This window comes from Macaca fascicularis, chromosome X, assembly GCF_037993035.2.
Source record: "Macaca fascicularis isolate 582-1 chromosome X, T2T-MFA8v1.1".
In the NCBI taxonomy this organism is placed as follows: domain Eukaryota; kingdom Metazoa; phylum Chordata; class Mammalia; order Primates; family Cercopithecidae; genus Macaca; species Macaca fascicularis.
The window spans coordinates 160,210,998-160,341,741 of record NC_088395.1 but is presented as its reverse complement, the minus strand read 5'-3'; the positions used below and the strand labels follow the sequence as shown (position 1 = coordinate 160,341,741).

Below are 130,744 nucleotides of genomic sequence, written 5' to 3'. Positions count from 1 at the left end.
CCCGCTCTGCCCACCTATCCCTGGACGCTGCCGGGTGGACGGGTGGGGACGGCCCTGCTTCCCCACGACTCCCCAGACGCGCCCCGAAGCACTTTCGGAGCACAGTGGAGTGGGAAGGGCGGGGCGGCCCCTCGACGGCGCCCAGGCGAGAGCGGCTCACGGGGCTTCCCGGGCCCTGATCTCGGGGGACGCCTGTCCGCCTCGTCCCCGGGGGAGGACAGTGACCGCCGGTCTGCACGGGAAGGGGACTCGGCGCATGCCCCGCAGGGCCGGCCCAGAGGCTCGGAAGGCGATGCCGAGGCGGCGGCGGCGGCGGGGTGGGGCGGGGCGGGGCGGGGCGGGGCGGGGCGGGGCGGGGAGGGACAGACCTAGTGTCTGCCCGCCGGAGCCCACAGCTGCCTCGCTCCCCACCTCCGGCTCGGTCGCTCCCCGGAGGCTCCAGGCGCCCACAGGAAGCTCCGCCCCGACCCGCCTATCCAGCCTCCTCTTCGCCTGTCCTCGCCAATGACCGTGCTCAGATTGCACGGAATTCCCGCCCCTCGCCCTTGGCGGACGCTCCTGCTGCCCAATGGACGACACCCTGTCGCGTGCGCGCTGCTGCGGCCCTGCCGGGCGTGGCGTGGCGCGGCGCGGCGCGGCGCTCTCTGGCTCCTAAGCGTTCCCGGGAAGAGAGCCGGGGCGCTGGCCGCAGAGTCGTCGGTGCACACGCAACAGTGCCGCCTTGTGTTTTGGGTGCGGACCTGCGCTTCTCTAAGCGTTCCATTCCCGAGAAGGGGCGAGAAACGTCCAGAGGTCGTGGCACCTGCCCGCCGCTGCCGGGCGTCGGCCGTGGGCGCAACTGAAGCACCCCGGGAGCGCGGCGCGACATCCGTGCCCTCCGAGGGCGGCCCGGGTGTCGCCGCGGTTCGCGCGGGAGGGCGCGGCCGTGGGCATTTCCGCGCTTGCGCGGGTTCCAGTCTCTGCCCCCCCGCCCCCATCCCCGGACCGGCTCCTCCCTCTCATGGCCCCGCAGTAGACGCAGCTCCTCCCTCCCGCGGTGTAGCGCGGCCAGGGCTCTGCTCCAGGAGTCATCGAGTCCGCGGAGCGTTATCTCAACGGACCCACACGCTGCCCTCCGCTGGGGTGGGCCGAGTACCCTCCGCCTCCCGCCCGTGAGATCCATCCCAGCTCTTGGCGGGGGTCCGTGGTTCTTCTCGCTCATGGCCACGGAACGGTCCACGCTCGCGGAGCCACAGGCTGAGCTTTTCCTGGTGAGGGACAAGGTCGTGGTTTCCCGTGGCTGGTGGCCCTTACGGAAGAGCCTCCTGGGAGCACGAACTTGCAGGGTTTCCTGTCATCGGGTTGCCACGCCCGTCTTGAACGCTCGAGTCCACGCAGAAGTGCAGAAGTGGATGTATAGCTTTATTTGTAATGTTGTCTTCTGTCTTCTTTCTTCTTTCTTCTTTCTTCTTTCTTCTTCTTCTTCTTCTTCTTCTTCTTCTTCTTCTTCTTCTTCTTCTTCTTCTTCTTCTTCTTCTTTTCTTCTTCTCTTCTTCTTCTTCTTCTTCTTCTTCTTCTTCTCTCCTTCCTTCCTTCCTTCCTTCCTTCTTCCTTCTTCCTTCTTCTTTCTTCTTTTTTTTTTTTTTTTTGAGGCAGGGTCTCACTCTGTCGCCCAGTCTGGAGTGCAGTGGCGCGATGAGGGCTCATCTACAGCCTTGACCTCTCCACCCTAGCGAGGGCTTCAGCCTCCGGCCTCAGCCTTCCATGTAGCTGGGACTACAGGCGCACGCCACCACCACGTCCACCTAATTTTTTACTTTTTGTAGAGATGGGTCTCGCTTTGTCGCTCAGGCTGGTCTGGGATTCCTGGGCTCAGGTGATCCACCTCAGCCTCCCAAAGTGCTGGGATTTGCTGGGATTCTGGGCACTGGGCACTGGGCACTGGCCACCGCACCTGGCCTGATGTGTAGTTTCAGTAGAAACCACCAGAGTCTTCAGGGTGGCCTGTGCATCACTTTACACATATTCAAGCGAATATTGAGAGGTTTTTGAGGCCGGACGCGGTGGCTCACACCTGTGATCCCAGCACTTTGGGAGGCCGAGGCTGGTGGATCGTTTGAGGTCAGGAGTTCGAGACCAGCCTGACCAACATAGTGCAACCCCGTCTCTAATAAAATAACACAATTAGTCGGCGTGGTGGTGCCCTCGCCTATAATCCCAACTACTCACAAGGCTGAGGCAGGAGAATCGCTTGAACCCAGGAGGCAGAGGTTGCACTGAGCCAGGATGGCACCATGGCACTCCAGCCTGGGTGATAGAGCAAGATTCTGTCTCAAAAACAAAAACAAAAACAAAAAAACGGTTTTTGAAACAACTTGAAGCAAGTTATCCCATGTATAAAGTAGTATAAAGTTATTTATACTATTCTTCTGTGCAATCACCCACATAGTTAAACAATTTAAGGCCCATAATCTGGCCGGGCGCGGTGTCTCACGCCTGTAATCCCAGCGCTTTCTGAGGCTGAGGCGGGTGGATCACGAGGTCAGGAGTTCGAGACCAAACTGGCCAATATGGTGAAACCTCGTTTCTACTAAAAATACAAAAATTAGCTGGGTGTGGTGGCATGTGCCTGTCGTCCCAGCTACTCGGGAGGCTGAGGTAGAAGAATCACTTGAACCCAGGAGGCGGAGGTTGCAGCAAGCCGAGATTGCACCACTGCACTCTAGCCTGGGTGACACAGTGAGACTCCGTCTCAAAAAAAAAAAAAAAAAAAAAAAAAAACCATTGTGCTACACATTTTGTAGTGATTTTTTTAAAGCTTTTTTATAATTTCAACTTCTTTGTTTTTGAGATAGAGTCTCACTCTGTCACCCAGGCTAGAGTGCAGTGGCACAATCTCGGCTCACTGCAACATTCACCTCCTGGGTTTAAGCAGTTCTCCCACCTCAGCCTACCGAGTAGCTGGGACTAAAGGTACACGCCACCATGCCCTTTACGTGGGCCGAGATAGCGGCATTGCACTCCAGCCTGGGCAACAAGAGCCAAACTCCGTCTCAGAAAAAAAAAGGACAGTGGAGTCCTAGATGGTGAGGGTAGCAATGGAGAAACCCACTTCAATTTCCTTGTGCCAACGGTTCATGGAAGGATTCCCATGGGAAGGTCAGGAGGGAGAGGAGCCAACAGGTGGAACTCCGCCAGTTCCCCTGTCCTCACCGTGTAGGGCTGCAAGATTGCTTGGTGCCTGTCTGGGCTCCAGGGCCCCCACCCGCCCCTGCAGGCTTGTGTGCGGATCAGCAAGAGGCACTCCGCTCTCCAGGCAGGTAGTCAGCTGGAGGCGAGGACACGGGAGGGATTTCAGCCCTCTCACTCCCCAGGAAGGTGTCCTTGTGCAGAGAACAGCCTGCATGACCTTCTAGGGCATGCAGGATTAGACTGTATCCTCCCTCTGCCCAAAGTGGCTACGGAAAGTTCATTTTAACACCCACTAGAGAGTGAGGAGACTGTAGGTGGAATTTCTTTTTTGTTTTTCTTTTTTTCCGAGACAGAGGAGTCTTGCTCTGTGGTCCCAGGCTGGAGTACAGTGGTGTGATCTTGGCTCATTGCAACCTCTGCCTCCGGGGTTCAAGCAATTCTCCTGCCTCAGCCCCCCGAGTAGCTGAGATTACAGGCATGCGCCACCATGCCCAGCTAATTTTTTGTATTTTTAGTAGAGACGGGGTTTCACCACGTTGGCCAGGCTGGTCTCCAACTCCTGACCTCGTGATCTGCCCACCTTGGCCTCCCAAAGTCTTGGGATTACAGGCGTGAGCCACCTTGCCCAACTGTAGGTGGGATTTCTGAGTGCCTGTTACAAATTCCTGATTGACCCAAGCTGGGCAGGTCACCCCACCAGCCCTGTCCGGCTATAGCCTGTGGTCTAGGTTACATGAGCCAGTGCTGACTAGGCTGGGATGAGCCTCGCACCTGTCAGACCCCATTGCCTGTCCTCCATGCATCCGTAGTGGAGTTTGGGAGAAGGCAAGGAAAGGAGCAATGATACAACGTGTAGTTGTGTCATTTCAAGCATACTTGGGCCACAGGTGAGTGAGGGCGGTCCCTGGGTAGAAACAAAGGGCAAATGAAAACGCAGAGGGGTCGGGGCTCAGTGGGTCATACCTGTAATCCCAGCATTTTGCGAGGCCGAGGCGGAAGGATCGCTGGAGACCAGCCTGGGCAACAAGGTGAGACCCCGTCTCTAAATACAGAGAAAAAAATAACAAACAAAGAAACCAGCAAACAAAGAAAAAACAGGCCTAAGCAGGACCTGAGGCTGGGCCCGTGCAGTGGCAGCTTGCTGTGCTTGGTCTTGATGGCCTCTGGGACAGGAGTCTTTGTGCCTTCAGGTGGTGAGTGTGCCGAACGGAGCCCCTCAGCTCAATCCAGTGTTTTTGCAGGGTTACCTCTGGGATAAAGGAAAGATGGCGTGAGCCCTCCCTCAGCACAGGGAGCTCAGGGATAGCAGGTCCATATCAGCCTGGGTCTGTGTGAGCAGGCGAGGAGGAATCTGCCCGCCTCCCAGCAGGTGCCTTGAGCACCCTTTAGCATGGCCTGCTTGCCCACAGGCGCGGGGAAAGGGCTCAGGTCTCTGTGAGCCCCGGCTGATAGATCACCTCACCTCCCTGGTGCAGTCATACTGCTGGGATCCTGGCAGAGACAACTTACCTTCCCTAGAGGGGACACATCACCCCAGGATTCTGCCACAGGACTTTTGGAGGTAAAGCTGAAGTGGGGCCCACAGCCTCACAATGACAGCACTGGCCACCATCATGGAGAATCAGTGGCCAGGTCAAAGAGCAAGGCTGGACCTGTCAGGCTGGACCTGTCAGGCTGGACCTGTCACAGTTCTGGGGTGGAATCATCGAAGAGCCCCAATCACATCATTGTCAGCAATGGCTGGGAGCATCCACCCCCTCCTTACAGCAGCCCTAGGATGTCGGTGCCAGTGTTACCCCCATTTTCAGACAAGAACAGGAGGGAAATGTGACTCATGAAGTTGGGCTCCAGAGCCTGAGCCCTTTCTCGGATTTGCTGCACTCACTCCCGCTCCTGCCCTCTGAGATTCCCCGTGGTGTGTGGTGTGTGGATTGTGGTGCATGTGGAAGGAAGGAGTCGGAGGTAAGTCTGGCTCAGTATCTCACAGGCCTCGGGTCATCACACGAAAAACAGAGTAGGGTAAAATGAGAACCACTGTTCTCCTCTCTGGCCTAATCGGGTGAACTCTGCAAGCACAGACTGACCAGCTTAGAATTCTCAGCAGATCACAGAGCAGTTCTCATAGATGTTTGCATTATTGTGATGTCAAGCTACTGACTCCTCAGATCTCTAATAGTCTCTCTGATACAACCACCTGAGGGTAGAAAGAAAGGGATACAAAAGAGAAAAGTTAGTTTAGAAGTCCAGGGAGATTTGAAAAGCAGCACATACACAAGCCTGGTCATTGAAATAAAAATCTCATCTGATGAACTCAACAGCAAATCGATGCCCCTGAAGACAGAATGAGTGACCTGGAAGATGATACCAAAGACACTTCCTCTTGCCCCGTTCTTAGCAGATAATGTGGCTTCCTACTTCTGTGATGCACTGCAGCAGCCCCTCCTTGGAGTCTGGAGCCCTAGGCCTTCCATGCTCCCAGGCTCACTACTAGACTCCTGGCCACCCCAATGTCTTTATTTTTGCCCCCCCCCCACCCCCTGCTCTGGGGGTTATAGCTTCTGCCTTCACCAACTCTGTTACTTCAGTGTCCCTTTTGCACTTTCAGCCCTCAAACCCCAAGTAAACATGCTTTCAATTCCCTTTCTTGAGATACTAGGTGTGTATTTTTGTCTCCTAACTGGTTCCTGACTAACCCACAACTGGCCCTGGGTGAGGTTCTAGAAGAAAAGGCCTATGTATACGGAGTTTGGGGATTGGTCTGGTCCTGCCTTTGGGCTGGAGTGCAGGGTTGAGCATTTTCCCAGTGGGAAGTGGGGCACGAGCCATCCATGGCCTGCAGTGGCTTCACAGTTAATCGAGCTGTCACTTCGGTTGCTTGGGATGATGGGCCAACTGAAGTAAGCACCAGGGAGCTCAAGTCCTTGCTGCACCTGACTGTCATGGTGGTCGCAGATGGCTATGAGGGCTGTGGTATGGGATGATCCTTAGTGGCCCTGACTATGTACTATGAAGACACGATGGGCTCAGGCTCCCTAACTCTCAGCTCAAGCCACAGTGAGAGAACCAGGGTGCTTCCAGGAAAGGCCTCAAAATTCCCTTACTCCTTGTACCTGCAGGGCTGACAGTTCTGACAATCACATTTGATTGTGCCAGTTACAGATTCCCAAAGTGATGAATTCCCAGCCTTGCCACATTTCACACGTGAATCGTGGGCAGTGATTTGGGAAGAATGGGACCCTGAAACCCGGAATTGGGCCATCTGGTTGGCCTTGGTTGAAGCTGAGACTCAAGAAGCCCCCAGTCCCTCTGCACCTCCCTTGGTAGTGGAGGTGGTTCGACCTCCCGTGTCTGTGGGACTGGTGTTTCTTTGTTGGAGAACTCTGTCGCAAGTTTACCTGGGGAGGAGCCTTGCCAGGGGACACTCACTTGTATCATCCAGGAGACCCTCTACAACCAGATCGTTGTCGTTAGACCCAGAACTAGTGTCAGGTACACACTTAGGGAGGGAGGGAATGTCTCAGATGGGCCCTGATACCAGTTGCAGCCCAGGTCCTGCCCTGAGCGGTAACTGTGTGTGCTTGGCTTCCTCACCCAAGTACGGAATGACACGTTGGATCATTCTAGCTCTCCCGAATCTAACGACCCAGCTTCTCTAACCCCAACCTCGGCCTGGCAGGGTAAGGAGGCCTCATGAAGCGGTAGAACCTCTCTTGGCTGCCCAGGGGAGGCCGGGCTCCGAGGGTGAAGGCGAGTGTCCGGCTCTCCAGGACTTTCCTCCCTGCATTGGTGTCCAGAAGGGCCCGGGCTGCACGCCTCCACCCACGCCGCACCTGCACCTCCGTTCCCTCCGGGGTGGGAGGGTGTGCGGGGCTGGCGCGATGCGGTGTCCGATAGTGGGTAGCTGGTGTCCAGGGAGGGCGGTGGGACGGCGGGGACAGGAGAGCAGCCCGGGGGCTGGCTGGCCCAGGAATGGGCAGGTGGGTTGGTTGCTGCCAACCCCAACATAACCCCAGTGAGGCGGGGAAGGAGCGTGAGGAGGGGACAATGGGGCTGGCCAGCCAAGGGTGCGCTGGGGAATAGGAAGCTGCCAGGTAAGCAGGGCAGGCCTGCATGGGTGTTTCAAAATGATGGCACTAACATCCTGACCACAGCCCTGTGTGATACATACTGTCCCCGTCACGAGCGCCATCATCCCCTTCTACAGCTACCCAAGGCCCCACAGTCAAGAAGCAGATTTGGGGATTCAAGCCAGGTTTTGGGACACATGGTTCCCGAGTCCCTGCTGGGTGGCTTCTCCATGGGAAGTAATCAGAGCAGCAAGGTGTTAGGAGGACTCAAGGGCGAGGGGGCTGGCCCGAGGCCAGGGTCCATGGCATCTTCCAGGGAGTATTCATTACCAGTCTCGTAACAGCTAAGAAACACACTTGTCTACTCAGAAGCCATAGCCAGGCCAAGCTGGGAACAGGGCTCACTCCCCTCGCTGGGCGATCATGGCTCCTGTGCTCATTACTTTTTTTTTTTTTTTTTTTTCTTTTTGAGACGGAGTCTCGCTCTGTAGCCCAGGCTGGAGTGCAGTGGCCGGATCTCAGCTCACTGCAAGGTCCGCCTCCCGGGTTCACGCCATTCTCCGGCCTCAGCCTCCCGAGTAGCTGGGACTACAGGCGCCCGCCACCTCGCCCGGCTATTTTTTGTATTTCTTAGTAGAGATGGGGTTTCACCGTTTTAGCCAGGATGGTCTCGATCTCCTGACCTCGTGATCCGCCCATGTCGGCCTCCCAAAGTGCTGGGATTACAGGCTTGAGCCACCGCGCCCGGCCGTGCTCATTACTTTGATCTGCCCTACTGTTTCTGCCCAGAACCTTCTAGGGGACTGAAGTGAGTCTTTGGGGGCTCTTTCGTGTGTTTAGAAATTATACATTTTAATCATGAAATTTGTTGCTCTATTTGTTGCTACAGTGCACTGTGTCCTGTTGTCTCACCAAATCCGACATTTTGCACCTGAATACAAGCAAGCATGGCTTGTCTGTTAAGAATGCCTTCCTCTAAAGTAATGCTTTACAGCCACCTTCAGTGTCACTGCATGTACTCCTCGCAAAATGGTATTTAAACACCATCCCCCACCACACACTTGAAAGGGTACACACAGAATTATCCTGCAACACAGCAATTCAATTCCACTCCTAGTATACACGTCCCTAAGAAGGGAAAATCTACATCTACACAAAATCTTTCACATATTTTGTGACATCTACTCCTTCACAAAATATGTGAATTGTCAGAACACTATTCACAAGAGATAAAAGTGGAACTAATCCACATTCATCAACTGAATGGAAGAAAATGTGTTCTCTCTGTACAATAGAATAGTATGTGGCCATAAAAAGAATGAAAACCACTAAATTGTATACTTTGAGTAAAATTGTCTGGAGTGTGAGAAGCTGTGATTACCTTGAAGTAGTGAGATAAATGAGGTAAAAACATTTTTGCTTCTTTGCATTTTCTAAATTTTCTGCAATCGCCCTATAGAAACTATTTTTACAAAATAAATGTTGAAATTTTATAAAATAAGCAGCATCATCATGCTCATTTTACAGGCCAGGAAACCAGCTCAGTGACTTACAAGGGCAGGAGTAGGAAAAGGTCCTGAGGACTCCAAGCCCCAGGCCAGTGCTTCCATCTCTATCCTGCACATTCTGGAACAACTCCTCAGTCACACTGATCATGACACCAAAGATCTCTGACCACTTAATTTGGGCAAAATAAGGAATGGGCTGGGCATGGTGGCTCACGCCTATAATTCCAACCCCAGCACCTTGGGAGGTCCAGGCGTGAGGATCACTTGAGGCCAGGACTTTGAGACCAGCCTGGGCAACATAGTGAGACCCTGTCTCAAAACAAAACCAAAGCCAAAACAGGAATGTGACACAGCAGACACATCTAGTAGAATTTTAAATCTAGTTTTGAAGCTCAGGTTCAACTTTTTCTGGCTGATTCTAGCCACATACTTAAAAAATTTTTTTTTGGAGGTGGAGTCTTGCTCTGTTGCCCAGGCTGGAGTACAATGGCAGGATCTCAGCTCACTGCAACCTCCACCTCCTGGGTTCAAACAATTCTCCTGCCTCAGCCTCCTGAGTAGTTGGGATTATAGGTGTGCACCACCATGCCTGGCTAATTTTTGTATTTTTTAGTAGAGAGGGGGTTTCACCATGTTGTCCAGGCTGGTCTTTGAACTCCTGACCTCAGGTGATCCACCTGCCTTGGCCTCCCAAAGTGCTGGGATTACAGGCGTGAGCTACCGCACCTGCCCTCTAGCCACATACTTTATGCGCTTATAGCTGACAGCAAGGCATCAGCTCAGGGACAGCTTTTCAGGCCATGTGTTGTTTTCGAGTAAGTGCTTCCTCTGCAGCCCATTATTCTTTCCCAGGTTTACTGGTGGGGGCCACAGCTCATTCTCCTTCTGGTTTAGATAAAAGCTCTTTCCTTATTTAGGAACTGACCACTGAGAAACTGATTCACACAGAAGGCACGTGCTGAATAAAGCAGCTGGTTTTGAAATGCTTTATTAACATTGACTTGAACAGTACAGTGTGGAGACCTTCATCACAAGCAGTACAGGACATCCTAACAAGCTTTGCTGCTGCCTGACAGCCTCTCAACTGTGGAGGGGAGATTAAGGCAAACAGTGAAGGGAATTCCAGGGTGGCTGCAGGTGGCATGGCACAGAATTCCAAGGTGGGAACAGCGGTAGGTGTCATGGTGTTATTGTGCTGTGGAACCTAGGCTACTGCAATCTACAATTCACATTTTCTTTACTCATGAAGGAAATACACTGTAAAAACTATTACCTCTACCAGTTACGAAGGAAACACTTTTGAAGAACTGATGACCTCTACCACTTATCTATAGTCTTATCAGAAAACTTACTATCAGGTGGTTGTTTTGTTACCTATTTTTTTCACTTAAAAGTTGTGTAACTCCCTTTAATGATTCAAAAATTACAGTGGTACTTGCATATGCAGTCACCGTTTAAAGGATAAGTAGTTAGCTTGAATTTCCAAACTAGGGATGAAAAAAGGTGTTAGCTGGCTTTGCTTTTAAGAAACAAAGCCTGACAGTATAGATTTAAATGATGGTTTTGGAACAAACATAAACATAGGGTAAAGAGGCCAAAAGACCAAAGCTAACAGCTATTTTAGTTCAACAACATGCATTTCACGGCCACTATGATATGTCTGGCACTAATTCCATACATATCCAGCAATTCCTCGGACTTCCCACTCTGGGGCACTCCTGACACTGCCAGCGAATGAACCTGAATGTCAGGATCCATGGAGACGGCCGCACAGACAGCTTCCCCGATGCCACCTGGGAAAACAAGGATGTTAGGCCCTTTTGTGAAAGCAGCTCCTCAGCCTTAAAGCCTCAACACACAGAGGCCTTTGAATGCGTGGGAGGCACTTCTCAGTATGCCCCTTGTGGGACCAGGGGAAGGCTGGGGCAGGACTTCTTTGTTCCTGCCCTGGTGGATCCCACCCTGCATCCTTTCCCTGTCATCAACCTCAGGTGTGAGGACAACTGTGTGCTGGGTCCCAGGAGTCCTTCAAGAGAATCATGCACCACTTGTGCAGGCTCAGGGCCCCTGCCGCGTGGACACATGATGCTCTTCCTTGCATCACATCTGTCCCACTTAACCTTTCCAGGCGCAAACACTGCCCAGCCCCTTCTCCCTGATACACTGTTTTTCTGCACTTGCTGTGTTCTCTGCTTGCAAGGCACTATTCCTGCTTCTTTCGTCAGGGCACACTTTTTTTTTTTTTTTTGAGGCAGAGTCTTACTCTGTTTCCCAAGCTGGAGTGCAATGGTATGATCTCAGCTTACTGCAACCTCCACCTCCTGGGTTCAAGTGATTCTCCTGCCTCCACCTCCCAAGTAGCTGGGACTACAGGCGTGCACCACCACACCCAGCTAATTTTTGTATTTTTAGTAGAGCTGGGGTTTCACCATGTTGACCAGGCTGGCCTCAAGCGATCTACCTGCCTCAGCCTCCCAAAGCGCTGGGATGACAGGTGTGAGCCACCATGCCTGGCCTGGGGCATACTATTCGTCATTCCAAACCTAAAGAAACAGTGATGCTTTTCATGACGCCTCGCTTGCCTGCAATAGCCACTCCTCTGTGTTGCCACTGACTCGACCTGGTGACTGGGCACTGTGCACTCTGTTGGGGACACACAGATGTGGATAAGCGTGGCCCCACGCTTAGTGAACACCAAACAACAAAGGCATGCTGGGTGAGAGGTAGACTATAGGTGATGCCTGAGAGCATGCCATGTGGCCAATCAAGGAAAACAAAAACACCAAACCTTCCAAAGCATTCCCAATGCCCACACACACCTTGCGGGTAGTGATCCTCCACTGTAATGATCCGGCCCTCTGTGGCTTTTGCACTGGAGATGATAGTGGTGACATCCAGAGGTTTAATGGTAAACAGGTCGATGACACGGATAAAAATATCTGCAGAACAGCAAAAACCAGCTTGGTACAAGAAACAGACTTAGCTAACTAACATGCAGGGATAAAAATAAAAAGAGCACTCAGGGCATAGGAGGTAGTTGAAGTCCTACCTCTTCCCAGCTTGAACTTCAATGCTCAGACTCAACCAACTGACCTTGTTTCAAAAGCTCATCAGCAGCTGCTAAGGCTTCATACACAGTAATTCCAGCTCCAATAACTGTGACCTTGTCACTGACACAGTGGCGGAGGACCTGGTATAGTGCCAGCAAAACAGAACACCGTGGTTACTACACACAGAATGCATCTCAAAGTGGGAGGCACTTTGCTATGCTGCTATCCTCCAATTCTAACAATTTCACTCCTTAATAATTTGCTACTAAAAAAATCAGATGCATTTACGAGTCAGGACACATACTTTTTGATAGGCAGTTACACTGCTCCAGCTGTCCTGGAGCATGGATATGCCACATAGCCACCAGGAGTCTGGTTTGAGAGCTCACTATGGCACGCAAATATTGGACTCCAATGACTAACATGTTAATGGGAACATGCTGGGCACTGGAAACATGCTCAGTGCTAAGATCTTGTGTGCCTGAGCTCTGAGAACCCTCACAGCCTCCCTGTAAGATCTGTTCAGTGGCACAACCATTCTGCAGCTGAGGAAAGCAAATCTCAAAGCAGGAGGAAGTGGCCCAGGGCAGGGCTGGGACCCACAACCAGGTGGGGCTGACATCAAAGCCCTCGCTCTCAGTAACGTACCATTCTGCAAGCAAAGACAGAGTTCCTGGGCTTCTTTCATAGTTTAGTTGCCTCCAAAGCTACCCATCGGAGGAGGCATCTGGAATTATTCTCCACTTCCTCTCTGTATAGGTTTCCCTGTAGCTTAAGAACCACTGCTGATGGTACAGATAGGGTTTCTGAGCCACCCCATTCTTTGAGGATGCCCTGGCCTCTTAAAATACATATACACGTATGCACACATATTCATGTCCTCTTTGCAAAGCCCAGCCCTCTAATGATCCATGCCATGCATGTTATCACACACATTTAACTCACATTCTTTATTAGCAGTAAATTTACTTGCTTTTGTCAGGACAGGAAAATTATTAGAAAAAAGATGACGGAAATAAGCAAGCTCTGCAAACCATGTGAATGTCAAGAGACCCTCCCCATAGAAACAGAACCTGTAGTTAACACCAAAGGTGAACACTGACTTTTCTACTCGGTGGCGTTTTCCAGCTACCTCATGGCACACAGTGGACAGTTCTGGAAACACCTGCTTTATGGCAGCACTCTGGCCATTCTGAGCACTTGCAACTGTGAATTCTGGAGCAGCCTAGTCCTTAGCAACCAAATCAGATGTTACCTGCTGCTCTTTCAAGAGTGGCTATGGGCAAACCTTTCTATACAGTACGATCGCAACTGTGTAAAATATACATGTATGCCTAGAACAAAGACAGGAAGGAAGCATGCCAAAATGTCTGCAAGCTCCACTCCCTAGGTGAGCAGAGTCACTTATTTTCTCCATAGAAGTTTCTGGTTTTCCCCATGCATGGCCCTGACAGGCAGGCTGAGCAGGGGATGGTCAGTGTGGTAGGTAGGCCTGGGGAGATTGGGCTCACTACTCAGGCCTGGATTCTGGTCTTGGTACTCACAAGCTGTAAACCCTTAAGTAAGACACTTACCTTCTCCAATCCTCATCTAAAGATAACCTAACTTCTCAGGGCTTTTGCGAGAATACCAGAGATCATGTTCCCTTTTATTCCTGGCCTCAGATCTGTAGAATCGGAACCTAACAGATTATTCATTTCAAGTAATTTCTATTATTTTTTGTCTTGTTTTGTTTTTAGAGACAGGGTCTTACTCTGTCATCCAGGCTGGAGTACAGTGGTGCAATCCATCATAGCTCACTGCTGCCTTGAATTCCTGCGCTCCTCTATCCTCTTTCCTCAGCCTCCTGAGTAGCTGACGCCACAGGTGCATGCCACCATACCCAGTTAATTTTTTTTTTTTTTTTTTTGAGACGGAGTCTCCTCTGTCGCCCAGGCTGGAGTGCAGTGGCACGATCTCCACTCACTGCAAGCTCCGCCTCCTGGGTTCACGCCATTCTCCTGCCTCAGCCTCCCGTGTAGCTGGGACTACAGGCGCCTGCCACCGCGCCCGGCTAATTTTTTTGTATTTTTAGTAGAGACGGGGTTTCACCGTGTTAGCCAGGGTGGTCTCGATCTCCTGACCTCGTGATCCGCCCGTCTCGGCCTCCCAAAGTGCTGGGATTACAGGGGTGAGCCACCGCGCCCGGCCTCCCAGTTAATTTTAAAAATTTTTGTAGAGATGGGAATCTCACTATGTCGCCCAGGCTGCTCTGGAATTCCTGGCCTCAAGCAATCTTCCCACCTTGGCCTCCCAAAGTGCTGGCTTCTGTTTTGTTTAGCTTGCAGCCAAGATAAATTACAGCCACGATGCTCAAGTGGCTTCATGTTATTATCTTTGAGCTCAACAACAAAAGACTCCATTTGGAAAGCAGAGAAGTTCAGGCTAAGCTGAAGTTCATAGAATGTTCCTTCCCAAGGAAAAGCAGGTAAAGATCACAATTGTTTTTTAAAAAAATGACAGCAAAGAAAGGATGATGTCTCAACCCTGAAGATATCTGGTGATAGATTCAGAAGTGTTCTTTTTACAGGAGATGATACTGAGTAACACTGGAGCGCTTAAGCCCTTACCTTGGCCTGTCCGATCTCAAAGCGTTCCTGTGGGGTGTAAATAACCATAGTTTCTGGTCGGGTGGTCCGAATGAAGCACATCCCCTAGGACATAAATGGAGCCATGGTTTAGAAAAGCAAACAATGAATTTCCAACAACAGACATTGAAAGAAGTGAAGGAGGGGTGTGAACAGGACAGCTCTTTTTACTAAAACTGTAGGCTTTGGAGCAAGGGGTGAGCATATACAGCCAGTGGACAACACGTCCCAGCAGGGCCCTGGGGCTGCCCTGAAGGACGAGCTCCCCGTGCCATCACACCAATCCCCTTGAAAGATTCCCCAATACTCACTGACTTGTTCTGTCTGCACAGAACATTAACTCACAGCAGGAGCACTGACTCACATTGACTAGAAAGCCCAGAAAAGAATGTCAAAACATTAACTTTTGCCACAATAGCTTATAATGTTTCATCCTTAGAAAGACCATAAACATCTATCTGAATACAAGATGACTTGCCCCTTTCCTGATCAGATGTAAATACATTTTTATGACCAATTTGAGCACATAAACATTTACCAGCATAAATAAACACTTGTATGTCTAAAGTATTTGTTAATTTACATACATATTAATGGATGCATCATAAACGAATATAGCAAGAAACGTCGCTACTTTCATTCATATGCCATGACCCATCTTTATTCAGTGTCTTCACCGAGGCATAACTCAGCTGCAGTGAAATGCATACATCCTAAGTTCAGCACTTCCCGAATGCTGCATCCACCGTGGAGCCCTCATCCAAGCCCAGCAGTGTTTCCGCCAGCAGAGCCCTTGTGCCTCTTTCCAGTCAGTCTCCACCCACTAAGAAGCAACCTCTACTCTAATTTCTACCACCTAATCTTGTTTTGCGCCTCTCTTGACCTTTCTAGAAATGAAATCCTATAGTATGTGTGAAATCACAGAACGATCTCCAAGATAAACTAATTTTAAAGGTATACAATTGGCCAGGTGCGGTGGCTCATGCCTGTAATCCCAACACTTTGGGAGGCCAAGGCAGGTGGATCGCTTCAGGCCAGGAGTTTTTAGACTAGCCTGGCCAACATGGTGAAACCCCATCTCTCCCCCAAAATACAAAAATTAGCCGGCCGTGGTGTAGCCGACCTCTAGTCCCAGCTACTCAGGAGGCTGAGGCGGGAGAACCTGGGAGGCGGAGGCAGAAGCTGCAGAGAACCGAGATCGTGTCACTGCAGTCCAGCCTGGGCGACAGAGTGAGACTGTCTAAAAAAAAAAAAAAAAAAAAGAAAGAAAAGTACATAGTAATATGTAAAGTGGGAGCCCACTTATATTAAAAAAAAAAAATCAAAGAACCCATGAGTGCTTGGAAAGGGAACGTATAGTCCCCACCCCAACTGTGCCAGGGGTTACCTGTATGGGGCATGGGTGAGGTGCAGGGTGGCAAGGGGAGCCTGCTGAACGTTAGCAGGGCAGGCTGGAAAGATCAAGACCACACTGCCTTGTCCCCCGTGCAGCCAGGTTCTAAACAGGAATTTGATTCTGTCCATCTGATGCCCTTGCATGAGGTCCCACACACTCTTGGCGCCCTAAGCTGTTCCAAAGGCAAGCCAGGGCCAGGGAACACAGATTCGTCTGTAGTGGCATCCTACCACCGGCTCTCCAGCTTCCTGGATGTGAGGACACAGCAGGAGCTTCTTCACCTCTGGCTGCAGCCACTGGGGGCTAAAACACTATAGTCTGGGACTCTGCCTGGGGCTTGCTCCTGCGGCTTCTTAAGCAACCTTTGTTAAACACCTTCTCCTGTTTACAATACCCAGAATGGTCCGTGCATCTTCTGCTGAGCCCTGACTGAGCCAGGCTGTCAGGTTCTGTTCAGTATCCTGTACTGTTTGACTCTTTTACAAAGCAAATGTGTTTGTGTGCATAATCGCCTGTTTTTTATAAAGAATTCTATCACCAGATTTTCTAAAATGAATTACCACTTTTATGCTGAGAAAAAAGACCCAATCATCAGTATGAAACTAGTAGCAGAGTCCAGAAGCATTTTCTGTCTGAAACTAGTGTCTCCTCAAAAATACCTTGGCATTGGCCGCCAGAGAAACAGCATGCTCCGTGGAGACAGCATCAGTTGGGTAGAAGATCGTGCACTTGGGAATGGTTCGGAACATGGCTATATCCTCCAGGGCCATCTGGGAAGCACCGTCTTCACCTGAGAGAACCACAGCCCGATTAAAACATGAGCATAACCCCATTAGGAACCTGCCCTCCACGCGCTTCTAGCTCTGAAGAAGCAATTATTCCTATTGCCACTGGATGTCCCAAGTTCTAGCAGAGCCCCATAAATGGTCCTACTGCATCCTTGTAACTCATTTACATTGTGTTCTTGCACGCCTGTCTCCCTTGAGGTCACACTGTGACGCCTCGGGTTAGGCTCCCAGTTGACTTTTCAGATGGATCACTCCAAGCTACTGTCCACAATGGCTGAGAATTGGCCTGAGTTTGGCCTGCTAAGCCTCTGAACCCGTGCTCTTTAGGAAGGTCCTCAGGCTTTGTTCTCCCTTTTCTGCTCTACCTTTTCTACATCCAGAGACCGGGTTTTACATACCAAAGTGGTGTTTTTCATTTCTCCAGGCCTTCCAAGTAGTTAACACACCTTTAAGGCACGTTGAGGGTGCTACAGGGTACTTTAGGGTATATCTGGGAATGCAGTTTCTGGCCAGAAATGTGAGAGAAATCTTATTGTGCACTGGGTGGCTTAGCTCTTCTCAGCTAGGAAGGGGACTGTCACCATGCACACTGCCTTGCCTAGGACCACTGTCTAACCTCAACAGCCCAGCTTTTTTTTTTTTTTTAAATTAACTTATTATTTTGAGACAGAGTCTTGCTCTGTTGCCCAGGCTTGAGTGCACTGGACGATCTCAGCTCACTGCAACCTCCACCTCCCAGGTTCAAGTGATTCTCCTGCCTCAGACTACCAAGTAGCTGGGATTACAGTCATGTGCCAACATGCCTGGCTAAGTTGTATATTTTCAGTAGAGATAGGGTTTCACCATATTGGTCAGGCTGGTCTCAAAATCCTGACCTCAGGTGATTCACCTGCCTCGGCCTCCCAAAGTGCTGGGATTACAGGTGTGAGCCACTGCCCTGGCTTTTTTTTTTTTTTTTGGACAAAGTCTCTATCGCCAGGCTGGAGTGCAGTGGTGTGATCTTGGCTCACTGCAGCCTCTGCCTCCTGGGTTCAAGCAATTCTCCTGTCTCAGCATCCTGAGTAGCTGGAATACAGGTGCGCGCCACCACACCTGGCTAATTTTTCTAATTTTAGTAGAGATGAGGTTTCACCAAGTGCTGGGATTACAGGCATGAGCCACTGCACCTAGCCTTCCAGTTCTTCTTTGGATGGAACCTAGGGCCACTTTCTCCATGTGACTATTTCAAAACTGACACTGAGCACAGCTGCAGGTGGGCTCAAGGACCTAGGCCCCTCTGCCCCTGCAACACTATCGCGCCTCCTCTCCCTGGCCACCACCTGTGCCTCCAGCTTCACCCAGACAGTCGTGACTCCAGCTCCATCTAGAGCCATCTCGTCCAGCCTCATTCTCCCATGGAGTACCTGAGATGGCTACCCAATGTGCACCTCTGGCATTCTAGAAGTGTGTGCAGCCATATCTACTGAGCCCATCTGCCTGCCACAGGCACGCCAGCTGGCTCATCTTCCCATGTCATTTCTGTCATTCATGAAAATGACTCCCTGACGTTTCCCAAGCGAGGAATCCTGGAGATTGGTGTGTTTTGCTCTTCACACCATCGCAGAGTGCTCCATCTGTTAGGAGGCACACTCACCTCTCTCTTCACTCTTAGACCCCTCCCCACCGCCTGGCTTTCTCCCACCTTGCACACCTTCTTTCAATCCCCTCTCTGGCTTCCCATTGCCTGTGGTTTCCTTCTAGCCCACCTGCCAGGTGAATACTATTCTGAGAAGGGCGTGTTTGTAAGAGTTCCTGCCTTGTGTCATGCTCCAGGGTTCTCGCTGCCCCAGGCAGGAAGGAGGGGGTGGTGGTCCTCCCCCGCCCCGAGCAGGCTGTGCAGCCAGTCAGAATGCTCCTTGTCCTCTGTGATGCTGTTCACCTTCAGTTAGATTGCAACCACAGCGAGGGCAGAAAAGGCTCCATGACTCTGCCAGTGCTGTCCATAACCTGCACACAGCTCAACACACAAGGGGCACTCAGGATAGGCAACTGTTTCTCACTGTCTGAAACAACAGTACCACCGAGAGATGCACTTCAAAAGTTGCCCTGAGTGTCTGACACTTTTAAAGGACGACATGGCACTTTCAAAAAAAAGACTTGAATAATCAAACTTCATGGAACCATAAGGAAATTCATGGTTTAACCAATCACATGCTTATCTTTCTCTGTGAAGGAGGAAGGCTATCAAGATGATGGCATTAAAACCCTTACCAACAGATACCCCACAGTGGGAACCAATAATGTTGATGTTGCTCTCAGACAGGCCTCCTATCCGGATCTGATCAAATGCTCGAGTCAGAAAGGCAGCAAAGGTGCTAGCAAAAGCAATGGTCCGTCCACGGGAGGCACAGCCCAGCGCCACGCTCACCTGCAACACAGAGAACATGAATCAGAACATCCCTGGGTACTGCCCCCACTGCCCCTTCTCCCACAGTCCCCACGATAACCCCCATTCTGCACCTGGTGAACTGCTCTGAAGTTCTAGCATGCGTCCTTCCCACGCCCCTCTTTCCTCAAACCCTGGGCACCCGTCTGTCCCTCCTGCTCAGATGGTGCCCTCAGCTCATAGCTCCTAGGGAGCAAGAGACGAGTCTCTTCTGCCTGCCCTCCTGGTACCCGCAGTTTTCCAAGGTCCACGCCCTAGCAGGACATCCTGAATCCATCCTGTTCCTTTCTCACAGGGGTCTCCAGCCATGCAGCTCCTCCTCCCCTCTTGTGCTACTTCCTTTTCTCTTGGATCATTCCATTTCCATTCAGGTGTGTGCCAGTACCTTTTATCTGCACACCCCCATCTCTGCCTTGTCCTGCCTTCACATCTGTGTTCTCCTTCATAGCAAACTTCTCAAAACTTGCCTAGAGTCATTGCCCCTTCCTTCTCATTTCCCACGCTCTTCCCAGCCAACTTCATCTAGGCTACCATCGCCACAAGGTACCTCGAAGCCACAAAACCAAGAGGCTGCCTGACCTTGGCTGGCCTGTGACTTGACTTGATCTCAAGACGTTTCCTCCTCTCAGTTTCTGCAGTGTGGCAGTGGCCCGGTGCTGTCGCCTCATGGGCGCTGCTGGGGCAAGTCCTCAGGGCCCTGGGCATCCTTGGGAAGTCGCATCTGGCCCAATGCTCCCCTGATCTGCATTCTGGTAATGACCCCCACTTTACATTGCCATTCCTTACCCCACTTCCCCAGAAGTCTGGGCTCAAATACCCCAGTAGGCTTCAAACTAGAATACAAACCTCTCTGGGGCTACACACGGGCTTTCCAAAGGGGATGTGGCTGTGGGTGTTACACTCAAGATTCCCAACTCCAGATCAACTCTGTCTACATTCATCTGCCAAAAGGAGGGGCCGTACTTCCCTTCCACAGTCTTTTTTTTTTTTTTTTTTTAAACAAGGTCTTGCTCTGTCACCTAGGCTGCGGTGCAGTGGCACAATCTTGGCTCACTGCAACCCTGCCTCCCAGGTTCAAGCGATTCTCCTGCCTCTGCCTCCCGAGTAGCTGGGATTACAGGCACCTGCCACCACATCCGGCTAATTTTTGTATTTTTAGTAGGGACGAGGTTTCACCATATTGGTCAGGCTAGTGTCGAACTCCTAACCTTACGTGATCCACCCGCCTCGGCTGGCCTCCCAAAGTTGTGGGATTATGGGTGTGAGCCACTGCCCCGGGTCTCCCACTGTCTCTTTTAACAATCACCTCCTAGCAACCTGATCCCCAAAGGGCATGCTCTCAGTCACCTGACTCTTACAGGGGGATCATCCTGGAGTGAAGAACCTCCAGACCCAAGCAAAGAGGACAATTTGAAATAACTATGCTGGTGGAGAGAAAGTGAAGAACTTAACTAATGAAACTGTCAACTCTGCAAATAATTTTTAAATAAACAACTTTACATGAAAGATCAGTATGTGATTTTTTTGGCTTATAACTGGGAAGGAATTCAAAGAATTGAGTGACATTCCTCCAACAAAACTTCCCTTCCCATCTACTTATTCATGTAAGGTTTCGTAGCACATCATTAAAATGAAAAACAGGAACAGAATCTGTTCTCAATGCTATCACATTCAAATTACAAGTATATTCATCCACTAACATACTAGCTAATAATAATAAAAACTCTATCTCACTTCAGAAAAAACCTAATGCTCAGAGGCCTATAATTTTTTTTAAAAAGCTATCAATTTATATGCATATTTTTGTTGCAGAAAAAATTAAAGGACAATCAATAAAAGGCTTTCATGCATAAAGATATATTGGGGAAACGAATGGAATGGAAATTGGAAATAAAGTAGAAAAAGGGATTTAATTTCTGACAAAGAAAAGTGGCTTAGCATGAATTTTTTTTTTTTAAATTAGAGACCAGGTCTCACTATGTTATTCAGGCTGGTCTTGAACTCTTTCTTTTTTTAGATGGAGTCTCGCTCTGTTGCCCAGGCTGCAGTGGAGTGATCTTGGCTCACTGCAAGCTCCGCCTCCCGGGTTCACACCATTCTCCTGCCTCAGCCTCCCGAGTAGCTGGGACTACAGGCGTCTGCCACCATGCCTGGTTAATTTTTGTTGTTGTTGTTGTATTTTTAGTAGAGACAGGGTTTCACCATGTTAGCCAGGATGGTCTCCATCTCCTGACCTCGTGATCCACCTGCCTTGGCCTCCCAAAGTGCTGGGATTATAGGCATGAGCCATCACGCCCAGCCTGGTCTTGAACTCTTGAACTCCAGCAATCCTCCAGCTTCAGCCTCCCAAAGTGCTGGGATTACAGGTGAGCCACTATGCCTAGCCAGTGTCATCTTTAACGGCATGATTTGAGTATTAAAGTATCAAAAATGTCAATATATGAACAACTACATCCTTTGCAACTATTTAAATTTGTGATTAAAAATTTAGATGTGGCCAGGCATGGTGGCTCATGCTCATAGTCCCAGCTCCTCAAGAGGCCGAGGCCAGAGGACCCCTTGAGCCCAGGAGTTTGAGGCTGCGGTGAGCCATGACTGTGCCACTGCATTCCAACTTGGGTGACAGAGCAAGACTGTGTCTCTACAAAAAACAAAAATAAAAAAATGATGTTAGCTTAAAAACTATGCCAAGGTATATGTAGTTTAGAAAACTGCATTTAGCGGTGTGGAGCAGCCACATGTGAAAATGACTGACTGATCTACTGCCCAGCCATCTGATACCACTGTCTCTCCTCCGTGCATCTAACCGGTGCCCCAACCCCCTAGGCCCACAGAGAGCTCCTGCTGGTGCCCCCCAGTCCACTTCTCTCCCAGTCTTGTCAATCTCAAGAGGTGATACCACCTTCCCTCAGGTGCTGCCGCCCACACTCAAGTGCCAGCCTTGGTTCCTGTCCTGACACCTGCTGTTGGCATCCTGCTGGCTCTCCTGCCAAGGCAATATGTGACAAGTCTGCTTCCCTCCGACTCCACAGCTACTGCCCTGGTCCAAGTCACCCTCTCCTTCTCCTCCCTTTCCTACGTGAAGCCATTCTTCACTCTTCAGAGTTTTGGAAAATGCAGGCTGTTGCTTTCCTGCTTAAAGCCCTCCAGTTGCTTCCCAGCAAACTGCAAGAGAACCACAGATACTGAACAGGGCCTCTGTAAGACCCCGTATGACCTGGGCCCTGGAGAGCTTTCTGTGTTCACCATGCTTCTACCACTTGGCCTTCCCTCTGCTCTCCAAACATCCCAAGCCTGGGCCTGCCTACAGCTGGCCATGCCCCCTGCTTGAAACGCTGTCTCCCACATCTGTACACGGCTGACCCCTCGCCACGTGAGACTCAGCTTAAGTATCACCTTTTCTGAGAGGCTGTCCCTGACTGCCCCGGTCAAGCTCTACACTGTAGCCACCTTCTTCAGCATGGCACTAAATGCCACCTGCTCGCCTTTTCTTTACAACTTTTTTCCAACTGTGAGAACGTATCAGCAGGCACGGAAAAGACTACATGGCTGTGTGCTGAGGGAACCAGTGAGGTGGGGAGCAAACTTTTTGATAGGAACGTCAATCCAGAAAATTATGGATTGCATTGTTTTCCATTCAAAATGAAAACAGCTTAATGAGCCAGGCTCGGGGGCTCATGCCTGTAATCCCAGCACTTTGGGAGGCCGAGGCAGGTAGATTACCTGAGGTCAGGAGTTGGAGACCAGCCTGACCAACATGGGTTTCTGAAACCCTGTCTCTACTAAAAATACAAAAATTAGCCAGGCGTGGTGGTGCATGTCTGTAATCCCAGCTACCTGGGAGGCTGAGGCAAGGGAATCGCTTGAACCTGGGGGGCAGAGGTTGCAGTGAGCTGAGATCATGCCACTGCACTCCAGCCTTGGTGACAGAGAAACTCCATCTTGAAAAAACAAAAAACAACAAAAAAACCAAATGGCCCAGCAGAGCATGGGGAGCTGTGGGGGTACCCATCTCAACAGGGGTGCTTTTTGGCTTCAGTCAACTGGCGTCGGGAGGGAATGCCACCCTGTGGTAGCAGTTCTTCCCATCTTTCAAAAGAATCCAGAAATGTGTATTCTATATAAAACCTCCTGATTCTTTTTTGAGATGGGGTCTCGCTGTTTCACAGGCTGGAATGCAGTGGTACACTGCAGCATTAAAGTCCCAGGATCAAGCATCCTCCTGCCTTAAGAGTCCCGAGTAGCTGGGACTGCAGGCTTGTGCCACCACACCTATAATCTGATTTTTAAATGCTGGCAACTGATTTTTAAAAAATTTAAAACACTGGCCGGGCGCGGTGGCTCATGTCGGTAATCCCAGCACTTTGGGAGGCTGAGGTGGGCGGATCACGAGGTGGGCGGATCACGAGGTCAGGAGATCGAGACCATCCTGGCTAACACAGTGAAACCCCGTCTTTACTAAAAAAATACAAAAAATTTAGCAAGATGTAGTGGCGGGCGCCTGTAGTCCCAGCCACTCGGGAGGCTGAGGCAGAAGAATGGCATGAACCCAGGAGGCGGAACTTGCAATGAGCCGAGCACTCCACTCCAGCCTGGGCGACAGAGCGAGACTTGGTCTCAAAAAATTTTTTAAAAAAATACTACTTGTTCCACATAAAGTCACTGGTGGTCACATAAGACCTGCTGGCCTGTGGTTTTCTGGCATAATGACAGGAGATGGGCAACATCTATGACACACAGAGCTTTAGAGTTCAAAGGGTTTACTGGCAGTAACTCCTTCCTCTCTTGAGAGAGGTGTGCTTGTGTGCATGTGCTTGAGATACTCGCTGCATCAGTATCCCTCTGGGGAGAGACTGAGGCACAGATAAGCAGAATGGCTTTGCCTAAGGCACCAGCTCTAGGTATTGATATTCTTGTGATTGCAGTAAGTACAACATTTGCATTTCTGTGATATATTAGGCCCCTCTACAGCGGAGAGAAAAAAATTGCATTCCCTGTGACTCCTCAACCAATGTGCCTCTGGGTGGTTGCAGAACTGGGCAGAATGAGCTACTGGGGAGCCTGGGATGCTTCAGGCCCAGAGCCCTGGGTTCAGATGGTTCTAGGCTCAGAGGGCCCACTGTCTGTGGCCTTGGGCCTGCTGCCCTCAGCCAACTTGGAGAGGGTGCCCAGAGAGTGCCGAGTAGTCTATTACGGCCCTCGTAGCAGACCTAGAAGCCACCTCTCAGACTCTACCTGGCTACTTGCCTCCTGTTTCCCTGGAATTTTTTTTCCACTCCTTTTGCTTTCATAAATGGAAAGAAAAACTAGCACATGCTGGGCCTCCTGTGTCCAGTGGGCCATTAATTGTAAGAAGCCCTGAGAGACACTATACACTCACCATGTTTTGCTCAGCCATAAAGCATTCGATGAAACGCTCAGGGTACTCTTTGTTGAATATCTCAGAGAAGGTAGAGTACTTGGTGTCACCATCCAGCACAATGACTCTGTCGTTTGCATAGCCCAGCTTAGCCAGAGCCAAACCACATGCTTTCCGGGTAGCTATCTAGAAGAAAGAATCAGGGGGTAGAGTTTCTTCAAATGCATTTAGAAGGAACGACTACAGAAGGAAGGTGCCATATCGTAGAATGACAAATTATCATCTATCTTGAAGAAAGTAAGTTTGTGACTCACCAAAAATTTCCTTTAATGTCATAAACATGGATTGCTAGCCAATCTTAAATCCATACTAAATAGCTGATGTGGCATTCAAGTTTTTCTCAAACTGTGCTCTTTTTAGTTAACATCCCCCCCCTCCCCTGACCCCCACTTCCTAAGCAGGTAAACACTCCACAGCTCAGGAGTGAGATTTCCGACATCAATGGTTCTCATTATATTTTTCAAATTACTTGGCCAGGTGTGGTGGCTCACACCTGTAATCCCAGCATTTTGGGAGACTGAGGCAGGTGGACCACCTGAGGTCAGGAGTTCGAGACCAGCCCGGCTAACAAGGTGAAAGCCTGTCTGTACTAAAATACAAAAATTAGCTGGGTATGATGGCTGGTGCCTATAATCCCAGCTACTTGGGAGGCTGAGGCAGAAGAATCACTTGAACCCAGGAGGCAGAGGTTGCAGTGAGCCAAGCACTCCAGCCTGGGTGACTGAGCCAGACTCCATCTCAAAAAAAAAAAAAAATGTTGAATTTTATGAATTGCTTTTGTTTAGTGTGTATGATGATGATCACACTCCCCCCCGTCCTTTGACCTAATACTAGAACAGTGAATTCTATTCCTACGTCTCCTGGCATGAGTCACCTGCATTACTAATTTGAGCTCACTGATTCACTTAACTTTTTTAATGTACTAATGAAGTTGAGATGGGTTAATGTTCTATTTAGAATTCTTATATTGCTATTCACAAATAAAGTTGCTCTACAGTTTTCTTTAGGCTAACTTTGTCACATTTTCGCTTCATAAATCGCGATGACATTTTCATCTTCCTCCGTATTTGGAAAAATGTGAAACAGTTTAGAAATTACTCTTTTTGGGAAGGTTAAAAATGAGTCACTCTTATATAACCTGGTGAGCCTGGAGCTTTGGGGGATAGCCCTTGGATAGCTTTCTCCATTTTTTCTAGGGCTATTGATTCATTTAAGTTTTTTGTACCTCTTTTAGTCAATTTTGATATTTTATGTATTCCTAAAAATGCTCCCCCCGCTTTTCACGTTTTCATACCAATTATACAACTATAGCGTTATTCGGTTTTCTAAAAAAAAAAATTTTTTTTTTGAGACAAGAGTCTCGCTCTGTTGCCCAGGCTGGAATGCAGTGGCCCAATCATAGCTCACTATCCCCTCAAACTCCTGGGCTCAGGTGATCCTCCTGCCTCAGTCTCCAGAGTAGCTGGAACCACATTATGGCACCATGCCTGGCTAATTTTTAAATTATATGTAGAGATGGGGTCTTACTACTTTGCCCAGGCTAGTCTTGAACTCCTGGGCTCAACTGGTCTTCCTGCCTTGGCCTCCTAATAGTGCTGGGATTACAGGTGTGAGCCACTGTGCCTGGCCCACCCTCTGTTGATACACCTTTTTCTTTCTTCTGGTTTTTATCTTCTGATTTCTCAAGTATTCAAAATTTATTTATTTATTTATTTATTTATTTCGAGACGGAGTCTCGCTCTGTCGCCCAGGCTGGAGTGCAGTGGCGCAATCTCGGCTCACTGCAAGCTCCGCCTCCCGGGTTCACGCCATTCTCCTGCCTCAGCCTCCTGAGTAGCTGGGACTACAGGCGCCCGCCACCGTGCCCGGCTAATTTTTTGTATTTTTAGTAGAGACGGGGTTTCACCGTGGTCTCGATCTCCTGACCTTGTGATCCGCCCGCCTCGGCCTCCCAAAGTGCTGGGATTACAGGCGTGAGCCACCGCGCCTGGCCCAAAATTCATTTATTTTTAACCCTCATTACCAGGCTAAGAAAACACAAACAACACTCAAAATTTCTCCAAATAAAGAAGGGTCAGAAAGTATGTCCTTCCTCCCTAGGCTCGCCATCTTACTTCCTCTAGGCCATAGAGAACTTGCCTATGTCAGGTCTGCTATACCAGAAGGCAGGATGTAAACATGCTAAAAACCAAAAGGACTTGATATTCAGAGTTTTGTGCATAATTTTATTCCTTTTTGAGGTTTCTGATGAATTGGCCTGCTCCTCTGTGTAATTCAGAGAGTAAGTTCAAAAGATCAGCCCGCCTGGGACCAGTATTCTTAGCGGAGACACAGAATTGTAGCAGTTCCGTGCACAAACCGAAGTTGGGAAGCAATAAAAAGGCACACCACACCAGGAGTTAATAAATAGCAATGGACCAATCAGAAAATTCAGACACACGTGTGAAAGCCAAAAATAAAAATCAGACCTAATAAAAGAGAAGGGGGGATAGGAGTGGTGAAGGATCAAGTACCTATTGGGTGCAATGTCCACTACTCTGATGCTGGGTGCACTGAAAGCCCAGACCTTACCACTACACAAAATCTATCCATGTGACAGAACTGCACTTTGTGCCCCTAAATCTATTTTTTTAAAACGGCAAACCTCTCTTTATTGCTTATAAACTGTTATACATTACTCTAATAATTGATTCGTCCGTGGAGACCAGAATAAATGAAGAATCCTGTGTATATATGAACAACATTAGAGAACAAAGCAGTTGACATACCTTGTTTATTCAATTATCCACCTTTCTGCCTACCTTGTCACCAACTCTGTAATCAGGTGGAGAGGTCATCCTTACATCTGTGATGTTGACTTCAGGTGAGTCCTCAATGGGGAGCTGTGGGTCAAGATTCCTGCTGGTCTCTATCTGGCTCTCAATTAATTTGATAATGGCATCTGCTCTTTCTCTTGGCATTGGCTTTCCATGCCAACTTTCTGCATCCTCAATACCTGTAATGAAACAAATAAAAGACATCCATTCCATAAATATTTAATGAGTGCCTATGAGGTCACCTGAAAAACAGACCCTGATGAAAAAGACGTCACCCTAGGACTCACAGGAGGAACACCTGGCACGGAGGGCCTGGGATGCTGCTGCAGCCAGAGAGAACAGCTTGGACAAAGGTCTTGAGGCTTTTTGTTTTGAGACAGGGGTCATAGCGTGCTATGACTCCTCCCCAAGCTGGAGTGCAGCGGGTGGTCATAACTCACCACAGCTTCCAACTCCTTGGGCTCGAGTGATCCTCCCGCCTCCGCCTCCTAAGTAGCTGGGATTATAGGTGCAAGCCACTGCACCTAGCTATGCCCCTGAGGGCCACTGGTGAGTGGAAGGGAGAATGATGACAAGGCTGGAGAGACAGGTAGGGCACACCATGGAGGGTGGGTCTTGTGGGTATGAGAAGTTTGAGTTTTATCTAAAGCAAGATTGGAAACTATTGAAGGGTTTGGAGTGGGGAAAGTGACTGATCAGATCCATTATAGAAAGATCACTGTGGTGGCAGTGTAGAGACTGGTGCGGAGGCAGGCCAGCTGGAACTTTGGGAGAGATGATGGGTGTGGCAACAGCCATGGTAGTAGAGACGGGGAGGAGTGAATGAGTCCAAGATATGTAATCTAGGGGACTGGGTGTATGTGTGGGCCTATGAGAGGGAGGCAGAGGCAAGGCCAATACCCAGGGTCCTGCCGGGAACACACTGGCAAAATAAGTTACTGAACGGAGGGTACCAGAGTAAAACTATATTTTCGGTAGGAGTCACAGAACGGTTTTATTCTAAAATGTCTATAGTCCTAAAAAAAATCCAGGAACTACACTCTTTGTAATGAGTTAAATTGAGATAAACAATTTCAGCTATCAGCCTTGAAATGTGATAGTTGGTGATTCCAAGCTCCCTTCTTCCCCAACTCCCAGGGTTCTTCCAGAAAAGTGTGGACCTAGGCACGTGTTTAAGTATGCACTCTTATTTCTGCACCTGCTCATACACACAGCACACTTTCTGATTCTACTAACCGTAGAGATTGTTCCCCGTCAGTCCTCCAATGGGCTGTATTCCTAGACACTCCCTCGTGCAGGCAGTACATCACTGTCCACCTGCTAGGGCTTTCGATGTCCCCTCCTACGCTAAGCAGACACTAGCTAGTGAAAATAAGAGAGCAGGAGCCTCCAGCATATACTCCAGGCAGAACTGCTATTCACTAAATGAGTCATCTTCCTAGGCCCATTTAAGCCTCTCCCCGCCTCTGCTGCTGAGCGGACAGATGCTTTTAACAACCAGGAGCAGGAGGAAAGGGCTTGCTTACTTGGTGTGCCCCGGCCCTTGAAGGTCTTGGCCACCACAGCAGTGGGCTTGTGCTTCACCTGAGAGGCCTGCCAGAACACCTGGCACAGCGCCTCCACGTCCCGACCATCCACCACGTAAGTGTTCCACCTGCCAACAGAGGAGCAGGCTGGGTTACAAGAGATGAAGGGGGCAGGACAGAATGGAAATCAAGCGCAAGGGAATACAGTTACCCGAAGGCTTCGCAGCGCCTCTGATAGATGTCTATGCAGTGCTCGGCGGGCAATGCACCACTGTGTCCCAGGCGGTTCACATCAAAGATCGCCACCAGATTGTCCAGACTGTAGTAGGAAGCAAAGGCCATTGCCTCCCAGACAGAGCCTTCTGAGGACTCGCCGTCACTCATGAGGCAGAACACCCGGTAGCTGGAGCAAGACAAGAGAGGTTTAGGACCCTGTGGGGGCTCATCTGGGCCAACCAAGCAAATGCGTTTCAGGAGGAGAAATGGAAGCAATTGGAGCAGCTGCTTCAGACCATCCACTTCCCACAATTTCCGTCATCAACTCTGCCCCAGCCCAGCAGCTAAGGAAGCCGAGCTTGAAGAGCCTGGGGCTCACAAACAGGCTTTGCCTCTGGCTAGTTTTCTCTTTCTAACTGTAAAGCAACTTTTAGGTTCTTCTGCCACATTTCCTTATCAATAAGCAAACAGGGCCAGAGGGGAAGGGGAAGAAAGTAGCACCCTTAAGTTCCCCAAACATTTACACATTCATTTTCCTGGTAAGTTCCCTTTTAAAGCATTGCCATCTTCTAATTTTTTTTTTTTTTTTTTTTGAGACAGTGTGTCTGTCACCCAGGCTGGAGTGCAATGGCGTGATCTTGGCTCACTGCAACCTCCACCTCCCGGGTTCAAGTGACTCTCCTGCCTACAGGCCCAGGCCACCACGCCCAGCCACCACTTTCTAGTTCTGTTCTTACAACTTATTTACAATAATCCACAATCAAAACACCCCACTTGGAAACGTGTTCTGCTGTGAAGTAAATTCCTCCACAACCAACGATGTGAGTGTTCCCATCAAGAAAACACATCCGGCCAGGGACAGTGGCTCACACCTGTAATCCCAGCACTTTGGGAGGCCAAGGCAGGCGGATCACCTGAGGTCTGGAATTTGAGACCAGCCTGGCCAACATGGCGAAACCCCATCTCTACTAAAAATACAAAAATTAGCTGGGCATGGTGGTGCATGCCTGTAATCCCAGCTACCCAGGAGGCTAAGGCAGGAGAATCACTTGAAACCGAGAGGCAGAGGTTGCAGTGAGCTGAGATCATGCCACTGCACTCCAGCCTGGCCACAGAGTGAGACTCAGTCTCAAAAACAAACCACACATCCCAGACCCCACTAAAGTGCTGGAAATCTTCAAAAAAGCTATAGAACGGAAAGGCAACAGCAGCTGAAACCTTTCAACAGACCTGTGGGATAGGAAGCGGGGCAGCTGCCCGAGGAGGGGAGAAGGCACAGGGAAGCCTTCCAGAGGGGTCACCACGGGATGTGATGGGGACTAGCCCTTTAGGGCTCTCCACCTCACGGAGATAGGTGGCTGTCCCCCAAGACTCTAGGAAGGGGGATGCAGGGCAGTTAAATGGCTTCTGGGTAAGAGCCTTACCTGGCCCGATCGAAGTACTTGCCAGTATATGCCATTCCACATGCAACGCCCAGTCCTTGTCCAAGCCATCCTGTTGCCACATCCACAAACGACAGTCTCTGTAAGAGAAGGGACCCAGGGAACCCTGATGCAGCTGCAGGACATGGTATCAGGTGGACTCACACACTGAGTGCAGGCTGCTCCTGTCAGCTGGGTAGCAGTGTTCCATCCAAACGGCCCCTCCCACCCCGCTGGGTGAATTCCTCTTCCCCACACCCATATGCACCCCAAGCTTCCGATCAACGTTACAAGTGGACAATGGGTCAAGCCCAGGGCTCAGCCCGGGCTGGAAACTCAGGTGACTAAGGTGACGAAGACATCCACTGTCCCTGCCTGGGGAGTCATAGCTAATCCATACAGTATGGCAAGGGTGGCTGGAGCTTTGGGAATAGAGACAGGGAGCCTAAATGCAAAGCAGAAAATGTAAACTATGATTTTTGCCATTTTCCCACGGCCTTTCCCGGTCATGTACAAATCAGATGTTCAATCCTATGGAGGATATGGATTCTTAAACAGAAACCAGACTATTCTGGTTCCCTGGTTTATAAAACTCAGGTCAACTGAGATCTTACAAGTGGTCATCTAGAAGTGCCCATGCTACAAATGAATCCCTTTCTACTAGCATTTACCCCACCCCCAACATTCCGTTTGCAGGCACAGGGTCATCACTAACCCAAGCAGAAGATGTGGCCCTCTGTGGCCCACAAGGTCATGCCAAAGAGCTGCTGCACTGACTGGAGAGGCCCAACTTGCAAGCATACTGAATTTACCCAACAGCTTCTGCAGCCACCGTTTCAACCTGGTCTTAAACATCCCTTGCATCTGTCACTGCAGTGGCCTCCCAGCCTCCCGCACAGCCATTCTCAATCTAGCCACCAGGGGGAGCCTGTTAAAACTGAAGTTGACTGATCACATCTCTGTTAACTTTTCTTTTTTTTTTTTTTTTGAGACGGAGTCTTGCTCTGTCACCCAGGCTGGAGTGCAGTGGCCGGATCTCAGCTCACTGCAAGCTCCGCCTCCCGGGTTTACGCCATTCTCCTGCCTCAGCCTCCCGAGTAGCTGGGACTACAGGCGCCCGCCACCTCGCCCGGCTATTTTTTTTTTTGTATTTTTTAGTAGAGACGGGGTTTCACCGTGTTAGCCAGGATCGTCTCTCGATCTCCTGACCTCGTGATCCGCCCGTCTCGGCCTCCCAAAGTGCTGGGATTACAGGCTTGAGCCACCGCGCCCGGCTCTGTTAACTTTTCAAGGTCTTCCCACCTCCCACCAAGTACAGCTCAACTTTTTGCACCTGTCTGCCCACCCCAGCCCCCATCACCTCCATTTCTCCCTCCCACTGCTCCGGCACCCTGGCCTCCTTGCTGCTCCTTGAACACAGTGGGCATATACCTGCCTCAGGGCCTTAGCACTCATGGCACCCACTAGTGGAGTGCTTGTGCCTGGATGTGGACACAGCTCACTCTCCTGCCTCTTCCAAATCCCTACACAAGCGTCAGCACTGAGGTCTTTCTGGACCATTCTTTTTCAACCAGTGCCTCCTACCTCCTCCACTTTTACTTGATCCCAGATGCTTGGCCCCACCTGACACTCCATCTATTGACTTAAAAGTTTGTTTCCTGCCTGTCACCCTCCTCTGCTCAAACGTCAGTGCCTTTCCAGCAGAGAAGAGCAGGGTCATCACTACTGTAGATGGATGGATGGTATTTATGATTCTCAGATCTGCTTCTTGCCTCTTACCCTCTGCTACTCCCTGGGTACTCTTGACCTTCTCCGGCATTCTCTGCATGCTTTGTGCCCACCAGAGACTCCCTTTTGGTTCTGCATTACCAGCCCAGCACAACTGTCCCACTCAACTCAAGTCTCTTTTGACTATGTCTCCAGTCACGTCTCCCTTCCTATGGCACCCACCACACTCAGGTAACAAGCTCTGGCTCCCAGTCGCCTTGCATGCCCTTGGAAGTCCTACAAAATAATGGACCAAGCCTGGGCTCAGCAGTACAGACCAACTCTGCTTCCCTCTAGCTGTGAAGTGTGAGGCCAGCGGGCCCATCTCAAAGATTTTATGGGTGCAATGGAGACCAGAGCCCCTTAGGTGACAGGAGGTTAAGGATAAAGTGAGGATAGACTGAGAAAATGGTGAGGCATCAGTATGATGCCTGTTATGGCAGAAGTGCTCCCACATGGGTGTTGTCTTTCTTAAGAACCCTTATGCTGTGGGGGTAGACGATTCAGGGAGGTGAAAGGCTAGAATACAGATCTGCTCTGCCTGGAGGATGGCTGTTTGCCCCGTCCCCAGGCAAACCACAATGGACTATGCTTCACATGTTTTCTCTTTTGTTCCAATTTCATCTACCAGCTAAATCTGATGAACACACAAATTCTGGCAGCTGAACAGTGCCTGGTGTGCTGCTGCCCAATAGAAAGCCTCTTCATCCCCTAAGGCCAATGGCTCTGATAGCAGCTGTTACATGACAGTCTAGACTTTTTTTTTTTTTTTTGGAGACAGGGTCTTGCGCTCTGTCTCCCAGGCTCAAGTGATCCTCCCACCTTAGCCTCCTGAGTAGCTGCAGGCACGCATCACCATGCCCAGCTAATTTTCGTATTTTTTGTAGAGATTGGGGTCTTGCTATGTTGCCTAGGCCGGTCTCAAGAGATCCTCCTGCCAGAGCCTCCCAAAGCACTGGTGTGAGCCACTGTACCCAGCCTTTCCTTATTTTAAACCAGAAATCTAAACACCCATATTGCATTTATACATCTAATTTTGTTTTTTCAATTTTCATTGTAAAGGGGGCTGGAAGTGGTGGCTTGTTGACTGTAATCCCAGCACTTTGGGAAGCAGAGGTGGGTGCCTGGGCCCAGGAGTTTAAGGCCAGCCTGGGCAACATAGTGAGACCCTGTCTCTACAAAAAATACAAAAATTAGCCGGTCGTGGTGGCGTATGCCTGTAATCCCATCTACTCAAGAGGCTGAAGTGGGAAGATTGCTTGAGGCCAGGTGGTCAGGAGTGCATTTTGCTGAGCCCGAGCCACTGCACTCAAGCCTGGGCAAAAGCGAGACTCTATCTCCCCCCAAAAATAAAGAAAAAAAGACATAAAAAAAGTTCAAGTTTACAGACATGTTTAAAGACTAGCACAATGAATTCCTTCCTGTATACTGCTTACCTCCAGTAACCAACTAAAAGTAATGGAAGGCATTTACATCCTCTCTCTCTCCACACATGCGTGTACACATATAAATTCTATTTATTTTTTGCCAAACCGTTTGACATTATGGTTCAGACACCAAGACAAGGGTCACAATTATGACCTTTAGGCACCTCAACTATGCCCATAGTTTTTGTCTTTACTTCCCACTGTGCTAATCTGACATTTCTATTTGGACACAGTACTCTACCCAGCCAGATTATTTTTTTTTCTTTTGAGAAGGAGTCTTGCTCTATCGCCCAGGCTGGAGTGCAGTGGCACGATCTCAGCTCACTGTAACCTCTGCCTCCCAGGTTCAAACAATTCTTGTGCCTCAGCCTCCCAAAAAGCTGAGGTTAGAGGCATGTGCTACCACGCTCAGCTAATTTATTTATTTATCTATTTATTTGTTTATTTTTAAGTAGAGACAGAGTTTTGCTATGTTGACCACACTGGTCTCGAACTCCTGGCCTCCAGTGATCCGCTCACCTCAGTCTTCCAAAGTGCTGGGATTACAGGCATGAGCCACTGCGCCCGGCCCCTAGCCAGGTTTTAATTTGCTTCGGGACACAGTGTACTTTGAGATGGCATCAAACCAGCCACACAGATTGACCTTGAGGTTTTTTCTTTCCTATCCCCCAACATCATGAGGTGGCTGGTATTGCGCCCAATCTAATGAGAAGTGCCCCATCAGTTTCAGGTCAGATCTGCACAAACATAGAAGAGGAGGAAGCTGACTGACAGGGGTGGGATGTCCCTCCCAGTTACGCTCAATTTCCCCCAGGCTCAGTGAGTGGGATTCACTGAGGCTGCCTGCCTCTGCTCAGGCAGCACAGAGGGTGGGAGCAGCATAACCCGCCAAGGAGGAAGCTTTCATGCTAAGTGGGGTGAGGTAGGGTATGACCAAAGGAAAGGAAGGACAGCCAGCTCTCCCAAGCCACCCTTCCTACCATGCCATCACAGGGCTCCAAGTGGCCCTCACTAGAACACTAAAGCTTTAAGATGCAAAGGAAGAACCAAAATGATAAACGAGGCCCATTTCAGGCCTTGTTCCCACATGGTGGCTGTTCAAACTGGGCTTAACTGGCAAGCACCACAGCAGCCCTGGGCTCCCCCCGGCATACCTTTGCGAGGACAAATCGGTCGTTGTCTGGATTCTCTGGATCTGACTGCTTGTACCTCATGATGTAGAAGAACAGCACAGACATGATCTCGGCAGAACTGCTACAGGATGTAGGGTGGCTGAAAGAAAGACACGACACTGGTCATTTCTCACAGCAACTAGTTCCTAACACGTGATCTTGGCACATGGTCTCCTCATAGAAGCAGTCATTTCTCCCAGCCCGGGAAGAATCCAACCAAGGGTAAGGAATGCAGGGCTCACGGGCTGGAAGGGTGCTTTAAAGCCCAGTAACCTCACCACCCCTCCCCGTGCGCACAGCGAGGCCAGCTCCTAACAGCAGAGCACTGTGGACTCAGGGCAAGTTTCCTTCATGCCTCTGACGTGAGTATTCTTTCACACGCTTAAATTCATTTGTGGCCTTTCCACATGCCGAGGAACTTTCAGGAGCATTGCTAACCAGAAATGCCATGAAGAGCCCATTCTACTTTCTACAATGAATTTCTTTTAGGAAGTGAATGGTGACATACTGAGCAATTTGTCATGGTAGAGTAACTGAGGACCTTTCTGAGTGTTGGCAAAGTAACTGCTGCTCTTAGAAAGCGGCCTGCATGTGAGTCCAGCCAGGTCCTAATTAATTAAAAAGGGGGAAGGGACAAGACACAGCAGGGGAGAAAACCAACTCTCTGGAGCTCTGCCCAGCTGTAAGTAAAAAAAGATGTTAGGCCCAGCTCATATTAATAATCTCTCATTTCAAATTTCACTAAGAAAGTCCCCATTAAGAAAATGGGGACTTAGACTGGGCACGGTGGCTCACGCCTGTAATCCCAGCACCTTGGGAGGTCGAGGCGGGCGGATCACCTGAGGTCGGGAGTTCGAGACCAGCCTGACCAACATGGAGAAACCCCATCTCTACTAAAAAAAAAAAAAAAAAAAAGTGTGGTGGCACATGCCTGTAATACCAGCTACTTGGGAGGCTGAGGCAGGAGAATCACTTGAACCCGGGAGGCAGAGGTTGCGGTGAACCGAGATCACGCCATTGCACTCCAGCCTGGGCAACGAGAGCAAAATTCCATCTCGGAAAAAAAAAAAAGAAAAAGAAAATGGGACTAAAACCTCTTGCTTTGCAAACATCCTCTAAGTGGATGATTTAGATTTAAAAGCCACACAGATCCCTCGAGAAAATGCAGCCATCTGTTACTAATTTTGAAGGTGAAGGGAACAAAATGAACATGTACAAAAAAATTCAGACAATATATGGTTCTTAACTGCATCCACACTGTCCTTTTACTATCTAGCTCAGGCTCTGGAGCAAGATTTATTTTATTTACTTATTTTTTGAGACACAGTCTCACTCTGCTGCCCAGGCTGGAGTACAGCGGTGCTATCTCGGCTCACTGCAACCTCCGCCTTCTGCGTTCAAGTGATTCTCCTGCCTCAGCCTCCCAAGTATCTGGAATTACAGACGTGCACCACCACGCCCGGCTGATTTTTGCATTTTTAGTAGAAACAGGGTTTCACTATGTTGGCTAGGCTGGTCTCAAACTCCTGACCTCAGGTGATCCACCCCACCTTAGCCTCCCAAAGTGCTGGGATTACAGGCATGAGCCACCGCACCCGGCCAACAAGATTTAAAAAGACATATTGTACTAAGTATTTTCTCTAACCGCAATGGGATGAGGTTAGAAATCAATAATAGATGGAAAACTGGAAAATTCACAAATTTGTGAAAATTAAGCAACACACTCTCACACAACCAAAGAGCAATGGCGAAATAAATAAAGGGCATCCACATTGGAGAAGAGGAAGTCAAACTAGTGCTGTAACACTGATGATACAATCAGACAGCTAGAAAACCCTAGGCCAGGCGCAGTTGGCTCACGTCTGTAATTCCAGCACTTTGGGAGGCCGAGATGGGCGGACCACCTGAGGTTAGGAGTTCAAGACCAGCCTGGCCATGGTCTGGTGAAACCCCATCTCTACTAAAAATACAAAAATTAGCTGGGTGCGGTGGCGCACACCTGTAGTCGCAGCTACTCGGGTAAGGCAGGAGAATTGCTTGAACCTGGGAGGTGGAGGTTGCAGCGAGCTGAGATCATGCCACTGCACTTCAGTCTGGGTGACAGAAGCTCCATCAAAAACAAACAAAATCCTAAAGACTCATCCAAAAGACTCTTAAATCTGATAAACAAATTCAGTAGTCTCAGGTCACAAAATAAATGTACACAAATCAGTAGCACTAGACCGACAACAATCAAGCTTGAGAATCAAATCAAGAACTCAATCCCTTTCACAACAGCTGTAAACAACAACAACAACAAAACCCACCCTAGGAATATACTTAACCAAGGAGGTGAAAGGTACCTACAAGAAAAACTACAAAACACAGCTGAAAGACATCACAGATGACACAAACAGAAACATATCTCACGCTCATGGATAGGAAGAACCAGTATTGTGAAAATGGCAATATTGCCCAAAGCTATCTACAGATTCAATGCAATTCCCATCAAAATACACCATCGGGCTGGACGCAGTGGCTCACGCCTGTAATCCCAGCACTTTGGGAAGCTGAGGCGGGCGGATCACAAGGTCAAGAGATCGAGACCAGCCTGGCCAACATTGTGAAACCCCATCTCTACTAAAAATACAAAAATAAGCTGGGAGTGGTGGCATGTGCCTGTAGTTGCAGCTACTCGGGAGGCTAAGGCAGGAGAATCCCCTGAACCCGGGCAGCAGAGGTTGCAATGAGCCAAGATTTTGCCACTGCACTCCAGGCTGGGCGACAGAGCAAGACTCCATCTCAAGACGAAAACAAAACAAAACAAAAAACAAACAAAAAAACCAAGACAAAAAACCGAAAAATAATAGATCTACCATCTATCTACCATCCAATCCAGAAATTCCACTACTGGCTATCTACCCAAAAGAAAAAAAGTCATTATATGAAAAAGGTACATGCACACACATGTTTATAGGCAGCACAATTCACAACTGCAAAGATAAGGAACCAACCTAAATGCCCATCAACCAATGAGTAGATAAAGAATGTGGTGTATATACAACATGGATACTACTCAGATATGAAAAACAATGTATTCTGCAGCAACTTGGGTGGAGCTGGAGGCCATTATTTTAAGTGAAGTAACTCAGGAATAGAAAACCAAATACTGTATGTTTTCACTTGTAAGTGGAGCTAAGCTTTGGAGTGATATAATGGACTTTGGGGAGGAGAGTAAAGGGGGAGGGTAGGAAGGAAGTGAGGAATAAAAGACTACATGTTGGGAACAGCGTACACTGCTTGGGTGATGGGTACATTAAAATCTCAGAATTCACCAATATAGAAGTTATTGACATAATCAAAAACCACGTATACCCCTAAAAGTACTAAAATTAAAAAAAGAAAATGAGAGGCTGGGTGCGGTGGCTCATGCCTCTAATCCCAGCACTTTGGGAGGCCGAGGTGGATGGATCACCTGAGGTCGGGAGTTCGAGACCAGCCTGACCAACATGGAGAAACCCCGTCTCTACTAAAAATACAAAATTAGCTGGGCGTGGAGGTGCATGCGTGTAATCCCAGCTACTCAGGAGGCTGAGGCAGGAGAATTGCTTGAACCTGGGAGGCAGAGGTTGCGGTGAGCCTAGATCGCGCCATTACACTCCAGCCTGGGCAACAAAAGCAAAACTCCGTTTCAAAAAAAAAAAAAAAAAAAAGAAAGAAAAATCCTTTAGGGACAAATGAAAACAGAAGCACAAAATACCAAAACCTATGGGATGCAGTAAAAGCAGTGCCAAGTGGGACATTTATAGCTGTAAACACATTTTTTAAAACCCCTCATATCTGGCCAGGTGTGGTAGCTCACACCTGTAATCCCAACACTTTGGGAGCCGAAGCAGGCAGATCACTTGAGGCCAGGGGTTCGAGACCAGCCTGGCCAACATGGAGAAACTCTATCTCTAGCCTGGGCGACACAGCAAGACTCTGTCTCAAAAAGTAATAATAAATAAATAACCCTTCAAATCAACAACCTAACTTTACAACTTAAGTACTAAACTCAAAGCTAGCAGGAGAAAGAAATTAAAAAGATCAAAGCACAAATAAAACAGACTAAGAAAATAGAAAAAATCAGTGAAACCAATTTTTTTTTCTTTTTGAGACAGGGTCTCACTTTGTCACCCTGGCTAGAGTGTAGAACACAAATATGGCTCACTGCAGCCTCAAGCAATCTTTCCACCTCAGCCTTCCAAGTAGCTGGGACTATAGGTGCTTGCCATGTCTAGCCAACTGTTGTATTTTTGGCAGAGACGGGGTTTCCCCATGTTGGCCAGGCTTGTCCTGAACTCTTGAGCTCAAGCGATCCAGCTGCCTTGGCCTCCTAAAGTGCTGAGATTACAGGCATGAACCACCTCTCCCAGCCAAAGCTGGTTCTTTATAAAAGGTCAACAAAACTAGCTATTAATAGATGGGCAGGGCACCGTGGTGTGCACCTGTAGTTCCAGCTACTCAAGAGGCTGAGAGGCAGGAGAGTCGCTTGAAGCCCAGGAGAGTTCGAGGCTGCAGTGAACTATGATTGCACCACTGCACTCCAGCCTAGGTGAAAGAGCAAGACCCTGCCTCGAAAAAAAAAAAAAAAGTTCATCAAGTTAAAGTGGGGTCACTAATACCGCTTCTACGGAAATAAAAAAGGTGACAGTGTACTATGAATAATCGCATGCCAACAAATGGGTTAATCTACAATAGATAAATTCCTAGAAACAGAAAGCCTCACAAGACTTAATCAGCACAAGAAAATCTGAATAGACCTACAACTAACTAGTAAGGAGACTACAGCAGTAATAAAAAAAACTCCCAATAAATAAAAGCCTCATAGGCAATTATTACCAAACATTTAAAGAAAAATTAACAACAATCTTCTTCAAACTCCTCAAAAAAAAATTTTTTTCTTCTCTACAATGTCTTGCTTCCTCTGTTGCCCAGGCTGTTGTATAGTGGCGCAATCTAAGTTCACTGCAAACTCTGTCCCCCGCGTAGCTGGGACTACAGGCACGTGCCACCACGCCCAGCTAATTTTTGTAACATTCTGCAGAGGCTTGCCATCTTGCCCAGGTTGATTCAATGCAATTCCCATCAAAATATACCATGGCTCACACAATCCTCCTGCCTTGGCCTCCCAAAGTGCTGGGATTACAGGTGGGAGCCACCACGCCCGACCTTTCAAAAAATTTAAGATGGAACACTTTGAAACTCATCCCATGAAGCCAGCATTACACTTTGATAACAAAAGCAAACACTACAATAAAACCATAGACCAGGCCGGGCGCGGTGGCTCACGCCTGTAATCCCAGCACTTTGGAAGGCCGAGGTGGGTGGATCACGAAGTCAGGAGATCGGGACCATCCTGGCTAACACGGTGAAACCCCGTCTGTACTGAAAAATAGAAAAAATTAGCCGGGCGTGGTGGCGGGTGCCTATAGTCCCAGCTACTCGGGAGGCTGAGGCAAGAGAATGGTGTCGACCCGGGAGGTGGAGCTTGCAGTGAGCAGAGACTGCACTACTGAACTCTAACCTGGGGGACAGAGTGATATTCCATCTCAAAACAAACAAAAAACCAAAACAAACAAAAAGAATCATAGACCAATATCCCTTATACTGAAGCAAAAACCATCAACTGCATACTAGCAAATCCAACAGCTCATTTTTGTTCCAATTCGTACTCAATTGCCAGTTTCTTTTACTTTAATTTTTTTTTTTTTTTTTTTTTTTTTTTTTTTTGAGGCAGGGTCTCACTGTTTCCCAAGCTGAATTCGAACTCCTGGACTCAAGCTATCCTCCCGCCTCAGGCCCCACGTACTGAGACTGCAGGCCTGAGCCACCGCGCTCAGCTAGGTTTAACTTTTTTTTCCTTGAGACAGAGTCTCGCTCTCGCCCAGGCTGGAGTGCGGTTGCGCAATCTCAGTTCACTGAAACCTGACCCTCTCAGCCTCCCGCGTAGCTGGGACTACAGGCACGTGCCACCACGCCCAGCTAATTTTTGTAACATTTTGTACAGAGGCTCGCCATCTTGCCCAGGCTGATTTCTAACTAGTTTCTAGGCTCACACGATCCGCCTGCCTCGGCTTCCCTAAGTGCTTGGGATTACAGGTGGGAGCCACTACACCTGGCCACTCCAAAAAATTTAAGATGGAACACTTTGAAACATCCTATGAAGCCAGCATTACACTTTGATACCAAAACCAAATACTACAATACAACTAGAGACAAATATCCCTCAAACTGATGCAAAAACCATCAACCGCATATACCAGCAAACCCAACAAAAAGCAACCCTCCCACCTCAGCCTCCCGAATAGCTGGGAGTGCAGGCGCGTGCCCCCATGCCCAACTCATTTTTTATTTTCATTTTTTGGTAAGAGACGGCGTTTCACCACGTTGCCCAGGTTAGAATTTTAATTGCTTTTTCTCCTCACATCCTGGGTTAGGGTCGCTCATTCACCCTCAGGGATCCACTACAACTGCTTACCCGGGAAGCCCTGCTCCCCGCTAAAATGAAAACCACAACTAGCCCGATTTGATCCCAACAACATCCCTCTGCCACCTCAGTCCGGTCTGGATCCTTGCCTCCCAACTGGGGATCTTGGGGACCTCCAGAACTTCGGCCGGGGGTAAATGAGGGGCAGCTTCCAGAGCCTGTGGCCGACCGACCAACCGACCGACCCTTGGGTTAGGGGGAAGAGTGCCTCGCCGCCATCTAGGGTGCTCGGCCCACCCCAACAGCCCAAGACAGGGCATCTACGACAGAGCCCATTGCGCCTCTGAGGGCTCCCCCTTCACCACACGGCCTCATGGCCACCGGGCCCGTGGCCCCTGCACGACCCAGACTTCAATGAGGAGAACTTACCCGGAGCTCGTGGAGCATGTAGCCCTGATGGAATGGATTCGCAAGCGGCTGGCCATATCTCTCAGCACCCGCAAGGTGCCCCCGTCGGGTCTGGCCTCCTCCGGCAACTCAGCGCTCGCCTCAGCATCCGCCATTAATCCAATCCCTTAGGTGTCTCAAGACCCAGTCCGAACCCTCCGACGTCTGAAGAGCGAATGGCGCCGGCGTGCTGCCCAGCGGGTTTATGTGATGTCGGCGTGGCTCCCTCCGCGTGCTGCGTGCCGCTCCCTCCGCGTGCCGCTCCCTCCGCGTGCCGCTTCCTCCGCAAGCAATTCAAGGGATCTGGAATGTTTGTGACTTGCACGTGCAAAAGTTATTGAAAATAGTCCCTTTCTCATCTTCTCTCATGCTAGCAATGCCAAAAGGGCTCCCTCCGCGCGGGTGCAGGGTCTTCTTTCTATGCGCAAAAGGTTCCGGCACTAGCTGTGTGGTGCGGCATGTGTCACGTGGTGATGCTGCACGTGGCACGTGCAGCCGCAACCGTAAAGCAAGGGGGGAGGTGCTGTGGCGCATTTTTTTTTTGCTTTAAATGGTAACCCCTCCCCCACAACAGCCCGGGCTGTGGCGGGAGCAGGCGGAGGGAAGGAATGCTCAGGGTTCTGAGACCAGTGGTGCCTGCGCCAGCCTCCTCTTTCTAGAACATTCTATGAGGCAAGCCCCGTGTGATTGTTGAGGTGAGGTTAGCCCATTGCCAGACTGTGACGTGACCGTGACTTGAGTGAACCCTGGTAACTAGGAAATGTGCTCGCCCTCTGTCTGAAATGCCTCATGTCCGGTGGTGCCTGCGCTAGCCCCCATGTCGGTCTCAGAGAACCTTCTCCCTACCTCTGAGGTGACCTACCGACCTAGAACTAGCATGGCTCCCAACGGCCCCAGCTCTACAGCCCTGTGCCCAAGTCCAGACATTCGGGATCCCAAGTACTGTGTGTCGGTTCAAAAATGCCGAATTTCTATGTGACCTCAAGTCAGGCCGCCTGGTCACGCCACAGGCTGAATGCCCCTTGGGCTCCCATGGTTAAAGGGAACGTGCGTTTACTTTTTTTTTTTTTTTTGAGACAGAGTCTCGCCCTGTCGCCCAGTCTGGAGTGCAGCGGCTCGATCTTAGCTCTTTGCAACCTCAGCCTCCTGGGTTCAAGCGATTCTCCTGCCTCAGCCTCCTGAACAGCTGGGATTACAGGCGTGCGCCACCACGCCTGACTAATTTTTTGTATTTTTAGTAGAGACGGGGGTTTCACCGTGTTGGCAAGGTTGGTCTCAAACTCCTGACCTCAGGTTATCTGCCAAACTCGACCTCCCAAAGTGTTGGGATTACAGGTGTGAGCCAGCGCACCAGGCTGTGGTGGGCACCTGTAGTCCCAGCTACTGGGAGTCTGAGGCGGGAGAATCGGTTGAACCCGAAAGGCGGAGGTTGCAGTGAGCCAAGATGGCGCCACTGCACTCCAGCCTGGGCTACAGAGCAAGACTCCGTCTGAAAAAAAAAAAAGTGGCTGGGCACAGTGGCACACACCTGTAATCCCAGCACTTTGAGAGGCCAAGGTGGGTGGATCACCTGAGGTCAGGAGTTTGCGACCAACCTGACTAACATGGTGAAACCACATTTCTACTAAATACAAAAAAATTAGCTGGGCATAGTGGCGCATACTTGTACTCCGAGCTACTTGGGAGGCTGAGACAGGAGAATCACTTGTACCTGGGAGGTCGAGCTTGCGTTGAGCCAAGATCGAGCCATTGCACTCCAGCCTGGGCAACAAGAGCAAAACTCCGTCTCAAGAAAAAAATTTAACACGCCACCTAATTGCGATTAAAAAAAAAAAAAAAAAACCCTGAACCTGTTTAGATTCCCACTTGCAGAGTATGTGACATCGCCTTCTGCTACATTTTCACCAGCCCTAGACGTTGTTAGGCTTTTTAATTTTTGGTGTTCTGGTGGATGAGAAAATAGTATTTAATCGTTGCTTTTCGTTTACTATTCCCTGATCACCTTGCAATTACACGTTTTTTCATAGGTTTTACTGCCTTTCGTTTTTCGTCTTGTCTGAGATGTCCGTGGCTACCGTTTAACGTCTTTATATTGGGTTATTTGCTCTTAGTTTACTGATTTGCAGTTCTTTATATATGTGATGATTAGCCCTTTATGTATTAGATATATTTCAAGCTTTGTTTTTCTTGTTTGCTTTTATTTATTTATTTATTATTTATTTATTTATTTTTAACTTTTTGAGACGGAGTCTCGCTCTGTCACTCAGGCTGGAGTGCAGTGGTGTGATCTCGGTTCACTGCAAGCTCCGCCTCCCGGGTTCATGCCATTCTTCTGCCTCAGCCTCTTGAGTAGCTGGGACTACAGGTGCCCACCACCACGCCCGGTTAATTTTTTGTATTTTTAGTAGAGACGGGATTTCACCGTGTTAGCCAGGATGGCCTTGATCTCCTGACCTCGTGATCCGCCCCCCTCAGCCCCCCAAAGTGCTGGGATTACAGGCGTGAGCCACCGCGTCCAGCCTATTTATTTATTTTTTGAGACGGGATCTCAGTCTGCCACCCTGGCTGGAGGGCAGTGGTGCGATCACGGCAGCCTCGACATCCCCGGGATCAAGTGATCCTACCGTCTCAGCCTCCTGGGTAGCTGGGACTACAGGTGTGCACCACCACTCCAGGATAATTTTTGCATTAATTATTTTTTAATAGAGACAGGGGTTTCGCCATGTTGCCCAGGCTGGTCTCGACCTCCTGGGCTCAAGAGATCCACCCACCTTGGCTTCCAAAGTGCTGGGATTACAGGCATGAGCCAGCATACCCAGCCCTTGTTTTTGTTTGTTTGTTTTGTTTTGTTTCCCGTTTCTTTCATTTTTAAAAAAATTATTATTAATCAAGTCCCATTTTTTTCTCCCCTTGGTTATTTGGATGTTATGTACATATGTAGCTTCTTTTCTAGTGATTACTTTTTTTTTTTTTTTTTGGAGACAATCTCACTCTGTCAGCCGGGCTGGAGGGCAGTGGTGCAATCTCGGCTCACTGCAACCTCCGTCTCCCGGGCTCAAGCAATTCTCCTGCCTCAGCCTTCCCAGTAGCTGGGATTACAGGGGTGTGCCTCCAAGCCCAGCTAATTTTTGTATTTTTAGTAGGGACAGTGTTTCACAATGTTGACCATACTGGTCTCAAACTCCTGACCTCAAGTGATCTATCCGCCTTGGCTGCCCAAAGTGCTGGGATTACAGGCGTGAGCCACCACACACCGCTCCCTTTTTTTTTTTTTTTTTTTTTTTTTTTTTTTTTTTTTGAGACAAGTTCTCACTCACTCTGTTGCTCAGGTTGAAGGGCAGTAGCACAGTCACAGGTCACTGTAGCCTCTACTTGCTGGGCACAAGTGATCCTCCTGCCTCAGCATCCTGAGTAGCTGGGACCACAGGTGCACACCACTGCCCTGGCAAGACTTGCTTTTTAAACAGTTAATGAATTCTTAGATTTGTCAATGGTGTACTGAACTCTTTCATGTCTAAAAATGTCTTTAGTCTAACCCCACAGTAGACAGTTGGGGTGTAGAATTTTAGGCTGGGAAATCATCTTTCCCTCAGAATTTTGAAGGCAGCACTTCATTGTCTTTTTTTTTTTTTTTTTTAAGATGGAGTCTTGCTCTGTCGCCCAGGCTAGAGTGCAGGGGCGTCTCGGCTCACTGCAACCTCTGCCTCTTGGGTTCAAGTGATTCTCTTGCCTCAGCCTCCCGAGTAGCTGGGATTACAGGCACCCACCACCATGCCCGGCTAAGTTTTGTATTTTTAGCAGAGACAGAGTTTCCTCATGTTGGTCAGGCTGGTCTCAACTGTTGACTTCAAGTGATCTGCCTGCCTGGGCTTCCCAGAGTGCTGGGATTACAGGCGTGAGCCACCGTGCCCAGCCAGTACTTCATTGTCTTCTAGTTCCCCATGCTGTTGCTGAAGTCTGAAGCCATTCTGACTTCTGATTCTTTGAATGTGACCTATTTTTTTCTCTCTGGCAGTTATTCTCTCAGCGTGTTGAAGGTATCAGTCAACTATCTTCTGGATTGCATTGATGCTATTGAGAAGGCAGCCTGCAGTCGAAAAGTCATGGTTTTAAAGGTAATCAGCTTTTTTCCTCTGGCTGCTTTTAACATCTTGTGTCGGCCGGGTGCAGTGGCTCATGCTTGTAATCCCAGCACTTTGGGAGGCCGAGGCGGGTGGATCATTTGAGGTCAGGAGTTCCAGACCAGCCTGGCCAACATGGTGAAACACTCTCTCTACTAAAAATACAAAAATTAGCTGGGCATAGTGGCGGGCGCCTGTAATCCCAGCTACTTGGGAGGCTGAGGCAGGAGAATCGCTTAAACCCGGGAGGCAGAGGTTGCAGTGAGCCGAGATCACACCACTGCACTCTGGCCTGGGCAACAAGAGCGAAACTCTGTTTAAAAAAAAAAAAAATCTTGTGCCTAGGTGTGGACCTATTTCTGTCTTCCCTGCTTAGGATTTATTGGGCTTCTTGAATTTGTGAATTTGTGTCTTTCTTCAGTTCTGGAAAGTTCTTAGGGAGTTATCTCTTAAAATATTGCTGCTGCGGCTGGTCATGGTGGCTCATGCCTGTAATCCCAGCACTTTGGGAGGCCGAAGTGGGTGGATCACCTGAGGTTGAGAGTTTGAGAACAGCCTTGCCAACATGGTGAAACCCCATCTCTACTAAAAATACAAAAGAATTAGCTAGGCGTGGTGGCACGCACCTGTAGTTCCAGCTACTCGTGAGGCTGAGGCACGAGAATTGCTTGAACCCGGGCAGCAGAGGTTGGCAGTGAGCCGAGATCGTGCCATGACACTCCAGCCTAGGCAACAGAGTGTGACTCCTTTTCAATAAAAAAAAAAATTATATATATATTGCTGCTGCTTCATTCTCTCTGTCTTCTCTCTCTGGTATGACAATTGCATTTTTGTTAGACCTACTCACGCTACCTTCCATGTCTTCTATTTTTCAAGTTTTCTATTTCTTTGTGCCTCTGTGCTGCATTCTGCATACTCCTTCCTTCCTTCCTTCCTTCCTTCCTTCCTTCCTTCCTTCCTTCCTTCCTTCCTTCCTTCCTTCCTTTCTTTCTTTTGATGGAGTTTTGCTCTTGTTGCCCAGGTTGGAGTGCAATGGTGCGATCTCAGCTCACTGCAACCTCTGCCTTCTGGGTTCAAGCGATTCTCCTGCCTCAGCCTCCGGAGTAGCTGGCATTACAGGCATGTGCCACCACACCTAGCTAAGTTTGTATTTTTGATGGAGATGGGGTTTCTCCATGTTGGTCAGGCTGGTCTTGAACTCCCGACCTCAGGTGATCCGCCTGCCTCGGCCTCCCAGAGTGCTGGAATTATAGGTGTGAGCCACCATGCCAGGCTTTTTTTTTGTATGGATGGGGTTTCACCCTGTTGGCCAGACTGGTCTTGGACTCCTGACCTCAAGTGATCTGCCCACCTCGGCCTCCCAAAGTGCTGGGATTACAGGCATGAGCCACCACACCTGGCCTATATTGAACATTTAAATAGTTTTAAAACTGTGAAATCTGGCATATGTATATAAAGGTGCAGAAAACATTGATGTATGTTTTAGGAAATAACGATAAGGTGAACACACATTTAACCACTACTCAGGCCAGGCACCGCAGCCTCCACTGTCACCCCAATCATAATCACCTTCTCCCGCCCTGGTGGGAACCACCATCCTGGGGTTTCTGTTGCCAGCATCCATGCTGCCCTTTATGCTTTCCTGCCGGCGTAGTCATCCCTATACAATATCGTTTAGTTTTGCCTGCTCTTGGAATTTGTGTAAATGGAACCATTTGTAGTATGGATTTTCTGTTTGGTTTCTTTTGTTGAGCATTATGCTTGTGAAATGTATTCATGTTTTTCAAGGCTGTCGTTCATTCTCATTGCCGTACAGTAGTATATTGTTGCATATATTACGGTTTACTTACACTTTCTGGGCAGGTGGTTTGTTGCTAGTTGTTGGATATTGGGAACATCAGTGTGTTTGTCTCCTGGGAATATTGCCTACGAATGCAGTTGCTGGATCATTTGGTATGCATGTCTTCAACTTTGTGATACTGTCAAGTGCTTTTCCAAGGTGGTGGTAGTACAAATTTGCTTCCCACCAGTAATGGTTGAGAGTTCCTGTTGCTCTATATCCTTGCCAACACTCATCGTTGTTAGTCTGTCTGAGTTTGACCAATCTACTGGGTGCATAGTGGTACCACTTTGCGTTTTAAAAATTGAGGTATAGGCCAGACTCGGTGGCTCACACCTGTAATCCCAGCACTTTGGGAGGCTGAGGCGGGAGGATCACTTGAGGTCAGGAGTTGGAAACTAGCCTGGTCAACATGGTGAAACCCTGTCTCTACTAATAATACAAAAATTAGCTGGGCGTGGTGGTGCACACCTGTAATCCCAGCTACTCGGGAGGCTGAGGCATGAGAATTGCTTAAACCCGGGAGGTGAAGGTTGTAGTGAGCTGAGATTGCACCGCTGCACTCCAGTCTGGGTGACAGAGTGAGACTCCATCTCAAAAAAGAAAAAAAAAAAAAGTAGAAACAGAGCAGAGGCTGCACCTGAGCTGCCCCCCACCTCCGTCTCCTAGCTCCTTGCTCCCCAGTCTCCCCTGGTGGGCTGGGGTCCAGCTATGCTTCTCTTGCCATCTTTGTTTTAGAGGTAAGAAAACTGAGCCTCAGAGCAGTTTATTAACTTGCTCAAGGTCTCAGAGTGGTAGAGCCAGGATTTGAACTGGGCTCTTTGTCAAAGGCAACGTTAACCCCCTCACCATGTGAGAGACTCATTCTTTTGTGTTACAATAAAATTTTCTACCCTAGACTGTAAGCTGTATGAGATCAAGGAATGTATCTGGCTTCTGTACCACATGGTAGGCACTCAAAATATGTGTTGAATGAATGATTGGATGAATGAATGAACCTGTTAGGAGGCAAATCTCTCTGCCTAACCCTTCCTGTCTCCCTGGGAGTAGCAATACAGCAAGCTGTAAGGGTTAACGGAAATGTTTATTCCATAGTTTACAAGAACAGCTCTTTATAAGTGAGACCCACAATTGGTAATTTTTGGAAGAGAAAATAGGAGTGCAGTGCAAAAACAGGCAGATGTAGAAGGGAGTCTGGCCACCTGTCGGTCGTAGTGAGGCACAAAATGTAGAGCAAGGAGTCAGACGCTGAAAAGGAGGGGAGAGGAGCCCTGAAGATGAGCATCACCTCCCCAGTCTGCGTCGGACCCATCTTGAACGCACAAATCTTGCGTGTGTAAGTATCCATGCATATGTGGAGGTATTTTATGGAGTCATAACGTGTCCAATTCTCTCACACTTTGCGGCTCACAGAGCACCGTATTGTGATTTCTTGTTTCCCAATGTAGGCGGAACACACCAGGAGCCCCAGCGCAACCCTCCCCTCCAATGTGCCTTCATGCAGGTCCCTGTCATCCAGCGAAGACGGCCCCAGTGGCCCTTCCAGCCTCTCAGATGGGGGCCTAGCCCACAACTTACAGGATAGTGTCAGGCACCGCATCCTCTACCTCTCAGAGCAGCTGAGAGTGGAGAAGGCCAGTCGGGATGGCAACACCGTGAGCTACCTCAAGCTGGTGTCCAAAGCAGACCGGCACCAGGTGCCGCACATCCGGCAGGCCTTTGAGAAGGTGAACCAGCGCGCCTCTGCCACCATCGCCCAGATCGAGCACAGGCTCCGCCAGTGTCACCAGCAGCTCCAGGAGCTGGAGGAAGGCTGCAGGCCCAAGGGCTTACTGCTGATGGCAGAAAGCGACCCAGCCAACTGCGAGCCACCCAGCGAGAAGGCCCTGCTTTCAGAGCCCCCCATGCCGAGTGGGGAAGACAGGCCCGTCAACCTGCCCGATGCCAGCACACCCTTCACCGAGGAGAGTCGCTTCCAGAGCTCACAGCAGGGGATGCGCTTAGAGACGGAGGATGTGGCCCGGCAACAAAACCTGATATTGCAGAAGGTAAAGAAAGAGCTGGAAGAAGCCAAGAGGTTCCACATCAGCCTCCAGGCGTCCTATCACAGCCTAAAGGAGAGGTCTCTGACTGACCTGCAGCTGTTGCTGGAGTCCCTTCAGGAGGAGAAGTGTAGGTGAGGCCTTGGCTTTGGGGACTGGAAGCAGAGGAGGAACCGCTCCTGGGAGCCACCTCTGGGAGGGTGAAAGGGAGCCAGGACATGAGCCTGGAGAGCCAGGGTGAGGGGCCAGTTGGAAGAGCAGGTCCATGCTTCTCTTAGCGACTGGGCCCTGCCGTGGGGCGACCGGCCCTCTCCCTGCAGTCCCACACCTGCCTTGACCCTTGCTGGCGAAAATGCTCCAGCTCGGCAGCCCCTGCCAGGTGGTTGCAGCGGCACAGCGGCTGGCCCTGACTCTGTGGTGGCAGGAGACAACATGGGGGTGGCAAGAGTCCGGTAGACACCTGGCACTAGTTAGGGAGGTGGCGTCCTCTGGTCCCAGTCTGCCGGGAAGGTGGGAGTCAGGACCGGAGTCGCCTCGCCAGCTCTGGTCTCTTCACCCGTGCTCCTAGCTGAGCTGGGCACAGGTCGGGTCTCAGATACTTATTTCAAAAATGACTGCCTTCTGGTGAGTGCTTTCTCTGCGCCGTGCAGTAGCTCGATTTTCTTTTTCTTTTTCTCTTTTTTTGAGACGGAGTCTCGCTCTGTCGCCAGGCTGGAGTGCAGTGGCACGATCTCGGCTCACTGCAACCTCCACCTCCCAGGTTCAAGCGATTCTCCTGCCTCAGCCTCCCGAGTAGCTGGGACTATAGGCGTGTACCAGCACACCCGGTTATTTTTTGTATTTTTAGTACAGGCGGGGTTTCACCATGTTGACCAGGACGGTCTCAATCTCTTGACCTCGTGATCCGCCTGCCTCGGCCTCCCAAAGTGCTGGGATTACAGGCGTGAGCCACCGCACCCTGCCCTAGCTCGATTTTCTTTCCCTCTAAGATAAGGCTAGGGCCTACCAATTGGAAAAAAAAAAAAAAAAAAAAAAAAAAAAAAAAAGGCAAACTCAGTCTCTCAACGGATTCTCTCCATTCCGACTGGGACCGTTCTCTGGGTTTCCATGGGCCCTCAGGGGGTGTCACATTCTATCCCCCTCGCTGCAGTCTGTGGCTAATTAACGCCAGTCCCTCCAGAGTCCTGGCTAGGGAGGCAGTGACTACTCCCTTAGGTGAGCCAAGATTCTCAGCATTTGCATGAAAAGAAGAAACTCCGCAGTCCTTTTAGTGCCTGATGCAGGGGAAGAGGCACGTGGGAATCATCCTCTTTAGTTTCCCCAGGGAAATTTTGCCAGTGTTTACATAGCCTAAGAATCTGTTAAAGGACAATCAAAGAATATTACAGGACAACCACTATCAATGAGATGACTAGTCAGAGTCACAGGTGTCTCTTGGAGGTTATTTTCATAGGACATGGCAACCAAATCTAAAATCTTGGGAGCATTAAAGACCCTTTTGCCAAAATCACACTTACCCAGTCAGCTTTCTATTAAGCAACAACAGAGTTTGGTGGCAGTTACAAACTTCCCCGTATGTTTCCAAACCGTATGGGTCAATGAGAATGCTGTGCTCGGGTAAACTCTTAACCCCTCTCAAATCCGAGTCTTTCACCCCCTCTTGATACAGGGGTGACTACCGGGGAGCAGGGCAATACCTCTCTCTCCCCCTCTCAGACTTTTGCTGCAAATTCCAGAAGCCTGCACTTCTGACCCAGTACCCCCCATTGGACTGTGACATGGGATTTCTGGTTGTTTGCTGCAGCAGCGAGCCTATCCTTACTAATGTTCGTCGTGAGCAGAAAAGCAGGTCTGCAGGGCCCAAATTTACTAGGAGGAGAAAGGGCTGATGATGATTTTTCACTGTTGTCACGGGCTCGTAACTGAGCTGGGGCACCAGGTTAAGCAGCATTGTTCTTTGGCCCTCAGACGCCTACTTTGTGATTGGGGAAGCAGAGTCTCACAGAGGCACAAGCAGCCTATGTGGATGGTAAGAGTGGACCTGAGAGCGTTTCACCACACCCTGGCTGTGTGGCTAAGTTAGATGCAGGAGACACAGGAATTCATGGCATTATAAAAACATATACTTTCGTAAAATCTTCTTCAAAACTTTTACATGAGCTGGACGCAGAAGTGTTTCAACCAGCCAGGCCCCCTGTGACTGTTGCGTCCCTTCTGGTGCATCACAAACTGAGAAGCCACACTGCAAGTCCTGTGCTGTTTATCACAGTTAAATCCGTTTGCTTTCAAGAGGGCTGTAGTGGTTTTTACCATTCTGGTTTCTTTTTAATTTGGTCTTGGCACGTCTCTACTGAGCGTGGCCATAGCCGAGATACCCAGTCTCTAGGAGATCCCTGACCCGTGGGATCGTTAGGTTCGGATGTGTGTGTCAGGGGAGCCACAATGAGGAGGCAGATGAAAATGTATGTAACAGCGACATGGGCTGGGCGCGGGGGCTCACGCCTGTAATCCTAGCACTTTGGGAGGTTGAGGTGGGCAGATTGCTTGAGCTCAGGAGTTTGAGACCAGCCTGGGCAACATAGCGAGATCTTGTATCCACAAAAAATTCAAAGAAATTAGCTGGGCGTGATGGCGCGTGCCTGTAGTCACAGTTACTCAGGAGGCTGAGTGGGAGCGGGGATCCCTTGAGCCTGGGAGGTTGAGGCTGCAGTGAGTCATGATTGCACCACTGCACTCCATCCTGGGTGACAGAGCGAGACCCTGTGTCAAAAAACAAACAAACAAACAAACAAAACAGAAAAAAGAAATGTATGACTCAGATCGCAGAGACGTTAGGTGTGCTGATGGGAGGCAGAGGGGAAGTCTGGATGCAGCAGGGAGCTGATTGAGCTCATCAGTTGTGCAAGAGCGAAGCCCAGAACGAAGGGCGGGGAAGCTTCCGGGGCTGTGCCTGTATTAAGGTCGCAGGGTGTGAAGGGATCCCACAGGCTTTCCTGCGGGGGTTGCGGTTGGCTGGTTTAAAGAAAACATGCACAAAGGAGGAAACTGATTTACATGACTCTGGTGTTGAGCATTAGGTTTTATCGTGGTCAGCAGCCATGGAATGTGTTGGGTTTTGGGTCAGTGAGGTGAGGACCACATGAGCTATATCGCAAACAATCACATGGTAGGGAGGGACGGGTGTTATCTAGGGCAAAGGTGACAGGGTACAACTGCTAAAGTTGGATGCTGAGGCAGCAACTGTATTAAACACATTTATGACAAGCACTTTAAAAAATTGGTGTAGAATTCACACAATTTCACATAATGTGAAATTAACCATTTGGAAGCATGTAATTCAGTGCATTAAGTACATCTGCAGTGTGGTCCAACCGTCACGTCTGTACAGTTGTCTAACATTTTCATCACCCCAGAAGGAGACCTCCAGACTCACTACGCAGTCACTCCTAGCCTCGGCTCCAGGCGTTCCCTAATCTGCTTTCTGTCTCCGTGGGTTTGCCTCTTCCGGACTTTTCATATAAATGGGACCACACAATATGTGGGCTTTTGTGTCTAGCTTCTTTCGCCGTTTTCAAGGTTCATTCATGTTGTAGCATGTATCAGTACTTCATTCTCTTGATGGCTGACTTATATTCCAGTCCATGGGTAGACCACATTTTGTTTATCTGTCCGTCGGTGGATGGAGGTTTGAGTTGTTTCCACCTTTTGGCTATTGTGAGAAGCCCTGCCCTGAACACTCACACACATGCCACTTATTTGAATACCAGTTTTCAATTCTTTGGGGTCTATAATCAGGAGTAGAATTGCTGGGCCCTGTGGTGACTCCAGGTGTAACGTTTAGAGGAGTCTTCCCACAGCAGCCGCGCCGCTCCACCTTCCCACCAGCAATGCTGAAGGCTTCCAGTTGCCTCACATCCTTGCCAACGTTTATCGTTATCCTTTTTTTTTTTTTTTTCCAACAGATGTCACTGTGAAGTGGTATCTCATTATGAGGGCTGGCTTTCTTTTTTATTTTTCCTGAGTCTTTCGATACGCAAAAGTTTGTTTTCTTTCTTTCTTTCTTTCTTTCTTTCTTTCTTTCTTTCTTTCTTTCTTTTCTTTCTTTTCTTTCTTTTCTTTCTTTTTCTTCTTTCTTTCTTTTTCTCTTTCTTTCTTCTTTCTGTCTCTCTTATTCTCTTTCTTTCTTTCTTTCTTTCGTTCTTTCGTTCGTTGTTTTTTTTTTTTCAGGGTCTCTGTTGCCCAGGCTGGAGCACAGTGATGCAATCATAGTTCACTGCAGCCTTGAACTCCTGGGCTCAAACGATCTTCCTGCCTCATCCTCCCGAGTAACTGGGAGTACAAAGCATGTGCCACCATGCCTGGCTAACTTTTAAAAAATTATTTGTAGAGATGGGATCTTGCTATGTTGCCCAGGCTGGTCTTGAACACCTGGCCATGGCCTCCCCAAGTGCTGGGGTTACAGATGTGAGCCACTGTGCCTGGCCAGTTCTTACTTTTTAATACATTTTTTAAGTTGATTGTGGTAAAAAAAAAAAAAAAAAAAAAAAAAAAAAAAAGGCGACATGGTATATTCTTTTTGATTCTGCAACGTGCAGGGTCTCTATCACAGCAACAATTAGACTCAGGAGGCTTGGGGCTGGGCTAGTGGCCCTGGGGTCTCCTCCTTCATGAGGTCTGGGTTTGTGGGTCCTTGCAGAGGACATTCCTGGGCCCTGGAAGGACTGTGACTGCTTCTGCTGGAGTTGCTTGAGGCCCCTGGTAACTCTCCCCTCTGTGTGCTGAGGAGAAGCACGGGCGTCGCGAACTTGATGCTTCTGGATGGAAGGGTCTTTGCCAAGCTTCTCTTTCTTTCTTGTGGAAATTGGGGGAGCTTCAGATCTCCAAGAAGATGCACAGTGAGTGGCCTGTCTCCTCGGCACAAGCCAGTCTCCTGGGGGACCAGAAGGCCCCGGTTCCTCAGCGTCTCTGTGGGTCAGGAGGAAAGAAGGCTTGAGAAACTCAGAAAATGTTCATTGGTAGAAGAGATGGCACCCAAGGAAGGCATGTGGAGCCTTCAAGTGAAAGTCTCGACTGGCCAGGTCTCATCTGGGCACCTTGCATGGAGAGTTGCAGGAGACCCCCTCTAGCCTCCTAATGAGCCAGGGGGCTCTGGGAGGGTCTGGGGGTCCTTCTCCCTCTCTTACAGGATGTACAGCTGACTTCTGCTTGATGGTGAAAGGCAGTCAGGTTTCAGGCTTGGCCCCGTAGACAGGGCATGGACAAGTCCTGGAGTTGGGGGTGTGGTGCCAGCAAAACCATCTTTACTCTCTGGGGTCCATAGCCAGTCCCAGCCTGCCCAGCCCACCCTCCTCCTTCACCCTTGTAGCCCTAGTGGTGAATGCCTGGGGTAGATGGGTTGCTGGGACATCTTTGTTCTTTGTTGGATGAGTAAAATGGTCCCAGGAGAAAACCCGACGGTGAGGAGGACATTGCTTCTTTTTTTTTTCTTTTTTATGAGATGCAGTCTCACTCTGTCCCCCAGGCTGGAGTGCAGTGGTGTGATCTCGGCTCACTGCAATCTCTGCCTCCCTGGTTCAAGCGATTCTCCTGCCTCAGCCTCCCGAGTAGCTGGGATTACAGGCGCCCCCCAGCACGCCTGGCTACTTTTTTGTATTTTTTAGTAGAGATGGGATTTCGCCATGTTGACCAGGCTGGTCTCGAACTCCTGACCTCAAGTGATCCACTCGCCTCGGCCTCCCAAAGTGCTGGGGTTAGAGGCGTGAGCCACCACACCTGGCTGGAGGACATTGCTTCTTACCCCATTTCTAGTTCCCTAGACCTGCCTTGGCATCACCTCATTGAAGGCTCCACTTGGTGACAAGGAACTGGCTTATTTGGAAACAGGGTCGTTGCGGACGTGATGAGTTAGATTTGGATGAGGTCATTCTGCAGAAGGGCAGGTCCTAATGCAACGTGACCTGTGTCCTGAAAGAAAGGGGAGACGGAGACACGGACACACCCAGAGGGAGAACGCCATGTGGAGACAGAGGCCGAGGCTGATCTGCCGTGGCAGAAGCCAAGGAAGCCTGCAGATGGGCAGCAGAGCAGAAGCTGGGACAGAGGCCCCGAGTGGAGGCGCCTTCTCAGTCCTCAGCAGGAGCCCAATTCCGCCTGCGCCTTCCTCTCGGACTGCTGGACCCCCAGCCAGGAGAGAGGCCGTCTCTGCTGGGAAAGCCACTCAAAGTTTGTAACGCTTTGTGATGGTAGCCACAGGAAACTCCCACACTCAGCTTGTCCTTTAGGCTCTGCTCTGATGTCCTCTCCTCAAAGGGACTTCCCAGGCTACCACGTTCAAATGGCCTCTTCTTTTATTCTTTTGGAGGTGGGGTTTTTTGAAGTAAAGTTTTTTTTTTTTTTTTTTTTTTGACGGAGTTTTGCTCTTGTTGCCTAGACTGGAGTGCAATGGCGCGATCTTGGCTCACTGCAACCTCCGCCTCCTGAGTTCAAGCGATTCTCCTGCGTCAGCCTCCCGAGTAGCTGGGATTATAGGCATGCACCACCACGCCTGGCTAATTTTGTATTTTTAGTAGAGATGGGGTTTCTCCATGTTGGTCACGCTGGTCTCGAACTCCCAACCTCAGGTGATCCACCCGCCTCAGCCTCCCAAAGTGCTGGGATGACAGGCATGAGCCACCGCGCCTGGCCTTTTTGAGGTAAATTTTATACAGTGAAATTGCATTTAAGTTTAGGCATACAGTTTAACGAGTTTTGACAAAGGTTTACACCTGGCCAACTAAAATCCCAATAAAGAGCTTTGCCACCACCCCAGACAGTACCCTCACGCCCTCTTCCAGTGAACACCCATCTCCCATAATCAGCCACTGTTCTGGTTTCTGTCACTCTAGCTTGGTCTCCTCTTGAACCTCATGTAAGTGGAATCGCACGGCGCGCAGTGCTTTGCGTCTGGCTGCTTTCGCTCCGTGGAATTGTTTTGAGATCCACCCAAGCTGTGTGAGTAGCTCATGGCTTCGTATTGCTTGGCAGCATTCCATTGCATGGAGACACCGCAGGTTGCTTATGCCCCGGTCCGCTGCCAGTTGGGCGAGTGAATAAAGCTGCTATGAACGTTCTCGTACAAGTCTTTCTGTGAACATATGCTTTCATATATGGAATTGCTCGATGACGGGGAAGTGTTATGTGTCTTAGTCCCACTTTCTGGTGCTGTAACAGAGTACCGCAGGCTGGGTAGTTTATAAAGAAAGGAAGTTCAATGTCAAGGCGCTGGCAGCTGGTGAGGACCTTTGTACTGCATCATCCTGTGGCAGAAGGCAGAAGGGCAAGAGGGCGTGAGAAAGCGAGCGGGGGCCAAACTTTCACGATAACAATATTAATATTAATCCCCTCTTACCAGTCCCACCCCTTAACACCATCACATGGCCATTAAATTTCAACATGAGTTTTGGGGGGTGACATGCACACCATAGCAGTATGCTTAACTTTTTAAGAAAGAGGAAGGCCAGGCGCGGTGGCTCACGCTTGTAATCTCAGCACTTTGGGAGGCCGAGGTGGGTGGATCACCTGAGGTCGGGAGTTGGAGACCAGCCTGACCAACATGGAGAAACCCCGTCTCTACTAAAAATACAAAATTAGCCGGGCGTGGTGGCACATGCCCGTAATCCCAGCTACTCGGGAGGCTGATGCAGGAGAATCGCTTGAACTCAGGAGGCGGAGGTTGCAGTGAGCCGAGATCGTGCCATTGCGCTCCAGCCTGGGCAACGAGTGAAACTCCATCTCAAAAAAACAAAACAAAACAAAAACACACACACACACACAAAAGCCACCAGAGGAACGGTTTTCCGACATGGTTATACCATTTTACAGTCCCGCTAGGAGTGTGTAAGAGTTCCAGTTGCCAACGTTTGGGAAGATCAGTCTTTTAAATTTCAGCCTCTTAAGTTCAGCCACAACTTGGTGAAATTAGACTCCAAAATTTCATCACCCTAGCCCATGTTCTCTCAACCTTGGCACTGTCGACATTTTGGACCAAATGATTCTCTGTTGTGCGGGGCTGTCCCATATATTCTAGGATGATGAGCAGCATCCCTGGTCTCCAATTACTTGATGCCAGTGGTGCGGTGAATTAATTTGCTGATGGTGCCGTGACAAATTGCCCCCAACTTCACGGCTTAAAATAATAGAAAGTTATTCTCTCACTGTCTTGGAGGCTAGAAGGCTGAAATCAGTTTCACTGGGCTGAAATCAGGCGAGGACACACTCTCATTGAAGGCTCTAGGGGACAAACTGATCTTTGCCTCTTCCAGTTTCTGGTGGCTGCCAAATTCCTTAATTTTGTGGCCACATCATTCCAGTCCTGAAGGCCAGCATCTTCAAACCTGTGTTCTGTCTTCACATGACATTCTCCTCTGTGCGTGTCTAATGTCCTTTTGCCTCTCTCTCATACATGGGCATTTAGGGCCCACCAGGATAATCTGGGATAATCTTTGCATCTCAATACCCTTAAACTCACCACTTCTGGAAAGCCCCCTTTTTTGGTCATAGAAGGTAACATTCACAGTTTCCAAGGATTATGACATAGATATCTTTTGCGGGGGCGGGTGGGTGTTTTTCTTTTTTAGACAGAGTCTTGCTCTGTCATCCAGGCTGGAGTGCAGTGGCACGATCTTGGCTCACTGCAACCTCCACCTCCTGGGTTCAGGCAATTCTCCTGCCTCAGCTTCCCAAGTAGCTGGGACTACAAGCACGTGCCACCACACCCAACTAATATTTTATATTTTTAATAGAGATGGGATTTCACCATGTTGCCCAGGCTGGTCTTGAACTCCTGAGCTCAGGCAGTCTGCCCACCTCAGCCTCGCAAAGTGCTGGAGTTACAGATGTGAGCCACCGTGCCCAGCCCAGGGGGGCAATTTTAGCCTACCATGCCCCACCTATTTGTAACAACCAGAAATGTCTCTCCAGAGACTGCCAAATGTCCCTTGGAGCGGAGGGGAGCAAATTGCCCCTGGTTGAGAACCACTCTCCTAGCCCATGAAACTAGTGGGTGTGACCCTGTCTCTGATGATTAATAGTGCTGAACCCCTTTTCACGTGCTTATCAGCCAACAAGTCTTTGGCTTGTTTTCAACTTGGATTGTTTTTTCATTGTTGAGTTGTCAGAGCTCTTTGTATACTCTGGACTAACCTTTGTCACTCCCCTACTTTTTCCTTTCTCGCACCACCCACCCGCCAAACTGCTCTCCCTTGTGTAGGTATTCATTTGTGTTGTATTGTTCTCGTCAAAATATCAGCACATTCAGGTTGGCCAGTGTGTCCGAGTGACTGCCCAAAGACATGTTGACACATGATGGCTGTTCTGTGAGTACCTGTTTCATGGATCAATCTGGGTGCTTCTTTTCCTCCCTTCCTGAAGGGACCCAGCTCGCCCTCTGGGCTGCTTTCCTCCTCCACGTATGCCAGAACTCTATCTGCTGTGTCTTGGGAACATCAGGGCAGGGTCAGGAGGGCTGATTCTGGATTTAGGCCTGACCCAGCCTCCTCTGTGCCGGGTATTTCCTGAATTACCTTGGACAAGGTGCTTCAAGTTTGCAATCCTCAGTTTCCATATCTGTAACATGGAGGTAATAATGATCCCACTATTGTTGGAACTGTTGTGAGTATTAATTAATACTTGTGTGTAAGCCCCAAGTAGATGCTGATGGAACTGAATTTACAATTCCTTTCTGCTTCTTATCTACAAACTAAGTCCTTGAAAGATTGTAAAGAAAAATTGGGCCAGATGTAGTGGCTTGTGACTGCAATCCCAGTGCTTTGGGAGGTCGAGGCAGGAGGATTGCTTGAGCCCAGGAGTTTGAGACCAGCTTGGGTAACAAAGTGAGACCATATCTCTGCAAAAAAATTTAAAAGTATTAACCGGACTTGGTGGCACATGCCTGTAGTCCCTGCTACTTGGGAGGCTGAGACAGGAGGTTCGCTTGAGCCTGAGAGTTTTATGTTGCAGTGAGGTATGATTGTGCCACAGTACTCCAGCCTGGGTGATAGAGGACAGAGTGAGACCTTATCTCAATTAAAAAAAAAAAAAAAGGAAAGAAAGAAAAAAGTTGTTAATGGCTTTTTCTTTTTTCTTTTTCTTTCTTTTTTTTTTTTGTTTTTGTTTTTTTTGAGATGGTGTCTTACTCTGTTGCCCAGGCTGGAGGGAGTGCAGTGACTCCATCTCAGCTCACTGCAACCTCTGCGTCCCGGATTCAAGTGGTTCTCCTGTCTCAGCCTCTTGAGTAGCTGAGATTACAGCATGCACCACCATGCCCAGCTAATTTTTGGGTTTTTTAGTAGAGACAGGGTTTCATCATGTTGGCCAGGCTGGTCTCCAACTCCTAATCTCAAATGATCCACCCGCCTTGGCCTCCCAAAGTGCTGTGATTACAGGCGTGAGCCACCACTCCCTGGCCAATGACTCTTGATAAATTCATCAATGGAGCACCCTAGGTTGATGAGCTCAGGGATTTGGCCAAGATCTCGACCTGACCCTGCCTTCCTCTTCTTTCCCTGAGTCAATGCCTCCTGGGCTTGTCATTCCTGCTGCCCTCTCCTCTCCACAGCATTACAATGCCCCACTACCCCTTACTCTGGTTGTCTGTCATTTTCTAGCAGCTTGTCTAGGACCGTCTCCACACATCTGATGGTCTTGTCCATCTCTCATTCATAAGTTGCTGGTAGAGGTTCAGAGATAAGAAGCTGCTCAAGTCAGAAAGCAGATTGGTGGTTGCCAGGGACTGCGGTGATGGGAATGGGGAGTGACTGCTAAATGGTATTTTTTCGAGGGGGTGATGAATGTCTTGGAACTTTTTTTTTTTTTTTTTTTTTTTTTTGAGACGGAGTCTCGCTCTGTTGCCAGGCTGCGGTGCAGTGGCGTGATCTCGGGTCACTGCAACCTCTGCCTCCCAGGTTCAAGCGATTCTCCTGCCTCAGCCTCCCGAGTAGCTGGGACTACAGGCGTGCACCACCATGCCCAGCTAATTTTTGTATTTTCAGTAGAGACGGGGTTTCACCATGTTGGCCAGGATGGTCTTGATCTCTTGACCCCATGATCCACCCACCTCGGCCTCTCAAAGTGCTGGGATCACAGGCGTGACTGCAGCCGGCCAATGTCTTGGAACTATTAATAGCCGTGGTGGTTGCACACCACCACATGTGCTAAATGCCACTGAATTGTTCACCTTAAAATCATTCATTTTATGTTACACGAAATTTACCTCAATAAAAATTGAATAAAATGAAGCTGCTCAGGTGCCAAGTAGGCAAAAGTTTCACTCTTGCTTTGTATTTCTGGCTGTATCCACAAGTGGGCAGTTGTGAAATTTTCTTATAGCCTCCTGCCATATTGAAAATGCCCTGAAGTGAATATGCCAGGTCTCCATGCTTTTTTTTCCCTTCTGGACACCAGGTCCTTGCAGGCATCCAGACCCTAGCTCCTCTGTCCCAAGAATGTTCTGGTATGTTTTGCTTTCAGACAAGGCTTGGAGATAACAGGCTATGGTTACTAGAGGCTTCACTGTTGCTCTGTGACCTCTCAGCCCCAGGGATCCAGTCTCGGGCTGACTTTCCTCAAGGTATCTGCTTAGGCCTTTGTTGCAGGCTCAGGTCGTGTTAACTTGAAGGCACAAGAACTTCCATTTTTTCCCCGACTTCTCCTCCACGTCAGAGCATCCTGCATCTTTGGATCTCTGAGGAGGTCTGACCTAAGGTCTGAGCTGCTCTCTGAACTGGCTCCTCTCATCCCTGTTGTGTTGAAGCAAAGCACAGACATTACATCAGTTCATCTGTAAATATTTCAGTGTGAACCTGAAATATGGATCATTTTGTTAATGTAGCCTAAATACCATACCAAAAATGTCTTAAAACAAGTCCACAATGTTAAATATGCGGTCACTGTCACCTGATTGCCTCACACATGCCATCATTCGTTTTTATTTCTGAAGGATTTTTTTTTTTTTTTTTTTGTGGGATGTAGTCTCACCCTGTCACCCAGATTGGAGTGCAATGGTGAGATCTCGGCTCACTGCAACTTCTGCCTCCCGGGTTCAAGCGATTCCCCTGCCTCAGCCTCCCGAGTAGCTGCGATTACAGGCATGTGCCACCACGGCCGGCTAATTTTTGTATTTTTAGTAGAGACGGGGTTTCACCATGTTGGCCAGGTCTTGAACTCCTGACCTCGTGATCCGCCCGCCTCGGCCTCCCAAAGTGCTGGGATTCCAGGCGTGAGCCACCACGCCCGGCCCTGAAGGATGTTTTTTTGCCGGACATAGAATTCTAAGTTGGCACTTAATTTTTGGAAATAATAAGCATTTTGAACAAATCATTCCCTTCTGACTTCCATGGTTTCTGTTGAAAAGGCAGCTGCCTGTCTTCTTGTTGCTCCTCGGATCACAGTTTTGTTTTCCTCAGGCTCCTTTTAAGATCTTTTCTTTTTCATTGTTGTTTAGTGGTTTTGCTATTATGATGTTTGGTGTGATTTTCTTTCTCGTGTTTTGTGCCGCTGACTCTCCCCTTGGTGTGATTTTCTGTGCATTCATCCTGCTTAGGGTTCGCATTGCTACTGGGGTTTATGGCTTGATGTCTTTTGCCAGTTTTGGAAATTTTCAGCCATTGTATCTTCAAATGTTGATTCTGCCCTAGTCTCTCATTTCTCCCCTTCTAGGGCCCCAGTTACATGTATGTTCGACCTTTCTACTGTATCCCTACATCCTCTGGGTTCCTGTGTGAGCCGTCCTGGTGATTTTCCTTCCACTTTGGCTTCTGTTTTGTTGGCTCTTCCCGCAGCTCCCTAGGGCCCCTTGCTTTGGCACATTTGCTCAGAGCGAGCTCATCCATCCTGGCCACATGCGTCGATTGCCCCCGGGCTATTGACCCCTCCTACAGCTGTTTCTCCATCTCAGACTTTTCCTCCAAGTTGCGGGCCATGATTAGGTTCTAGCTCAATTTGCCAAAAGCAAATTCTCAGAAATGATCAAGAATATACTCTTTCTGGCTGGGCCCAATGGCTCACGCCTGTAATCCCAGCACTTTGGGAGGCCGAGGCAGGCGGGTCACCAGAGGTCAGGAGTTGGAGACCAGCCTGGCCAACATGGTGAAACCCTGTCTCTATTAAAAATACAAAAATTAGCCGGGCATGATGGTGCATGCCTGTAGTCCCAGCTACTCAGGAGGCCGAGGCAGGAAAATCACTTGAACCCGGGAGGCGGAGGTTGCAGTAAGCCAAGATTGTGCCACTGCACTCCAGCCTGGGCAAACAGAAGGAGATCCGTCTGAAAACATAAAAATAAAAATACACTAGTTTGAAAAAATAAATAAATAAAGTTTACAACACTTTTTGTTGGAGAGGGTGGTCTTAACACCTTTGGTCTGTCTTGAGGGTGTCTGGGTTGACTGGTCATTGTTTTGTCTTCATAAGAGCATTCTCCAGAGTTGTCCATTTGCCTCTGTGACTGTAGGAGTTGGAGAGAGAGGGGTCCTTGACCAAGGAAGAGAAGGGAGCGTGGCTGCCAGAGGGCCAGGAGATGGGGGCCAGAGAGAAGGGGAGACTGAGAGAATATCCTTATGAAAATATTGTTTATTAACATCTGAATAGGCTATTCAGGAATGCATTCAAAAATATCTTCATGTGTCTTTATCTACACATTGATGAAGATTGACTTCATATTCCTGAGGACACTTAAAATCTTGAATGTTCTCGCAGCTAGATCATTCATGTAAATGGAAAGACAGTAATGAGGAATCTATTTTCGGGGTGACCATCCTGCCGACCCACTCCCCCTCTCTGTGAGCAGTAGCCTAGTCCATGTTGTCCACTGACTCTCTTCTTAACGGGGACCTGGGGCAGAGGCAAATGAAACATTCCTTGAAATGCTGCGAGGAACCGGCTTTTGACAAATTGGCTTTCAACAAATGAGCTGTCAGCTTATTCAGTGCCCAGGGGATTTCTCCGTGTGGGTGTTGGTCAAGTCCTTGGAGCGGGACCAAATAGAAGTCGTCACCGTTTTCCCCGTCACTGTCAGCACCACCGTTTAGACCTCCTGCACCTGAGGCCTGCCGCCACCCTCCTGGGCCTCCTGGGGCGGCAGCCCTGCCAGTCTATGGGTTCCATCGCTCTCCGGTGCCTTCTTTCTTCTGCGTAAGCGGTGGTGCCAGAGCCCCCTCACTGGCCCCCTGGCCTCTGTCCTTCTGGCCTGTTCTTTGTGGTGCCAAAAGAGGAACTTTGAAGGAGTTTTTAAATTATGAAGTATTTCAAGCACAGGGAAAATGTACAGGATAACATAATTAACAGCCCCAGCTTTCTGAAATCTTAACATTTGCCATGTTCACTTCAAATCTTACTTTTTTTTAGGAAATAAAACTTGAAAATATTCAGTTGAAGTCCTCATTACCCCTTTCCAGCACCATCTTCCTTCCTTGGTATTCTGGCCTCGCTATACCGGCCTCGCCATTCTCATTTGGGTGCTTATCTTTTCCATGCATGGTTTTATACTTTTACTACTTATATAATTATATACACAACAGGTAGTGATTGTTTTCTTTTAGAGATGGGGTCTCACTCTGCTGCCCAGGCTGGAGTGCGGTGGCGTGATGGCAGCTCACTGCAGCCTCGAACTCCTGGGCTCAAGAGATCCTCCTGCCTCAGCCTCCAGAGTAGCTGAGACTACAGGCACGTGCCACCACACCCAGATAATTAAAAATTTTTTTTTGTAGGGACAGGGTCTCACTGTGTTGCCCAGGCTGGTCTTGAATTCCTCCTGGCCTCAAACAATCCTCTTGCCTTGGCCTCCCAAAGCGCTGGGATTGCAACTGTGAACCGCTGTAACTGACCTGCTTGTGTTTTTTTAACAGCTCTATTGAGATATAATTTACATAGTATAAAATGCACCATTTTAACTACATTTCAATGGTTTTTAGTAAATTTACTGAGTTGTGCAACTATTGCCATGATTCACTTTTTTCTTTTTGTTTAAATAACGGCTCTATTGAGATATAATTCACATCCCATAAAATTCACCAATTTAAAGTGTACAATTCACTGGTTTTTAGTATATTCACAGAGTTGTTCAACCATCACCACTATCTAATTCCAGAGTATTTTTATCAGCCCCAAAGCAACCCTGTACTCATTAGCAGCCGCTGCCTATCCCCCACCCCCAGCCCCTGGCACCCACTAATCTGCTTTCTGTCTCTATGGATTTGCCTATTCTGGACATTTCGTAATTAGTGGAATCGTACTGAAATCTGTGGTCTTTTGTGACTTTTCAATCCTTATAGTCACCATGTTTCTATAGAGTAACTGCAGGCTAAACTTCGTACTCCACACTGGTCCTAGGGGATTTGCGGAATTGACGAGCACCCACGGATAGTTCACACTGTCATTTCTACAACTTCTAGTCTATGGCTATTCTTGTAAAGCTGTTACAAAAGAGTAACTACATATAAAATATATATGAATGTTGGTGTGCGTGTGGCTGGTGTGTGTTTGGGGTGTTCCCAGGCAGACCTGGAGCGGGAGGCAGTCTTTTCCTAGAGCCTGGGGAGGGAGGAGGAAGGCAGAAGCTGAACCCGAATCTGGTCTAGGTCAGGACCGCTCGCTGTTGGCATGAACTCTGGGTGAAGTACTGAAGGAATCTTACTTTCTCTTTTGCTCCCAAGACAAGCGTTGATGGAAGAACGGGTGAATGATCGCCTGCAGGGACACCTGAATGAGATTTACAACCTCAAACACAATCTGGCCTGCAGCGAAGAGAGAATGGCCTATCTATCCTATGAGAGAGCCAAGGAAATATGGGTGAGAACCTCCTGGGGGAGCCTTGTGAGAAGACTGGAGAGATGAGCGAATCCATTCTGATACCCCCAAACCAAAGCAAGGCACTCGAGCTGCCCCCTCCTGAGTGTTCAACGGCCACATACACATTTGTTTCAGAGCTAGCAGCATCTGACCTTTACACGCACGCTCCGCTTCCCACCATCTGGCTTAGCTGCTTTTGCCACTCTGGTGCTGCAGTGCTCACCCGTGAGCCTCTGACTCAGGAGATCTGGGGTGGAGCTGCTTCTGCTGCGGCTGCGGGTGTAGGGAGCACCCTCTCAGAACCCCTCCTTAGACCTGGCTTCCCTCTCCTCACTGTTCCATTTCCATAGCGCCCACCCCCGTCCCTGGGTAGTTGTGTCTTGACCAGGTCCTCAGCTTCGGGAGACAGTGGATGGGGGAGTGCGGCTGGGTCAGATGAAGCTTTCCCAGTTGTTGGAGAGCCTGCGCCCTCCCCTCTGCCCTGGATGTGCTCTAGGCTCTCTGCCTGCCTCCTCGAATAGCCACCCCACAGTGCTTGCTGCTCACCCCTAGGAACTCAATAAACGACCACAGTTGCGTGCTGACTTCTGGTGCGTGCATTTTCGTCTCCTGCAGGAGATCATGGAGACCTTCAAGAGCCGAATATCCAAGCTGGAGATGCTACAGCAAGTCACCCGACTGGAGGCAGCAGAGCACCTCCAAAGCCGTCCTCCGAAGATGTTGTTCAAGTTCGTGAGTCTGCTCTTCTCACTGGCAACCGTCCTCTTGGTCTTTATCTCCACCTTGTGTGCCTGCCCCTCATCACTGATCACCTCACGCCTGTGCACTTGCACCACCCTGATGCTGATTGGGCTTGGGGTACTGGCCTGGCAGAGGCGGCACGCCATCCCTGCCATAGACTGGCCAGAATGGGTCTCCTCCAGGTGTAGACTGTACTCCAAGAACTCTGGGCCTCCAGCACATGGACCTTAAGGGGCCAGGAGGGCCAACTGCCTTAGCTTGCTAGCTCCCTCCCTCCTCCTGGGTGTCGAGGGCATCCAGCAAGCCCTCCCCAGACAGCCCCTCCACAGCTCTTGCTTGCCAATTATGTAACCACCAGCCTGGCGAAATGGATATAGACGCCCACTTGCCTTACACTTCCTTTTTGTCAGGATCCTTTCACGCCATCGATAGACATGAGGCTCGGGAAAGATTAAAGTCTATGAAGCACTCTCTCTTCTTTATCCCCCTTGCACCCTCTCGAGACCCAGTGCCTGCACACGCAGAGGCTCAGGTGGTCCCAAACTGCAGTGAAAGCCTCTGTGACTTTGTTGGTTTTGGCAAAGATAAATTACATTTATTTCACAGGGATGGAGGAGGGGGAAGGGAGAGGTGGCCAAAGCCCTGGTGGGCGGGATGGGTAGGAGGCAGATCTCATGCAGGCGACACCGAGGACACAGATGAGACCTCCGTTTTGGAGGCGCTGGAGAGTTCAGAGCCGTCGTCAACCTTCTTCCCAAAAAGCTGCAAGATGCAGTTTCGAAACTGGAAGGACAGAAAGTGTTATTGAGCAGAGCAGGAAAGGGTGGAGCCCTGTGCTGAACGTACGTGCCCGAGCCTTCCATTCACCCATTCCAAACGCCATGGGGGATGGAGGGAGGCTTGGGTTATTTCTCCCTCACACGCCGGGATGTCATCCGACTTAGCAGTTGATGGTGACTACACTGGGTTGAAGTGTGTTCCCCAAAAGATGTGTTCAGGTTAAGACGAGGTCACACTGGAGCCGGGTGGGCCCTAATCCAGTGACTGGTGTCCTCATAAGAAAAGGAATGCTTAGACACGGACATGCAGACAGAGGGAAGATGGCCACGTGAAGATGAAGGCAGAGACTGGGGCGACACACCTTGGAGTCAAGGAGTGCCAAGGACTGCCGGCAGCCCTGCAGCTGCTTCTCCCTCTCGGCCTCCATGGGAAACCTTTCCATTTGCCAACACCCTGATTTCAGACTCATGATTTCCAGAACCGTGAGAGAATCCATTTCTGTGGTTTGAAGCCACCGAGTTTGTGGTAGTTTGTGACGGCAGCCGCAGGGCAGTCATCCACAGTGACAGCTAAGGGGCAGTGGTGACCTGTCCCCAGACTGTCTGGTGAGCGGCTCAGAGAAATGTTAATGAAAAGGCATGTGGTTGTCATGTTTTTTCCAGTCCATGGATCTGGGGCAAGGTGAGGCCTAGGTAATGACAATCTAGCCCCTACCTCATCTCTCCAGGCAAGAGTCTTCCGGTACCAGGAGGAGGTCTGTCTTTGCTGCTTCACCCCAAAGAGATCTGGGCCATATGAATGTCTCAAATCATGTCCTGTGTCATCACTGAAGTAACCGCAATGCTTTGAGGACCCAGACCAAAGGCATTTTCTAATTATTTCAGGCCTACTCTTGACTAGCTCTACCTCCCTCTATCATCAAAACTCTCAAAATTAAAAAACATAATGGTTGAAATTAATAACATAAGACATGGGATGAACAGCAGAATCAGCTCAGCTGAAGAGCTGGGAGATAGGGTTGAGGAATCCATCCAGCAGCTGCTGCTTGAGCACCCGCTGTGTGCCAGACTCTGTCCTGAGCATAATTTCCTGTCTTCTTGGAACTGCGTTCCAGAAAATTCTCTCAGAATGTGTCAGGACAGGATAATTATGTGGAAAGGGTGAAAGCAGAGTTGGGGGCCTGGTGAGGTCCAGAAGTGCCAACATCTGTCTAGGAGGGGGAGTTCTGGAAGGGAGAATGGAAATAATCCAGTAAAGATAGTACTTGGCAAGATAGTTTAGGATCCCAGAAACCTAGAAAAGATCCTCATGAAAGTCAGGAAACGGGGGTCAGGGATAGAACTACACTCTGGGCATCAGTGCGCTACAGCGAGTTCCCGGAAATCCACTGCAGGCCTGGTCCTACTTACTGTTTAAAAGTTACCAGAGAGAATGAACCTTTAATGAACTCTGCAGACTTGGCTTGTGTGAGTCAAAGCCGAGCCAAAGGGGCTGGAGCCGTTGAGTGGCTCTAAGATGGAGGAGCAAGGAAGAGCCGAGTGGAAGGGATGGACTGGGCCTGGTGAAATGGGAGGCCCCTGCGCACCTTTCTGGCCACCATCGAGTCACATCACAGCTGCGCTTTAATGAAGCTTGTAACCTACAGGAGGTAGGGGGATTTAGGTGTGTGAGCAGCTTGCTGCTGAGGCCCAGTATGTCAGCTAAGGAGGCTGCCTCTGGGCAGGACCACAGCACTTCCCCACTGAACTAACCCACGAACTCGTGAAAGCTCTTGAACTCTTGGTCAGTGTAGCCAAGAAGGGCCGACTTTTGTTCTTATAGGAAGACAAATTCCAGAGGTTATGGTTTGAAAATGGAGAGATGAGGGTTGAGAAGGGTTGAGTCTGAACAGAAGAGGGGTACATGTAGGGTGGATATACCTAGGGCTCACCAACTCCTAGAGCGTCTGAACGCCAGGGGAGCCCCTGAAGCTCGGCAGCCATAGTTCTAGGGCCACCGGAAAGGAAGAGCACATGGCACACAGACGCTTTGGGAAATGCCACCCTCAGGCTGAGACTATAAAGGATTCCAGAGGGCGCACCTAAGCCTTCTGCTAAGGGCCAGCTGGAGCTCTGACTGGGACTGGGTCACATGCTGAGCCTTTCCCGGTCATTTCCCTGGGGGATCCCCCAGATGCTCCGCGGGCTTCTCATCAGAGACATGATTCCAGGTGGGGCCATCACTCTGTCCTTCTAGGCCACACAGTATTTTGAGTGGGATCTGCTGATGGCGTTGCTTACCTGCCGGTTCATAAAGACATAGATAATGGGGTTGTAGATAGTGGCACTTTTGGCAAAGTAGGCTGGCAGGGCAGCCATCAGAGGGTGGAAGGCGTAGCCAGGGTTGGCAGCAGCAAAGCATGCGAAGAAGGCGTAGGGTCCCCAGCAGAAGCAGAACGCCAGGAACATCACCACCACCATGCGCGTCACTTCCTTCTCTGCCTTCTGAGTGGATTCAGACTCTTTCTGCTGCTTTGCCACCTGAGGGAGACAGGGACAGTGAGTCGGGGGTTGGGGGGCAGCAAGAGGCAGGTGCCCCAGGCATAGGGAGATGTGGGAAGGAGGAGAGGAGCCCAGCAGCCAGCTTCCAGCCCTGAGTCGTGCATAGCGGGTCCCAGGCAGACATGGCGGCCTCAGGCTGGCCCTGGGGGAGTTCTAGAATTGGAGGTGGCACGTAGCTAGGCCTGGCCTAAGACAACCTCAGAGCTGGATCTAACAAGCTCCTTTGCTTCACCTGATCCCTTAACAGACTGTTCTGTCCTGCGCTCAGGCCTGAGCATGGAGGCCGGACCTGATCACTGGGCGTGGAGAATGAAGGAGCTAACAAGATGGAGATGGCGGGGGAGGCGAAAGCCGTGGCTGGCGGGGTGCCCAGTGGGAGTTTCAGAGCAATGCATACACATCCCTCAGGCTTCCTAGGCCAGGTTGGCCACTCTGTGGGCTAAATCCTGCCCTGGACTCATTGTGGCTGAGGGCAGCTGTGGTGGGGTGACTCCTTCATGCCTGGGAGGAAGGAGACGAATGACCTCCAGGCAGAGGCACTGTGGGGGAGGCCACAAAGGCCAGCAACCAGCTGCCAGGGATGAGGGACTGATGGCAGGCAGATGAGTGGGGATGAGAGAGGGACTGTGAGGGCTGGAATGCGGGGACGGCCAAGATAACAGGGCTAGGGTCACATTCTGGAGCTGGGGCTCCACCATCCCAGACTAATACAGCCTAAGCTATGGTTGGGTACGTGTGGGAGCCTTCAGCCCAAGGTGGTGGGGTGAGGGGGCCTTTCACAGGCTCACAGACTCCTCTAGGGAGAGCTCAGCAGGCATGCCCATCCAATTGTGGGCACAGGTAGCTTCATATAGGAAAGCCACCACCCTGAAAGGGCTCCCACTGCTAACAGAAAGAACCAGCCTTGCTCTCCTCACTTGCCTGATGTCCCGCAGGGGCTCCCGGTGGTAACCTAGTCTAGGGGTAGGGGGTGATGGCTGTGGACAGGATCAGCTTCCCAAGGCAGAGGGCCAGATATGGAGGGTGGAGAGTGGGTCGGGGGTCAAATGGCACACTCGGGTCCACTCCTTGGTCGGCCCCACAGCCTATGAAAGGGACAAGGGTACTCCGGTGGCAGCCTCATAAAAACATGCCTTGATTTGCAGGTGTCATTTGCTGATGTGGCTGCTCCACTCTACTCTGTGGGAAAGGCAGCCTTTCCACCCCGGGGAGAACTGTCCGGGGTCGGGGAAAGGCACACCTCTATTCCCTTAGCGGACTCCTCCAGGGAGGGAGTGGCAGTGCTTTCCCGTCTCACAGACCTGAGGACAACGGGGCTGGGGCTGAACCTGCAGGCAGTGGTACAGCCCCAAAGGAATCGCCTGATTCTCATCGCTGGATCTTAATATTTTCTTATAGGGGTAGAATCCTCTTCTCTAATGATTTTTGAAAAAAATAGTTTAGGAGTCTCAGTGGACTGATTTGGGGGCAGAGACACTTAGGGGCAGGAGGGGGGTGGGGCCAGGAGGAGTCGGGGGGCTTACCGCTCGGATGGCCAGCCACACTTGGAGGTAGCAGAGCACGATGATGGTGAGTGGGGTGATGCAGCAGGTGACCATGAGGACAATCATGTAAGACTGCACCCCGGGGTACGAGCTGCCACTGAACACATCTGGGCCGCATGAAGTCTTTAGGCCGTGGGGCCAGTACCTGGAGAGAAGGGCCAGCAGCCAGTCCTGATGCAGGGGGCAGTGACCCAGGACCCCCAGCTCAGGCATGGTGCTGACTCGGATGGAGTTTGTTTTTTTAAATTGAGGTGAAATTCACTTTGCATGAAATTTCCTGATTTGAAGTGATCAATTCTGTGACAGTCACCACCTCTGCTTCCAGAACATTTGCATCAACCCAAAACAAAACCGTTGGGTAGGATTTTGGTAAATCCTTGTCCATTTTTAGATGTCATGCCTTTCCTGTTTTTAAAATTCTGGTAAAATGTACATAACATAAAATGTACCATTATAGGCCAGGCACAATGGCTCACGCATATAATCCCAGCATATTGGGAGGCAGAGGTAGGAGGATTGCTTGAGCCCAGGAGTTCAAGACTAGCCTGGAACACGCAGTGAGATCTTGTCTCTACAAAAAATAAAAAAATTAGCCGGGTAAAGTGGTGCACCTGTAGTCCCAGCTCATCAGGAGGCTGAGGTGGGAGGATCACTTGAGCCCAGGAGGTCGAGGGTGCAGTGAGCCATAATTACACCACTGCACTGTGCCAGCCTGGGTGACAGAGTGAGACCCTGTCTAAAAAAAAAAATAAATAAAAGTACCATTATGACCTTTGGTACATTCACGATGCTGTGCAAACATCTCCACTATCTGCTTCCAGAACATTTTCATCTACCCAATCACTCCCCCTTTTTACAAACGGAGTGTGAGGTTCCATCTTGCCCTGACCTTCTGAGAACACCCGTGAAGAGCTGAGTCTTTTATCTGAGGTCAGCTAGGCCATGACTGAAATAAAAGGCCCTGCTCACTGGGTGGCCTGAAGGATTAAATGAGACAACCCGCGGGAGAGCCTCCATCAGGGTCAGCTCGCCACACATGTTTGATAACAGGCAACTGTGTGGGGCATGGCGGCATGAGGAGGGTGGGAGACAGAGACAGGCTTTCACAAGGTTTGTTTCCCAGAATGATGGAACGTTCCCAAAAAAAGAACATTCCCTCTCCAAACACCACGAGAACTTATTCACGGGCTTGTTGATAAAACAGTGAAATGCTGTCCATCCAGTCCCTCCCAATCAAACATTTGAGCCACTTGCTTGGCCTGGCCAGGACATGTGCTCTGCAGGCCCAGGTGGATCTATGACCCAAGCAGCCTCTGAAAGGTGGGGGGCGGGGTGGGGCAGCATGTTCAAGAAAGAGACCTGGAATGCAAACACACTGTCTGTTCACTGACAGCTGTGTTGATGGCCCGAGCTCTGTGTGCTCCTGTGACCCGATCGTGCTTGGGACAAATATGTTTCCAGAGGTTCGGAGACCACAGATCCATTTCTATGTTGCAGCCACATTCATACATTGATAGACGTTGCATGCTCAGAGGTGCCCAGAGAAAGGAAGTGATTTGCCTTAAGGTCACAGAGTCTGACCCTGCCCACTCCATCTTGCGCCCTTGCACCCTTACCTGCTCCAACCAAAGATGGGCGGCGCCGTCCACACGGCAGCCCATACCCAGGAGAAGACAATGCCCACGATGGCGAGCTTGGCATCAAATCTCACGTTGCCAAAGGGCTTGCAGACCACCATCCATCTCTCCCAGGAAATGATGGCCAGGGACCAGAGACCTGTGATCCCTACAGGGAGAGCAGACAGATGAGGGCTTTGTGCCGAAGCAAAGGTGGAACAGCCTTCAATGTCACTGCTCCCTTCCCCGACCAGCCGAAAGCTTTCAAAATCAGGAGGTGTCCTCCCACCCAGCTGTAAAACCTAAGTCTCCAAAGAGTGTTTTCAGGTCCAGGGTGAGCAGGCCCCTGGGTCAGCTTGTTTCTCTAACTCCTGCTTTCCACTTCCTTCCCCATGTCATTCAGCCTCTCCTCCCGCCTTGCTTCCCCACTGACCCCAGCGCCTTACTCTCTGCTCCTCTGTTCTCCTCCTCTCCTCCCCCTTTCTTTCTTTCCTCTTAAACCTCTGTTGCTCTCCCTCTGGAGCAGGAGCTTAGAGCTCCCAGTTTGGCCAGCGGGTTTCTTGCCAACCCAGTCTTAGAATCTCGAATCTGGGAACAGAACTCAGGGAGCTCTGTCCTCAACCTCCACACATCCAGCACCAAAAGGGAAGCCAGAGCCACAGACACAGTGGCCAGTGCCCGTTCACCCACAGGAGCCCTGTTACCACTTCTCGCCCTCTTGGCCACCAGCCCTTCCTCTAATGACAGAACTCTTGATGGCCACGTCCAGAGCAGCATAGCCACACTGAGCTGTTGTTGTCCCAGCCAAGAGCAAGGAATCAGACCCTGTGTAGACTCCTGTGTTCCTCCTTCCGGTACACACCCATGTTCCTTTAGGCGTTTGTAAAGGCCTTAGATTCTCCCCGGCTCCCTCTCTGCAGTAGGTGGAGACAGTTTCCCACTGTCCTGCTTAGACCCCAAACGTCTGCACACAGAATTCAGGGCTCCACGGACTGAGGTGGAAAAAAACGACATCTTTCTCTCCATCAACCTCGAACAGACACTGGGCATTTCCTTCCATTATGAACGTGGCAGTATTAGCAGTACCCGTGACTCGGTCAGCGAGAGAGGTCACAGATGTTTTTCTGTCAATTCATAGAGGTGGCAGACAGTTTGAGCATCACTTATGTTCATCACTACTCTGAAATAACAGTGGTTGTCAGGCGGGATCCTGTTATTTAATACTTTAGTACTGAGTGGTGTCACTAATACGTTTAATACATGCTTTTATTTTTATTTACTTTTTGAGACAGAATCTCACTCTGTTGCCCAGGCTGAGTGCAGTGCTGCCATCACAGTTCACTGAAGTCTTGACCTCCAGAGCTCAAGTGATCCTCCCACCTCAGCCTCCTGAGTAGTCCTGGGACTACCGGTGTGCCACCACGCCCAGCTGTTTTTATTTGTTGTAGGGAAGAGGTCTCACTATGTTGCCCAGGATGGTCTCAAATTCCTGGAGGCAAGCAGTCCTCCTACCTCAGCCTCCCAAAGTGCTGGGATTACAGGCATGAGCCTGGCCAATAAATGCTTTTAAAGAAAGACTGTGCTACTGATGAATGTTTAATACTTCGATAACTGTTTTTCAATATAATTTGCTGCCTTTGTAATCCTGGGGGTCTCATTTTATGCGTTTGCAAAAATTCCTCTGAGATGGGGTCCATAGGCTTCCCAGATGGCCAAGGTCATCCGTGGACCAAAACTGGTGGGGAAGTGCTGGCTGCTTGGCACCTGACTGACCCAGGAACAGACCATGAGCAGAGGCAAGGGTGAGCGGGAGACCCTGGCAGAAGCAGAGATAGACGTGGGCGGAGATGCAGGGGGGCACTCAGGAAGGGTCGTGTGACCACCGAGGCCATGCCTGCTGCAGAGAGCACTCAGATCTGGGGATGGACCTTCTCTGCCTGACCTTCCCTTGGCTCCCCTTCTAGACTGTCAGGGTAGAGCCGGGACTTGGACAAACGCCCTCTCTGGTCTGGGCCATCGTGGGTACAATTCAAGGCAGTTAACAGGGAGTGGGGAGGCTGCTAAGAGAGACGAGGGGAGGCAAGAGCAGGAGCTGCTCCTGTTGGATGTGGGGTCTCCTCCTCCTGAAATAAAGTTCCAGCTGCTGGGCGTGACCTCTGAGGCCTCCAAGACCTGGGCCTGGCCACCTTGTGTCTGGCAGCCACGGCTGCTTGGTGGTACTCTGCCCACTGGAACCACCAACTGCTCCCACCTGCTCCTCCACCACCTGCCCCAGGCCCTTTCTTGTCTGAGAGGACTGATGACAGTACTGTGTGGTCGCCGTCTGGGTGTAGGGCCCCCTCCTTAGTACAGAGCCTGGCACACTGGTACCTCTCGGCCACTGTCTGCTGACCTGAGCGGAATCATGGCCCACAGATATATTAGTGATGGGGATGGGGAGAGGATCTGGGAATTGTGTCTCCTCCAGGAAAAGCAGATGCCGGTGAGCTGAAATGGCAGGCATCCCTAATTGCAGGGGAGTTCTGTCCAGAGTGCCCAGAGTCCCCACTCCCCTACTGTTCTGGAGTTGTCTAGCTCTGTATCTGTCTCCTCCCACACCAACCCCATAGCTCCGAACTGGCTGTTCCCGGGCAGAGCCTGACTCAAGAGTAGGAACTCAGGGTATGTTGGACTGAAGGGAGCTGAATTTAATGTGACTGTCCAGATAGAAACCTCCAGAACCCTTCATTATATGGATGTGAGGCACAGATGTGGAGGGAGATAGACCCACAGGAGAAGCTGGGCCCAGCTCATCATGAGGTGGTCGGAGGGGCTTGCAGAGTGAATGAATGGTTTCTGCTGAGCTTGGGCCCCGACTGGCTTACCACACAGGGAGACGGTGTAGCCTTCCAGGACACACATAGGGTGGCCCAGCACGAAGTAGCCATAGACCTGGTTCACAACACTGATAGTGCTGGCGATGACGGTCTCTGCTAGATCAGCAACTGCCAGGTTCACCAGGATCCAGTTCAGCGGGTGGCGCAACTTCTTGAACTTCATGGTGGCAGCCAGCACAAGCCCATTTGTGAAGACGGATGCAATGACCACAAAGATCATCCAGACACTGGTGAGGTGGTACACCCATCTGGGAGCGATGTGGTAGTTGGGGCCTTCAAAGGGGCCTGGGGGCAGGAGGCAGAGGAGAGAGAGGAGCTGGGCGGCAGCCTCGCCTGTCTATACCAATGCCGATCTCACCTCTCCCTGCCCCATCAAGGCCTCCCCTCCGCCTCCCGCCCTCCTGCCTTTGCAATTGGCTCTTTCCCTCCAGCTTTGCCCATCCTCAGACCGACAGCCTCCCCTCCATCCTGTCGCTCAAGCCAGAGACCATCGCCTGCTGGTCACCGGCACTGGCACCTTGAACTTAACGGAACTCCTCATCATCTCCCCAAACTGATTCCCTGCTCCCAGTGTGCAGTCACCCCGCTTCCCTGCTCCCCTCTTCCCTTCGCCTCAGCTCTACCTCCTACCTCCCAGAGTCCTCTGCCCTTCCATAGACAGACGCTTTCCTCGTGTAAAGCCAAGCTCAGATGCATTTGCCTTCCAGAAGCCTTTCCAGATTCCCCAACTAGTGGTAACTCACCCCCTTGAGGGGAAGACCACTACCCACCTCTGTCACCTTCTGTCACATATAGGAGTTACTGTTCATGATGATCTGAATGTGCGTGTCCCCCATAAATTCCTGTGTTGAAATCCCAACCCCCAAGGTGATGGTATTAGGAGGTGGGGCCTTTGGCAGGTCATTCAGTTCATGTGTGCAGAGCGAGTGGGGCCCTCATGAATGGGATTAGTGCCCTTATAAAAGAGGCCCTAGAAGCTGGGCATGGTGGCTCACGCCTGTAACCCCAGCCACTCAGCAGGTCAACGTGGGAGGATCACTTGAGCCTTTGGGAACAGTTCAAATTAGCTGGGAATGGTGGCTCATGCCTGTAATCCCAGCACTTTGGGAGGCTGAGGCAGGAGTGTCTCTTGAGCCCAGGAGTTCAAATCCAACCAGGGCAACATGGCAGCATCTCATATTAAAAAAATTTTTTTTAATTAAAACTTTTTAATTTTTTAAAAGAGTCCCTAGAGCGCTTTCTAGCTCTCTTTTTACCCTGTGAGGATACAACAAATTGTTGGCAATCTGCGGCCAGGAAGAGGTTCCTTGCCAGAGCCCACCACGCTGGCACCCTGACTTCCAGCCTCCAGAGCTGTGAGAAATAAATTTGTCATTTAAAAGCCACCCAATCTATGGTAATTTCTCTTTTATTCTTTTCTTTTTTTTTTTTTGGTTTTGTTTTTTGTTTTATGAGACAGAGTCTTGCTCTGTCGCCCAGGCTCGAGTGCAGTGGTGTGATCTTGGTTCACTGCAACCTCTGTCTCCCGGGTTCCAGTGATTCTCCTGCCTCAGGCCCTCAGGTATCTGGGACTACCAGGTGCGCATTACCGCAATGGCTAATTTTTTTATTTCTGTAGAGATGGGGTCTGGCTATGTTGCCTAGGCTGGTCTCGAACTCCTGACTTCAAGTGACCCGCCCACCTCGGCCTCCCAAGTAGCTGGGACTACAAATGCATTACTTCTCCTTTTTATTTGTAGGAGTTTGCTAGGGCTCTACACCTTTTTTGTTGGAAGGACCTTTGTCGTAACATTGTTTTTGGCAGATTACTTGAAGGGATTGCAAGCCACAGACCTGCTGCCATATAAGGCCTCATGGAGAGTCCCAAGATTTATCAAGAGATTCTTTAGTTGTGTGTTAGAAAGGTCCAACTCAAGCTAGCTTAAGAAAAATGGGGATTTCCTGGCTCCGGCCAGGAGAGACAGATAAATCTCACCCCTAGCACAGCTGGATCCCACAAGGCCCCTGCTGCCCTCTGTGCACGGGCCCCATTTGTTCCTAACACAAGGAGCTTCCAGAAACCCACTGACAATGTCTGCAGTTCTGATACCTGGCACTGGCTCCCCAGGAACCCTCAGTATGAGCAGTAGGGACAGACCATTGACAATTGAAGGCCTTCGTGGTGTCAGTCTCCATGCAGAAGGAAGCAGAGGGGAGCAATGGGGTTGCTGATGGACCTAAGAACAGAGAACCCCCAAACTGTCGGCAGCTCTTCCCTGGGAAGTACTTCGGGTGAACTGGGGAAGAGCAGCTGAGACTGGGAGGGTTTGGGACGCTCTGGCCTGTAGGCAAGTGCAAGGGGCTGGAGCAATCTAGGTGCTGTGACCTCTCAAAACAAGGCAGCCAGTTCTCTTCCCTGGCAACCCTTGCGGTCCAAATTGGGCAGTGCAGGGACAAGGGGGCAAAGGAGAGAACAGGTCCCAGCAGCAGTGGGGGAGAGAACAGGTCCCAGCAGCAGTGGGGGAGGGGACAGAAGCTGCCACCAGTGCAACTAGAGCTGGTGTAATGGCCTGCCTCGCCCTTGTGAAAGTTCTGGAACTGATTTCATGAAGCAACGAGCAAGAGAATCAAAGTCAACTCCCAGGCAAAGTGATTCGAGGAAATACAGGGAGAGAGGGAAGGCAGCAGCAGGGGGAGAAGGGGACGCAGTGGCGCAGAGAAGCCAGACTTCTTCAAGTACACCTTTTTTTTTTTTTTTTTTTTTGAGACAGAGTCTCGCTCTGCCGCCCAGGCTGGAGTGCAGTGGCGTGATCTTGGCTCACTGCAAGCTCCGCCTCCCGGGTTCACGCCATTCTCCTGCCTCAGCCTCCCGAGTAGCTGGGACTACAGGCGCCCGCCACCTCGCCCGGCTAGTTTTTTTGTATTTTTTAGTAGAGACGGGGTTTCACTGTGTCAGCCAGGATGGTCTCCATCTCCTGACCTCGTGATCCGCCCGTCTCGGCCTCCCAAAGTGCTGGGATTACAGGCTTGAGCCACCGCGCCCGGCCAACTTTTCTAGATTTTAATTTGAAACTTTTAGCTGTTTTATTACATAATTATAAAACAAAATTTAAGTGGCTGGGGTCGGTGGCTCACATCTGTAATCCCAGCACTTTGGGAAGCTGAGGTGGGCAGATGACTTGAGGTCAGCAGTTTGAGACCAGCGTGGCCAACATGGTAAAACCCTGTCTCTACTGAAAATAAAAAAATTAGCTGGACGTGGTGGTGGGCACCTGTAGTCCCAGCTCCTTGGGAGGCTGAGGCAGGAGAATCGCTTGAACCCCGGAGGCGGAGGTTGCAGTGAGCTGACATCACGCCACTGCACTCCAGCCTGGGCGACACAGTGAGAGTGTCTTGAAAAAATAAAATAAAATAAAATAAAAATTTAAATTGAAAGACCAATCTCTGAAAATCAGCAACAAAAGAAATGAAACTAAATGCATATCCACTGAGTGGCCTATCACTTAGAGAGGGACTGTTCTAAGGGACTTGAAACACACTGGTTTACTACACTACCTAGTGGCATATACCCTCAGGGGAAGAAGACCTGTGAAGATGTGAAAGTTTTGGTCACCAATAGGTGAAGACAGGGTAAGGTGTCCAAATGGCATCATTTTCCATCCACACTGCAGTGGTTTAATTGGTATGGGCGTTGAGTTTCACTAGCCACCAACACCCCTGAAAAGAGACACTCTCCTTGCCAAAACACACCAACAAATCCAACCTGCCTCTGGTCAGACCCTCAGGTCAACTGCCAATTTACAGAAAAATCATAATGAACAACGTCAGAGGAGCCTGTCAGGCTACGTCATGAACGACTTGCTTTCTTCCAGAAATAAATTGCAGGGAGATAGAGTGGGAACCTCTAGATTCAAAGATAGTCAAAAGGCTTATCAATCAATCTGAATGTGTGGACCTCAATTGAGCCCTGGTTCAAGCAAACTGAAAATACGTATGACGTTTTTTGAACACTATTAGGTATTTGAAGCTATTCAGGAAATATTGTTACACTCGTCAGTGTGATGATGACTTGTGGTTATGTATTGAGAAGATCCCTTTTCTCCTAGAGTAACATAGTAAAGATTTACAGAGGGAAGGGTGTGAGGTCTTGGATTTGCTTCCAAGAATCAGGAAGAAAGAGTAGTGGAGGGGTTACAGATGAAATGAGATGAAACTGTGGAAGTTGAGTGATGGGTACCGGGGTTCATTACACTCTATTACACTCTTCCTTCTACTTTAGTAGATGCTTGAAGTTTTGTGAAAAAAAAAACAACAAAAAACAAAAAACCCACCCGGACATTTGAAAAGAGTGCATTGAAGCATCATGCATTGATGAAGTCTGGGGGCATCTAGGAAGAGACTGTTGCATTGCCACCAAGGAAATTCTGGGCACAGTCATGTTGAGGTCAACTGCAAGATCCTCAGCCGGTTTGGTCTGGGCACTCTGTCACTAATTGGCACTCGGTCCTGGCCACCCCACAGTGGGATATTTATTGCCAACCAAGGAGCTGGCGTGGTTTCTGGAAACCACAGCCCCATAGCCTGCATGATGTTCTTTTTTTTGAGACGGAGTCTCGCTCTGTCACCAGGTTGGAGTGCAGTGGCACGATCTTGGCTCACCACAACCTCCGCCTCCTGGGTTCAACGATTCTCCTGCCTCAGCCTCCCGAGTAGCTGAGACTACAGGCGTGTGCCACGAAGCCCAGCTAATTTTTGTAATTTTAGTAGAGATGGCGTTTCACTATGTTGGCCAGGATGGTCTCTATCTCTTGACCTCAAGAGCCGCCCGCCTGGGCCTCTCAAAGTGCTGGGATTACAGGCATGAGCCACCGCGCCCTGCCTTCACGATGTTCTTGAAGGCACCAAAGGAATTTGGTTTGGAGGAGGGGCCAGGGGAGAGGGCCAGGAGTAGGGAGGTCACTGGCGTCCTCAGCTTCTTTGAGGGCCTGCGTGCAGCTTTTGGATTGGGCAACTGCCAATGGCAGAACTCAGGCTGCCCTGATGAGAGCTTTCAGCTTTCTATTGTGCCTGAGCCCTCTCTCCCAGGACTGCTCCAAAGGGAAAGGTGGCCCTGGGCGCCAATCTAGCCTCTTCCCCCAGAGGTGTGCAGCCAAAAGCTGTGTGGCCCCATCATAGAGTTCAACAAAATGACTGCTACAATCTCTGCCGACCCCGAAGTTCTAGAAGTTTCTTGCCCTCTGCTGCTGTCTTCCCCACCCTCCCGCCTCCCTTGGGTGTGTCAGTATGTTGCCTCCTTTTGGCTTCAAATGTAAAGACAGACCCGACTCTTCCCCAGGAAGCTGAGGGACTCTGTGGAATGAGAGGTTACTTGCTAGCAGTGAACACACTCATCTACGGGCCAGAAAGAAACAGCACATAAATTCTTCCCCAGCCATGGATTCTCAAAGAGGCTGGGAAGCCTGTGTGGCTTGCGAATGCATATTCGATATTATGGTGTCCTTCTAGATTCGGAGAGGACCCCTGGATTCATGTCGTCTGAAAAGCTATGGGAGAAAGCCTCTGCTGGTGGGGATGTGCAGAAGAGAGATTCCCTTGGGCGGGGCAGGTGGGTGGTCGGTGGCCCCCAGTGCAGCCACCCAGCCTCCACGGGCCTGCTGGCTCACCTCTGGTGGAGTTGCTGTTGGTGTAGGTGAAGATGCTGGACTGGGTGCTGTCCTCATAGCTGTCCTGCGGATGGCGGCCTGCGAGCCTTTGGAGGCTCCACTGCTGGGCCATGGCTATGGAAAGCCCTGTCCCCGACGGCAGCCAGCCCTGGCGCATCACCTGAGGGTCACGGCGCTTTATACTGGCCTGTGGGATCAGCCCGGGCCTCTTCACCTTAAAAGCTCCCAAATCCTACACTACCTGATCTCTTAATTGGGCCTGGGACTTAGACCTCCACCTCCCACCTCTTGCTCCCCTGCTCCTGAGGTGAGCCCCCGAGGGCGGCTCAGAGGGATTTGCTGGAAACCTGTAATCCCAGCTACTGGGAGGCTGAGGCAGGAGAATCGGTTGAACCCGGAAGGCAGAGGTTGCAGTGAGCCAAGATGGCGCCACTGCACTCCAGCCTGGGCGACAGAACAAGACTCCATCTGAAAAAAAAAAAAGTGGCTGGGCACAGTGGCACACACCTGTAATCCCAGCCCTTTGAGAGGCCAAGGTGGGTGGATCACCTGAGGTCAAGAGTTTGCGACCAACCTGACTAACATGGTGAAACCACATTTCTACTAAATACAAAAAAATTAGCTGGGCATAGTGGCGCATACTTGTACTCTGAGCTACTTGGGAGGCTGAGACAGGAGAATCACTTGTACCTGGGAGGTCGAGCTTGCATTGAGCCAAGATCGAGCCATTGCACTCCAGCCTGGGCAACAAGAGCAAAACTCCGTCTCAAGAAAAAAATTTAACACGCCACCTAATTGCGATAAAAAAAAAAAAAAAAAAACAAACCCTGAACCTGTTTAGATTCCCACTTGCAGAGTATGTGACATCGCCTTCTGCTACATTCTCACCAGCCCTAGACGTTGTTAGGCTTTTTAATTTTTGGTGTTCTGGTGGATGAGAAAATAGTATTTAATCGTTGCTTTTCGTTTACTATTCCCTGATCACCTTGCAATTACATGTTTTTTCATAGGTTTTACTGCCTTTCGTTTTTCGTCTTGTCTGAGATGTCCGTGGCTACCGTTTAATGTCTTTATATTGGGTTATTTGCTCTTAGTTTACTGATTTGCAGTTCTTTATATATGTGATGATTAGCCCTTTATCTATTAGATATATTTCAAGCTTTGTTTTTCTTATTTGTTTGCTTTTATTTATTTATTTATTATTTATTTATTTATTTTTAACTTTTTGAGACGGAGTCTCGCTCTGTCACTCAGGCTGGAGTGCAGTGGTGTGATCTCGGTTCACTGCAAGCTCCGCCTCCCGGGTTCATGCCATTCTTCTGCCTCAGCCTCTTGAGTAGCTGGGACTACAGGTGCCCACCACCACGCCCGGTTAATTTTTTGTATTTTTAGTAGAGACGGGATTTCACCGTGTTAGCCAGGATGGCCTTGATCTCCTGACCCCGTGATCCGCCCCTCTCAGCCCCCCAAAGTGCTGGGATTACAGGCGTGAGCCACCGCGTCCAGCCTATTTATTTATTTTTTGAGACGGGATCTCAGTCTGCCACCCTGGCTGGAGGGCAGTGGTGCGATCACGGCAGCCTCGACATCCCCGGGATCAAGTGATCCTACCGTCTCAGCCTCCTGGGTAGCTGGGACTACAGGTGTGCACCACCACTCCAGGATAATTTTTGCATTAATTATTTTTTAATAGAGACAGGGGTTTCGCCATGTTGCCCAGGCTGGTCTCGACCTCCTGGGCTCAAGAGATCCACCCACCTTGGCTTCCAAAGTGCTGGGATTACAGGCATGAGCCAGCATACCCAGCCCTTGTTTTTGTTTGTTTGTTTTGTTTTGTTTCCCGTTTCTTTCATTTTTAAAAAAATTATTATTAATCAAGTCCCATTTTTTTCTCCCCTTGGTTATTTGGATGTTATGTACATATGTAGCTTCTTTTCTAGTGATTACTTTTTTTTTTTTTTTTTTTTTTGGAGACAATCTCACTCTGTCAGCCGGGCTGGAGGGCAGTGGTGCAATCTCGGCTCACTGCAACCTCCGTCTCCCGGGCTCAAGCAATTCTCCTGCCTCAGCCTTCCCAGTAGCTGGGATTACAGGGGTGTGCCTCCAAGCCCAGCTAATTTTTGTATTTTTAGTAGGGACAGTGTTTCACAATGTTGACCATACTGGTCTCAAACTCCTGACCTCAAGTGATCCATCCGCCTTGGCTGCCCAAAGTGCTGGGATTACAGGCGTGAGCCACCACACACCGCTCCCTTTTTTTTTTTTTTTTTTTTTTGAGACAAGTTCTCACTCACTCTGTTGCTCAGGTTGAAGGGCAGTAGCACAGTCACAGGTCACTGTAGCCTCTACTTGCTGGGCACAAGTGATCCTCCTGCCTCAGCATCCTGAGTAGCTGGGACCACAGGTGCACACCACTGCCCTGGCAAGACTTGCTTTTTAAACAGTTAATGAATTCTTAGATTTGTCAATGGTGTACTGAACTCTTTCATGTCTAAAAATGTCTTTAGTCTAACCCCACAGTAGACAGTTGGGGTGTAGAATTTTAGGCTGGGAAATCATCTTTCCCTCAGAATTTTGAAGGCAGCACTTCATTGTCTTTTTTTTTTTTTTTTTTTTTAAGATGGAGTCTTGCTCTGTCGCCCAGGCTAGAGTGCAGGGGCGTCTCGGCTCACTGCAACCTCTGCCTCTTGGGTTCAAGTGATTCTCTTGCCTCAGCCTCCCGAGTAGCTGGGATTACAGGCACCCACCACCATGCCCGGCTAAGTTTTGTATTTTTAGCAGAGACAGAGTTTCCTCATGTTGGTCAGGCTGGTCTCAACTGTTGACTTCAAGTGATCTGCCTGCCTGGGCTTCCCAGAGTGCTGGGATTACAGGCGTGAGCCACCGTGCCCAGCCAGTACTTCATTGTCTTCTAGTTCCCCATGCTGTTGCTGAAGTCTGAAGCCATTCTGACTTCTGATTCTTTGAATGTGACCTATTTTTTTCTCTCTGGCAGTTATTCTCTCAGCGTGTTGAAGGTATCAGTCAACTATCTTCTGGATTGCATTGATGCTATTGAGAAGGCAGCCTGCAGTCGAAAAGTCATGGTTTTAAAGGTAATCAGCTTTTTTCCTCTGGCTGCTTTTAACATCTTGTGTCGGCCGGGTGCAGTGGCTCATGCTTGTAATCCCAGCACTTTGGGAGGCCGAGGCGGGTGGATCATTTGAGGTCAGGAGTTCCAGACCAGCCTGGCCAACATGGTGAAACACTCTCTCTACTAAAAATACAAAAATTAGCTGGGCATAGTGGCGGGCGCCTGTAATCCCAGCTACTTGGGAGGCTGAGGCAGGAGAATCGCTTAAACCCGGGAGGCAGAGGTTGCAGTGAGCCGAGATCACACCACTGCACTCTGGCCTGGGCAACAAGAGCGAAACTCTGTTTAAAAAAAAAAAAATCTTGTGCCTAGGTGTGGACCTATTTCTGTCTTCCCTGCTTAGGATTTATTGGGCTTCTTGAATTTGTGAATTTGTGTCTTTCTTCAGTTCTGGAAAGTTCTTAGGGAGTTATCTCTTAAAATATTGCTGCTGCGGCTGGTCATGGTGGCTCATGCCTGTAATCCCAGCACTTTGGGAGGCCGAAGTGGGTGGATCACCTGAGGTTGAGAGTTTGAGAACAGCCTTGCCAACATGGTGAAACCCCATCTCTACTAAAAATACAAAAGAATTAGCTAGGCGTGGTGGCACGCACCTGTAGTTCCAGCTACTCGTGAGGCTGAGGCACGAGAATTGCTTGAACCCGGGCAGCAGAGGTTGGCAGTGAGCCGAGATCGTGCCATGACACTCCAGCCTAGGCAACAGAGTGTGACTCCTTTTCAATAAAAAAAAAAAATTATATATATATTGCTGCTGCTTCATTCTCTCTGTCTTCTCTCTCTGGTATGACAATTGCATTTTTGTTAGACCTACTCACGCTACCTTCCATGTCTTCTATTTTTCAAGTTTTCTATTTCTTTGTGCCTCTGTGCTGCATTCTGCATACTCCTTCCTTCCTTCCTTCCTTCCTTCCTTCCTTCCTTCCTTCCTTCCTTCCTTCCTTCCTTCCTTCCTTCCTTTCTTTCTTTTGATGGAGTTTTGCTCTTGTTGCCCAGGTTGGAGTGCAATGGTGCGATCTCAGCTCACTGCAACCTCTGCCTTCTGGGTTCAAGCGATTCTCCTGCCTCAGCCTCCGGAGTAGCTGGCATTACAGGCATGTGCCACCACACCTAGCTAAGTTTGTATTTTTGATGGAGATGGGGTTTCTCCATGTTGGTCAGGCTGGTCTTGAACTCCCGACCTCAGGTGATCCGCCTGCCTCGGCCTCCCAGAGTGCTGGAATTATAGGTGTGAGCCACCATGCCAGGCTTTTTTTTTGTATGGATGGGGTTTCACCCTGTTGGCCAGACTGGTCTTGGACTCCTGACCTCAAGTGATCTGCCCACCTCGGCCTCCCAAAGTGCTGGGATTACAGGCATGAGCCACCACACCTGGCCTATATTGAACATTTAAATAGTTTTAAAACTGTGAAATCTGGCATATGTATATAAAGGTGCAGAAAACATTGATGTATGTTTTAGGAAATAACGATAAGGTGAACACACATTTAACCACTACTCAGGCCAGGCACCGCAGCCTCCACTGTCACCCCAATCATAATCACCTTCTCCCGCCCTGGTGGGAACCACCATCCTGGGGTTTCTGTTGCCAGCATCCATGCTGCCCTTTATGCTTTCCTGCCGGCGTAGTCATCCCTATACAATATCGTTTAGTTTTGCCTGCTCTTGGAATTTGTGTAAATGGAACCATTTGTAGTATGGATTTTCTGTTTGGTTTCTTTTGTTGAGCATTATGCTTGTGAAATGTATTCATGTTTTTCAAGGCTGTCGTTCATTCTCATTGCCGTACAGTAGTATATTGTTGCATATATTACGGTTTACTTACACTTTCTGGGCAGGTGGTTTGTTGCTAGTTGTTGGATATTGGGAACATCAGTGTGTTTGTCTCCTGGGAATATTGCCTACGAATGCAGTTGCTGGATCATTTGGTATGCATGTCTTCAACTTTGTGATACTGTCAAGTGCTTTTCCAAGGTGGTGGTAGTACAAATTTGCTTCCCACCAGTAATGGTTGAGAGTTCCTGTTGCTCTATATCCTTGCCAACACTCATCGTTGTTAGTCTGTCTGAGTTTGACCAATCTACTGGGTGCATAGTGGTACCACTTTGCGTTTTAAAAATTGAGGTATAGGCCAGACTCGGTGGCTCACACCTGTAATCCCAGCACTTTGGGAGGCTGAGGCGGGAGGATCACTTGAGGTCAGGAGTTGGAAACTAGCCTGGTCAACATGGTGAAACCCTGTCTCTACTAATAATACAAAAATTAGCTGGGCGTGGTGGTGCACACCTGTAATCCCAGCTACTCGGGAGGCTGAGGCATGAGAATTGCTTAAACCCGGGAGGTGAAGGTTGTAGTGAGCTGAGATTGCACCGCTGCACTCCAGTCTGGGTGACAGAGTGAGACTCCATCTCAAAAAAGAAAAAAAAAAAAAGTAGAAACAGAGCAGAGGCTGCACCTGAGCTGCCCCCCACCTCCGTCTCCTAGCTCCTTGCTCCCCAGTCTCCCCTGGTGGGCTGGGGTCCAGCTATGCTTCTCTTGCCATCTTTGTTTTAGAGGTAAGAAAACTGAGCCTCAGAGCAGTTTATTAACTTGCTCAAGGTCTCAGAGTGGTAGAGCCAGGATTTGAACTGGGCTCTTTGTCAAAGGCAACGTTAACCCCCTCACCATGTGAGAGACTCATTCTTTTGTGTTACAATAAAATTTTCTACCCTAGACTGTAAGCTGTATGAGATCAAGGAATGTATCTGGCTTCTGTACCACATGGTAGGCACTCAAAATATGTGTTGAATGAATGATTGGATGAATGAATGAACCTGTTAGGAGGCAAATCTCTCTGCCTAACCCTTCCTGTCTCCCTGGGAGTAGCAATACAGCAAGCTGTAAGGGTTAACGGAAATGTTTATTCCATAGTTTACAAGAACAGCTCTTTATAAGTGAGACCCACAATTGGTAATTTTTGGAAGAGAAAATAGGAGTGCAGTGCAAAAACAGGCAGATGTAGAAGGGAGTCTGGCCACCTGTCGGTCGTAGTGAGGCACAAAATGTAGAGCAAGGAGTCAGACGCTGAAAAGGAGGGGAGAGGAGCCCTGAAGATGAGCATCACCTCCCCAGTCTGCGTCGGACCCATCTTGAACGCACAAATCTTGCGTGTGTAAGTATCCATGCATATGTGGAGGTATTTTATGGAGTCATAACGTGTCCAATTCTCTCACACTTTGCGGCTCACAGAGCACCGTATTGTGATTTCTTGTTTCCCAATGTAGGCGGAACACACCAGGAGCCCCAGCGCAACCCTCCCCTCCAATGTGCCTTCATGCAGGTCCCTGTCATCCAGCGAAGACGGCCCCAGTGGCCCTTCCAGCCTCTCAGATGGGGGCCTAGCCCACAACTTACAGGATAGTGTCAGGCACCGCATCCTCTACCTCTCAGAGCAGCTGAGAGTGGAGAAGGCCAGTCGGGATGGCAACACCGTGAGCTACCTCAAGCTGGTGTCCAAAGCAGACCGGCACCAGGTGCCGCACATCCGGCAGGCCTTTGAGAAGGTGAACCAGCGCGCCTCTGCCACCATCGCCCAGATCGAGCACAGGCTCCGCCAGTGTCACCAGCAGCTCCAGGAGCTGGAGGAAGGCTGCAGGCCCAAGGGCTTACTGCTGATGGCAGAAAGCGACCCAGCCAACTGCGAGCCACCCAGCGAGAAGGCCCTGCTTTCAGAGCCCCCCATGCCGAGTGGGGAAGACAGGCCCGTCAACCTGCCCGATGCCAGCACACCCTTCACCGAGGAGAGTCGCTTCCAGAGCTCACAGCAGGGGATGCGCTTAGAGACGGAGGATGTGGCCCGGCAACAAAACCTGATATTGCAGAAGGTAAAGGAAGAGCTGGAAGAAGCCAAGAGGTTCCACATCAGCCTCCAGGCGTCCTATCACAGCCTAAAGGAGAGGTCTCTGACTGACCTGCAGCTGTTGCTGGAGTCCCTTCAGGAGGAGAAGTGTAGGTGAGGCCTTGGCTTTGGGGACTGGAAGCAGAGGAGGAACCGCTCCTGGGAGCCACCTCTGGGAGGGTGAAAGGGAGCCAGGACATGAGCCTGGAGAGCCAGGGTGAGGGGCCAGTTGGAAGAGCAGGTCCATGCTTCTCTTAGCGACTGGGCCCTGCCGTGGGGCGACCGGCCCTCTCCCTGCAGTCCCACACCTGCCTTGACCCTTGCTGGCGAAAATGCTCCAGCTCGGCAGCCCCTGCCAGGTGGTTGCAGCGGCACAGCGGCTGGCCCTGACTCTGTGGTGGCAGGAGACAACATGGGGGTGGCAAGAGTCCGGTAGACACCTGGCACTAGTTAGGGAGGTGGCGTCCTCTGGTCCCAGTCTGCCGGGAAGGTGGGAGTCAGGACCGGAGTCGCCTCGCCAGCTCTGGTCTCTTCACCCGTGCTCCTAGCTGAGCTGGGCACAGGTCGGGTCTCAGATACTTATTTCAAAAATGACTGCCTTCTGGTGAGTGCTTTCTCTGCGCCGTGCAGTAGCTCGATTTTCTTTTTCTTTTTCTCTTTTTTTGAGACGGAGTCTCGCTCTGTCGCCAGGCTGGAGTGCAGTGGCACGATCTCGGCTCACTGCAACCTCCACCTCCCAGGTTCAAGCGATTCTCCTGCCTCAGCCTCCCGAGTAGCTGGGACTATAGGCGTGTACCAGCACACCCGGTTATTTTTTGTATTTTTAGTACAGGCGGGGTTTCACCATGTTGACCAGGACGGTCTCAATCTCTTGACCTCGTGATCCGCCTGCCTCGGCCTCCCAAAGTGCTGGGATTACAGGCGTGAGCCACCGCACCCTGCCCTAGCTCGATTTTCTTTCCCTCTAAGATAAGGCTAGGGCCTACCAATTGGAAAAAAAAAAAAAAAAAAAAAAAAAAAAAAAAAGGCAAACTCAGTCTCTCAACGGATTCTCTCCATTCCGACTGGGACCGTTCTCTGGGTTTCCATGGGCCCTCAGGGGGTGTCACATTCTATCCCCCTCGCTGCAGTCTGTGGCTAATTAACGCCAGTCCCTCCAGAGTCCTGGCTAGGGAGGCAGTGACTACTCCCTTAGGTGAGCCAAGATTCTCAGCATTTGCATGAAAAGAAGAAACTCCGCAGTCCTTTTAGTGCCTGATGCAGGGGAAGAGGCACGTGGGAATCATCCTCTTTAGTTTCCCCAGGGAAATTTTGCCAGTGTTTACATAGCCTAAGAATCTGTTAAAGGACAATCAAAGAATATTACAGGACAACCACTATCAATGAGATGACTAGTCAGAGTCACAGGTGTCTCTTGGAGGTTATTTTCATAGGACATGGCAACCAAATCTAAAATCTTGGGAGCATTAAAGACCCTTTTGCCAAAATCACACTTACCCAGTCAGCTTTCTATTAAGCAACAACAGAGTTTGGTGGCAGTTACAAACTTCCCCGTATGTTTCCAAACCGTATGGGTCAATGAGAATGCTGTGCTCGGGTAAACTCTTAACCCCTCTCAAATCCGAGTCTTTCACCCCCTCTTGATACAGGGGTGACTACCGGGGAGCAGGGCAATACCTCTCTCTCCCCCTCTCAGACTTTTGCTGCAAATTCCAGAAGCCTGCACTTCTGACCCAGTACCCCCCATTGGACTGTGACATGGGATTTCTGGTTGTTTGCTGCAGCAGCGAGCCTATCCTTACTAATGTTCGTCGTGAGCAGAAAAGCAGGTCTGCAGGGCCCAAATTTACTAGGAGGAGAAAGGGCTGATGATGATTTTTCACTGTTGTCACGGGCTCGTAACTGAGCTGGGGCACCAGGTTAAGCAGCATTGTTCTTTGGCCCTCAGACGCCTACTTTGTGATTGGGGAAGCAGAGTCTCACAGAGGCACAAGCAGCCTATGTGGATGGTAAGAGTGGACCTGAGAGCGTTTCACCACACCCTGGCTGTGTGGCTAAGTTAGATGCAGGAGACACAGGAATTCATGGCATTATAAAAACATATACTTTCGTAAAATCTTCTTCAAAACTTTTACATGAGCTGGACGCAGAAGTGTTTCAACCAGCCAGGCCCCCTGTGACTGTTGCGTCCCTTCTGGTGCATCACAAACTGAGAAGCCACACTGCAAGTCCTGTGCTGTTTATCACAGTTAAATCCGTTTGCTTTCAAGAGGGCTGTAGTGGTTTTTACCATTCTGGTTTCTTTTTAATTTGGTCTTGGCACGTCTCTACTGAGCGTGGCCATAGCCGAGATACCCAGTCTCTAGGAGATCCCTGACCCGTGGGATCGTTAGGTTCGGATGTGTGTGTCAGGGGAGCCACAATGAGGAGGCAGATGAAAATGTATGTAACAGCGACATGGGCTGGGCGCGGGGGCTCACGCCTGTAATCCTAGCACTTTGGGAGGTTGAGGTGGGCAGATTGCTTGAGCTCAGGAGTTTGAGACCAGCCTGGGCAACATAGCGAGATCTTGTATCCACAAAAAATTCAAAGAAATTAGCTGGGCGTGATGGCGCGTGCCTGTAGTCACAGTTACTCAGGAGGCTGAGTGGGAGCGGGGATCCCTTGAGCCTGGGAGGTTGAGGCTGCAGTGAGTCATGATTGCACCACTGCACTCCATCCTGGGTGACAGAGCGAGACCCTGTGTCAAAAAACAAACAAACAAACAAACAAAACAGAAAAAAGAAATGTATGACTCAGATCGCAGAGACGTTAGGTGTGCTGATGGGAGGCAGAGGGGAAGTCTGGATGCAGCAGGGAGCTGATTGAGCTCATCAGTTGTGCAAGAGCGAAGCCCAGAACGAAGGGCGGGGAAGCTTCCGGGGCTGTGCCTGTATTAAGGTCGCAGGGTGTGAAGGGATCCCACAGGCTTTCCTGCGGGGGTTGCGGTTGGCTGGTTTAAAGAAAACATGCACAAAGGAGGAAACTGATTTACATGACTCTGGTGTTGAGCATTAGGTTTTATCGTGGTCAGCAGCCATGGAATGTGTTGGGTTTTGGGTCAGTGAGGTGAGGACCACATGAGCTATATCGCAAACAATCACATGGTAGGGAGGGACGGGTGTTATCTAGGGCAAAGGTGACAGGGTACAACTGCTAAAGTTGGATGCTGAGGCAGCAACTGTATTAAACACATTTATGACAAGCACTTTAAAAAATTGGTGTAGAATTCACACAATTTCACATAATGTGAAATTAACCATTTGGAAGCATGTAATTCAGTGCATTAAGTACATCTGCAGTGTGGTCCAACCGTCACGTCTGTACAGTTGTCTAACATTTTCATCACCCCAGAAGGAGACCTCCAGACTCACTACGCAGTCACTCCTAGCCTCGGCTCCAGGCGTTCCCTAATCTGCTTTCTGTCTCCGTGGGTTTGCCTCTTCCGGACTTTTCATATAAATGGGACCACACAATATGTGGGCTTTTGTGTCTAGCTTCTTTCGCCGTTTTCAAGGTTCATTCATGTTGTAGCATGTATCAGTACTTCATTCTCTTGATGGCTGACTTATATTCCAGTCCATGGGTAGACCACATTTTGTTTATCTGTCCGTCGGTGGATGGAGGTTTGAGTTGTTTCCACCTTTTGGCTATTGTGAGAAGCCCTGCCCTGAACACTCACACACATGCCACTTATTTGAATACCAGTTTTCAATTCTTTGGGGTCTATAATCAGGAGTAGAATTGCTGGGCCCTGTGGTGACTCCAGGTGTAACGTTTAGAGGAGTCTTCCCACAGCAGCCGCGCCGCTCCACCTTCCCACCAGCAATGCTGAAGGCTTCCAGTTGCCTCACATCCTTGCCAACGTTTATCGTTATCCTTTTTTTTTTTTTTTTTCCAACAGATGTCACTGTGAAGTGGTATCTCATTATGAGGGCTGGCTTTCTTTTTTATTTTTCCTGAGTCTTTCGATACGCAAAAGTTTGTTTTCTTTCTTTCTTTCTTTCTTTCTTTCTTTCTTTCTTTCTTTCTTTCTTTTCTTTCTTTTCTTTCTTTTCTTTCTTTTTCTTCTTTCTTTCTTTTTCTCTTTCTTTCTTCTTTCTGTCTCTCTTATTCTCTTTCTTTCTTTCTTTCTTTCGTTCTTTCGTTCGTTGTTTTTTTTTTTTCAGGGTCTCTGTTGCCCAGGCTGGAGCACAGTGATGCAATCATAGTTCACTGCAGCCTTGAACTCCTGGGCTCAAACGATCTTCCTGCCTCATCCTCCCGAGTAACTGGGAGTACAAAGCATGTGCCACCATGCCTGGCTAACTTTTAAAAAATTATTTGTAGAGATGGGATCTTGCTATGTTGCCCAGGCTGGTCTTGAACACCTGGCCATGGCCTCCCCAAGTGCTGGGGTTACAGATGTGAGCCACTGTGCCTGGCCAGTTCTTACTTTTTAATACATTTTTTAAGTTGATTGTGGTAAAAAAAAAAAAAAAAAAAAAAAAAAAAAAAAAAGGCGACATGGTATATTCTTTTTGATTCTGCAACGTGCAGGGTCTCTATCACAGCAACAATTAGACTCAGGAGGCTTGGGGCTGGGCTAGTGGCCCTGGGGTCTCCTCCTTCATGAGGTCTGGGTTTGTGGGTCCTTGCAGAGGACATTCCTGGGCCCTGGAAGGACTGTGACTGCTTCTGCTGGAGTTGCTTGAGGCCCCTGGTAACTCTCCCCTCTGTGTGCTGAGGAGAAGCACGGGCGTCGCGAACTTGATGCTTCTGGATGGAAGGGTCTTTGCCAAGCTTCTCTTTCTTTCTTGTGGAAATTGGGGGAGCTTCAGATCTCCAAGAAGATGCACAGTGAGTGGCCTGTCTCCTCGGCACAAGCCAGTCTCCTGGGGGACCAGAAGGCCCCGGTTCCTCAGCGTCTCTGTGGGTCAGGAGGAAAGAAGGCTTGAGAAACTCAGAAAATGTTCATTGGTAGAAGAGATGGCACCCAAGGAAGGCATGTGGAGCCTTCAAGTGAAAGTCTCGACTGGCCAGGTCTCATCTGGGCACCTTGCATGGAGAGTTGCAGGAGACCCCCTCTAGCCTCCTAATGAGCCAGGGGGCTCTGGGAGGGTCTGGGGGTCCTTCTCCCTCTCTTACAGGATGTACAGCTGACTTCTGCTTGATGGTGAAAGGCAGTCAGGTTTCAGGCTTGGCCCCGTAGACAGGGCATGGACAAGTCCTGGAGTTGGGGGTGTGGTGCCAGCAAAACCATCTTTACTCTCTGGGGTCCATAGCCAGTCCCAGCCTGCCCAGCCCACCCTCCTCCTTCACCCTTGTAGCCCTAGTGGTGAATGCCTGGGGTAGATGGGTTGCTGGGACATCTTTGTTCTTTGTTGGATGAGTAAAATGGTCCCAGGAGAAAACCCGACGGTGAGGAGGACATTGCTTCTTTTTTTTTTCTTTTTTATGAGATGCAGTCTCACTCTGTCCCCCAGGCTGGAGTGCAGTGGTGTGATCTCGGCTCACTGCAATCTCTGCCTCCCTGGTTCAAGCGATTCTCCTGCCTCAGCCTCCCGAGTAGCTGGGATTACAGGCGCCCCCCAGCACGCCTGGCTACTTTTTTGTATTTTTTAGTAGAGATGGGATTTCGCCATGTTGACCAGGCTGGTCTCGAACTCCTGACCTCAAGTGATCCACTCGCCTCGGCCTCCCAAAGTGCTGGGGTTAGAGGCGTGAGCCACCACACCTGGCTGGAGGACATTGCTTCTTACCCCATTTCTAGTTCCCTAGACCTGCCTTGGCATCACCTCATTGAAGGCTCCACTTGGTGACAAGGAACTGGCTTATTTGGAAACAGGGTCGTTGCGGACGTGATGAGTTAGATTTGGATGAGGTCATTCTGCAGAAGGGCAGGTCCTAATGCAACGTGACCTGTGTCCTGAAAGAAAGGGGAGACGGAGACACGGACACACCCAGAGGGAGAACGCCATGTGGAGACAGAGGCCGAGGCTGATCTGCCGTGGCAGAAGCCAAGGAAGCCTGCAGATGGGCAGCAGAGCAGAAGCTGGGACAGAGGCCCCGAGTGGAGGCGCCTTCTCAGTCCTCAGCAGGAGCCCAATTCCGCCTGCGCCTTCCTCTCGGACTGCTGGACCCCCAGCCAGGAGAGAGGCCGTCTCTGCTGGGAAAGCCACTCAAAGTTTGTAACGCTTTGTGATGGTAGCCACAGGAAACTCCCACACTCAGCTTGTCCTTTAGGCTCTGCTCTGATGTCCTCTCCTCAAAGGGACTTCCCAGGCTACCACGTTCAAATGGCCTCTTCTTTTATTCTTTTGGAGGTGGGGTTTTTTGAAGTAAAGTTTTTTTTTTTTTTTTTTTTGACGGAGTTTTGCTCTTGTTGCCTAGACTGGAGTGCAACGGCGCGATCTTGGCTCACTGCAACCTCCGCCTCCTGAGTTCAAGCGATTCTCCTGCGTCAGCCTCCCGAGTAGCTGGGATTATAGGCATGCACCACCACGCCTGGCTAATTTTGTATTTTTAGTAGAGATGGGGTTTCTCCATGTTGGTCACGCTGGTCTCGAACTCCCAACCTCAGGTGATCCACCCGCCTCAGCCTCCCAAAGTGCTGGGATGACAGGCATGAGCCACCGCGCCTGGCCTTTTTGAGGTAAATTTTATACAGTGAAATTGCATTTAAGTTTAGGCATACAGTTTAACGAGTTTTGACAAAGGTTTACACCTGGCCAACTAAAATCCCAATAAAGAGCTTTGCCACCACCCCAGACAGTACCCTCACGCCCTCTTCCAGTGAACACCCATCTCCCATAATCAGCCACTGTTCTGGTTTCTGTCACTCTAGCTTGGTCTCCTCTTGAACCTCATGTAAGTGGAATCGCACGGCGCGCAGTGCTTTGCGTCTGGCTGCTTTCGCTCCGTGGAATTGTTTTGAGATCCACCCAAGCTGTGTGAGTAGCTCATGGCTTCGTATTGCTTGGCAGCATTCCATTGCATGGAGACACCGCAGGTTGCTTATGCCCCGGTCCGCTGCCAGTTGGGCGAGTGAATAAAGCTGCTATGAACGTTCTCGTACAAGTCTTTCTGTGAACATATGCTTTCATATATGGAATTGCTCGATGACGGGGAAGTGTTATGTGTCTTAGTCCCACTTTCTGGTGCTGTAACAGAGTACCGCAGGCTGGGTAGTTTATAAAGAAAGGAAGTTCAATGTCAAGGCGCTGGCAGCTGGTGAGGACCTTTGTACTGCATCATCCTGTGGCAGAAGGCAGAAGGGCAAGAGGGCGTGAGAAAGCGAGCGGGGGCCAAACTTTCACGATAACAATATTAATATTAATCCCCTCTTACCAGTCCCACCCCTTAACACCATCACATGGCCATTAAATTTCAACATGAGTTTTGGGGGGTGACATGCACACCATAGCAGTATGCTTAACTTTTTAAGAAAGAGGAAGGCCAGGCGCGGTGGCTCACGCTTGTAATCTCAGCACTTTGGGAGGCCGAGGTGGGTGGATCACCTGAGGTCGGGAGTTGGAGACCAGCCTGACCAACATGGAGAAACCCCGTCTCTACTAAAAATACAAAATTAGCCGGGCGTGGTGGCACATGCCCGTAATCCCAGCTACTCGGGAGGCTGATGCAGGAGAATCGCTTGAACTCAGGAGGCGGAGGTTGCAGTGAGCCGAGATCGTGCCATTGCGCTCCAGCCTGGGCAACGAGTGAAACTCCATCTCAAAAAAACAAAACAAAACAAAAACACACACACACACACAAAAGCCACCAGAGGAACGGTTTTCCGACATGGTTATACCATTTTACAGTCCCGCTAGGAGTGTGTAAGAGTTCCAGTTGCCAACGTTTGGGAAGATCAGTCTTTTAAATTTCAGCCTCTTAAGTTCAGCCACAACTTGGTGAAATTAGACTCCAAAATTTCATCACCCTAGCCCATGTTCTCTCAACCTTGGCACTGTCGACATTTTGGACCAAATGATTCTCTGTTGTGCGGGGCTGTCCCATATATTCTAGGATGATGAGCAGCATCCCTGGTCTCCAATTACTTGATGCCAGTGGTGCGGTGAATTAATTTGCTGATGGTGCCGTGACAAATTGCCCCCAACTTCACGGCTTAAAATAATAGAAAGTTATTCTCTCACTGTCTTGGAGGCTAGAAGGCTGAAATCAGTTTCACTGGGCTGAAATCAGGCGAGGACACACTCTCATTGAAGGCTCTAGGGGACAAACTGATCTTTGCCTCTTCCAGTTTCTGGTGGCTGCCAAATTCCTTAATTTTGTGGCCACATCATTCCAGTCCTGAAGGCCAGCATCTTCAAACCTGTGTTCTGTCTTCACATGACATTCTCCTCTGTGCGTGTCTAATGTCCTTTTGCCTCTCTCTCATACATGGGCATTTAGGGCCCACCAGGATAATCTGGGATAATCTTTGCATCTCAATACCCTTAAACTCACCACTTCTGGAAAGCCCCCTTTTTTGGTCATAGAAGGTAACATTCACAGTTTCCAAGGATTATGACATAGATATCTTTTGCGGGGGCGGGTGGGTGTTTTTCTTTTTTAGACAGAGTCTTGCTCTGTCATCCAGGCTGGAGTGCAGTGGCACGATCTTGGCTCACTGCAACCTCCACCTCCTGGGTTCAGGCAATTCTCCTGCCTCAGCTTCCCAAGTAGCTGGGACTACAAGCACGTGCCACCACACCCAACTAATATTTTATATTTTTAATAGAGATGGGATTTCACCATGTTGCCCAGGCTGGTCTTGAACTCCTGAGCTCAGGCAGTCTGCCCACCTCAGCCTCGCAAAGTGCTGGAGTTACAGATGTGAGCCACCGTGCCCAGCCCAGGGGGGCAATTTTAGCCTACCATGCCCCACCTATTTGTAACAACCAGAAATGTCTCTCCAGAGACTGCCAAATGTCCCTTGGAGCGGAGGGGAGCAAATTGCCCCTGGTTGAGAACCACTCTCCTAGCCCATGAAACTAGTGGGTGTGACCCTGTCTCTGATGATTAATAGTGCTGAACCCCTTTTCACGTGCTTATCAGCCAACAAGTCTTTGGCTTGTTTTCAACTTGGATTGTTTTTTCATTGTTGAGTTGTCAGAGCTCTTTGTATACTCTGGACTAACCTTTGTCACTCCCCTACTTTTTCCTTTCTCGCACCACCCACCCGCCAAACTGCTCTCCCTTGTGTAGGTATTCATTTGTGTTGTATTGTTCTCGTCAAAATATCAGCACATTCAGGTTGGCCAGTGTGTCCGAGTGACTGCCCAAAGACATGTTGACACATGATGGCTGTTCTGTGAGTACCTGTTTCATGGATCAATCTGGGTGCTTCTTTTCCTCCCTTCCTGAAGGGACCCAGCTCGCCCTCTGGGCTGCTTTCCTCCTCCACGTATGCCAGAACTCTATCTGCTGTGTCTTGGGAACATCAGGGCAGGGTCAGGAGGGCTGATTCTGGATTTAGGCCTGACCCAGCCTCCTCTGTGCCGGGTATTTCCTGAATTACCTTGGACAAGGTGCTTCAAGTTTGCAATCCTCAGTTTCCATATCTGTAACATGGAGGTAATAATGATCCCACTATTGTTGGAACTGTTGTGAGTATTAATTAATACTTGTGTGTAAGCCCCAAGTAGATGCTGATGGAACTGAATTTACAATTCCTTTCTGCTTCTTATCTACAAACTAAGTCCTTGAAAGATTGTAAAGAAAAATTGGGCCAGATGTAGTGGCTTGTGACTGCAATCCCAGTGCTTTGGGAGGTCGAGGCAGGAGGATTGCTTGAGCCCAGGAGTTTGAGACCAGCTTGGGTAACAAAGTGAGACCATATCTCTGCAAAAAAATTTAAAAGTATTAACCGGACTTGGTGGCACATGCCTGTAGTCCCTGCTACTTGGGAGGCTGAGACAGGAGGTTCGCTTGAGCCTGAGAGTTTTATGTTGCAGTGAGGTATGATTGTGCCACAGTACTCCAGCCTGGGTGATAGAGGACAGAGTGAGACCTTATCTCAATTAAAAAAAAAAAAAAGGAAAGAAAGAAAAAAGTTGTTAATGGCTTTTTCTTTTTTCTTTTTCTTTCTTTTTTTTTTTTGTTTTTGTTTTTTTTGAGATGGTGTCTTACTCTGTTGCCCAGGCTGGAGGGAGTGCAGTGACTCCATCTCAGCTCACTGCAACCTCTGCGTCCCGGATTCAAGTGGTTCTCCTGTCTCAGCCTCTTGAGTAGCTGAGATTACAGCATGCACCACCATGCCCAGCTAATTTTTGGGTTTTTTAGTAGAGACAGGGTTTCATCATGTTGGCCAGGCTGGTCTCCAACTCCTAATCTCAAATGATCCACCCGCCTTGGCCTCCCAAAGTGCTGTGATTACAGGCGTGAGCCACCACTCCCTGGCCAATGACTCTTGATAAATTCATCAATGGAGCACCCTAGGTTGATGAGCTCAGGGATTTGGCCAAGATCTCGACCTGACCCTGCCTTCCTCTTCTTTCCCTGAGTCAATGCCTCCTGGGCTTGTCATTCCTGCTGCCCTCTCCTCTCCACAGCATTACAATGCCCCACTACCCCTTACTCTGGTTGTCTGTCATTTTCTAGCAGCTTGTCTAGGACCGTCTCCACACATCTGATGGTCTTGTCCATCTCTCATTCATAAGTTGCTGGTAGAGGTTCAGAGATAAGAAGCTGCTCAAGTCAGAAAGCAGATTGGTGGTTGCCAGGGACTGCGGTGATGGGAATGGGGAGTGACTGCTAAATGGTATTTTTTCGAGGGGGTGATGAATGTCTTGGAACTTTTTTTTTTTTTTTTTTTTTTTTTGAGACGGAGTCTCGCTCTGTTGCCAGGCTGCGGTGCAGTGGCGTGATCTCGGGTCACTGCAACCTCTGCCTCCCAGGTTCAAGCGATTCTCCTGCCTCAGCCTCCCGAGTAGCTGGGACTACAGGCGTGCACCACCATGCCCAGCTAATTTTTGTATTTTCAGTAGAGACGGGGTTTCACCATGTTGGCCAGGATGGTCTTGATCTCTTGACCCCATGATCCACCCACCTCGGCCTCTCAAAGTGCTGGGATCACAGGCGTGACTGCAGCCGGCCAATGTCTTGGAACTATTAATAGCCGTGGTGGTTGCACACCACCACATGTGCTAAATGCCACTGAATTGTTCACCTTAAAATCATTCATTTTATGTTACACGAAATTTACCTCAATAAAAATTGAATAAAATGAAGCTGCTCAGGTGCCAAGTAGGCAAAAGTTTCACTCTTGCTTTGTATTTCTGGCTGTATCCACAAGTGGGCAGTTGTGAAATTTTCTTATAGCCTCCTGCCATATTGAAAATGCCCTGAAGTGAATATGCCAGGTCTCCATGCTTTTTTTTCCCTTCTGGACACCAGGTCCTTGCAGGCATCCAGACCCTAGCTCCTCTGTCCCAAGAATGTTCTGGTATGTTTTGCTTTCAGACAAGGCTTGGAGATAACAGGCTATGGTTACTAGAGGCTTCACTGTTGCTCTGTGACCTCTCAGCCCCAGGGATCCAGTCTCGGGCTGACTTTCCTCAAGGTATCTGCTTAGGCCTTTGTTGCAGGCTCAGGTCGTGTTAACTTGAAGGCACAAGAACTTCCATTTTTTCCCCGACTTCTCCTCCACGTCAGAGCATCCTGCATCTTTGGATCTCTGAGGAGGTCTGACCTAAGGTCTGAGCTGCTCTCTGAACTGGCTCCTCTCATCCCTGTTGTGTTGAAGCAAAGCACAGACATTACATCAGTTCATCTGTAAATATTTCAGTGTGAACCTGAAATATGGATCATTTTGTTAATGTAGCCTAAATACCATACCAAAAATGTCTTAAAACAAGTCCACAATGTTAAATATGCGGTCACTGTCACCTGATTGCCTCACACATGCCATCATTCGTTTTTATTTCTGAAGGATTTTTTTTTTTTTTTTTTTGTGGGATGTAGTCTCACCCTGTCACCCAGATTGGAGTGCAATGGTGAGATCTCGGCTCACTGCAACTTCTGCCTCCCGGGTTCAAGCGATTCCCCTGCCTCAGCCTCCCGAGTAGCTGCGATTACAGGCATGTGCCACCACGGCCGGCTAATTTTTGTATTTTTAGTAGAGACGGGGTTTCACCATGTTGGCCAGGTCTTGAACTCCTGACCTCGTGATCCGCCCGCCTCGGCCTCCCAAAGTGCTGGGATTCCAGGCGTGAGCCACCACGCCCGGCCCTGAAGGATGTTTTTTTGCCGGACATAGAATTCTAAGTTGGCACTTAATTTTTGGAAATAATAAGCATTTTGAACAAATCATTCCCTTCTGACTTCCATGGTTTCTGTTGAAAAGGCAGCTGCCTGTCTTCTTGTTGCTCCTCGGATCACAGTTTTGTTTTCCTCAGGCTCCTTTTAAGATCTTTTCTTTTTCATTGTTGTTTAGTGGTTTTGCTATTATGATGTTTGGTGTGATTTTCTTTCTCGTGTTTTGTGCCGCTGACTCTCCCCTTGGTGTGATTTTCTGTGCATTCATCCTGCTTAGGGTTCGCATTGCTACTGGGGTTTATGGCTTGATGTCTTTTGCCAGTTTTGGAAATTTTCAGCCATTGTATCTTCAAATGTTGATTCTGCCCTAGTCTCTCATTTCTCCCCTTCTAGGGCCCCAGTTACATGTATGTTCGACCTTTCTACTGTATCCCTACATCCTCTGGGTTCCTGTGTGAGCCGTCCTGGTGATTTTCCTTCCACTTTGGCTTCTGTTTTGTTGGCTCTTCCCGCAGCTCCCTAGGGCCCCTTGCTTTGGCACATTTGCTCAGAGCGAGCTCATCCATCCTGGCCACATGCGTCGATTGCCCCCGGGCTATTGACCCCTCCTACAGCTGTTTCTCCATCTCAGACTTTTCCTCCAAGTTGCGGGCCATGATTAGGTTCTAGCTCAATTTGCCAAAAGCAAATTCTCAGAAATGATCAAGAATATACTCTTTCTGGCTGGGCCCAATGGCTCACGCCTGTAATCCCAGCACTTTGGGAGGCCGAGGCAGGCGGGTCACCAGAGGTCAGGAGTTGGAGACCAGCCTGGCCAACATGGTGAAACCCTGTCTCTATTAAAAATACAAAAATTAGCCGGGCATGATGGTGCATGCCTGTAGTCCCAGCTACTCAGGAGGCCGAGGCAGGAAAATCACTTGAACCCGGGAGGCGGAGGTTGCAGTAAGCCAAGATTGTGCCACTGCACTCCAGCCTGGGCAAACAGAAGGAGATCCGTCTGAAAACATAAAAATAAAAATACACTAGTTTGAAAAAATAAATAAATAAAGTTTACAACACTTTTTGTTGGAGAGGGTGGTCTTAACACCTTTGGTCTGTCTTGAGGGTGTCTGGGTTGACTGGTCATTGTTTTGTCTTCATAAGAGCATTCTCCAGAGTTGTCCATTTGCCTCTGTGACTGTAGGAGTTGGAGAGAGAGGGGTCCTTGACCAAGGAAGAGAAGGGAGCGTGGCTGCCAGAGGGCCAGGAGATGGGGGCCAGAGAGAAGGGGAGACTGAGAGAATATCCTTATGAAAATATTGTTTATTAACATCTGAATAGGCTATTCAGGAATGCATTCAAAAATATCTTCATGTGTCTTTATCTACACATTGATGAAGATTGACTTCATATTCCTGAGGACACTTAAAATCTTGAATGTTCTCGCAGCTAGATCATTCATGTAAATGGAAAGACAGTAATGAGGAATCTATTTTCGGGGTGACCATCCTGCCGACCCACTCCCCCTCTCTGTGAGCAGTAGCCTAGTCCATGTTGTCCACTGACTCTCTTCTTAACGGGGACCTGGGGCAGAGGCAAATGAAACATTCCTTGAAATGCTGCGAGGAACCGGCTTTTGACAAATTGGCTTTCAACAAATGAGCTGTCAGCTTATTCAGTGCCCAGGGGATTTCTCCGTGTGGGTGTTGGTCAAGTCCTTGGAGCGGGACCAAATAGAAGTCGTCACCGTTTTCCCCGTCACTGTCAGCACCACCGTTTAGACCTCCTGCACCTGAGGCCTGCCGCCACCCTCCTGGGCCTCCTGGGGCGGCAGCCCTGCCAGTCTATGGGTTCCATCGCTCTCCGGTGCCTTCTTTCTTCTGCGTAAGCGGTGGTGCCAGAGCCCCCTCACTGGCCCCCTGGCCTCTGTCCTTCTGGCCTGTTCTTTGTGGTGCCAAAAGAGGAACTTTGAAGGAGTTTTTAAATTATGAAGTATTTCAAGCACAGGGAAAATGTACAGGATAACATAATTAACAGCCCCAGCTTTCTGAAATCTTAACATTTGCCATGTTCACTTCAAATCTTACTTTTTTTTAGGAAATAAAACTTGAAAATATTCAGTTGAAGTCCTCATTACCCCTTTCCAGCACCATCTTCCTTCCTTGGTATTCTGGCCTCGCTATACCGGCCTCGCCATTCTCATTTGGGTGCTTATCTTTTCCATGCATGGTTTTATACTTTTACTACTTATATAATTATATACACAACAGGTAGTGATTGTTTTCTTTTAGAGATGGGGTCTCACTCTGCTGCCCAGGCTGGAGTGCGGTGGCGTGATGGCAGCTCACTGCAGCCTCGAACTCCTGGGCTCAAGAGATCCTCCTGCCTCAGCCTCCAGAGTAGCTGAGACTACAGGCACGTGCCACCACACCCAGATAATTAAAAATTTTTTTTTGTAGGGACAGGGTCTCACTGTGTTGCCCAGGCTGGTCTTGAATTCCTCCTGGCCTCAAACAATCCTCTTGCCTTGGCCTCCCAAAGCGCTGGGATTGCAACTGTGAACCGCTGTAACTGACCTGCTTGTGTTTTTTTAACAGCTCTATTGAGATATAATTTACATAGTATAAAATGCACCATTTTAACTACATTTCAATGGTTTTTAGTAAATTTACTGAGTTGTGCAACTATTGCCATGATTCACTTTTTTCTTTTTGTTTAAATAACGGCTCTATTGAGATATAATTCACATCCCATAAAATTCACCAATTTAAAGTGTACAATTCACTGGTTTTTAGTATATTCACAGAGTTGTTCAACCATCACCACTATCTAATTCCAGAGTATTTTTATCAGCCCCAAAGCAACCCTGTACTCATTAGCAGCCGCTGCCTATCCCCCACCCCCAGCCCCTGGCACCCACTAATCTGCTTTCTGTCTCTATGGATTTGCCTATTCTGGACATTTCGTAATTAGTGGAATCGTACTGAAATCTGTGGTCTTTTGTGACTTTTCAATCCTTATAGTCACCATGTTTCTATAGAGTAACTGCAGGCTAAACTTCGTACTCCACACTGGTCCTAGGGGATTTGCGGAATTGACGAGCACCCACGGATAGTTCACACTGTCATTTCTACAACTTCTAGTCTATGGCTATTCTTGTAAAGCTGTTACAAAAGAGTAACTACATATAAAATATATATGAATGTTGGTGTGCGTGTGGCTGGTGTGTGTTTGGGGTGTTCCCAGGCAGACCTGGAGCGGGAGGCAGTCTTTTCCTAGAGCCTGGGGAGGGAGGAGGAAGGCAGAAGCTGAACCCGAATCTGGTCTAGGTCAGGACCGCTCGCTGTTGGCATGAACTCTGGGTGAAGTACTGAAGGAATCTTACTTTCTCTTTTGCTCCCAAGACAAGCGTTGATGGAAGAACGGGTGAATGATCGCCTGCAGGGACACCTGAATGAGATTTACAACCTCAAACACAATCTGGCCTGCAGCGAAGAGAGAATGGCCTATCTATCCTATGAGAGAGCCAAGGAAATATGGGTGAGAACCTCCTGGGGGAGCCTTGTGAGAAGACTGGAGAGATGAGCGAATCCATTCTGATACCCCCAAACCAAAGCAAGGCACTCGAGCTGCCCCCTCCTGAGTGTTCAACGGCCACATACACATTTGTTTCAGAGCTAGCAGCATCTGACCTTTACACGCACGCTCCGCTTCCCACCATCTGGCTTAGCTGCTTTTGCCACTCTGGTGCTGCAGTGCTCACCCGTGAGCCTCTGACTCAGGAGATCTGGGGTGGAGCTGCTTCTGCTGCGGCTGCGGGTGTAGGGAGCACCCTCTCAGAACCCCTCCTTAGACCTGGCTTCCCTCTCCTCACTGTTCCATTTCCATAGCGCCCACCCCCGTCCCTGGGTAGTTGTGTCTTGACCAGGTCCTCAGCTTCGGGAGACAGTGGATGGGGGAGTGCGGCTGGGTCAGATGAAGCTTTCCCAGTTGTTGGAGAGCCTGCGCCCTCCCCTCTGCCCTGGATGTGCTCTAGGCTCTCTGCCTGCCTCCTCGAATAGCCACCCCACAGTGCTTGCTGCTCACCCCTAGGAACTCAATAAACGACCACAGTTGCGTGCTGACTTCTGGTGCGTGCATTTTCGTCTCCTGCAGGAGATCATGGAGACCTTCAAGAGCCGAATATCCAAGCTGGAGATGCTACAGCAAGTCACCCGACTGGAGGCAGCAGAGCACCTCCAAAGCCGTCCTCCGAAGATGTTGTTCAAGTTCGTGAGTCTGCTCTTCTCACTGGCAACCGTCCTCTTGGTCTTTATCTCCACCTTGTGTGCCTGCCCCTCATCACTGATCACCTCACGCCTGTGCACTTGCACCACCCTGATGCTGATTGGGCTTGGGGTACTGGCCTGGCAGAGGCGGCACGCCATCCCTGCCACAGACTGGCCAGAATGGGTCTCCTCCAGGTGTAGACTGTACTCCAAGAACTCTGGGCCTCCAGCACATGGACCTTAAGGGGCCAGGAGGGCCAACTGCCTTAGCTTGCTAGCTCCCTCCCTCCTCCTGGGTGTCGAGGGCATCCAGCAAGCCCTCCCCAGACAGCCCCTCCACAGCTCTTGCTTGCCAATTATGTAACCACCAGCCTGGCGAAATGGATATAGACGCCCACTTGCCTTACACTTCCTTTTTGTCAGGATCCTTTCACGCCATCGATAGACATGAGGCTCGGGAAAGATTAAAGTCTATGAAGCACTCTCTCTTCTTTATCCCCCTTGCACCCTCTCGAGACCCAGTGCCTGCACACGCAGAGGCTCAGGTGGTCCCAAACTGCAGTGAAAGCCTCTGTGACTTTGTTGGTTTTGGCAAAGATAAATTACATTTATTTCACAGGGATGGAGGAGGGGGAAGGGAGAGGTGGCCAAAGCCCTGGTGGGCGGGATGGGTAGGAGGCAGATCTCATGCAGGCGACACCGAGGACACAGATGAGACCTCCGTTTTGGAGGCGCTGGAGAGTTCAGAGCCGTCGTCAACCTTCTTCCCAAAAAGCTGCAAGATGCAGTTTCGAAACTGGAAGGACAGAAAGTGTTATTGAGCAGAGCAGGAAAGGGTGGAGCCCTGTGCTGAACGTACGTGCCCGAGCCTTCCATTCACCCATTCCAAACGCCATGGGGGATGGAGGGAGGCTTGGGTTATTTCTCCCTCACACGCCGGGATGTCATCCGACTTAGCAGTTGATGGTGACTACACTGGGTTGAAGTGTGTTCCCCAAAAGATGTGTTCAGGTTAAGACGAGGTCACACTGGAGCCGGGTGGGCCCTAATCCAGTGACTGGTGTCCTCATAAGAAAAGGAATGCTTAGACACGGACATGCAGACAGAGGGAAGATGGCCACGTGAAGATGAAGGCAGAGACTGGGGCGACACACCTTGGAGTCAAGGAGTGCCAAGGACTGCCGGCAGCCCTGCAGCTGCTTCTCCCTCTCGGCCTCCATGGGAAACCTTTCCATTTGCCAACACCCTGATTTCAGACTCATGATTTCCAGAACCGTGAGAGAATCCATTTCTGTGGTTTGAAGCCACCGAGTTTGTGGTAGTTTGTGACGGCAGCCGCAGGGCAGTCATCCACAGTGACAGCTAAGGGGCAGTGGTGACCTGTCCCCAGACTGTCTGGTGAGCGGCTCAGAGAAATGTTAATGAAAAGGCATGTGGTTGTCATGTTTTTTCCAGTCCATGGATCTGGGGCAAGGTGAGGCCTAGGTAATGACAATCTAGCCCCTACCTCATCTCTCCAGGCAAGAGTCTTCCGGTACCAGGAGGAGGTCTGTCTTTGCTGCTTCACCCCAAAGAGATCTGGGCCATATGAATGTCTCAAATCATGTCCTGTGTCATCACTGAAGTAACCGCAATGCTTTGAGGACCCAGACCAAAGGCATTTTCTAATTATTTCAGGCCTACTCTTGACTAGCTCTACCTCCCTCTATCATCAAAACTCTCAAAATTAAAAAACATAATGGTTGAAATTAATAACATAAGACATGGGATGAACAGCAGAATCAGCTCAGCTGAAGAGCTGGGAGATAGGGTTGAGGAATCCATCCAGCAGCTGCTGCTTGAGCACCCGCTGTGTGCCAGACTCTGTCCTGAGCATAATTTCCTGTCTTCTTGGAACTGCGTTCCAGAAAATTCTCTCAGAATGTGTCAGGACAGGATAATTATGTGGACAGGGTGAAAGCAGAGTTGGGGGCCTGGTGAGGTCCAGAAGTGCCAACATCTGTCTAGGAGGGGGAGTTCTGGAAGGGAGAATGGAAATAATCCAGTAAAGATAGTACTTGGCAAGATAGTTTAGGATCCCAGAAACCTAGAAAAGATCCTCATGAAAGTCAGGAAACGGGGGTCAGGGATAGAACTACACTCTGGGCATCAGTGCGCTACAGCGAGTTCCCGGAAATCCACTGCAGGCCTGGTCCTACTTACTGTTTAAAAGTTACCAGAGAGAATGAACCTTTAATGAACTCTGCAGACTTGGCTTGTGTGAGTCAAAGCCGAGCCAAAGGGGCTGGAGCCGTTGAGTGGCTCTAAGATGGAGGAGCAAGGAAGAGCCGAGTGGAAGGGATGGACTGGGCCTGGTGAAATGGGAGGCCCCTGCGCACCTTTCTGGCCACCATCGAGTCACATCACAGCTGCGCTTTAATGAAGCTTGTAACCTACAGGAGGTAGGGGGATTTAGGTGTGTGAGCAGCTTGCTGCTGAGGCCCAGTATGTCAGCTAAGGAGGCTGCCTCTGGGCAGGACCACAGCACTTCCCCACTGAACTAACCCACGAACTCGTGAAAGCTCTTGAACTCTTGGTCAGTGTAGCCAAGAAGGGCCGACTTTTGTTCTTATAGGAAGACAAATTCCAGAGGTTATGGTTTGAAAATGGAGAGATGAGGGTTGAGAAGGGTTGAGTCTGAACAGAAGAGGGGCACATGTAGGGTGGATATACCTAGGGCTCACCAACTCCTAGAGCGTCTGAACGCCAGGGGAGCCCCTGAAGCTCGGCAGCCATAGTTCTAGGGCCACCGGAAAGGAAGAGCACATGGCACACAGACGCTTTGGGAAATGCCACCCTCAGGCTGAGACTATAAAGGATTCCAGAGGGCGCACCTAAGCCTTCTGCTAAGGGCCAGCTGGAGCTCTGACTGGGGCTGGGTCACATGCTGAGCCTTTCCCGGTCATTTCCCTGGGGGATCCCCCAGATGCTCCGCGGGCTTCTCATCAGAGACATGATTCCAGGTGGGGCCATCACTCTGTCCTTCTAGGCCACACAGTATTTTGAGTGGGATCTGCTGATGGCGTTGCTTACCTGCCGGTTCATAAAGACATAGATAATGGGGTTGTAGATAGTGGCACTTTTGGCAAAGTAGGCTGGCAGGGCAGCCATCAGAGGGTGGAAGGCGTAGCCAGGGTTGGCAGCAGCAAAGCATGCGAAGAAGGTGTAGGGTCCCCAGCAGACGCAGTATGCGAAGATCATCACCATCACCATGCGCGTCACTTCCTTCTCTGCCTTCTGAGTGGATTCAGACTCTTTCTGCTGCTTTGCCACCTGAGGGAGACAGGGACAGTGAGTCGGGGGTTGGGGGGCAGCAAGAGGCAGGTGCCCCAGGCATAGGGAGATGTGGGAAGGAGGAGAGGAGCCCAGCAGCCAGCTTCCAGCCCTGAGTCGTGCATAGCGGGTCCCAGGCAGACATGGCGGCCTCAGGCTGGCCCTGGGGGAGTTCTAGAATTGGAGGTGGCACGTAGCTAGGCCTGGCCTAAGACAACCTCAGAGCTGGATCTAACAAGCTCCTTTGCTTCACCTGATCCCTTAACAGACTGTTCTGTCCTGCGCTCAGGCCTGAGCATGGAGGCCGGACCTGATCACTGGGCGTGGAGAATGAAGGAGCTAACAAGATGGAGATGGCGGGGGAGGCGAAAGCCGTGGCTGGCGGGGTGCCCAGTGGGAGTTTCAGAGCAATGCATACACATCCCTCAGGCTTCCTAGGCCAGGTTGGCCACTCTGTGGGCTAAATCCTGCCCTGGACTCATTGTGGCTGAGGGCAGCTGTGGTGGGGTGACTCCTTCATGCCTGGGAGGAAGGAGACGAATGACCTCCAGGCAGAGGCACTGTGGGGGAGGCCACAAAGGCCAGCAACCAGCTGCCAGGGATGAGGGACTGATGGCAGGCAGATGAGTGGGGATGAGAGAGGGACTGTGAGGGCTGGAATGCGGGGACGGCCAAGATAACAGGGCTAGGGTCACATTCTGGAGCTGGGGCTCCACCATCCCAGACTAATACAGCCTAAGCTATGGTTGGGTACGTGTGGGAGCCTTCAGCCCAAGGTGGTGGGGTGAGGGGGCCTTTCACAGGCTCACAGACTCCTCTAGGGAGAGCTCAGCAGGCATGCCCATCCAATTGTGGGCACAGGTAGCTTCATATAGGAAAGCCACCACCCTGAAAGGGCTCCCACTGCTAACAGAAAGAACCAGCCTTGCTCTCCTCACTTGCCTGATGTCCCGCAGGGGCTCCCGGTGGTAACCTAGTCTAGGGGTAGGGGGTGATGGCTGTGGACAGGATCAGCTTCCCAAGGCAGAGGGCCAGATATGGAGGGTGGAGAGTGGGTCGGGGGTCAAATGGCACACTCGGGTCCACTCCTTGGTCGGCCCCACAGCCTATGAAAGGGACAAGGGTACTCCGGTGGCAGCCTCATAAAAACATGCCTTGATTTGCAGGTGTCATTTGCTGATGTGGCTGCTCCACTCTACTCTGTGGGAAAGGCAGCCTTTCCACCCCGGGGAGAACTGTCCGGGGTCGGGGAAAGGCACACCTCTATTCCCTTAGCGGACTCCTCCAGGGAGGGAGTGGCAGTGCTTTCCCGTCTCACAGACCTGAGGACAACGGGGCTGGGGCTGAACCTGCAGGCAGTGGTACAGCCCCAAAGGAATCGCCTGATTCTCATCGCTGGATCTTAATATTTTCTTATAGGGGTAGAATCCTCTTCTCTAATGATTTTTGAAAAAAATAGTTTAGGAGTCTCAGTGGACTGATTTGGGGGCAGAGATACTTAGGGGCAGGAGGAATCGGGGGGCTTACCGCTCGGATGGCCAGCCACACTTGGAGGTAGCAGAGCACGATGATAGCCAGTGGAATGATGCAGCAGGTGACCATGAGGACAATCATGTAAGACTGCACCCCGGGGTACGAGCTGCCACTGAACACATCTGGGCCGCATGAAGTCTTTAGGCCATGGGGCCAGTACCTGGAGAGAAGGGCCAGCAGCCAGTCCTGATGCAGGGGGCAGTGACCCAGGACCCCCAGCTCAGGCATGGTGCTGACTCGGATGGAGTTTGTTTTTTTAAATTGAGGTGAAATTCACTTTGCATGAAATTTCCTGATTTGAAGTGATCAATTCTGTGACAGTCACCACCTCTGCTTCCAGAACATTTGCATCAACCCAAAACAAAACCGTTGGGTAGGATTTTGGTAAATCCTTGTCCATTTTTAGATGTCATGCCTTTCCTGTTTTTAAAATTCTGGTAAAATGTACATAACATAAAATGTACCATTATAGGCCAGGCACAATGGCTCACGCATATAATCCCAGCATATTGGGAGGCAGAGGTAGGAGGATTGCTTGAGCCCAGGAGTTCAAGACTAGCCTGGAACACGCAGTGAGATCTTGTCTCTACAAAAAATAAAAAAATTAGCCGGGTAAAGTGGTGCACCTGTAGTCCCAGCTCATCAGGAGGCTGAGGTGGGAGGATCACTTGAGCCCAGGAGGTCGAGGGTGCAGTGAGCCATAATTACACCACTGCACTGTGCCAGCCTGGGTGACAGAGTGAGACCCTGTCTAAAAAAAAAATAAATAAAAATACCATTATGACCTTTGGTACATTCACGATGCTGTGCAAACATCTCCACTATCTGCTTCCAGAACATTTTCATCTACCCAATCACTCCCCCTTTTTACAAACGGAGTGTGAGGTTCCATCTTGCCCTGACCTTCTGAGAACACCCGTGAAGAGCTGAGTCTTTTATCTGAGGTCAGCTAGGCCATGACTGAAATAAAAGGCCCTGCTCACTGGGTGGCCTGAAGGATTAAATGAGACAACCCGCGGGAGAGCCTCCATCAGGGTCAGCTCGCCACACATGTTTGATAACAGGCAACTGTGTGGGGCATGGCGGCATGAGGAGGGTGGGAGACAGAGACAGGCTTTCACAAGGTTTGTTTCCCAGAATGATGGAACGTTCCCAAAAAAAGAACATTCCCTCTCCAAACACCACGAGAACTTATTCACGGGCTTGTTGATAAAACAGTGAAATGCTGTCCATCCAGTCCCTCCCAATCAAACATTTGAGCCACTTGCTTGGCCTGGCCAGGACATGTGCTCTGCAGGCCCAGGTGGATCTATGACCCAAGCAGCCTCTGAAAGGTGGGGGGCGGGGTGGGGCAGCATGTTCAAGAAAGAGACCTGGAATGCAAACACACTGTCTGTTCACTGACAGCTGTGTTGATGGCCCGAGCTCTGTGTGCTCCTGTGACCCGATCGTGCTTGGGACAAATATGTTTCCAGAGGTTCGGAGACCACAGATCCATTTCTATGTTGCAGCCACATTCATACATTGATAGACGTTGCATGCTCAGAGGTGCCCAGAGAAAGGAAGTGATTTGCCTTAAGGTCACAGAGTCTGACCCTGCCCACTCCATCTTGCGCCCTTGCACCCTTACCTGCTCCAACCAAAGATGGGCGGGGCCGTCCACACGGCAGACCAGATCCAGGAGAAGGCAATGCCCACGATGGCGAGCTTGGCATCAAATCTCACGTTGCCAAAGGGCTTGCAGACCACCAGCCACCTCTCCCAGGAAATGATGGCCAGGGACCAGAGACCTGTGATCCCTACAGGGAGAGCAGACAGATGAGGGCTTTGTGCCGAAGCAAAGGTGGAACAGCCTTCAATGTCACTGCTCCCTTCCCCGACCAGCCGAAAGCTTTCAAAATCAGGAGGTGTCCTCCCACCCAGCTGTAAAACCTAAGTCTCCAAAGAGTGTTTTCAGGTCCAGGGTGAGCAGGCCCCTGGGTCAGCTTGTTTCTCTAACTCCTGCTTTCCACTTCCTTCCCCATGTCATTCAGCCTCTCCTCCCGCCTTGCTTCCCCACTGACCCCAGCGCCTTACTCTCTGCTCCTCTGTTCTCCTCCTCTCCTCCCCCTTTCTTTCTTTCCTCTTAAACCTCTGTTGCTCTCCCTCTGGAGCAGGAGCTTAGAGCTCCCAGTTTGGCCAGCGGGTTTCTTGCCAACCCAGTCTTAGAATCTCGAATCTGGGAACAGAACTCAGGGAGCTCTGTCCTCAACCTCCACACATCCAGCACCAAAAGGGAAGCCAGAGCCACAGACACAGTGGCCAGTGCCCGTTCACCCACAGGAGCCCTGTTACCACTTCTCGCCCTCTTGGCCACCAGCCCTTCCTCTAATGACAGAACTCTTGATGGCCACGTCCAGAGCAGCATAGCCACACTGAGCTGTTGTTGTCCCAGCCAAGAGCAAGGAATCAGACCCTGTGTAGACTCCTGTGTTCCTCCTTCCGGTACACACCCATGTTCCTTTAGGCGTTTGTAAAGGCCTTAGATTCTCCCCGGCTCCCTCTCTGCAGTAGGTGGAGACAGTTTCCCACTGTCCTGCTTAGACCCCAAACGTCTGCACACAGAATTCAGGGCTCCACGGACTGAGGTGGAAAAAAACGACATCTTTCTCTCCATCAACCTCGAACAGACACTGGGCATTTCCTTCCATTATGAACGTGGCAGTATTAGCAGTACCCGTGACTCGGTCAGCGAGAGAGGTCACAGATGTTTTTCTGTCAATTCATAGAGGTGGCAGACAGTTTGAGCATCACTTATGTTCATCACTACTCTGAAATAACAGTGGTTGTCAGGCGGGATCCTGTTATTTAATACTTTAGTACTGAGTGGTGTCACTAATACGTTTAATACATGCTTTTATTTTTATTTACTTTTTGAGACAGAATCTCACTCTGTTGCCCAGGCTGAGTGCAGTGCTGCCATCACAGTTCACTGAAGTCTTGACCTCCAGAGCTCAAGTGATCCTCCCACCTCAGCCTCCTGAGTAGTCCTGGGACTACCGGTGTGCCACCACGCCCAGCTGTTTTTATTTGTTGTAGGGAAGAGGTCTCACTATGTTGCCCAGGATGGTCTCAAATTCCTGGAGGCAAGCAGTCCTCCTACCTCAGCCTCCCAAAGTGCTGGGATTACAGGCATGAGCCTGGCCAATAAATGCTTTTAAAGAAAGACTGTGCTACTGATGAATGTTTAATACTTCGATAACTGTTTTTCAATATAATTTGCTGCCTTTGTAATCCTGGGGGTCTCATTTTATGCGTTTGCAAAAATTCCTCTGAGATGGGGTCCATAGGCTTCCCAGATGGCCAAGGTCATCCGTGGACCAAAACTGGTGGGGAAGTGCTGGCTGCTTGGCACCTGACTGACCCAGGAACAGACCATGAGCAGAGGCAAGGGTGAGCGGGAGACCCTGGCAGAAGCAGAGATAGACGTGGGCGGAGATGCAGGGGGGCACTCAGGAAGGGTCGTGTGACCACCGAGGCCATGCCTGCTGCAGAGAGCACTCAGATCTGGGGATGGACCTTCTCTGCCTGACCTTCCCTTGGCTCCCCTTCTAGACTGTCAGGGTAGAGCCGGGACTTGGACAAACGCCCTCTCTGGTCTGGGCCATCGTGGGTACAATTCAAGGCAGTTAACAGGGAGTGGGGAGGCTGCTAAGAGAGACGAGGGGAGGCAAGAGCAGGAGCTGCTCCTGTTGGATGTGGGGTCTCCTCCTCCTGAAATAAAGTTCCAGCTGCTGGGCGTGACCTCTGAGGCCTCCAAGACCTGGGCCTGGCCACCTTGTGTCTGGCAGCCACGGCTGCTTGGTGGTACTCTGCCCACTGGAACCACCAACTGCTCCCACCTGCTCCTCCACCACCTGCCCCAGGCCCTTTCTTGTCTGAGAGGACTGATGACAGTACTGTGTGGTCGCCGTCTGGGTGTAGGGCCCCCTCCTTAGTACAGAGCCTGGCACACTGGTACCTCTCGGCCACTGTCTGCTGACCTGAGCGGAATCATGGCCCACAGATATATTAGTGATGGGGATGGGGAGAGGATCTGGGAATTGTGTCTCCTCCAGGAAAAGCAGATGCCGGTGAGCTGAAATGGCAGGCATCCCTAATTGCAGGGGAGTTCTGTCCAGAGTGCCCAGAGTTCCCACTCCCCTACTGTTCTGGAGTTGTCTAGCTCTGTATCTGTCTCCTCCCACACCAACCCCATAGCTCCGAACTGGCTGTTCCCGGGCAGAGCCTGACTCAAGAGTAGGAACTCAGGGTATGTTGGATTGAAGGGAGCTGAATTTAATGTGACTGTCCAGATAGAAACCTCCAGAACCCTTCATTATATGGATGTGAGGCACAGATGTGGAGGGAGATAGACCCACAGGAGAAGCTGGGCCCAGCTCATCATGAGGTGGTCGGAGGGACTTGCAGAGTGAATGAATGGTTTCTGCTGAGCTTGGGCCCCGACTGGCTTACCACACAGGGAGACGGTGAAGCCTTCCAGGACACACATAGGGTGGCCCAGCACGAAGTAGCCAGAGACCTGGTTCACAACACTGATAGTGCTGGCGATGACTGTCTCTGCTAGATCAGCAACTGCCAGGTTCACCAGGATCCAGTTCAGCGGGTGGCGCAACTTCTTGAACTTCATGGTGGCAGCCAGCACAAGCCCATTTGTGAAGACGGATGCGGTGACCACAAAGATCATCCAGACACTGGTGAGGTGGTACACCCATCTGGGAGCGATGTGGTAGTTGGGGCCTTCAAAGGGGCCTGGGGGCAGGAGGCAGAGGAGAGAGAGGAGCTGGGCGGCAGCCTCGCCTGTCTATACCAATGCCGATCTCACCTCTCCCTGCCCCATCAAGGCCTCCCCTCCGCCTCCCGCCCTCCTGCCTTTGCAATTGGCTCTTTCCCTCCAGCTTTGCCCATCCTCAGACCGACAGCCTCCCCTCCATCCTGTCGCTCAAGCCAGAGACCATCGCCTGCTGGTCACCGGCACTGGCACCTTGAACTTAACGGAACTCCTCATCATCTCCCCAAACTGATTCCCTGCTCCCAGTGTGCAGTCACCCCGCTTCCCTGCTCCCCTCTTCCCTTCGCCTCAGCTCTACCTCCTACCTCCCAGAGTCCTCTGCCCTTCCATAGACAGACGCTTTCCTCGTGTAAAGCCAAGCTCAGATGCATTTGCCTTCCAGAAGCCTTTCCAGATTCCCCAACTAGTGGTAACTCACCCCCTTGAGGGGAAGACCACTACCCACCTCTGTCACCTTCTGTCACATATAGGAGTTACTGTTCATGATGATCTGAATGTGCGTGTCCCCCATAAATTCCTGTGTTGAAATCCCAACCCCCAAGGTGATGGTATTAGGAGGTGGGGCCTTTGGCAGGTCATTCAGTTCATGTGTGCAGAGCGAGTGGGGCCCTCATGAATGGGATTAGTGCCCTTATAAAAGAGGCCCTAGAAGCTGGGCATGGTGGCTCACGCCTGTAACCCCAGCCACTCAGCAGGTCAACGTGGGAGGATCACTTGAGCCTTTGGGAACAGTTCAAATTAGCTGGGAATGGTGGCTCATGCCTGTAATCCCAGCACTTTGGGAGGCTGAGGCAGGAGTGTCTCTTGAGCCCAGGAGTTCAAATCCAACCAGGGCAACATGGCAGCATCTCATATTAAAAAAATTTTTTTTAATTAAAACTTTTTAATTTTTTAAAAGAGTCCCTAGAGCGCTTTCTAGCTCTCTTTTTACCCTGTGAGGATACAACAAATTGTTGGCAATCTGCGGCCAGGAAGAGGTTCCTTGCCAGAGCCCACCACGCTGGCACCCTGACTTCCAGCCTCCAGAGCTGTGAGAAATAAATTTGTCATTTAAAAGCCACCCAATCTATGGTAATTTCTCTTTTATTCTTTTCTTTTTTTTTTTTTGGTTTTGTTTTTTGTTTTATGAGACAGAGTCTTGCTCTGTCGCCCAGGCTCGAGTGCAGTGGTGTGATCTTGGTTCACTGCAACCTCTGTCTCCCGGGTTCCAGTGATTCTCCTGCCTCAGGCCCTCAGGTATCTGGGACTACCAGGTGCGCATTACCGCAATGGCTAATTTTTTTATTTCTGTAGAGATGGGGTCTGGCTATGTTGCCTAGGCTGGTCTCGAACTCCTGACTTCAAGTGACCCGCCCACCTCGGCCTCCCAAGTAGCTGGGACTACAAATGCATTACTTCTCCTTTTTATTTGTAGGAGTTTGCTAGGGCTCTACACCTTTTTTGTTGGAAGGACCTTTGTCGTAACATTGTTTTTGGCAGATTACTTGAAGGGATTGCAAGCCACAGACCTGCTGCCATATAAGGCCTCATGGAGAGTCCCAAGATTTATCAAGAGATTCTTTAGTTGTGTGTTAGAAAGGTCCAACTCAAGCTAGCTTAAGAAAAATGGGGATTTCCTGGCTCCGGCCAGGAGAGACAGATAAATCTCACCCCTAGCACAGCTGGATCCCACAAGGCCCCTGCTGCCCTCTGTGCACGGGCCCCATTTGTTCCTAACACAAGGAGCTTCCAGAAACCCACTGACAATGTCTGCAGTTCTGATACCTGGCACTGGCTCCCCAGGAACCCTCAGTATGAGCAGTAGGGACAGACCATTGACAATTGAAGGCCTTCGTGGTGTCAGTCTCCATGCAGAAGGAAGCAGAGGGGAGCAATGGGGTTGCTGATGGACCTAAGAACAGAGAACCCCCAAACTGTCGGCAGCTCTTCCCTGGGAAGTACTTCGGGTGAACTGGGGAAGAGCAGCTGAGACTGGGAGGGTTTGGGACGCTCTGGCCTGTAGGCAAGTGCAAGGGGCTGGAGCAATCTAGGTGCTGTGACCTCTCAAAACAAGGCAGCCAGTTCTCTTCCCTGGCAACCCTTGCGGTCCAAATTGGGCAGTGCAGGGACAAGGGGGCAAAGGAGAGAACAGGTCCCAGCAGCAGTGGGGGAGAGAACAGGTCCCAGCAGCAGTGGGGGAGGGGACAGAAGCTGCCACCAGTGCAACTAGAGCTGGTGTAATGGCCTGCCTCGCCCTTGTGAAAGTTCTGGAACTGATTTCATGAAGCAACGAGCAAGAGAATCAAAGTCAACTCCCAGGCAAAGTGATTCGAGGAAATACAGGGAGAGAGGGAAGGCAGCAGCAGGGGGAGAAGGGGACGCAGTGGCGCAGAGAAGCCAGACTTCTTCAAGTACACCTTTTTTTTTTTTTTTTTTTTTTGAGACAGAGTCTCGCTCTGCCGCCCAGGCTGGAGTGCAGTGGCGTGATCTTGGCTCACTGCAAGCTCCGCCTCCCGGGTTCACGCCATTCTCCTGCCTCAGCCTCCCGAGTAGCTGGGACTACAGGCGCCCGCCACCTCGCCCGGCTAGTTTTTTTGTATTTTTTAGTAGAGACGGGGTTTCACTGTGTCAGCCAGGATGGTCTCCATCTCCTGACCTCGTGATCCGCCCGTCTCGGCCTCCCAAAGTGCTGGGATTACAGGCTTGAGCCACCGCGCCCGGCCAACTTTTCTAGATTTTAATTTGAAACTTTTAGCTGTTTTATTACATAATTATAAAACAAAATTTAAGTGGCTGGGGTCGGTGGCTCACATCTGTAATCCCAGCACTTTGGGAAGCTGAGGTGGGCAGATGACTTGAGGTCAGCAGTTTGAGACCAGCGTGGCCAACATGGTAAAACCCTGTCTCTACTGAAAATAAAAAAATTAGCTGGACGTGGTGGTGGGCACCTGTAGTCCCAGCTCCTTGGGAGGCTGAGGCAGGAGAATCGCTTGAACCCCGGAGGCGGAGGTTGCAGTGAGCTGACATCACGCCACTGCACTCCAGCCTGGGCGACACAGTGAGAGTGTCTTGAAAAAATAAAATAAAATAAAATAAAAATTTAAATTGAAAGACCAATCTCTGAAAATCAGCAACAAAAGAAATGAAACTAAATGCATATCCACTGAGTGGCCTATCACTTAGAGAGGGACTGTTCTAAGGGACTTGAAACACACTGGTTTACTACACTACCTAGTGGCATATACCCTCAGGGGAAGAAGACCTGTGAAGATGTGAAAGTTTTGGTCACCAATAGGTGAAGACAGGGTAAGGTGTCCAAATGGCATCATTTTCCATCCACACTGCAGTGGTTTAATTGGTATGGGCGTTGAGTTTCACTAGCCACCAACACCCCTGAAAAGAGACACTCTCCTTGCCAAAACACACCAACAAATCCAACCTGCCTCTGGTCAGACCCTCAGGTCAACTGCCAATTTACAGAAAAATCATAATGAACAACGTCAGAGGAGCCTGTCAGGCTACGTCATGAACGACTTGCTTTCTTCCAGAAATAAATTGCAGGGAGATAGAGTGGGAACCTCTAGATTCAAAGATAGTCAAAAGGCTTATCAATCAATCTGAATGTGTGGACCTCAATTGAGCCCTGGTTCAAGCAAACTGAAAATACGTATGACGTTTTTTGAACACTATTAGGTATTTGAAGCTATTCAGGAAATATTGTTACACTCGTCAGTGTGATGATGACTTGTGGTTATGTATTGAGAAGATCCCTTTTCTCCTAGAGTAACATAGTAAAGATTTACAGAGGGAAGGGTGTGAGGTCTTGGATTTGCTTCCAAGAATCAGGAAGAAAGAGTAGTGGAGGGGTTACAGATGAAATGAGATGAAACTGTGGAAGTTGAGTGATGGGTACCGGGGTTCATTACACTCTATTACACTCTTCCTTCTACTTTAGTAGATGCTTGAAGTTTTGTGAAAAAAAAAACAACAAAAAACAAAAAACCCACCCGGACATTTGAAAAGAGTGCATTGAAGCATCATGCATTGATGAAGTCTGGGGGCATCTAGGAAGAGACTGTTGCATTGCCACCAAGGAAATTCTGGGCACAGTCATGTTGAGGTCAACTGCAAGATCCTCAGCCGGTTTGGTCTGGGCACTCTGTCACTAATTGGCACTCGGTCCTGGCCACCCCACAGTGGGATATTTATTGCCAACCAAGGAGCTGGCGTGGTTTCTGGAAACCACAGCCCCATAGCCTGCATGATGTTCTTTTTTTTGAGACGGAGTCTCGCTCTGTCACCAGGTTGGAGTGCAGTGGCACGATCTTGGCTCACCACAACCTCCGCCTCCTGGGTTCAACGATTCTCCTGCCTCAGCCTCCCGAGTAGCTGAGACTACAGGCGTGTGCCACGAAGCCCAGCTAATTTTTGTAATTTTAGTAGAGATGGCGTTTCACTATGTTGGCCAGGATGGTCTCTATCTCTTGACCTCAAGAGCCGCCCGCCTGGGCCTCTCAAAGTGCTGGGATTACAGGCATGAGCCACCGCGCCCTGCCTTCACGATGTTCTTGAAGGCACCAAAGGAATTTGGTTTGGAGGAGGGGCCAGGGGAGAGGGCCAGGAGTAGGGAGGTCACTGGCGTCCTCAGCTTCTTTGAGGGCCTGCGTGCAGCTTTTGGATTGGGCAACTGCCAATGGCAGAACTCAGGCTGCCCTGATGAGAGCTTTCAGCTTTCTATTGTGCCTGAGCCCTCTCTCCCAGGACTGCTCCAAAGGGAAAGGTGGCCCTGGGCGCCAATCTAGCCTCTTCCCCCAGAGGTGTGCAGCCAAAAGCTGTGTGGCCCCATCATAGAGTTCAACAAAATGACTGCTACAATCTCTGCCGACCCCGAAGTTCTAGAAGTTTCTTGCCCTCTGCTGCTGTCTTCCCCACCCTCCCGCCTCCCTTGGGTGTGTCAGTATGTTGCCTCCTTTTGGCTTCAAATGTAAAGACAGACCCGACTCTTCCCCAGGAAGCTGAGGGACTCTGTGGAATGAGAGGTTACTTGCTAGCAGTGAACACACTCATCTACGGGCCAGAAAGAAACAGCACATAAATTCTTCCCCAGCCATGGATTCTCAAAGAGGCTGGGAAGCCTGTGTGGCTTGCGAATGCATATTCGATATTATGGTGTCCTTCTAGATTCGGAGAGGACCCCTGGATTCATGTCGTCTGAAAAGCTATGGGAGAAAGCCTCTGCTGGTGGGGATGTGCAGAAGAGAGATTCCCTTGGGCGGGGCAGGTGGGTGGTCGGTGGCCCCCAGTGCAGCCACCCAGCCTCCACGGGCCTGCTGGCTCACCTCTGGTGGAGTTGCTGTTGGTGTAGGTGAAGATGCTGGACTGGGTGCTGTCCTCATAGCTGTCCTGCGGATGGCGGCCTGCGAGCCTTTGGAGGCTCCACTGCTGGGCCATGGCTATGGAAAGCCCTGTCCCCGACGGCAGCCAGCCCTGGCGCATCACCTGAGGGTCACGGCGCTTTATACTGGCCTGTGGGATCAGCCCGGGCCTCTTCACCTTAAAAGCTCCCAAACCCTACACTACCTGATCTCTTAATTGGGCCTGGGACTTAGACCTCCTCCTCCCACCTCTTGCTCCCCTGCTCCTGAGGCGAGCCCGCAAGGGCGGCTCAGAGGGATTTGCTGGGAACCAAACTCAGACGCCCCACCCATCCCCGCCAGGCAGGTGGAGGTGACTGTGGGAGCCTCTGTGGCCCTCTCTGTGTTTATGTGTCCTCTGTTCCCTTCTACTGTCTTGTGCCCGCCTTTGGGGCAGGTGGACTCAAGGGTCAGGTTTTGCAGACTGGGGGGTGGGTGGTGAAGCTGCCCAGAGCCTGAATCCTCCTTTCTCATGTGGTTCTCTTGAAAGCCCAGGGAGACTTTTTAGGGTCGAGGCCTGGAACCAGATCCTCCTTGTGAAGCTGGCCGTCTCCGTGGGCCCAAACGGGCGAGATTTGTGCCAGTGGGGGCTCCTCCTCCAGGGTGGGGGGAGGGTGCAGGCTGACTGCGCGCATCCTGCTCTTGGCTTCCCTCCTCCCCCTTTCCCCCCATGAGCTGCAGGTCCTTCAGCCCTCAGGGTGCTCATGCAGTGCCCCCATCAGCCCAGGGCAGCACCTGCTCAGGTCTCCCTTGCCCTGAGTTCACAGGCTTGCCTTGGGCTTTACCAACCACAGGCCCCCTGTTGACAGAGGATTCAGACAGGCCGTGTCTGCTGTCCCTCTGTCACCATGCTTGGCAGGGGCACAGATGACCTGTTAGTGCCCAACTCCGTAGCCTTGCCTCAGTTTCCTACCAAGGGGCCCTGTCCTCTCCACAGCCCTCCCATCCCAGCGCTCCCCACCGGGAGCACATCCCCTTTCACAGCTTACACCAGCTCCCGGCTCAGCCCCGAAATCCAGCTCCCTCCAGGTACCTCCTTTTGGGTTTATTCCTTAAGCTCAAGAAAGCCAAGATGTGAGCTTGTGGCCTCTTGTCCCTGTTCTTGGAGCCACGATTCTCCAGCATTCCTGGCTCATACTTACACTCCTGGCAGCATGGCCTCTGCTGCAGGCACAGGGGGGCCCTGGCTGCCAAGCTGAAGGCCAGGGCTGCATGGAGCCCTAGCCTGGCTACCCATAGCAAGAATGGCTTTTAACATCTGTCACTGCCTGCCACGTGCTAGGTGCCAAGCTAGGGGCCCCATGTGGAAGAGAAGACGAGTCCTGACCACAGACTTGCCAGGGTCCATTCACAGCCTAGAAAGGTGGGCTCGATGCCCAGCGGCACTGGTGAGCTTTTTCTCTGACTCCGTCACTTCTACGCCTGTGTACCCAAGATACTTGAAAATGTGTATCCACACAAAAACCCATACATGAATACAAACAGAGCACTGTTCCCAACAGGCCACATGGTAGAAGCAACCTGGAAGTCCAGGAGCAGATGAGTCGGTAATCAAAAAGTGGCCTGTCCGTACAATGGAGTATCATTTGGCCATAACAGGGAATGAAGGGCTGACCTACGCTACAACGTGCACAGACCTGAAAAACAGCACACTCGGTGAGTGAAGCCAGACACAAAAGGCCACAGAGCGCATGGCTCCATCTCTGTGAAATGCTTAGATAGGCCAATCCAGAGACACAGAAAGCAGAGGAATGGGTGTCAGGACAGCGGAGGGAGGGAAATGGAGGATCACTTCTTAATGGGTACAGGGAATGCTTTATGGGTGATAAAAATGTTCTAAAATTGGATTGTGATGGTGCGGCCACTGTGGAAAACAGTTTGGCAGCTCCTGCAAAAGTTAAACCTAGAATTCCCATAGGGCCCAGCAACCGCACTGCTGGGTATAGGCCCAGAGGAATGGAAAGCAGGGTCTGGAAGGGCCTCCCAAAGAGCTGGGATTACAGGAATGATTCACAACAGCTGAAACATGGAAGCAACCTGTGTCCATCAACAGACAATTGGGCTGGACATGGTGGCTTATGCCTGTAATCCCAGTTCTTTGGGAGGCCAAGGTGAGAGGATCACTTGAGCCCAGGAGTTTGAGACTAGCCTGGGCCACATAGTGAGACTCTGTCTCTACAAAAAATACAAAAATTAGCAGGGCACAGTGGCAGGCGCCTGTAGTCACAGCTACTTGGGAGGTGGAGAGGTGGGAGGACTGCTTGAGCCTGGGAGGTTGAGACTGCGGTGAGCTGTGATGGCGCCAGGGCACTCCAGCCTGAGTGACAGAGCAAGACTCTGTATCAAAGCAAACAAAGAAACAAACATCAATGGATGATTAGATAAACAAATTGTGGTCTATACAGACAATGGAATATGATTCACCCTTAAAAAGAAACGAAATTTGACACATGCTCAAACATGGATGACCGTTGAGGACATTGCTCAGTGAAATGAGCCAGTCACAGGAGGGCAAATACTGTAAAATTACCACTTATACGAGGGGCCTAGAGTGGTCAACTCCATAGAGATGGACAGTGGAAGGGGGGGTGCCAGGGGCTGGGGGGTGGGGAGCTGGTATTGAACGGGGCCAGAGCTTCAGTTTGGGAAGATGAACGAGTTCTGTGGCTGGATGGTGGTGATGGCTGCACAGCACCGTGAATAGACCAAAACCACCAAGTGCCTTTCCTCCTCTTATTTGTTTTTAGGGCCCAACTCCTAAAGAGATCCCCCTGCAGAAAGACCTCCCTGATGCCTTGGCCTCGGGTCCCTGCTCTGAAGTCCCCTCTTGGACTGCATCCTGCCTCTGTGGCGGTGCTTCAGCTGGGACCCCTTGACTTTCTACTCTGGCTGCCAACAGCATGGTGTGTGCCCCCACTCCTTGGCAAGATGGAATGGTCATTGTCCCTGTTCTGTGGATGAGATGCCTGAGGTGTGTTCAAGGCATAGACCTCACAATGCCACTTGCTGAAACAGTGTCAAGTCTCTAGAACTCAATCCCAAGGGACTTCCAAGGGTCCCTCTTCCCAGGTCCAAGAGAGCTTGGTCTGCCTGTCCCCACCAGAGTCAGAGAATCCAAGGATACAAGAATGTGAGACCTAGAAGTGGGCCTCCTCTGAGATCACCTGCCCCACCAGGTCCCTTCTGAGCATGGGACGGCTGGCCAGCCTTGTCCCAGCACCGCCATGAGCTGGCCGAGTGGCCTTGGACAGGGCGACTTCTCCCTCTTGGCCCAGATTCCCCTTCTGTCTAGAGGGAGATAAGCAACTCTGAGGTTTCCCTGGGCATTCAAGGCCACCATGTTGTTTGGAAGCCCTTTGAGAACACGAAGTGCCCTGTGAAGTGGGGGTCCGGCAGAGGAGGAGCAGGGTGTCTGGGGGAAGCCCCTAGCCTCGCCTGAGCCCCGGAGCTGGCCCTCTGCTTGCCCTGCCTGCCCTTGTCCAGGATTACGCTAATGACCCAGCTCAGCGCAATCCCACCAATGCCCTGGGCCACACGTGTGCCAGCCCCCACATCCCAGGAAGGAGAGTGGAGGTGGCAGAGGTGGGAGGAGGCCTGAAAAGGTGGTAGGTTCTGCACCTTCACTGGCTCTGCTAATTGATGATTAGGGCTAACAGAAGATCAAGTCCCATTTTAGCCTAAAGCAGATTACTGTCCTGGAAAGTCACCCAGCACCTGTGGGGGCATGTTTGTCCCCAGGCCGGGTGAAAACTCATTTGTGGTCCCACACTCTTGCAGAAGGGTGGGTGAAAGTGGAGGGAGTGCTAGAGAAAGATGTGAAGAAAGAGGGGGTGAGGGGGTAAGATGGGGGAGAGGAGCGGGAGCAGCAGCGACCCAAGAAAGCCCCAAGGAAGGGTGGCCCCTGGTGAAAGGCCAGAGGGACCCAAGCCAGGCCAGGCCCCACTGTCAGCGCCCTCTGCTCTGCCCGGAGTCTCCCATCCTCGCTGCCAGCTGGGGCCCTGGCCACGGTGGAAGATTAAATGTCGGACTTGTCTCTAATGCGACTACTCCTAAATGACTCCACGCGGGAGAGCCGATTAGGAGTTATGGGGGCTGCTGTCATCTTGACTCAGGGGCTTTGTCACTAATAGCCGATGGCTGCTACAGCTACAGGACAAGGAACCATTTGGTCATTTGCCTTTGACATTTTAAAAAATCTTGGTAAAATATACATAATGCAAAGTGTACCATCGCTACCATGTGTAAGTGTACAGTCCAGTCACCACCATCTGTCTCCAAACTCTTTTCACTTCATGAAACGGAAGCTCTGTCCCCATGAAACACCCATGCCCTTTCCCGACCCCTCAGCCCCTGGCACCCGCCCTTCTATTCCTATGCATTTGGGAGCTCAGAGTGCAATCCTACAGGTGCGTGGCCTTCTGTGCCTGGCCTGGGTCACTTATCCGTTGCCTGTGTGTATTTGGAATGGATTTCCAACCACTGGATTTTCATTTTTATGTGGCTAAATATCACTTGTTTCCTTTTTGACTTCTGGCCTTCCTACCTCGTTTGAAGAGGTCTATAAACACACACCATACTCCGGCCTCTTCCTCAGCCGCCGGGCTCTCCGAACTTGCCAAGGCCCCCTGCTCAGTATAGTCTTGATATTCTCAGCTCAGCCTCATAATCTCACGCTGGCTGCTGCAGGCTTCCTAAGTCCCTGTCCATCCAGCCGCTCTAAGTCAAGAGTGTGGATGTGGCACGTCCACCCTCTGTGTCCTTGAGCGTGGTGGTCACTGTGTCCTCATCAGGAAGATGGGGATAACATTTACTTGCTGTAAGGCTTAAATAAGATCATCCGTTTAAAGAGTCTTAGCTCAGTCTTTGGTACAGAAAACTCAGCCAATTATTCATTCAGCAGATACTTATTAGATACTTTTTGTGGGCCAGGCACTGTTCTAGGTCCCAGGATGCATTTGCGAACAGATGGAGATCCCATGCTCTGACAGCTACAGCTGCCTTTCTAGTTGGGGGAGATGAGTAGGATGGAGAACAGAAAAAGGAAGACAGGAGGGTGCAGGTGCCAGAGTGGGAAGGCAGTAGATGCCCACTTTCGAAGGGCACCAGGGTGAGCCCCTCTGAGAAGGGGACATGTGAGGAAAGACTCGAGGGAGGGAGGGCAGGAGGGAGCCATCCAGAGATCCAGGAGGGCATCCCAGGAGAGGGGCAGCAAGTGCAAAGGCCCTGGGGCAAGAGCATGGCCGGCCTGCTCCGGGACCAGCAAGGAGATCAGGATGGCTGGAGTGAGAGTGGGGTTGGTGAGGAGGAGGAGGAAAGGCTACATGGCAGGGCCCTTCTCACTCTGAATGGAATAGGGAGCTTTGTCGGATTTTGAAAAAAAAGTGACGCAATCTGAAGTTGATTCAGACAGACTCCTCTGGCAGCTGTCTGCGAGCTGTGGGGGCCAGGGCAGAAGCAGGGAGACCAGGTCAGGAAGGCCACAGTGGGGTGGTGAGAGGTAGCAGACTCTGGAGAGCTTTTGTAAGTGGAGCCAATAGGATTTCCTGGTGGCTTAGGTGGAAGCAGTGAGAGGACGGGAGGAGCTGCCCTCAGCTGAGATGTCGAGGTTGTGGGCATCAGGCATCCATAAATAACGAACATGGGGACTGGCAAGGGGCCCTCGCCTCACAGCCATTGACATTCTTCACAGATCCCGACTAATGTGAACATCTGGATGGAATGGACAAACTCTCAGGAAAACACAACTCACCCAAATGGACTCAAGAAGAAAGAGAGAATCAGAAGAGCTGAAGTTGCTGAACCTATCATTTCAAATCTGCTCACAAAGAAAGGTCCTTGCTCCATTTCTGACCTTTGCCCAGGTTGACGTTGATTCTGAGCCTGTTGTGTCTTTCTTTCTTTGTTTCTGACATGTCTTTTTTTTTTTTTTTTCTTTTTTGAGGTGGAGTCTCACTCTGTTGCCCAGGCTGGAGTGCAGTGGCACGATCTTTGCTCACTACAACCTCTGCCTCCCGGGTTCAAGCAATCCTCCTTAGCCTCAGCGTCCTCAGTAGCTGGGACTACAGGCATGCACCACTATGCCTGGCTAATTTTTTCTTTTGTATTTTTAGTAGAGACAGGGTTTCACCATCATGACCAGGCTGGTCTCGAATTTCTGACCTCAGGTGATCCACCTGCCTTGGCCTCCCAAGGTGCTGGAATTATAGGCGTGAGCCACCACGCCTGGCCATTGCCTTGTATTTTTAAATTGATTTTTCTTCTTTGACTTGAAAAAAGTCTTATTTCCAAATCTGATCCACATTTACAATCTAGTCCAGAGAATTTCCACTGTAATTAAACTATTTAGTGTTTAGTGATAAAGAGCCTTCAAAAAGATACATCCCCCAAAGCCTGCCATAAAAACAAATACTATCTGATTCCATTTATATGAGGCTCCTACAGCAGTGAAATTCAATGAATAGAAAATCAAAAAGTATGAGCTAAACTCCAAGCAGGCCCACCAAGTATTTGCTTGGCTTTGAGCCAGTGCCAGTCATGTCTTCTCAACCAAATGGAGTTTTTTGTCCTTGCCCACCAGAGGCCCAGATGGACTCTCAGCTGGGAGCAGGTGGGTAGGAGGGGGACTCGCCTTGAACCTCCCATTGAGAGCCTGCCTGCTGGGTCTGCACTCCCCTCCCCGTGGCAGGCTTCTCTTTTCACTGGTTGCTCATATTGTAGGACAAAAAAAATAAGGAATTTGTGGCTGGGTCCAGTGGTTCACGACTGTAATCCCAGCACTTTGGGAGGCTAAAGTGAGAGGATCGATTGAGCCCAGGTGTTGGAGACCAGCCTGGGTAATATAGTGAGACCCCATCTCTACTAACAAAATTTTAAAATTAGCTGGGCGTGGTGGTGCACACCTGTAGTCACAGCTACTCAGGAGGCTGAGGTGGGAGGATTGCTGGAGGCCAGGATGTGGAGGCTGCAGTGAGCCATGATCCTCCAGCCTGGGCCATACAGCAAGATCCTGTCTCGAAAAGAAAAGAAAAAGAAAAAAAGAAAAGAAAAGAAAGAAATTCAAATTCACTTCATGGTCCTGATCTTCAGTGTAAGCGGAAGGAGAGAGACATAATGGTCCATGTTAATTGAAAACTGCATGCCTAAATTTCTTTATTAAACGCATGTTTCCTAGCACTGTCAAAAAAAAAAAAAAAAAAAAAAAAACGAATCCGGAGCAAGGCTGCGGCTTCGGAAACGGCTGGGCAAACGGCCCGTGGGACCGGGAGACCCAGAACAACTCCCAGCAGGAAGGAGCTGAACGCCTTTGCGAAGCCCCTGCCTCGGGCCCTGTGCAACGCTTTTTCCGGTGAGCGGCGGCGGCGGCAGCTGGGTCCTCTTGCTCTGTGGGTCGCTTTGCTTTGTCCCAGTGCCTGCCGCACGTAGGCCTTTGTGGATTCTGGTTCTCACTGCTGACAGGTGGGCGCCTTCTATCTGCCTTAGCCCAGGGACCCCCTCGGGAACGCGGGAAGGCCCGGAGCTTGGCCTCCTGTTCGGCTCCCGGGCGCCCTCTTCTGGCGCCGCCGCACAGTTCGTGCGTTAGGAAGTTCTCCTGGGGCTCGCATCTGCCGCCATGCGATCCTGCGCTGGCCTGGGCCATGTCCTGAAAGGGTGGATCCTGGTCAGGACCGCTGAGGCCCTTTGTAGTCCCCTCCCTGCTTTGTCACATCCTAGCGCTTTCTGATGTCATAGGTTCTGGTTTTCTCCAGTATATCAAGGAGGGGGTTTCATTCATTCTTCTTGTATTTGGACTTCTTTTAGGAGAAGTGGGGGAATTCGGGTTTTCACTGCCTTCCTACTCCTGCCTGAACCCAGAAATCTTATTAGCCGTTTTTCTTAAAAGCTTTTTTTAAAATAGTGGTAAAATACTCATAACATACAACTTACCATCTTAACCATTTTTAAGTATACAGTTCGGTGGCATTAGTGCATTCACATTGTCTTTCAGTATCATTTTTGTGTTAAGATCATTAATTCAATGTGTGATCCAGCCAAGTGTTTATTTTTTTAATTTTAACTCTTACAGACAGTGGAAATCAGACAAAAGCTTGATTTATACCATACACATGCAATTAAAATATCAAGATTTACACATACAATGACATGATTCCCTTTAACTGTCTTTCATTGCTAGGGAAGAAATTTCTAACAGAACCTTAGTGCAAACCCATTTAAACAGCACTATTTCCTGTCATTCAGGGACCCAGGTGTTTTTCTTGCGCCCATTTCCTGTATATTTCCTTTATCTGTTATTGTGTGTATTCCACTGATCTGTCTCACATTTTGTACACGACGCAACAAGAGATATTATTTGCTTCCATTGTTCTAAAAAGGTTTTTACTGCCTTTGAACAGAAAACTTGTCCCCACTCTGACTGCAGCCCCTGTGCATCTGGGTAAGGCTGTGACCCTCCAGGTCATCAGGGTAAGCTCTAGCACATTCTCTCCCCTCTCAAGTTCCATCCTTGTTCTGCAAGGCTGGGTTTCTTAGAGTCTTGGATCTGATGATTTGAGCTTTGTATTTACAAGTGACATTTCTGGTGATATTGTACTTACAAACTTGATATATCCAATGATAGCATGGGAGGCAAGAGGACCAACCTGGATTCACTGATACAAATAACCACTTTGTTCTGAAGCTGAGCAGCCGTGGGCAGTGGCGTGGCACAGACTTCAGACATTGGTCACATTCCCTGCCCAGTCATAAGCTCACCTGAGGTTGGTCATCGACGTAATCATTTAAACAAATAAAAGTCAAGTTGAATATGTTCTCAACCCAAACTCCTCTATCAAAGATAGCTATGGTTTTCTAAAGCATAACCTGTTTGCTACACAAGCATTTTCTTTTTTTTTTTTCTTTCTTTCTTTTTTTTTTTTTTGAGACAGAGCCTCACTCTGTCCCCCTGGCTGGAGTGCAGTGGTGTGATCTCGGCTTACTGCAACCTCCACCTCCTGGGTTCAAGCAATGTTCATGCCTCAGTCTCCCAAGTAGCTGGACTACAGGCAAGCACCACCATGCCCGGCTAATTTTTGTATTTTTAGTAGAGACGGGGTTTCACCACCTTGGCCAGGCTCATCTCGAACTCCTGACCTCAAGTGATCCGCTCACCTCAGCCTCCCAAAGTGCTGGGATTACAGGTGTGAGCCACCTCGCCCAGCCTATACAAGCATTTTCTACATTGTGATACTATCTCTTGCCACGGAGGCATATAGGATCTAATGTGGTCCTCGATGTCTGAGCTGCAGCATCCAGCCTGCACAGACCTAACCTGTTAAATGGAGAAATAGAGAAAGGGCAAGAGGACAATACGTCATTGTATGACTATTAGAAATAGTACACTAAGGATGATGCCAAAAAATATTCCAAGACAGATAGAGAACAAGAACCGGCTCTCCCTCATCAATTTCCCTTCTTCCCTTCAAATCCTTTGTAATTATTACTTATTCTGCTGGGGGAATAAGTAGGGGCCAGCAGTCTTCCTCCACAAGTCGAGTCCGCCAGGCCTTTCAGGTTGCGACCTGCTCCCCAGAGCTTACCATAGTCTCTCCATTTGGTCTGGATCTCAAGTGTAGAGCCGCCCAACAAGCCACCCCCAAATTTAGTGGCATGAAATAACAATTGATGAGTTCTTATGAGTTTATGTATTGACTGACCTGTAAGGCATGGTTCTTCTGCTCCATCTCGTGTTGGTTGGGGTCACTCATGTGACTTCATCCAGCAGGGAGCTTAGCCAAGGCTTGAACATCCAAGATGGCCTCCATCCCATGTCTGGCAGTTGGTGCTGGCTGTTAGCTGGCTTGTATTACTCTCCTCCACATGGCGTCTCATCCTGCAGGACCTCTCTCCATGCGGCCTCTCAGGCAGGATAGCCCAGACTTCTGTCTACAGTGCTGGCTTCCAAGAGGGCAACGGCAGAAACTGCAAAGCCTGTTATGGCCTAGGCCTGGAAGTCACCTAATGTTCCGTCTGCCACATCCTAGTAGTCCAAACAAGTCACAAGGCCAGCTCTGATTCCAGAGAAGGGGAAAAAGCCTCTGCCTCTTGTTGGGCAGAGTGCCAAGTAATGCTGTAGAAGGACATGCAGAGTGGGAGCCATGGGAGCAGCCACCTTTGGAAACAATCTACCTCATGAAGTAAAAGGTGTTCCGTCCATTCCCACGTTTAAGAGAAAACCCTATGCTGGGCACTGTGGCTCACGCCTGTAATCACAGCACTTTGGGAAGCCGAGGTGGGTGGATCACCTGAGGTCAAGTGTTCGAGACCAGTCTGGCCAACATGGTGAAACCCCGTTTCTACTAAAAATACAAAAATTAGCCAGGTGTGGTGGTGGGCGCCTGTAATCCCAGCTACTCTGGAGGATGAGGCAGGAGAATTGCTTCAACCCAGGAGGTAGAGGTTGCAGTGAGCTGAGATGGTGCCATTGCACTCCAGCCTGGGTGACAAAAGCGAGACCCTGTCCCCCTACAAAAAGAAAAAAAAAGAGAGAAAACCCAAGGAACAGGAAGAAGTTGGCACATCCTTGGCACTGGGATCTCTGATGGGGAAAGTGGGGGTCTATGATGGTGGCACTACCATTTTCCAAGTATTGGTCTCCACAGTGTCACTACTTGATAAACCTTGGTGTTGATGCATTCTAGCCACTGCATTCACACCAAGGTACAGCTTGGCTGTACACCATGACCTTGTCCTGCTAGGCCACTTGTTTCTAGCTATCTTGGGTCTGAAAATCTCCGTTTTGTGAGTCACTAAAACTATTAATGGACAAAGAGATTTTAAAGCTCACAGTACAATCTTTCAGAAGGTAAAAAGTCATCATGCTGAGAGCACTTGTGTTAGCTCTTGCATAAA

The 130,744-nt window shown here is 50.0% G+C and overlaps 5 protein-coding genes across 6 annotated transcripts; 2 read left to right on the top strand and 3 right to left on the bottom strand.

Moving 5' to 3' along the window:
- Positions 1 to 9,718: 9,718 nt before the first annotated feature.
- Positions 9,719 to 41,866, bottom strand: TKTL1 (transketolase like 1). Of its 2 annotated transcripts, XM_074029663.1 has the most exons (13): positions 41,674 to 41,866; positions 34,779 to 34,896; positions 30,434 to 30,531; positions 29,005 to 29,196; positions 28,794 to 28,921; positions 27,253 to 27,446; positions 24,413 to 24,577; positions 18,858 to 19,014; positions 16,479 to 16,609; positions 14,406 to 14,489; positions 11,840 to 11,936; positions 11,566 to 11,685; positions 9,719 to 10,539 (listed from the first exon to the last, which is right to left on the bottom strand). In XM_074029663.1, exons 1-13 carry the CDS (start codon positions 41,805 to 41,807, stop codon positions 10,367 to 10,369), a joined length of 1,791 nt encoding a protein of 596 aa, XP_073885764.1. In that variant the 5' UTR covers positions 41,808 to 41,866; the 3' UTR covers positions 9,719 to 10,366. The 2 variants fall into 2 exon arrangements, with proteins under 2 accessions (XP_073885764.1, XP_015299212.2); XM_015443726.3 differs by lacking the exon at positions 41,674 to 41,866 and having other exon boundaries at positions 34,779 to 34,904.
- Positions 41,867 to 42,450: 584 nt separating this feature from the next.
- TEX28 (testis expressed 28) lies at positions 42,451 to 66,652 on the top strand. The gene is made up of 5 exons (XM_005594965.5): positions 42,451 to 42,544; positions 45,707 to 45,806; positions 49,101 to 49,828; positions 65,381 to 65,516; positions 66,132 to 66,652. The coding sequence occupies exons 2-5, from the start codon at positions 45,795 to 45,797 to the stop codon at positions 66,486 to 66,488; spliced, it is 1,233 nt and encodes a 410-aa protein (XP_005595022.2). The 5' UTR covers positions 42,451 to 42,544; positions 45,707 to 45,794; the 3' UTR covers positions 66,489 to 66,652.
- A 170-nt stretch (positions 66,653 to 66,822) lies between these two features.
- On the bottom strand, positions 66,823 to 81,408 carry OPN1MW3 (opsin 1, medium wave sensitive 3). Its single transcript, XM_045383769.2, has 6 exons — positions 81,256 to 81,408; positions 75,602 to 75,898; positions 72,738 to 72,906; positions 71,101 to 71,266; positions 69,317 to 69,556; positions 66,823 to 67,040 (listed from the first exon to the last, which is right to left on the bottom strand). The coding sequence occupies exons 1-6, from the start codon at positions 81,365 to 81,367 to the stop codon at positions 66,930 to 66,932; spliced, it is 1,095 nt and encodes a 364-aa protein (XP_045239704.2). The 5' UTR covers positions 81,368 to 81,408; the 3' UTR covers positions 66,823 to 66,929.
- Positions 81,409 to 84,176: 2,768 nt separating this feature from the next.
- On the top strand, positions 84,177 to 105,262 carry LOC135969084 (testis-specific protein TEX28). Its single transcript, XM_065537879.2, has 4 exons — positions 84,177 to 84,350; positions 87,649 to 88,376; positions 103,928 to 104,063; positions 104,679 to 105,262. The coding sequence occupies exons 1-4, from the start codon at positions 84,177 to 84,179 to the stop codon at positions 105,033 to 105,035; spliced, it is 1,395 nt and encodes a 464-aa protein (XP_065393951.2). The 3' UTR covers positions 105,036 to 105,262.
- Positions 105,263 to 105,369: 107 nt separating this feature from the next.
- LOC135969085 (long-wave-sensitive opsin 1) lies at positions 105,370 to 119,938 on the bottom strand. The gene is made up of 6 exons (XM_065537880.1): positions 119,786 to 119,938; positions 114,131 to 114,427; positions 111,267 to 111,435; positions 109,631 to 109,796; positions 107,864 to 108,103; positions 105,370 to 105,587 (listed from the first exon to the last, which is right to left on the bottom strand). Exons 1-6 carry the CDS (start codon positions 119,895 to 119,897, stop codon positions 105,477 to 105,479), a joined length of 1,095 nt encoding a protein of 364 aa, XP_065393952.1. The 5' UTR covers positions 119,898 to 119,938; the 3' UTR covers positions 105,370 to 105,476.
- Between the last annotated feature and the right edge of the window lie 10,806 nt (positions 119,939 to 130,744).

What these genes read in the sequence shown, in the direction of transcription:
- TKTL1 (XM_074029663.1), bottom strand. Translation starts at nt 41,807, where the DNA reads ATGGCGGATGCTGAGGCGAGCGCTGAGTTGCCGGAGGAGGCCAGACCC. An exon ending in CTCTGGCGGCCAATGCCAAG is followed by an intron (nt 14,490 to 16,478) that starts GTATTTTTGAGG and finishes TTTATGTCCTAG; the next exon opens with GGGATGTGCTTCATTCGGAC. An exon ending in TTGAGATCGGACAGGCCAAG is followed by an intron (nt 11,937 to 14,405) that starts GTAAGGGCTTAA and finishes GCACTATACCAG; the next exon opens with GTCCTCCGCCACTGTGTCAG.
- TEX28 (XM_005594965.5), top strand. An exon ending in CTTCAGGAGGAGAAGTGTAG is followed by an intron (nt 49,829 to 65,380) that starts GTGAGGCCTTGG and finishes TTTGCTCCCAAG; the next exon opens with ACAAGCGTTGATGGAAGAAC. An exon ending in AGAGAGCCAAGGAAATATGG is followed by an intron (nt 65,517 to 66,131) that starts GTGAGAACCTCC and finishes CGTCTCCTGCAG; the next exon opens with GAGATCATGGAGACCTTCAA.
- OPN1MW3 (XM_045383769.2), bottom strand. Translation starts at nt 81,367, where the DNA reads ATGGCCCAGCAGTGGAGCCTCCAAAGGCTCGCAGGCCGCCATCCGCAG. An exon ending in CTACACCGTCTCCCTGTGTG is followed by an intron (nt 72,907 to 75,601) that starts GTAAGCCAGTCG and finishes CTCTCCCTGTAG; the next exon opens with GGATCACAGGTCTCTGGTCC. An exon ending in TGTGGCTGGCCATCCGAGCG is followed by an intron (nt 69,557 to 71,100) that starts GTAAGCCCCCCG and finishes TGTCTCCCTCAG; the next exon opens with GTGGCAAAGCAGCAGAAAGA.
- LOC135969084 (XM_065537879.2), top strand. Translation starts at nt 84,177, where the DNA reads ATGCTGTTGCTGAAGTCTGAAGCCATTCTGACTTCTGATTCTTTGAAT. An exon ending in CTTCAGGAGGAGAAGTGTAG is followed by an intron (nt 88,377 to 103,927) that starts GTGAGGCCTTGG and finishes TTTGCTCCCAAG; the next exon opens with ACAAGCGTTGATGGAAGAAC. An exon ending in AGAGAGCCAAGGAAATATGG is followed by an intron (nt 104,064 to 104,678) that starts GTGAGAACCTCC and finishes CGTCTCCTGCAG; the next exon opens with GAGATCATGGAGACCTTCAA.
- LOC135969085 (XM_065537880.1), bottom strand. Translation starts at nt 119,897, where the DNA reads ATGGCCCAGCAGTGGAGCCTCCAAAGGCTCGCAGGCCGCCATCCGCAG. An exon ending in CAACAGCAACTCCACCAGAG is followed by an intron (nt 114,428 to 119,785) that starts GTGAGCCAGCAG and finishes TCCTGCCCCCAG; the next exon opens with GCCCCTTTGAAGGCCCCAAC. An exon ending in CCCATCTTTGGTTGGAGCAG is followed by an intron (nt 109,797 to 111,266) that starts GTAAGGGTGCAA and finishes CCTTCTCTCCAG; the next exon opens with GTACTGGCCCCATGGCCTAA.